The sequence below is a fragment of the Haliotis asinina genome, chromosome 1, assembly GCF_037392515.1.
Source record: "Haliotis asinina isolate JCU_RB_2024 chromosome 1, JCU_Hal_asi_v2, whole genome shotgun sequence".
Lineage (NCBI taxonomy): Eukaryota > Metazoa > Mollusca > Gastropoda > Lepetellida > Haliotidae > Haliotis > Haliotis asinina.
This window is the reverse complement of record NC_090280.1, coordinates 71,237,277-71,381,455: the sequence shown is the minus strand read 5'-3', so window position 1 is coordinate 71,381,455 and position 144,179 is coordinate 71,237,277. Positions and strand designations below refer to the sequence as shown.

The 144,179-nt window shown below is 40.4% G+C and overlaps 3 protein-coding genes across 5 annotated transcripts in view; 1 reads left to right on the top strand and 2 right to left on the bottom strand.

Annotated features, from left to right (window-relative positions):
• LOC137296615 (calcium/calmodulin-dependent protein kinase kinase 1-like) overlaps positions 1-48,518 on the bottom strand; it is a 123,596-nt gene extending 75,078 nt beyond the window's left edge. Inside the window, exons 1-2 of one of the 3 annotated variants that reach the window (XM_067828435.1) lie at positions 48,401-48,518; positions 45,655-45,763 (exon numbers count right to left, since the gene is read on the bottom strand). In XM_067828435.1, the coding sequence (XP_067684536.1) occupies positions 45,655-45,664 (10 nt within the window). In that variant the 5' untranslated portion in view covers positions 45,665-45,763; positions 48,401-48,518. Of the gene's footprint in view, positions 1-2,224; positions 2,956-45,654; positions 45,764-48,400 lie in introns of those variants that run through there. The other 2 variants (XM_067828443.1, XM_067828427.1) reach the window with 2 other exon arrangements.
• Positions 48,519-52,350: 3,832 nt separating this feature from the next.
• On the top strand, positions 52,351-141,477 carry LOC137296530 (synaptic vesicle 2-related protein-like). The gene is made up of 16 exons (XM_067828334.1): positions 52,351-52,974; positions 71,624-71,709; positions 75,008-75,106; positions 75,973-76,044; positions 88,293-88,417; positions 129,602-129,665; positions 129,903-130,028; positions 130,330-130,470; positions 130,700-130,776; positions 131,340-131,416; positions 136,220-136,327; positions 137,801-137,912; positions 139,619-139,700; positions 140,040-140,129; positions 140,500-140,613; positions 141,167-141,477. The coding sequence occupies exons 1-16, from the start codon at positions 52,815-52,817 to the stop codon at positions 141,197-141,199; spliced, it is 1,566 nt and encodes a 521-aa protein (XP_067684435.1). The 5' UTR covers positions 52,351-52,814; the 3' UTR covers positions 141,200-141,477.
• On the bottom strand, positions 89,631-91,792 carry LOC137296537 (uncharacterized protein KIAA1958-like). The gene is made up of 4 exons (XM_067828347.1): positions 91,055-91,792; positions 90,587-90,836; positions 90,127-90,365; positions 89,631-89,896 (listed from the first exon to the last, which is right to left on the bottom strand). The coding sequence occupies exons 1-4, from the start codon at positions 91,710-91,712 to the stop codon at positions 89,673-89,675; spliced, it is 1,371 nt and encodes a 456-aa protein (XP_067684448.1). The 5' UTR covers positions 91,713-91,792; the 3' UTR covers positions 89,631-89,672.
• Positions 141,478-144,179: the final 2,702 nt, after the last annotated feature.

Genomic DNA, 144,179 nt, shown 5'->3' with positions numbered 1-144,179 from the left:
ATAATGAGTACACCAATGTGTACAATATTTCCAAAGTCTATGTATAATGAGTACACCAATGTGTACAATATTTCCAAAGTCTATGAGTAATGAGTACACCAATGCATACAATATTTCCAAAGTCTATGAGTAATGAGTACACCAATGCATACAATATTTCCAAAGTCTATGTGTAATGAGTACACCAATGTGTACAATATTTCCAAAGTCTATGTATAATGAGTACACCAATGTGTACAATATTTCCAAAGTCTATGAGTAATGAGTACACCAATGCATACAATATTTCCAAAGTCTATGAGTAATGAGTACACCAATGCATACAATATTTCCAAAGTCTATGTATAATGAGTACACCAATGTGTACAATATTTCCAAAGTCTATGTGTAATGAGTACACCAATGTGTACAATATTTCCAAAGTCTATGTATAATGAGTACACCAATGTGTACAATATTTCCAAAGTCTATGTATAATGAGTACACCAATGTGTACAATATTTCCAAAGTCTATGTGTAATGAGTACACCAATGCATACAATATTTCCAAAGTCTATGTATAATGAGTACACCAATGTGTACAATATTTCCAAAGTCTATGTATAATGAGTACACCAATGCATACAATATTTCCAAAGTCTATGAGTAATGAGTACACCAATGCATACAATATTTCCAAAGTCTATGTATAATGAGTACACCAATGTGTACAATATTTCCAAAGTCTATGAGTAATGAGTACACCAATGCATACAATATTTCCAAAGTCTATGTATAATGAGTACACCAATGTGTACAATATTTCCAAAGTCTATGTGTAATGAGTACACCAATGTGTACAATATTTCCAAAGTCTATGTATAATGAGTACACCAATGTGTACAATATTTCCAAAGTCTATGTGTAATGAGTACACCAATGTGTACAATATTTCCAAAGTCTATGAGTAATGAGTACACCAATGCGTACAATATTTCCAAAGTCTATGTATAATGAGTACACCAATGTGTACAATATTTCCTAAGTCTATGAGTAATGAGTACACCAATGCATACAATATTTCCAAAGTCTATGTGTAATGAGTACACCAATGTGTACAATATTTCCAAAGTCTATGAGTAATGAGTACACCAATGCGTACAATATTTCCAAAGTCTATGTATAATGAGTACACCAATGTGTACAATATTTCCAAAGTCTATGTGTAATGAGTACACCAATGTGTACAATATTTCCTAAGTCTATGAGTAATGAGTACACCAATGTGTACAATATTTCCAAAGTCTATGAGTAATGAGTACACCAATGCATACAATATTTCCAAAGTCTATGAGTAATGAGTACACCAATGCATACAATATTTCCAAAGTCTATGAGTAATGAGTACACCAATGCATACAATATTTCCAAAGTCTATGAGTAATGAGTACACCAATGTGTACAATATTTCCAAAGTCTATGTGTAATGAGTACACCAATGTGTACAATATTTCCAAAGTCTATGAGTAATGAGTACACCAATGCATACAATATTTCCAAAGTCTATGAGTAATGAGTACACCAATGCATACAATATTTCCAAAGTCTATGAGTAATGAGTACACCAATGCATACAATATTTCCAAAGTCTATGTGTAATGAGTACACCAATGCGTACAATATTTCAAAAGTCTATGTGTAATGAGTACACCAATGTGTACAATATTGAAGGTGATTCTCTCCTCCACACATAAGGTTTTCTCCTCCACCACCTAAATGTCAGGTGTGGAATGTCTCATGTATACATTCATGTATAATGTATGGGGACACTGGTATACAGGTGAGAAATAGTGCCAGGTTTCTCTCTTCAGTATTACATTACAAGAGACAGAATGAATAACTTCAGGAATAAAATGATACTAACTGGAGCAGTACACAAAAACTACAGTCACATGACTGGGATTTCGATGACATGACTTTATGACATGAAACATTCCAATCCGCTTTACTACATACAGAAATCTGTTGTGTCATGATGTTTGAGAGTATATAGTATGGAAAAAACAACTGAGGAAAACCGCACAAATCTTCACAGATGAAAAACAACTCTGAGTGACAATTATTAGCCTTTATATAAGAGTGTTTCTTTACAGGTGACAGCATCCCCACCATACACTCAGGTCACTCAGGCAGAAGAACTTTAATGCCGTGCATACAACAGTCTTCTTGTACAGGAAGTACATACCTTCATGTATAACTTGTAGCTTGTCCTGTGACATTTCCAGGTAGTCAGTATTCACTAGCTGTCAACAAGTACATTCACTGGATGGTAACACTGGCTTGTGAGATCCACACAGGTTTATCCAGGAAAATTTGTGAGTTCCTATTTCATCAGGTACCGGATTAGTGGTAATCCATGAGGCAGTGTGAAAGTCGCGACCGACCAGCTAGTCTAGCTGGCTGACTGCTGCTCCTATCCACATGTCACAACATCAACCTTCCGATCCGCTTCATTAACTGCCATGTGAAAGGCCCGCTATTGTCAGTGAAAGACTGTTTTTCCCTTGTCAGCGGAGCCCCTAAGCAACATTATAAAGGCACTTTACTGGCATAGAAAACTTGCCCTCAGCAAATCCTGCCTGCTGCCAATCAGATAATCGATATTCAGAAAGCCCATCTCCTGCAGTTGGCTAGAAATAATGTGGACTTTGGTATACTTGAGGTAAAATACACCTGCCTAATGGCATCCATTCCACATTTTGCATCAACATAGTGGTCAGGTTACATATAAAAACTGCAAATCCCTATCCTTCTCCTACCATTGACCAGACGTAGTTTCCTATTTAGGGCCTCCATGCTGCAGGTCAGCAAGTACTGAGTCAGTCTGTCACACAGTTATCATCCAAAGGAACACAGGTTACTCACAAGTATCACTGCTGAGATGCATGTGTCAATTTGGCAGCCATGAAGCTGACACAAACTCCAGCAGTGAAAGTGATTCATTTCTGCGAGCTGAAAACCAGGTGTTCTACTAGACCCTGCATCTGATGACATGCTAGATGTTTGTCCGAGTTTCAGGCTGAGCTGCACAAGACTACTGGTGCTGAAGTAATGCACTCTAACACAACTCAACTTTGATCAGCTGTGAGCACTTCCAGAATGTCAGAAACGTGACATTGATGAACTTGTGATGCTGAAGCACTGGGGAGGCAGATGTATCAGTCCAACATTGATCTAGGGAAGCATGAGCATTACAGGAAATGAATTAGGCCAAGCCTTCAGTGTAGTCCAGTTTCCAATAATCCTTCCTGCAATTGACAAAGACTTGGGAAACCAGGCACCTGCTGTACCGTAACTTTAGAGCGAGGATATACAGACAGCAGCAGAGTATACACTTCATGAAAGACAGTGGAGATGGGAGCTTCACAATAAACATGCTACTTATTAACACATCCACACTGTTGGCCTACCACATTCATTAACCCATTGACAACTAAAACAGTTCCTCAACATAACACTTTGGCAACTGATACAATTTTGAAATATTCAAAACTTTTGACAATTGAATCAATTTCTAATTACTTAACATAACCCTTTGACAGATATCAATTTTGAGTGAGTGAGTTCAGTTTTACGCCACACTAACCTATATTGGGGCAATCTGTAAACAATCAAGTCTAGATAAGACAATCCAGTGATCAACAGCATAAGGATCCATCTGTGCAATTGAGAACTGATAACATGTGTCAGTGAAGTCATAGTCACCTTTTGTGGCAAGTACGGGTTGCTGAAGACCTATTCTAGCCCAGATCTTCATGGGTAATATCAATTTTATAATGTTCAACACATTGCTTTGACATCTGAATACATTTTGAAATATTCAATTTAATGCTTTGACATCTCAATCAGTTATGAAATATTCAACATATCACATTCACAAGCAGATCAATTTTGGTTCCAAACATGATATTGTTAGACTGATAAACTGTACGAGAGAATATACTAGGTATCTGTTCAATAATAAAAACACTGTACTTGACCAGTCTTAGTCATTTTCATCTCTCCTTCAAATAGTGCTCGAGTGGTTGATTGTAAAATGGGTCAGTCAATCAATCCACCAAGAGTTGACATGAGTTCAAATGAATACGAAAATAGAAGCACAGATATGTAACAATGAATTCCTGTGAGAAGCTTTAACCCTGCTTCATGTTACTGCATTGAGTGTTACAACTTCAGGTGTTACAGCTTCAGTGTTAATGCATCAGGTGCTACAGCATCAGGTGTTATTGCTTCAAGTGTTACTGCTTCAAGTGTTACAGCATCAGGTGTTACTGCTTCAAGTGTTACTGCTTTACGTATTACTGTTTCAAGTGTTACTTCTCCAAGTGTGACAGCTTCAAGTGTTACTGCTCCAAGTGTTACAGCATCATGTGTTACTGCTGCCAGTGTTACAGCTGCAAGTGTGACTGCTTCAAGTGTTGCAGCTTCAAGTGTTACAACTGCAAGTGTGACTGCTTCAAGTGTTGCAGCTTCAAGTGTTACAACTGCAAGTGTGACTGCTTCAAGTGTTGCAGCTTCAAGTGTTACAACTGCAAGTGTGACTGCTTCAAGTGTTGCAGCTTCAAGTGTTGCAGCTTCAAGTGTTACAACTGCAAGTGTGACTGCTTCAAGTGTGACTGCTTCAAGTGTTGCAGCTTCAAGTGTTACAACTGCAAGTGTGACTGCTTCAAGTGTTGCAGCTTCAAGTGTTGCAGCTTCAAGTGTGACTGCTTCAAGTGTTGTAGCTTCAAGTGTTACAACTGCAAGTGTGACTGCTTCAGGTGTTGTAGCTTCAAGTGTTACAACTGCAAGTGTGACTGCTTCAAGTGTTGTAGCTTCAAGTGTTACAACTGCAAGTGTGACTGCTTCAAGTGTGACTGCTTCAAGTGTTGCAGCTTCAGGTGTTGCAGCTTCAAGTGTTACAACTGCAAGTGTGACTGCTTCAAGTGTTGTAGCTTCAAGTGTTATTGCTCACATACTATAGTGTTGGGGTTTAATCTGTTCACACTGTATGGTGCTCACTGCTTCCTTGCCATCTTTCAGGAAATATAGTGACAGCACATCTTTCATAAGCAAACCTCTAAACATGTCTGACATTGATTATCATAGGACTGTAGGGAATGGATCTATATGGTTTTCAGGAAGTGATACTTGACAGTTAACATGCATGTACAGTCACTCCAGCACTTGCTGGATAATGGTGTTAGAACCTACACTCTCACAGTCAATTACAAGCTGTTCGTGTGTGTAAAATTTATGCTGTTCCCATGGTCCCTGGCAAACAAAAATTCATTAGGACCACTAAAGGATAAGTTTGCTTGGTGGCCAGTGAATTTTGTATTGATCATTAAAGGTCACATGCAACATAAAACACAACTTTGCAGATTCTGATACCTTTCGGTATGCACTTACCGAAACAATTCATCAAAAATGCCAATTCAGCCTGTAAAGTTGAAAAATACACGATGAAAAAAAAAAGCCTGCGAAATTGGAGTTCAAACGATTCACTAAATTCACTAACAGCTTCAATCATTGACCACATGCAATTTGAACTTAACAGGGGCTATACGCCATAACAAAATAAATTGATTTATGACTTGTGCACCCAAGTCCTGTCTGTGCCACATTATGTAATTAGGCAGGGGTGATACTTGTACACATGCCATGTTTTTATGTCTGTGGGTTGCAAACACACTACATTCATTTTTTCTCGGATGACCGCACCAGACAGAAACTCTTGTCGGTTACAAGTCCTCCTTTGTACTTGGACGAATGACAATGTCCAGCCACGCAGTAGTTCACCATCTCTACTGAGATCATTTTTGATTGAATCAAATGCAAATGCAGAGAACAATGTATTTACAAAGTCCAACATCTCTATATACATTCTTTATGGATAACAACTTTTTCTAGTGTACATGATTTTGCTTGACAGCTCTATATGAATCTACACTGAAATGACGCATCAAGTACAATAAAAGAAGTTGTCATCCATAAAGAATCTTACTTTCTTGTGACTCGCAATACAGATCACAGTTGTGATCACTGGATGGTCACCAGCAGGTCACACTATTTATCACACATCTATTTTAGTGACTTTCCACACAATCCTATGAATACTCAAAAAGTAGATGTTTTCTTCTCATTATTAAAGCTGCTATGACTACCTTTGCACAAGGACAGACTGGCTACGATGATACTGTTGTTCTTCTTGTGTAGAAAGAATCATCACACAACCAACAGCAACTGGTACATGATGCATCTTTCACAGTCATTCTGTTCAAATACTGTGCATACCAACCTATCCTCATCCATCATAAACCAATGCCCTCTCATGCATCTTAGGTACTGTTCTGACAACTTGATGTATATCAGCACATTTATGACATTATATTTTCAAGTTAAGGATACACTTAAATACAGTGAAATATTTACTAATTAACTGAATTCACTGAGACTTTTTCAGACGAATGTGATGATGAGAAAAAGGCAGCATGACCACACCTAAACAATTGGACACTGGAAATAGGGAGAAAAAAGATACTTCACTAAACACATGGAATGCAAAGTCAGGAATGCTAGTAAAGAATGCTCTCTACATCATAATGATGATTCCGTCACAACATGTGACATCCAGTTTTTAAGATACATGTTCAAATGCAAACTGAATCAAACTGACATGTCTTTTTTTTCAAAGTTGTGATGAAAACACAAGCATACCCCAGGACACATACAAAACGAAACTAAACCAGGGCAAGAATTCCCTAATAACAGTGCTACAATGTCAAGCTTGTCAATTTTGTGTTTTAGATATTACTTCTCATCACCTTCAGGAATTGGTGGAAATATATATATAACGTAGGTTAATGTGGCCATCCAGAAAACATTTTGCGGTTCCTATCATTTTATATTTGCTGAAGAACACATCAGTGCTCATATAAATTCTGAAAAGAACAGAATAATTATTTTTTTTCCATTCTTTTAAAATATAAATCACTCAATGCAAAATCAAAAATTGCCGCAAAAAAATATGTCTGTAACATACTGTAATTATTGGTAAACTTACCTCAGGGTTGTGATAACCATTTTCTCTGTCACTTGGTGATGTGCTACAGACTCCCTCACATAAAAAAAGAAAATGTAATAACAAAGAAAAGTAAGGCTTACCAGGAAAACAGCTTGCCCTGCTTGATTACCTCCCTTGACAGATCTACAGATCTTCTGACAGTGAACAACAACACATGTCATAGTTTCCTTAGTCTGTCGTACAGACCCTGAAGTATATATATCCAAGAAAGCTCACGCAAGTCTAGAAAATGTGGCAAGTCTAGATTTCCATAGTTTCAGCTTCGGAAAATGAAGAAAGTCTCAGGGCTCCATTTCATTATATTTCTTTTGTCACTATGAACGTTTTTTCAGTAAAATATGTTCATTTCAGAGACTAGCTGTTAGTCTATAGTTTTCTATGACTTTCAAACCAGTGAAGATATAGTGGGGATGTAAGGAAAAGATTTCCTGGGCAGGTGTACCATGTACTACCCAGAATATACTTGATTGTTCATAATTATAGGCGTAAACATTCCTGGTTTGTGATAGCCAGTGTAGGAATTCTGTATTTTTGACATCACAAGTGATTTCCTACAACTTCATTTTGCTCATGTGACACCACATCCGTTTGATATGACTTCAATTCAGATGGTTATGACATCACCTACGGGTGATATGACGTCACTTTCGGTTACTCTTACATCTATTTCGGCTGTAATGACATCATTTCTGGTTCCTCTGACATCACTTTGGGTTTAATTCGTATAAAATGAAAAATAGAAATCCTATTCTGGTCATCATTCCCTTCTATAAGTGAAATATGTTGAACAATCAATGGCGTAAATCATCCTGGCACCCGAGAGAGGGATATGTAAGTAAAGGATTCCTTCACCTGGACAGAAATGATCCATTATATCTCACCTCATAATCCCACTAATTCCACCACAGGATGTGCTCTCATTAAGCTTGTTTCCAATCCAGAATCCTCTTGTCCCCTCCCCTTCTTTATTCCATAAGGAACGGTCAGTGCCGAGAGAGCCTTTGAGCCACTACTAGAGGTCCCAGAGAATGTTAACCTTCCAAATCAGCAGCAATATCCCTGAGATAAGGTTTGATAAAGGTATTCAATAATTTCCACTAACAAGCGGCAACAATATTTTCAATGGATATTGAAATCCATGTGAAGAGGGATGACGCTAAACCCTGTATCTCATGAGGAGAATATGAAACATATACATGCTCCTGGTTACAATCCTGATAAGCAATGGATATAGTCTTGCAAAGCCACGCCAACAATAAATTCTTGGATAACTCCATAGTAATGTGATGCTTACAAGGAAAAAACAATCCACAATGCCAATGATGAAAAGAGTCCATATGATCCATGCACCAGAGCCTGGATAAAACACAGGAGGCTAGACTTGTTCATACAAGCCAAAGATGGTAACACCGGAATGTCTGGCCAATAGAATATTGACTTTCTTGGGAATATGTCTTGCTCATAGATTGGGCTTGTGGAGATCAACGAAAGCATAAAGTTACGAAGTCAGATCCATGAGAGTGGATGAGTGCATACCGCCCTGCTTGTTTATGTATGTTACCACAGTGGAGTTGTGCGTTGCGATCATGACTCACTTGTGATGCAGGTGAGGCCACCAGCATGTCCGAACACAGAGAACAGCAAGAAGTTCTAACATATTTATGTGGTGCGTCCTTTCCAAGTGCCGTGCGCTTGTAGGTCGTTCATGTGTGTACCCCAACCCACTGGCGAAGCATCCGTGATAATGGCCACATCCGGGTCAGGAATGTGAAAAGGAGTACGCTGGAGAATACTGTGTTCCCGCGTCCACCAAAATAGCTTGTGTTTGACACAGGTAGTGGGGGAAGAACATCCAAATTCGTGGTCCTGCATTGATTGATCCAACACTGTGTTAGACGTAGATGTAATCGGCCCTGGCATGTAAAATCCTGCAGCAAACTTAAAGATCCAACTAGCTGATGAGGCAGAACATATATGATCCAGAAAAAATACAGCCTGTCGTAGGGTCCAGTATGGCTCCAAGAAACTTTATCCTCAGGGACGGCACAAGTTGGATGGATGAGGAATCCCAGATGTGTAAACACATGGACAACAAAGATTATCTAGCCTCATGTAAGAAAGTTTTGATTGGTTCTTGACTCTGATGAAATACCATGTTCACCTGTCACCTACAGGGAGTACAAAAGTCTTATCATGGTACCACGCCTCGGAGACCACATGAAAGGAGAAAAGTGTGCACTGCCAAGCCTTTAGCATAACGTGCGCTGCATTGAGGTCAATCGATCAGATGGGGTCAACATGGCAGCAAGGAAATGTTTTGCTACAACAACTAGATTCAATGCGTAATGCTTTCTTTTGAGTTAGTAAAAACATTTGGTGGGATAAATGCATTACCACATCGTGTTGAGGGAAATACAGGGTTTTATCAGTCCTAAATAAGGTTGTATTCCCCTCACTTGCAACTCTGGGACTAATGAAAATGCCTGTACGTATGTGCCAGTGCACAAAATCATCCAGATACCCATGGATTGCAATGTGACGAGGATGAAGAAAATTTAGAATAGGATTCACGACCACTGTAAAGAGCCAGGAGGCGATGGATATGCCCAACGGCAGAATGTGAAACTGGAATTGGCGGCAGTTGTCATCAAACTGGGGAGATACTTCTGTGACTGCAGATGGATGGGCACATAGATATACGCATTTAAATCTAGACTGGTGAACTTTGTGTTCAGAGTATTTAATCTGCACACATTCCGGGGTGAACTTGGGAAGTCGATGTAAAAACTGTCTGTTCAATATTTTCAGGTCTATGACCATCCTCATATCCAGGGTATCTTTCTTGGGGACAAGAAAATACAGAGAATAAAAACCCAGAGTGGCATCCTGACGCGACAACACCACAATTGCTTGCTTGAGAAGTACTTGTTCAATGGCCATGAAGGGCTACTGATAGTCAAGGGCCCTAGATGTAGACACATCAACCGAGACGAAATACTGTTAACCAAGGCATATGATCAAATTGGAGATAATATCCTTTGTGAATGATGGAAAAAATCCAGAATCCAGAATCCAAATCCGTTATTTGCATACAAATGAGATATCAATGAGATAGGCGGCCACCTACCAGTGACTGCTGTATTGTCTGTTGAAATTCCATAATCAAATTCACATCCATGGACGGTTCTAAGTTGACAGGAGTTGAGAGTTGAACGTCATGAATGAATATATGCGTTTAAGAGGCAATGAGGAGGGAGGATCAAAAACCCTGGGATGATCTGGTCCTTGTAGAAGGAAGACCACACAGAGTAGTAGAACTGCTGGCATCTGGCTGAGAAGCAGCTCTGTCAAATACCAATCATTGATAACGATGTGGAGTGGGAGGGCGAGGAAGGGATGATGCTCAAGCCACACATGTAGGAGGTCGGGACAGACGATTCTCAGCCAACAAGGGCAGATGCCAACTGTTGATTTAATTTCCAAGACACCTCGGCATCCTGAAAAGTGATGGCATAATTACATTTTCAATTGAAAAGGGTTGAGGCCTCATCAGGTTGTTGAAATAATTCCACCTTAGCTGAGTCAGGGATGTTCTTAAGCCCATATAACATGAAGGCATGCAGTGAAGCCATCAAGCATCCCACAATGTTAACTTGCATGGTGGTGGCATCAGCTACAGCTTGATATATCACGTCTAAGAACAAATAGGCCAAGGCTGCCTTTTGAGTGGTCATAGTGTCTGATTTGATGCCCATGTAATCCTCAAACATAGGTGACAGAAGTTGGCATACACCCGAAGCAAACCAACTAATAAAGGATAAAATGCCAACGGATGCTCGTGCACTATGATCAATCTTCTTTAACTCCTTCTGTGATCTTGAAGGTAGATAATCAGAATGCCCTAGGATCCAACGATGAAAACTCTTTATCCAAATCCAGGAGAGTTGAGAGAAACACATGATCATGGATAGCATAGAATTGGTGGAGATGAGACAGGCAAGGTGTGCCCCGTGGCTGTCTTGGAAAACGATTTGCTACAAGTGAACAAGGCAGACTGCACAACTGTAGAAAGTGGTAACCTGAGTTTAGGTAGATCCTCAGATCCAAGTTTCGCTGGCAGTTCTGGACCATGCATGACTTCAGTTCATGAAGCAAGGCTAACTTTTTCAGAAAATTCCAAGACTTGAGTATCCATCAGTATGCCCTCATGCATAGAGACCTGGGTGTCTGTGAGTGGATAAATGCAATGAGAATCCGAGAAAATAGGTGTGATTGGCAGATTATCCACATCAGTGTGCTCTAATGCCAAAGGCAGAGAGCCATCTACTTTATCTGGCTGTCCCGGGATAATGGATTGGTTAGGTGCCATGATTGCTGTAGCAATCCATCCAACAGATGTAGACAATGGGGCCTTGTGTGGGGCAGTGGATATTTGAAGGGAGCCACCAACTTCTGATTAACTTCATAGATATTAGCTGTGGAATTCTCAGAGATATCCCGGTGGCTCTTGGCTATAAACATCTCCTGGGAAGACGCAGATTGCAAGTCAATTTTAGCAGCGTTTACAGACTGTTTTAATTCTTTGACCTTAGAAAAACTGTGTTTGAGATCTTCTAAAACTGAGCTAAAAGATGCATTTGAGGTCCTCCTTAAATGATGCCAGCATGGCCATTACAGAGTTCAGAGTTGGGCGGAGTTGTATTCCGTTCAGGGAATAGATATTTTACTCTTTTTGTGTGCAAATTCTGGACTCATTCATTAAGTTCCAATCACTTTCTGACATATCTTGACAGAGCAAACAACGAGTAGCTGACAGACAAGAAGTCTCTGTAGCACATGTTAAGCACAAAGAATGAGGATCCTTGTCAGAATGAAATCGTTGATAACTCACACATTTCTTCTGAGACATGCTTGAAAACATGCTAACTAAAAATGGTGCTAAAAATTCAAAAACAAGTCAGCAATGAAATTTACAGTCTAATAAAGCTCAATAATTACAAATATAAAGGTGACAGTATGAACCTAAATATGACTGGAGAAAGCTGAAGGTGAACACAAGTAGACGAATCCAAGGAAGTCTTAAAAACACATCTTCACCCAATGAGTACAGAGTAACAGTGTTGTTAGTCACTGTCAGAAGGTCTGTCAAGGGAGGTAATCAAGCGGGACCAGGTGTTTTCCAGGTAAGGATTACTTCCCATTGTTATTAAATTTTTCTTTTTCATCTAAGCAGAGACCATATAATAGAGCAGAGACCATATTTCATATGGTTTCTGATCTCAGAAAGTCTGTAACACATCAAGTGATGGAAGAAAAGGCTATCACAACCCAGAGGGAATGTTTATGCCTATAATTACCTTTTGTTGCTGGGATATTTTTTTTTATACTTATACTATTACTTATTTGGATGTTTTTAAAAATGGGAAAGATTGAATTATGGGTTGTTGTTGTTTTTTTTTCATATAAACCAAGTAATAAATAAAGTGTGGCCACCTAAAGGGCATTGTTATGAACCAACCAGTCATGTTCAATATCTTGCTGAGATACCTTTCTTTTGGTACCGCAGATTTTCACATACAGTGCTATATATGAACCAATATGATTGAACATAAATCTCACACTTTGTGACATGAAAACATTTAAATTCTTGCAAATCTTTGCAAGACAAGCTACAATATTTGATGTAATAAATTTATTTTTGGTATCTTTTTTGTTGGATCAGCATTGTTGGAGAGTAAACAGTGAAGCCTACAACTTTATGGGTGTCAACTGTGTGCTCCTCTTATTTTCTGTTGTTGTTGTTCTCATCACCTGGTTGTTGTCAGCTTGATGACGGTGTAAGAATTCACATGGAATAGATAGGAAAACAGTGTCTACATATTTGTAATATTTAATTGATGGACAGTTTCCGCACCAACATTTCTTTCATCTGTTTAGAAAATGGCAAGTAAAAATCAACCATGATATTCACACTAAAGACATGTATTTATTTGTCATTATCTGCGTCGATGGTAGTCTAATTTTAACTGCTATACCTACACTGGAATATCATATTGATTAAGAAATGACATGTGATTTATGTTCTGTGCCCACAAGCTGCACAACAACACTGTAACACTCTTACCACAGAATATCGCTCCCCCTTTCATTACTGTACAATCTCCTCTTGATCTTGCCAAGAGGAGAAACAGTTCACTGTCACACTTGATAGGTCAGTGATTAAGCCAAGAGTACAGTTCATAGGTTTCTTCATTAGTACATATATATACTATTACAACAACACAAATAAGATATTGTGTGCATGCAGGTCCAGTCTCCAGATCGAACTATGAGCTATATTCACTACCATGAACTACGCATCTATTAAACATACCATTCTTCAAAAGTTAAATAAGATTTCAAGATTATTTTGAAGATGCACTTGAAAGTACTTTCATACAGAAGCTTCATATTCAACAGATTTAATGTTATATTCTCATTTTATGACTGACATCAAAAGCAACAAAAATGTAATTTTCTGAATAAAATTGATATTTTATACTTATCCAGACTCGTGCTTAATTGCTTATCTCCTCTTCCCTGACGAAGGGAAATCCCTTGAGGTTTCCTTCTAACCGTCTAAAAGAAGCGGACGTAATATTCACGCTCACCTATGAGTTACCTCCCCTGCCACGCACATGGTCAGCTGACCGGCCATGATACTCACTCTCTCCTATAATCGCCCGACACGACAATATGAGAATTCAGTGTGACTAGAAGGGCTTTCATCATGAGTCAGGATAAGTATTAAATATAATTTTATTCAGAAAATTACATATTTTTCCTTTTCCTGACTCATGCTTAATCGCTTACAGAATCCGACAGAAACGGCAGTGGGTCAGACCACGCTGGATTCTGCTGGCTGTTCAAAATTACGTACAATAATTTAACCCCCAAACAGGAACTTGTAACGGTGATAATTTGGTCCTGTCCTTCTAATATTCATGGTAGATTCTGGGGGGATCACATCCAGTCGAACTTGTGTTCCAAAGATGACTTGTTGGCTGGCATGTGATGACTTCAAAAGTAACAAGCATCCTGCTAGTTTCTGATGCAACTAATGTCAAGATCGAGACTAGTTGCGACCCCTCTTCGTGTGCAAGTATCTTTATTACGAGTACAGGGTCATAATCACTCATGCTGGTCTAAGATGTGGGTATGGAATTTCTACCAACATACTCCACAGAGCGTCTGGCTTCCACAAGTCACATGATAAAACAGGTAAGTGAACTCAGCGCCTTCGGGGAACTGTTAGTTGCTGAACAATGTCAAGAGGCCCAAACCGATGAATGCCAGTGACGTCCTATGTCTCGTAGTGGTTGGCAAACACTGTTTGACTTCCAAAAGTAGCCAAAATCCTGCTGCTTCATAGGCTCTCCATATAACAGCTCTGATCCACACTGAGATAAAATTCTTCAAAGGCATTTAGAAGTTGGTGAGGTAATACAAGACACTATTACGGATGACAACTTCTTTAATTCTTTTAACACGATGTTTCAAGGCTAATTCTTGCCCCTTCGTCAGGTGAATAATGAGCATAGGTAACATTGCAGAATATATATAGGTGTACATGAAGCCAGAGAGGTAAGATGTATATACAAACACTTAAATGTAATTAGGTATGTACAATCACAGAGGATAGACGAAAAGGAGGAATGTTTTAACAGTACATGGTTGTTTACACAGCTGATAGATTGAGAGTCTATGAGTCTTTGTTGACACATCAGACAGAGGGTAGGTACACGCCTTGAAACGTAGTGTTAAAAGAATTAAAGAAGTTGTCATCCATAATAGTGTCTTGTATCACACTGAGATAGTGTTGCAGGATACTTCCATAAGTGTCTCAGGAGATATAGTGATAAAGAGGCGCTTGAAACGTTCCCTTCTAGACTTGGTACATGCAATGTATATCTTCAATGCTCTAACTGGACATAATGATAAATCTTGAGTATCATGGGGTTTAAGGAATGAAGATATTGCCGGTATGTGGAATTGTCTATCCGGTTAACTTGGCAATTGATTTTTTACAATAAAATCCCAACGTAGACCCAGATGAGCTGCCTGCTGATGACTTGCATGAAAGATCGTGCGGTTGAAGTCTAGAGCATGAATTTCTAACATTCATGCAGCTGTAGCCAAGGCAAGTAAAAACAGCATCTTCTGAGTTTGCAGTTTGAATGAGGTCCAATCAAGCGGTTCATATGCATCACTTGTGAGATGTTGGGAGTACGATGTTTAGATCCCATGCTGGAACTCTAAATCTACTTTGTTGATCTTCCAACTTGAAGGAGGATAGCACGGCAAGCATCCTCGATATCTCCAGGGTATACGTTCAGATAAGTCTCCACTATACCCTGGACGCATCTACGGCTCTGCCAGATAAATTTATTACCTCCCTTGACTGTCTTTTGATCCAGTCAGGTGTCTACGCTGGGAAGTTGAGCGAACCAATCACAACTCACTTTCGTTTTTTGAATTATCTAACCGATTATACTTGGCAACACAAACCATGCAGAGGTTCTCTGGAAGAGTTAGAAGGCGTTCTTGCATATGTTGTTTTAAAGTTTCGGACCTGTCAATTTGCTTGTATGATTTCCCTAAAATCTGGGACGCACTGTGGGCAAACCTTCGCAGTTGCGACCGCTACCTTTGTTGACACTGGCACACTTGGTTATAACGGCGGCCTAGCTGATTGGCTACTGTGAGAAGGCGGAGCCAGCAAAGGGAGGTAATGAATGTATCGGGCAGAGCCGTAGATGCGTCCAGGGTATAGTGGAGACTTATCGGAACGTATACCCTGGAGATATCGAGGATGCACGGCAAGTAGCTCGGGTACTTTAGTCAGCTTGGTCCCTGTTTCCATGGAGACAACTGAACTGAGAGCTGCCAAGTATGTAGAGCCTTTCAGACCTCTGGAATGTCGTAGGTGACATATATAATCTGCTATCTGCGGATATGTTGCCTTCATCACCATGAAGGCTTTCTTCTTGGCGAATGTCTGAAACCGCTTCCACTTGTCATCATAAAGGGTGCGAGTGGATTTCCGTGAGGCTAAGGTAACTGCTTTCGCTGCTATTGTCGAGTATCCTCTGTGTTTTAAACAGATTTTGCTATGTTCCACATGTGAAGTCAGAACGCAGATGTGTGCCTGTTTCATGTGGATATCAACAAGAGGATTCCCCCAATTTGGTAGTTGTAGTGCTGGTTGTCCAAACTCCTCTATGAGTGTTGGAAACCAATTTCTTGTTGGCCAGTAAGGCGCGACCAAAGTCAGTTGTAGCCTCCTGGTCTGTTTTATTGTCTCGATGACCTTTGGTAGCAGCACTGGAGGGGGAAACGCAAATGCGTTTAGTCCTTCCCCTGGGATGCTGAGAGCTTCTGTTGCCCAGGCTAACGGATCTGGTACCAGTGATCCAATGGATGTAAGTCTGTTTGTGGAACCTTGTTGCAAATAAGTCTCTTTGCAGCAATCCAAATGTCTGGCTGATTAGTTGAAACTCCTCTTGAAGCAGCATCCACTCTGTTTTGGATGGACAAAGAGGATGAGATAAGGCGTCTGCCATGATGTTGACCCTTGCTTGTATAAGTAGAAAGCCACCGTTGAGCTGTCTATGTGGATCATCAGTAGCTTGTCTTACAGTGTTATCGACCAGTGATAGATAGCATGAATCACCACTTTCATCTCCAACTGAATGTCGTTGTTTAGATGGGCACCCCATCCTTGGAGAGACCTGTCTACATAGAGATGGTTGTTGAATGCCGACTGTAACATAAAAGTTCCTGCGCAGACATTTGACTGGCGAGTTTCCTAGAGTGGGTGTGGTCTCAAGTTGTCCAGCATCATAAACCGGTCAAGACATGAAACCGTTACTCAGGAATCGCTGTCATAGACATAGTTGTAGACGTCTTCTTCTGGTCATATCCTGAGAAGACATGAGCAGACCGAGTAGACATTGACACTGTCATCATGGTAGCAGAAAGAGTAGAACTTGTTCTAACATCAACTTGAACTTTGACCCACCGATTCTCTGGGACAACGGTGTATTTCCATGTAGTGATGAATCAAATCCTGAGGAATTTACATTCACATTTCATCCGAACTGAGTTAGTAGCCTGATAGTGACGTCCAACAGTCGACTTAGTTGACTTCTCTCACGAAGAACTTGTATGCAGTGAAGATATGTCATTCTTCGTTTCCAGATCGTCAATACTATTCATTATGAGTGTGTTGACATTTGAAGGCAGTCTATTTATAGCTGGCAGCCTGTCCGATCAGGAGCTGTCATTCATTGCTGCAATCCTTGTGATAGGTCATGTTGAGTCTGCTGTTAGAAGACCTCTATGCTGCCTGACGAATCAAATAATGCTGTAAACTGTTAATCTAGTGTGTAATCGACATCTTTCCAGCATTGAAAGTCACTGACAACTTCCTGATACTGGAGCAATAACAACACATTCTGCACAGGGCGTTGTCTCTCAAAGACCAATCAGATTGTAGATGTAACGTCACCGGGTTTCTCTGCAGGACGTTGTCTCTCAGGGACCAATCACACTGTACATGTGATGTTACCAGTCTAGCAGACAACTGATCATCATGAAATCTTGTTCAAACAGTGATACCCTTGCTAGCATTTAGGTTTGTCAGCAACCATGCTGTTTGGCGAGCATGTGTCTAGATGAGTAAGGCGCATGAAAAAAATCTCGAAAAATCTTCGTGACGTATTCATCGTTGAGAATTCCCCAATTCTTCCAGTAGAGTTGAAAACATCCACCCACTGGAGACGGTTGCATAAGAACCACTGAGGGTGGAAAACTCCAGTCGTTTCGACCCTGATCTTCAATGTTTACCTCCTGAACTCTCGCTTCTTATCTCTCGCTCTCTGGACTCTGGAAAACTTGGACGTGTTAGTGTGACGCTGACTAGTCTGCTTGAGCACTGTAGTCAAGGTGACAAGGGACTTGAACATCATGACTTCTCTGAAGTCTTGGGCGATCATCCTTATTACCTCTTCAATCTTGTTGAGGAAGCAGATTCAGTCTCACAGTAGTTGAAATGAGGTGTTCGGATGTAAACTACTGATCCTTCTGAGTGACGAAGGTTGATAGGATCTTTCACTCTTCCTTGTTTGCAGGATTGCTGGACTTGAGATGAGAGTCTCACTGACGGCTCTAAATCCAGCCCATCCGAAGAAAGTGCGTCTCGTAGAGGTGTGATGGAGGGCTCCATATGGTGAAGAGGGAAGCGATGAGCTTTGAAAGGTGGCAAAGGTTGTTGTTGAAACTTGGTTGCTGACTTGAATGCCGTAGATAACTTCTCAGAAATCATAGATATCGGAGCTATCGGCAGAAATGTTAACGCATGCCTTCCTTCTTCCTCCTATAGGTATTGGGTTCGATGGAGTCCTTGGTGATGGTGGAGATGGTGATACTAAGTCCAGGCTATTCGTGATTCATGATGTGAGTTCTGAATCTGAGACGAGAACTTCCTTCGGAGAAGACGATAGCTAATATCTGTCATCATCCTTCCGTGAGTGCGACGTATTCGATGGATGCCAACGATCCTTCTTATGCAAGTCCAGGTCTGAAGGGGACGACAAGATGACAAGTACTGACGGCACCTTCAACAAGATGGGGAGACTGCTGAAGATCTTCTCCATTGACGAGTAGACCTGTGAGTGCACTCATCCAGATGAGCTTCCTCATTCACACAAATGTAGTGACCCATGTCAGTGCACTCGTCCATGCTGATGACGCCTTCGACGAGTTGAGGAGACTGCTGAAGATCCTCTCCATTGACGAATAGACCTGTGAGTGCACTCACCCACATGAGCTTCCTCACTCACATGAGCGCAGTCACCCACATGAGTGCACTCACCTGTGCAGGTGCACTCACTTGATGTAGGAGGATGGCGACGATCTTCCTGAACAGGTGCGTGCATATGGCTCCTATTCATCCTCTGGAGTGAAGGCAGATCTAGTTGTGTGCTCACCCGGAGCAGCAGTCAACGTAGTTGCAGATTATTCATTCTTCGTTCATCTTCAACATCACCTTTAACAGGCTCATGTTGCATGAAGGCATCTGCGTTGAACGGCTGCGTTGAGTGCAGTCACGGCTAACTCGTAGAGATGTCTGCTGTGATGACTGAGGCTGCGGACGAAAAGTCTGCTTTGTCTGACAACCTGGAGCGGTGACGATGCAGTCGTGGCCGATCTAGGAGCAGCAGTCAACGTAGTTGAAGATTGCAGTCTTAGCTCTTCTTCAACATGACCTTTCCAAGCTCATGTTGCATGAAGGGGGCTGCGTCGAACGGCCGAGTTGAGTGCAGCGATAGCTGACTTGTAGAGATGACCAAGGCTGCTGATAGAGGGACGATCCCGTCACTGAAAGACTTCATCATCGAAGAATGTTGATTCTGCGATGACTACGTTGCAGACGACTTCATCTTCCATGACGATGGTGATCTAGACTTCTTAGGCTGCAACGGCCCCGTTCCTGATGAAGTACTCTTCTGTGCCCTTGGGGACAACTCGCTGTACCCAAAGTATAACCCCGGAGACATGCCTGACTGGTATTTGGAATGAAATTCGGCAGTTAATGATAAAAATGGTTAGCCGAGGCTAAATGACCCGATTAGACATGACTAATTTTGATATTTTACAGTATCTTCATATTGTTTTTACTTTCCATGTAAGCCGCGTGCAAGGTCTAATGATCAGTGTCATCACTTTCTTACAGCTGTGCATGTCATCGTTATCTATCTTCTGATACTTTGATTTATGCTGTGCCTATTTACATGTACATCTTAATTTTATAAGACACTGTCAACAAAACAATGCTTAATTCGATATGTCCTCTCAAAGGAGCTTAGCATGGCAGAATTACTGCTAGTTCAAATCTGTGGTCTGTCATTAAAGCTTAAGTCAGAACTTTTTACCCCCATACATTTCAATACACATACCCATGTAGCTATATTGCTCTTCAGAGGTGACCCTAATCATCAGCTTCTCACAAAACTGTAGCTCACCTATTACTAAGTGCTCTTTTGACAGATTCAGATACAAATTTTGATACAAATCACACTTATAGATTGCCATCATACTTAAGTGCTTCTGTTTAACATGCAGTTATAAGCAAGTTAAATATTATGTATGCAGACATTGTTAAGCTGTCACAGCTTATTCACCAATTCACCAATTCAATTGCTGAATAAAATCAAACATAATGGCTTGATGAACATTTACATATAATCTGCTCATCATTACGAATGAGTATCCTAATTCAAGCACATGTATTATAGAATTCAAAAAGTGACACGATACTGATTCATTATAATGTATACACTTGCAGTTGAATCCCTACAAATATTTGTGAAGACGGGCATACCTGTATTTATTTTGAATGCAAATGAGGTTCAGAAGATTGATAGTGGGCTTGACTCCATAAAACAGGCTATTCAATGTTATAACACCACATTAGTTGTCACAGGAACAAAACTTTCATCAATGGCGTAACTGGACATGCGGGCTGCCAGAAGCTGTTACTTCAAGGTTGAAAGAGGTGTTCAAATATCTCATTACTGTTGGCTGATTGAATGATCATACGCATGTGTATCAATTCCGTAACTAATATATATTATTCTGCTTTTACTGACGATGGATCAATAGAGACTTAGTTCATTGATACATGTGATAATTTCACTGGATCAGATAATTACAGAGATCAAATACAAAGGTTTCTTGCACAATGCTTATGTAAACTGCATTGAAAAATCACATTTCAAATGAACATGAAACTTTCAACAGCTCACGCAAGACTCCCACTAACTTCATACCCGTGTGACAGAAGACTCCCACTAACTTCATACCCGTGTGACAGAAGACTCCCACTAACTTCATACCCGTGTGACAGAAGACTCCCACTAACTTCATACCCGTGTGACACAAGACTCACACTTGCTACACATCTATGTAACACAGAACTCAACTTGCTGCACACTTGTGTGACACAAGACTCACTCGCTGCAGGCCCATGTGACACAAGACTCCCACTCACTTTATATGAGTGTGACATGAAACTCACACTTGGCACACATCCATTTGACACAAGACACACTTGCTACACACATTTGTAACAGAGAACTCACACTCGTTGCATATCCGTGTGACAAAGCAATCACACTTGCTGCACATTAGTGTGACACAAAACTTACACTCACATACATGTGTGACACAAGACACACACACTGCACACTCATGTTTTCAATGTCTGAAGCTTAAATATCTTGTCATCACCTGTGTGACAGAGGACTCACATACACCGCATACTCATGTGACATAAGACTCACACACACAGCACACATGTGACGCAGGACTCACACACACTGCATATCCATGTTCTCAATGTCTGAAGCTTAAATATCTTGTCATCCTCACAGAACAAATCAGGCAAGTCAAGCATTGATTTTCCAAACCCCTGACAAGTTGAAGATTTTAGCTTTTCTTCTTGCTTCAAAAGATAATCTTCAAAATATTCAACCAACAGATGCACTTCAGTTCATAAAAATGTGATTTATTGTTGTTGTATGTTTCATTACTATTTCCACACTTCACTATGTCTTGTCCTATTGACCACGGTTGAGACCACTGTGAATGTAATCTTTATGACTGGTCTTACTTATCCTGCTAGTTTCAAACATTCCATTAAACATTTAGATATCTGTCTGGGTGAGAGTGCTGAACATCACTGACCATATTTACACACTGTATGTACATAGTCTAAGCTATATGAATATTAGCAAAGGTATAACAGTATCTATTCCAGAGAGGCTGTCTTCCATAAAGTACCAGTCCTTTCTTATCAGCCATCAATTTCTAAAAATGCCTATCAAACAGATTATAGAAATACTGTGGCTACAGCTATTCAGACTGAATGATGTCAGTAAAATGGGTAATAATTACAAATTGGTATACATGAATCCTATGTTGACACCATCTTGGATATTGTGGCTGTATATCTCACAGTCAAAACATTCAATGCTATCAACATGTCATGTAAATAAAACAACTGCATGAATTTTAAGAAAGACTGAAGTCTATTAGTTTTATGCAAGGACCAGTGTATTTCTTCAATAATCAATGAGTGGAGCTGACACTGAAGCAAAGTAGACATACATGTCCCTCCCAATACCTGCACAGTTTCGCTCAGTGACCGGAGTAACTACTAGCCTATGGACCTATATTGACGCCTTCCTGCTGCCTACAAAGGGAGACAACATGACAACCCATATCCTATTAACTGTGACACTATCTCACTCCCAGATGAAGCTTCTGCTATCTATCTGTACTGTAACTTGACATGCAGTAGCACAAATCAATTCTGTGCAGCACCAATTGGAACATGACCCTTCATGAAATTAGTTCTCTACAGTTAACGCAAATGTCAAGGATGCTACAACTGGTATTTCTGGTTCGTCACATGACACAGACTGAAATGAATAGTTAAACACTCATCTCTTGAAGAGGAAGTACACACGAAAAAATCACACTTATTCTTATGTGAAACAACATGGAATTGTTCTAATAGTTAATATAAATGTTTTAATATATACAGCCATTTTTCTTACATTTGAAGCCTAACCCTCAATTCAAGTGCTGAAATCTTATGCCGTTATGAGGTCTTTGTTTGCTGAGCTAAACAGGCCAGTGTTACTGTCCTTTGATTATAATTTTGGAGTCAATTGATTTAGACTGGTCTCCTGTCTAGTCCCAAAGCAAAAGATTTAAAAATTGACTTTAAGCACATAAAAAAGTATGCAAAAATATGAAAGAAGCATTAGAACTGAAAATGTAAGGAGCAAGATGGAAGTCATGGTGTGCATTTTCATTCATAACCACACCTCAATGAACATAACAAATATGTATAACAATCTTGACATCCGTTTCGCAACACTAGTGGCAAGCAACATTCTCAAAATGGCCTGTTAACCAACATCAGTTTGCAGGATATTTGGGAGGAAACTTTCATTGCTTCAAGCAATGTACATGCATAAATTCAAGTAGCCCAAAACGTCGTGCTGGTTGTTATTTTCATTTTTTTTTCATTGTGATGATGGGAAATAATCAGAAATGAGGAGTTGTCTGTGAGTTTATGGCAGTCATGGTATCACACTTACAGAAACAATAATGTATACTTTTTTCAATTATATGTATAAAATTGGAATATACCAAATATTATGTAACTGTCTCTTGCAACAATACTCTTCCCATACATTATCTTGAACTTTAGAGCAAGTGTTTGACATATAAGCTTGAAGGGATTTCTCACAGTACAAGAAAATGACACACAGGGTCAAAGCTGAGATTGGCTTTGTTTACATTTCAAACAAGTGGTCCTTTCCCAGTACAGCATCAGATATTTTAGCTTGATTTCACTGAGACACTTGATATTGGTAACAAGGACCATTTGTTGTCTTGTTTTGAAGTCTGAGATTCATGTAAGGTGGTTTTGAATTATTGCTGTGATGTAATGGGCAAAACATAACAGACATAGTGTGACATGATTTTATATACAAACTAATATGGTTGAAAGTTTTACTTTCCATGTTTGCGCAGCTTCCAAAACATTCTCAGTAATTCTCGGTTTTCCGACAGACAATTTTTCAGAATGAAAATGTGTGATTTGACCAAACAACAACAACAACAACAACAAAATAATGCAAGTGATCACAATGATACGTTATGTTCTTTCCCTCCCGTAAAATTCAACATAAAAATTAAGACGTACTATAAATTACACAAAATGCAATGAATGGTGATTTAGTAATGGTGATTTAGTAAACTGGTGAAATTTACGATGCACATAATTTTCAATGAATTTGCAATACAATGAGTGGAAGACATCATAGAAAAACTACTGTGAAACTGTGAATTTATCTTTGTGATGTATTTGGACATATTTGGACATTAAAGTGAAGGTTGAAGACATATTGTACAACAATATGAAACACATATTGTACAACAAAAAACATGACTCCCTATTGGAAATTGGTTATCAGTTTAATTCAAACATATGTATATAACATATTAACTGTCACAGAGATTTCAAAATTGCCATGTTTGATCATCAATACTTAAGTGTCTTTCAGACACTTACAACTCAAAATAAAGATAAGTGGTTCAACAATGTGATCCAAAAATCAATAATGTCTATGGTCTCCTTGAGCGTTGACAACAGAAACTGCATCAGCTGTATGTGGAGAGGATGAGACAATTGATGACGGTCACAGGAACTTGTGGTCAGACTTGGTTATATGCCTGTGAGAATTCAGCTGAAGTTGTCTGCCTTGATTGCACATGACTGAGCCTCCTTTGAATCTTGATCCACAAGTGTTCTATTGGGTTTAAGTCACGACGGTATTTATGGGTAGGACATGAAAGAGTTTGTACGCTGTGTTGACGGAGAAAGTCTCTAGTTGCACTGGCAGTATGATTACACATCTTGTCCTGTCAAAGATGTGGTTTCCATGATGACCAAAATGAGGCACAACAAAGGGTCTCTGTTCTTTATCAATGTAGCATGCAGATGTTACTCCATTTCCTCTACCAGGACAAATATTCTGGAACACCATAATGCCCAGTTGTGATTGAGAGCAATTGCACCCCACACCATTATGCTCAGACAACCCCACAAGTCTCTTTCAAGGACACAATCATCTGCAAAACGCTCCCTACATTGTTGCCACGCTTTCACTCTGCCATCAGCCTTGAAGACGCAATACTAGCTTTCGTCTGAGAGACTACAATTTGCCACTCTCAGTGACACCAATTTCAATGATGTGTGGCCTACTGGAGACGAGCAAGAAGATGTCGAACAGTGAGGATCGGACCATGGTAACGCCCACAACATCTGACGTTTCTCTGCCTCAAAAGTCTCCGCACTGTGTTGGCGATGATTGGTCTCCGGTGATTGCCAATGGATGTTCGTGCAGTTTCTGTAGCCCTAGCAAAACAATTTTACAGGTGATGGTGGGCAATCTGCCGATTTTGCCTCAACTCTGTCCCAGGCGGTCTTCCACTGTGGCTCTGACTTGTGGCTGCAGGTGGTATATTGTTTGAACATGAACAGAAAAATTATTAGCAACATTACTTGCAGTCTGGCCAGCATTCAGTCTTCCTAAAGCTTGGTCCCTCTGTTCCCTTGATAATTGTGGCATGTTGCGACTGTCAAACAGTGAATGAATGATTCAGTGCATGTTCACTAACAGTTCAGTGGCTCTTCCTATTGGGATGACACCTCAGGATGCATGTGCTTGGTCATTTTCATTAAATACACACAAAAACCTTGTCTAATCATTACTTTAGTAACTGTTTTGACAACATGTTTTTTGTATCAAATACAGAATCTGAAACCAAATTTCTTGAACACTGGCTATGAACCAGGTCTAGGTAACATAAAACAAGAGTCACAATAAGATGACATATCCCCCCAGCCCCAACATATTTGAAAGGACAAATCATCTGACAGTTACTTGATGTTTTCTTAGATTAAGTTTGCATCATTTCCATGGAAGTTATGAAAAATATGAAAGCCAGATATCTGTAAACAGCAAAAGGCACCACTTCAAGATCTGTCTCATATATTTGCCAAGATCTGTTGAAAGATATCAAATGGTTTTTGAGTTGTGCTCCAGATACGAAGCCCATCCCTCCATTTTGAGACTAAGTCCGAAACGTTTCCATGGAAACCCAGAAAATTATAAATCACAAACCTGTAAATAGCAAAAGGCACCACCTTGGGGTCTGCCACATATATGTACCAAGTTTTGCTGACAGATAATAGGAACTTTTTGAGATGTGCTCCAGAAATGAAACACACCTCTCACTTTTGAGACAAAGTTCGAAATGTTTCCATGGAAACCAAGAAAATAATAATTCACAAAATCCTGTAAATAGCAAAAGGTACCACGTAGGGGTTGCCATACATATCTACCAAGTTTTGCAGAGAAATATTGAACGGTTTTTGAGTTCTGCTCCGGAAATGAAACACACCTCTCATTTTTGACACTGTGTCTGAAAAATATCCATGGAAACCGAGAAAATAAGAAAAATCACAAAAACCTGTAAATAGCAAAAGGCACCACTTTAGGTTCTGAAAAATATTGAACGGTTTTTTAGTTCTGCTCCGGAAACGAAGCCCACACCACCATTAGACTAACACAAAAATTTTCCATGGAAAAACAGAAAAAATATAAATGTATAAAATCTGTAAATAGCAAGAGGCACAACCATAGGTTCAGTGTATTATATCTATCAAGTTTGGTCTAAAAATATTGAACAGTTTCTGAGTTATACTCCGGAGACAAAATGATTGCGGACGGATAGATGGAGGGACTGATGGACAGACAGACAGACAGACAGACAGATGAGGTGTTGACTATACCCGCCGCATTACATGCCGGGGGGAGAAAAAGTGAAAAAATAATTAAAATTTAGATGAAACACACTTTGAATATTCAAGGCACAAGAACTGCACATGTACTTGCACCAGACTAGAGATTTGACTGGTAAGCAAAGAGGTGATAACAAAGTTGTCACTAAAACTGTGAAGTTTCAGATACACATTATCATTCGACTTAATGATTGAGCATTTAAATTCTTTTTTTCTGATCCTCCATGTATTGTTTGACATGCAGAAATGTAGATTGCATAAACTAAGCTGGAAATAGAAATCTAGTTTGCACACACTTTGTACTAATCTAGTGGTGATTTGGTGACAAATTACCCAATGATATATCTGCAAAGATTTTTCATCCAATTATCAGACAAAACTACTATGCTTTCAGCAATAATATATGATTCCAATTTCAAGTTTACTAGTTGGGAGTTTGTACAATATATTTTGAAAATGACAGCCACAATTGTGTGCTATTGCCAGGAAATGTTTACCCAAAACATGTAAACATGGGCCGTCTCGCGTACACGTTACGTCTCGGACTGGTAAATGAGTCATGGTTGAGGTCTCCAAGCACATGATGCAAACATCGTAATTACAAATGACAAAAGTGACCTGAACAATATGAGGCAATAACTCTATGTTATTTATCTTCAGCTGTACATAAAACCATGTTCAATCTGTAAATATGATACAGCATATAATCTCTGACATCAATTTGAAATCCATCCATAACAGACCATGACAACCATGTCAGAATGTTAGGATGTTTGCCCCTAGTTATGTATGTATTTCTCAGCTGCAGTTATCAATAATGTCCAACTACAACTTGTGTATTTGTATTTTTTATTATTCTTGCCACTATTTCACTTCTCTGCACTATGTAAGTACACAAGCCATGACAACCAAACAACAGCTGCTCTCCTAGACAAGCAACAACCTTCACTCTTCACACATTACGTCAATGCTCCTAGTTCAACCATTACCTACACCTTCACAGGCCATTCTCCTTCCCCACTGCATATTTACTTGACAAGCCACACCTACCTCCCACCCTGCTAGACAAGTACACCATTGCTTCTTGATAAGCCACAACCACCTACCTACCCTGCTACACAAGTATATCATTGCTCCATCATAAGCCACACCTACCTCCCTACCCTGCTAGACAAGTACACCATTGCTTCTTGATAAGCCACAACCACCTCACTACCCTGCTACACAAGTACACCATTGCTTCTTGATAAGCCACAACCACCTCACTACCCTGCTACACAAGCACATCATTGCTCCATCATAAGCCACAACCACCTCCCTACCCTGCTACACAAGTACACCATTGCTTCTTGATAAGCCACAACCACCTCACTACCCTGCTACACAAGTACACCATTGCTCCATCATAAGCCGCACCTACCTCCCTACCCTGCTACACAAGTACACCATTGCTTCTTGATAAGCCACAACCACCTACCTACCCTGCTACACAAGTACACCACTGCTCCATCATAAGCCACACCTACCTCCCTACCCTGCTACACAAGTACACCATTGCTTCTTGATAAGCCACAACCACCTACCTACCCTGCTACACAAGTACACCACTGCTCCATCATAAGCCACACCTACCTCCCTACCCTGCTCACAAGTACACCATTGCTTCTTGATAAGCTACACCCACCTACATACTCTGCTACACAAGAACACCAGACCCTCCCTCCCTCCCTCCCTACCTCCCTCCCTACCTCCCTCCCTACCTACCTACCTACCTACCTACCTACCTACATGTTCAAGTACACCACTGCTCCTTGATAATCCAAACCCATCTACACACTGCTCCTCCACCTGTCAAACCCACCCCTTCTGCCAAACCCACCAACCTGCACCTATCCCTGATACAAGGAAGTACAATCCAACAATGTCAATGTCCAAAGAAAATGGGGCATAAAGCCCACAGGATCAATTGACAAAAGACATGGTCTGAAAATAAGCTTGTATCCATTAGCACAAAATAAGGGATTGCAGTTTGCATGCTGAACATTGCAATGGACTTTTCCTCATCACCAGTAATCAATCTTGATGATAATGTGTATGGTTTCTGTTATGCCAGGAAGATTTGTCAAAGGAGCTGCTTCCACCTCTCCCCCAATGACTGGTCTGTATCACAAAGCACTGCTCAATGGAGACTTGACAATGAGCTGACAACATCTGCAGTAATATGCTTTACCTGCGCTAAACTGTCTGAGCTGCAATTACATCTGGATGTCTATCACACTCCACAGTCTCTGACTGTAGTAAACACCCTGGCCTAACAGATTAGAGAGTTCCCACGATTATCACATGTCACAGGGGCTTATTGACAGGCAAGTTAATTCTGCCTAGTTCCATCAAGTTATATATACATACACTCTGCAGTTTGGTTGCTATGTACATTCCTGAAGACATAGGTGTGTTGTGGCTGAGTGACTGAATCAGTTATATGCCTGTAAATAACCATTTTTGTTAAACGACAGAGAATGAAATCAAGAGTCGCAAGCCAACAGAGCAAAGAGAGCAATCAATGAAATCACAGAAGTACTGGATAATCAGCTGTGTCAGCTCTTTCAGAAAGTATCAGTCCAAGGGATTCGCTCTCTGCTGAAGTGATATAGTAACTTACACAAACCAAGGTTAATATGTAATTTTCTGCACAGTTACATGCTTGCTAGGATGCAGATGAGTACATCTCCAGTGCCAGTTCCACAAGTCTAAGTTCAGGTCATTACTGTTGTGCATTGTGTGTGCAGATGGTCACCTGGGGATTATACAACCTTAGCTGCCGATAAGGCAGCAGGAGTTTAACTTGTCATGTTACCATTTCATCCTACCAGTGTCCATTAACAATTGTGTATATACATGTCTACTTATACATTCATCACAAGTTCTTGCTTCCTAATTTTAATGCCTGTAGTAGTAACATAAAACCTACTACTGTCATGTATACAGATCAGATGACCTGTTTCACTGTAGACAGGTCAGAGTGAGTGAGTGAGTGAGTGAGTTTAGTTTTACGTCGCACTTAGCAATATTCCAGCTATATGGCGACGGTCTGTAAATAATCGAGTCTGGACCAGACAATCCAGTGATCAACAACATGAGCATCAGTAGTATAGGGAATAGTGATTCTAAAACACTTTCAAGAAATGCCTCTACAAAGCCTTATTTACTAAATAAGGCTTTGGTTGGGCCATTAGCTCTTGCTACTATTACCCCTACTACAAAATTACTGTGCCTTGGTAGGAGGTAACACTGTGCCGTACAGTACGATCAATAATTCTTCTCTTACAAAACCCCTACCCGGCCCATCCCTCAAGTAGTACAAGTTAGGTTCGTCGGCTTTCATATCCACTTTATCTATGTTGTAAGTTTCGACTGACCATATAGGATCGGTGACTCGCTTACGGCTATCGCCCTCGTGTTCCCCTATGTTATGTTTATATCGATGAAACAGTTTAACGTGAACCGCCTACGATCTCTTTGGTGTTCATAATAAAGGCTTGCTGGGCTTTTTGTATTCCCTGTGCTATGTACTTTTTTTTCTCATCCTCGCTGATAGCAGACTTACGAGATTTGGACCGAATATCTTGTTTCATTCCGTTATATTTTGTGAGTTCAGAGAGGATTGAACGAAACTCCTCTTCTGAGATCTTACTGTCAGAGAGTGCCGTGGAAATACGCTCACTCACTGTGTTGAGCTTTGCTTCGGCCAGAACCCTGATCTCGTCGTGTTTCAATGCCTTACGATTAAGTCTGCGTGATACTAACTTAAGCGCCAACCCTACCAACCCTGTCACCCCAGCTGTTATTTCAATACCTAGCACTATAGGTGCAGCCACGATGGTGGTTAACAACCCAACGCCTGCCGCCCCTAGTCCCATGCTGGTTGCCATAAGGGTAGTGTCAGCCCCGTTCACGATATTGAAAGCTCTATTATACTTTTTACATAGTGCTTTCCGCGTGTCACGGTCTTGTTCTAGTTGACGTTTCACATCACATAACTGCCTCAAGCGGAATCCATCTATGGTTTCCAGCGTTTTCGCTACTTCCTCTACGACTGGGTACAGACCCATCCTATAATGTATATTTTGAAAGATATTTTAATTGGGTTTCAGTTAAAAATCTATCAATGAATTTGAAGTCTACAAGTTCTAGACCATCAGTTATGGTAATAGGTAAGAGGCTAATAGACTTTTCTGTTGTAATATAAACTCCCTTACGGAGGCTTATTAAGTGGTTTATAGGACCCGTGGGGGTATCCCGTTGTATAACAATACGACAATATTTGTGTGCGTGTACGGCATGCCAGCGTATTGACACCCCGGGTAAAATTTGGTGTACTATTGCGATGTTTTCCTGGTTAAAGAAGACTTCTATGATGAGTGTGAAAGAGGAGTATATTCTATCAACAATGCTATAAGTATTATTGCTAAATGTTATTTTATTTTTTAATACATCCATTAACCTATTTTTCTCGTTACTTCTTATGGATAATAATCCCTCCGGAATGAAATCCCCGGGCCAGATACCGTTATTCCTAATCTTAGAGACAAAACTATTTTCGTTTAATATGATATAAGGTGAGGCGAGTGTTAAGTTGAGCAGCCATTTTGGCTCTTTAAAATCTAATAACAACACCCGTCTGTACACGTTGTCTTCGAATTGTAGGATGTATAATTCACCTTCCTCACCAGGCTGATCGAATCCCTCCGTATCTCCCAGGTCGTTAAGCGTAGTGTTGGGATGATGACTAGTCATTATTATACTATTATGATATAATTTCCAACTGGTTTTCTGATAATAATTCAGGGGTTAACTTCATACCCATGAAGTGTATGTTGTCAGGCAGGAAGATATTGATTAGTGATATCTTGTTTTCCACGATCACGTTGACCCCCTGCAGACTGGTCTTGGAGTCGACACCCACCCGCACGTAAACGTTGCAAACTTGAAACTGGTGTCGTTTCACCCACCCGAGTTTGATCCCCTTCACGATCTCGACATCATTCCCCGATGGTTCCCCTAGGTAGACTTTGATGAACAATGTTGAGTTTGCCGGTAGATCCTCTAGTATCTTGACCACGCCTTCGAATTCAGACACCAACTGCAATTTCACGTTTTGCATGGCCGGTTTACTCGATAGCATGTGGGCTGCTATAGTGTTGACTGGGCTGACGACTATACTACGTCTCTGAGTTGGGACGTAAGCCACGAGCAGGGTTCCATTGTTCACGACTTTGTTTAGGTGGTTGTCTTTGTTATCCGTGAACACGTAAGGGGAGACGAGTTTAATATTGAGAAACCATTTGTTATCGGGTAACAACACCCACTTGTCATCTTCGGTGAAGACGAGCATATATGGTTTGTTTTTGACGACGGTAGTGCTCTCAACATCGTCTAAGTCGAACAGTTTACCACCGAACGATGGGTATATTACCCAATTATTATCACCGGTGTTGACAAGGGTGTACTTAGTGTTGACTATTGCTCTTGTGGTATCTATCATATCACTTAGGGCTCCACCGGAGGGGATTTCAACGCGTTTGTAAATGTTGTTTTTCAGTTGCAAGGCATACGATTTACCATCTACTCCGGGAGCGTCGAAACCGCGCGTGTCTCCAAGGTCGGAGATCCCGATATTGACGCATTTTTTCACTCCGGGCCCTTGTGCGCTGGTCATGTTACGTGAAGCGTTAAGCTGAGGTATCCTATATTTACAGGATTATGATTTATATCTAACACCGATATTGTCAGCTCAGGTATGTTGCCCTGGGTTAATCTCTTATACTGCCGTGGTGAAAACGACTCGGTTCTACCGTCGTTGAATTTCTCAGTTTTCACCGGCACTGCTCTCAGTATAGTGGAAGGGTGACCTCCTTGAATGTTGTACGTTGTGCTCACCTGATCGAGATGAATGTACAGCTCTCGGTACGGTACTAGGTCGGGTAACTTCGTGCCTGTGACGGTTGTTGTTGGTTTTATCTCGTCAGGAGACATACCGAGCATCCTTGCTAATGGTCGGCCGAGCCTCAAAGGGTTTCTTCCATTGTTGATTAACACCACTGTACCGTTTGAGTCGTTCATCTTGAGTTCGGCTCCCAGGGGTTTGAAGACCTCGTCGTTTAGCGAGCACACGCTGTAGTAGCCGTCAGTTATCTGGCTGCGAGCCCCACTGACGAACAGCTTATTGTTGCTGATATTGATGTTAGTCCATTGTGGTAGGTAGGTGATATCGCAGAGTGCGACTTCGAGTTGACCTGACGTGTTATCGATCGCGTGCGTCAGCTGAACGGCCTCACCGCTCGTTATTCCTGGAAGTGTTATGTACATGTTAGAGTATATATACTCATTATATAATAGTTTTAAAATGTATTCCCCTGGTGTGTTTTACCCTAAACTGGATGTAGATTTCTCCCCCATGAAGATCGTGGTTGCTCCTGGGTTGTATTTCAATACCCAGCTTTTAGATGTGTTCGATAAGTATAAGCTTTCGGTGACTAACATTGAGGCAGTCCACGCTTGGTTCAACAACCCTATGCAGTTCTGGCAGAACCAATTCAACTTTGCCGTGTGGTGCGCTACAACGGGGTGTGGTGTGACATTGACCGACACTCGGCGTGGGCCGCTGACTCAGTCTGTGTTCAAGTTCCACGTGTACTACCAGGTCAGACGTATCCTTAAAGAGATCAGCGCCCCTCCCACAGGACAAAGCGTGGGGCGCAACAAACAACCCATACGATAGACGGGCCTACGAACGTATTTGCAATGAATTCGAAATAGACCCGAAGACGGATTGGCGTTTGCCGGGGCCGAACCACGGGTTGGGTATTCCTTATGATGGGCCAAAACCAGTGAAAGAAGTCAGTGATTTACTGAAACGACATGATTTACTACGCCAGGACTTTGCTTTGTCGAGTAATGAATGGAGGGATGATCGTATGAACTTTAAAGGTGGGGTTGCTTTCATAGTCCAGAAAGTGGAGCAGTCAACCTCAGACGGGTGGAAAATGTTCATGCTGGACACGTCGAAAGGATTCACTCGTGCCGGGGTAGTCAGGTTGAACGACTCGATTCGAACGTACGTGTGGGCGCTGTTGGGTGCGCAGTCGATGACGCGTTCCAACATCATCGGTTCGGGAGCTGCTTACGACGCTCAGACACAGTTCGTTTCCAACGTTGAGGATGCTATCAATTCTCCAGTTGATCTCCCGCGGGCCATCGAACGCTACCAAAACGTGTTAGAATACGCCAGATCGAAAGTCAACTACGTGTTCGGCGTGGGGTTGTACATGGCTCCAAGTGATATGCAACTGAGAGTAAAAAAAGTGGTGGGTTATAACAATAAAATAGTCATAGCCACGGCGGACCAAAAGTTGGGTATCAACCCCGATATTAACACCCCCTATATCCCACACACCCAACCACGTGAAAAGGGTATAGTGGCGCCACCCCCGGAGCCTAAAGTTCATGTGTCCCCCACACACCCTCATGTGCATGTGGGGGTACAGCAGCATATTGATAATAAAACAGCCCTAGTGGTTGGTGGGGTAGCTTTGGGACTTATTTGGTTAAAGATTTCTTAGCCGCTACGTACACCAGACCCGCCACGGCGACGATGGCTGCCCACAGGTTTTGACTGAGCCACATGGTAGTTTTAGACAGAGCGCTCAACAACCACGAGACGATGCTACCCAGTATGCCGGGAAGGGCTTCGGCGGCTTTACCAGCCAGTTTAGCTAGGCCTTCCCCGAGTTTTTTAATCCAGTCTTTAACACCCCCACCACCGCTGGGAGTTCCCCCGCCGGCAGGCCCCACAGGGGTTCCTCCCACCAGTGACACCACCAGGGTTGATATAATGAAACCCAATGCAGTCAGAATACTGGCGATGGTGATCCCTTGCTCCCGGAACAATATCCGAATCCTGTTGGCTAAAGTTGTATCCTCATTCAGTATTCTATCGATTGTTTCCCGAATACGACTGATCTGGGATCGAAGCTGTTCACGATTCGAGGAAGCGGATTCCAATCGTGTACGTCTCTTGTCTTCTAAATCGCGTAGTCGTTCATTGATACGGCGCTTCATATCATCGTTTTCAGTTTCGTTGAGTTTGGTTTTTTCCCTAGCGATGTGCTCGTCGATTTCGTTCAGTTTCCCCATGTTGTTCACGAGTTCTCCACGCACGCGTTTCACGGCTTCGTCTAAGCCTCGCAGTTCCCTTACCGGAAAGTCAAACCCCGGTAACGGTTTGTCCCAGTAGGTGCTCAACAGTTTTTCTATGCTGTCTGAGGCTTCTGTAGCACGCTGTGGTGTCATTTCATCTCTAGTGGTGAGGTGGGATCTGGTAGCTTGCAGATCTTCCTTAACGGCCTTAGGTATTGCACCACCGTAATCATTCATGTTTAGATTTTTACGGATAAATTCAACACCATAGCGGCTGGCTAGAGTTGACAAGGCCAGTGGTTTTTTATTGCTCTTGTTAAAGAGGTCAACCCCTGGGTCAGACTTAAGGCGTAGAACACCCTTTGTATCAATAAAAAAATCCTTATGGTATCGACCCTGTGGTTCAACGTAGTTTTTATCTCTTCTTAAACTTTCGAAATAATCATTTACCGTTGTTTCCAAGAGTTCTTGGTTCAATGGTGAACTAGTAAATGAGGTCTCCTGCTCATCATCGAATGCCTGGGCACTAGCGCCCGGCATCTCATCCATAGGTATATCTTCATCCATTAGTATTAAAAATATATTTCTTTTATATAACAATGTACGGTAGAAAATTAGATCCTTTCAGAAAATTGAGAGAGCCATTAGGTGCCAGAGCCGTGCGCCAGTCGGTGACTATCACCAACAATCCCAGCAAGATAGACCAGAATCAAACTCTGCTGGTTAGATTTCCAAACCTTGGTGAGAATGACCTCATTGTACCAGGCACTGTTCGACTGGCGTTCAATATCACGTTGACCTCCGACAACGACAAACGCGAGCTAGTGCGGAACGTGGGTCGAGCTATCATCAAGAAAACGACCGTCAAGATCAGCGGTAACGAGGTGCTGAGCATCGACGACAGCGACGTGTTTCACTGCTACAAGGATCTCTGGAAAAGCGAGGGAGAACGAGTCAATGATGTGTACCAGGGTATCAGCAAATCAACCCGGGCGCGCATAGGATACGTCTTCACGACAGACCAGCAAGACAAGCTATCGGACGGTGAAAAGGCCATCGCTCTAGCATATGGGAATCGATTCTGCGTGCCGCTCGACTTCGAGTTGCTCACGGGACACGCGCCATTTTACCAGGCCGCGCTGGGTGATAGGCTCGAATACGAGCTCACGTTTAACGACTATAGCAAAGTAGTGCGTACACCGAACGGTGATGAGGCCAGTTATGCCATAGACAACATCTCTCTGGAGTTCGACATGGTCACTAGCCCGGAGCTGGCCAGGCAGGTTCGAAACCAGTATTCTGGGAAGATGGCTATCCTGTACGATCGCGTACTGAGGCATAGATCAGTCATGCGAGATAAGAGCGACACTGTGTGGAATATCAACCTGAACGTGCCGGCGCGATCGATGAAAGGTATCCTGGTCGTCCCCGTGGAGGATTATGAGCCATTCCGGAGGGACAGCGAGAAGTTTTTCAACCCCGAGATTGAAAAGGTGGAAGTTACCATCGAGGGCGTGCCCAACCAGCTGTTCAGTCATGGTATGAGGCCACACCAGCAGTGGGATGAGATAAAAAAGCTACCAGTGGGGGATTATATAACAAAGGACCTGGACCTCGGCTCCGTGCAGATCGGTGAATACCTGACCACCAAGTACGCCCTATGGTTGGACATGCGATCCACGGATGATGATAAACTGCACGGCAGCGGGCGTCGTATAGATAACGGCAGCGAAGGGATAACCATCCAGATTACTAAGAAGGCTCAAACCGCTGGTAAGTTGAAATTATATCTGTACGTTATTATAGACGCGCAACTTAATATAGACAATGGGAGATTCGTGCAAGCCATCTACTGATGGGGGGTATCCCCTGGGGTTACCCACTGACCCACACTGCGCTATAGTGTGCGGGCAGACTGGCTGTGGGAAGACCGTTTTCGTGTTGGATATGTTGGAGAGTTACTACAAGGATGTGTTCGATAACATCGTTATCATGTGCCCTACTCTGAGCATGAATAAAACGTACGCGCGACCTTGGGTGATGACGGACCCGGACGTACACAAAATCGACCCTGGAACACGCCTGCAGGACTGGTTGAAAGCTCTTCACGAGAAATTTAAAGGGGAACCGACGCTGTTCATACTGGACGACTGCAGCGCTAATCGCGAGATAACAAAAAAGAGAGACATGCTATCGTACCTGGCCTTCTCCGGCCGGCATGCAAATCACAGCGTCTGGGTGCTAACGCAGAAGTTCAACTCGGTGTTGAAAGACCTCAGGGAGCAGACGCGATGGGTGGCCTTATTTCACTGCAAGGACAGGGATTCGTTCGAGGAGTGTTTGAGAGAGAACGATGTGATGAGTAAATTAGAACGGGAACGGGTGAAGAAACAGCTCGCTGAAACTAAACACGCTAAGCTCGTTCTAAAAACCGACCAACCAGTAGCATATATAGTATGCTAAAGCTAAGCAAAGCTAAGCTAAAGCTAAGCAAAGCTAAGCAAAGCTAAGCAAATGCTAAGCATAGCTATGATATTTGAAGTATTTGTCGTGTGCAACTTAACATTCATTTCTCTGTGTTTTGTTTGTATCGGGTATTATATAGTTAAAACTAAATCTTACTTGTTATATTATAAGATGGAGTGTGAGGAATTGCTCGAACAGTTGGGGGGTACACCCACTGGGGATTCCCCCAAGCGAGAGAAACTGGTGGCGTTGGCTGTTGGCGGCAAAGCCAAACATTACTTTGGAGACTACACTCCGGATAAAATTCACAAAATGTCAGCCGAAGAAATCGATAAGCTATACGCTAGATACGAGTCTCGGCTCGGAGCAGAAATGACAAAGACAATAGGATCGGCTATGACCCAGATATACACCGGTATTGTATCACACTTCCTTCCCATTCCACCAGAGCGCCGACTTTACCTGTGGGAAGACCTCGAGAAAGACCCTTTTATCGAACACGCCGTGAGCTCTATCAGCTGCGGGCTGTACCACAAATATGGTATGTTGTTGGCTCCAGTGACGGCGGCGATTATCACGGCAAAACATTGTCAATTTGAGAGAAAGAATAATAATAATAGTATAGATGGATGCTGCACAGGAAACCCCAGTGGAGGAGACCCCAGTGGTGGTACCCCCCACACCCCCAACAGTGAGTCCCGAGGTGACGGTGGAGACCACTTCAACAGTAACCAGGCAGAAGAATCCTAAGAGAGTAGCTGCCGGTAAAAAACGGTGGTGTAACCAACATAAAGTGACCAACCCAACCAGACTGTTGTTGGCTGTAGGTGTAACTGCTGCCTTGGCTATATTGTGGTTATACGTGGGGGTACCCTCCCACAGTGAGCCACCACCCAACAGTGAGCCCCCCACCCCCACTATTGACCCGCATATCATGTTATAATTTAAAATATTTTTATATATACATAATGTCTGAGGGGAAAACGTTCGTCAACGACGCATACCACGCCACAGTGGTCGCCAGTCTAGCCGTAGGGTACGCTCGGTTGACTAAAATGGTGCTTAAACAACCAACTATCAAGCTAGATTTCAACCTGCAGGATATGGGTATGCTCATAATGAACCTTGGTATGGCGATGGCCACAAAAGACATCCTAGTAAAACAAGGAATAATACCTGATAATATAATGAAATAAATATAGGGATGGCCACGATAGCTATGATGGTCGGTGGGGCGTTAGTGAATGCCCTGGCATTTTCCGGGAGTAATTACCTCTTCTCGAAACTACGAGATGATCACGCGGCTGAAATACAGGAAGAAAGGAAGCGGCACGATCTCGCTACTGAGAAATTACAAAGGGCACAGGCCGAGTACGCTAAAAAACGCCTCCAGAGGATCGATTTTATTAACGAACAACTACAGCGTGAAAACCATGCCGTTCAAACATTCAACGATGTCGATGAAGCAATGAAAGAATACTATCTAATAACTGGTAAACAATTGGAACCGCTCAATAAACCCACACTCGCTCAGTACTACACACCATCCAAGGGACAAATGAATCGTGAACTGGGCTTCATAGTTTTAGGTATAGCAGCTACTGCGTTGGTTGCGAAGCAATTAAACTAAAACACCTATATAAGTAAACATGAGACCCGCTCCATACCGATGCGAATACATACTTATGGGGAAGACCGAGGCCTGTGGTAGGAAATGCAGGAATCAGGGGTTCTGTTGTTTCCATATGGGAAGTCCTAACTACACGTGTTCTGTGTGTGGTATCGGGGTTAAAGGACACTACTGTCTATGTAAAGCTCACGGAGCGAACGTAGTCAGACATCAACTCATCTACGAGAATAAAAAAGGCTACATAAAAGAACGTAGGCGACTGCTCAAGATAGCCACTTAAGAGTTACCTCCCCTTACTGTGAACCAATTAGACATTAGTTCTCTTAGGTGTAAACACGATGTCTACTGTAAGCGAGCTCAAGAGGGTCGCAAAACAGAGAGGTGTTATCGGGTATTCTAGAATGCGGAAGTCAGCATTGTTGAGATTACTAGGTTTAGAAGCCCCTCCTACGGTAAAACAATTAAAAGCTCAAGCAAAACAGCTTGGGCACACGGGTTATTCAAACCTGGGGAGAGCCGGGTTAACCGCATTGTTATCACATGCCCCCATAGCACGTCCCACTGTAAAACAATTGAAAGCCGAGGCACACGATTTGGGTTTAGGCGGGTATTCCCGTATGAGAAAACCACAGCTTTTAGAATTATTACGGCAGAATAGAGCTATTGACCTACAGTTCGTGAGCACTGAGCGCGCTGTAGGTAACTATTTGAGAGGTTGGCGCATGCACGTTGATAGAAACATAGACATTACAGATATCAAGCCTCTGATAGCTGATAAGGTCAACCAGGAACTAAATAATCTAGGAAGTATCAAGTTTCAGATCACAGTGAAAATGTCGCTCGATAAGCAGGTTGGGAGTACCACTGAGTATGTTCAGCCTTACTTCCGAGGTCAACAAGAGGTCGTCACACATGCAGAGACCATTGACGCATCAATCGATAATAGTTTTCAGCAGATACGAGAATACCTAGAACGCTACACACACTTGGGGTCCGGGTGGGCTGTAGATAAAATCGATAACGTCTATCTAGACATAGCTAACTACGTGCCGTTCAGAGGCGGGTCATACCTAGCCTTGCCCCCCTACTATAAGAACAAACAAGCCATAGTAAACGTTAAGAATAGAGGAAACGATTGCCTGAGGTTAGCTATCAGGTCAGCTTTATTTCCAGCTGACACTAATCCGAACAGGGCTTCTAATTATCCACAGGACGATGGGCTCAACTGGGATGGTATAGATGAACCCACCCCCATATCTCAGATCACTAAAGTAGAAAAACAGAATAATCTGGCTATAAATGTCTTTGGGCACGAAGGTAACACAACAATAGTACACAGGGTCAGCCCGGTGAAGGATCGCCAAGTTATCAATATATTCATGATCCAGAAAGGTGACAAGTATCACTACACATGGATAAAACACTTTAGCAGGCTGTTGTGTGACCAATCGGCATACAGAGGGAAAAAACACTTCTGTGAGCGATGCCTACACGGCTTCACACGAGCTGATTTATTAGAATCCCACCGGGAGGATTGCCAAGGTGTGGGGCAGACGGCTATACGAGTCGACATGCCTAAGGAAGGTGACAATATCCTAAAATTCAATAACCACAAGAACCAAATGTCTGTACCTTATATTATATACGCCGACTTCGAAGCCTTAGTTGTGGGTGGGGATTCCCCCAGTGGGGGTAGCTTCACCCACAAAACCCAGGAACATAAGGCCTGCGGTTTTGGATACATTGTCGTCCGTTGTGACGGGGAAACTAAAGCTCCGGTAGTGTATAGAGGCCCTGACGCGGCTGAAAGGTTTCTAAAGTGTTTGCAGGAGGAAGAAAAAATTATTAGGAATGCATTGTATAGAATCGCTCCCATGCGTATGACCCGAGCCGACAGGCTAGCTCACGCTAGTAGCACTAACTGTCACGTGTGCGACTCACCACTTAACGGTGATTCGGTGAGAGATCACTGCCACATAACTGGTAAGTATAGAGGCGCCGCTCACAACGCGTGCAACCTCAAGCTTAAAATCAACCCTAAGACAATAAACATCCCCGTTGTCTTTCACAACTTGAGAGGGTACGACTCACACTTGATCATGCAGGCCATCGCGAAAATCGATGGTAATATAACGTGTATCCCCAACAACATGGAGAGATACATCTCCTTCAGCTTAAACGGACTTAGGTTCATTGACTCGTTTCAGTTCCTCCTGTCGTCACTCGACAGTCTGGTCAAGGCCAACAATACCTTCCCTATCACCGATCGATACACAGACGCCGAGACTAGACCCCTGCTTATGAGGAAGGGTGTGTACCCCTATGAGTACATGGATAGTTGGGCCAAGTTCACCGAGACCAGACTACCCCCTATTGACTGCTTTTATAGCAAGCTGAATGAGGCGTCCGTCTCACGAGATGATTACTCGCACGCGACTAACGTATGGAATAAACTGGGTTGTAAGAACCTGGGTGATTATCACGACCTGTACTTGAGGACAGATGTACTGCTGTTAGCCGACGTGTTTGAAACGTTTCGGCAGACATGTTTAAAGCAGTATAAACTCGACCCCGCATGGTATTACACCAGCCCAGGTCTGTCGTGGGACGCCTTGCTTAAAAAGACCGGAGTTAATTTGGAATTGCTCACAGATTACGACATGCACCTATTCATTGAGAAAGGCTTGCGAGGTGGGATTTCCATGGCATCCAAACGATACGCGAAAGCAAATAATCAATACGTGAAAGGTTACGATCCTAACAAGCCAACCAATCACATTCTCTACCTCGACGCAAACAACCTGTACGGCTGGGCCATGAGTCAGTATCTACCTACAGGGGGATTCGAATGGGTACCCCACGTTGATGTTATGGGGGTTGCACCAGATTCGAACAAAGGGTATATCCTCGAAGTTGACTTAGAGTATCCCAAGGAATTACACACATCGCACAACAGCTACCCCCTGGCCCCCGAACGTATGAGGGTTAACCCAGACTGGATGTCTGAGTACCAACATAACTTGTCAGGTGGGCGTGTGACAGACGTTGAAAAACTCGTGCCTAACTTAATGAATAAGACCAAGTACATCGTTCACTATCGCAACCTACAGCTATACCTGTCGTTGGGTATGAGACTGACCAAAATACACAGGGTGCTCATGTTCGACCAGAGCCCATGGATGGAGCCCTACATCAGAATGAACACAGACCTACGAAAAAAAGCCACCAGTGATTTTGAGAAAAATCTCTACAAGCTCATGAATAACTCGGTGTTTGGTAAGACTATGGAGAACCTGAGGAAACGCGTGACCGTGAAGCTGGTTAGATCTAGTGAGGAAGACAAGCTCAGGAAATTGATAGCCAGTCCGGCATTCAACCGTAGTAAGATATTCACAGACAACCTGGTTGCCCTACACATGAAGAAAAGCCACATAAAATTTAACCGGCCTGTTTACGTGGGGATGAGCATCCTCGATTTATCCAAACACCTGATGTACGACTTTTACTACAACGAGCTCAAGAAACAGTACGGCGACAGGTGTGAAGTGCTGTACACTGACACGGATTCCCTGCTGATGGAGATTCGAACCGAGGACGTGTACGAGGACATGAAAAAACACCTTGATTTATACGACACCAGCGATTACCCTAAGACCCATACCCTACACAGCACGGTAAATAAAAAGGTCCTAGGTAAGATGAAGGACGAGTGTGCTGGCACGCCCATAGCCGAGTACATAGGTTTGAGACCTAAGATGTACTCCATACTGAAAGCCGACAATAGTGAGATCCGGAAGGCTAAGGGGGTTAAGAAGTATGTGGTGAAACAACACATCAAACACGCCAGATTCAAGGAAGCCCTGTTCAAGACCCGTACCTTTAGACATAAAATGAACACACTTAGAAGTGATGGACATAAGATATACGGACTGACTATAAACAAGACGTCCCTATCGCCTATGGACACGAAACGTTGGATAGCTATTGATGGTATAAACACATACGCGTATGGACATGAAAAAATTTGAGGCTATTTACTACAGCCCGCGTGGGTACTGGAAAGGAGCTAGCGCAGTAGATAAGCTAGCTAAAATAGCGCGAGTACCCCCGGAGGAAGCCAAAGCGTGGCTTGAAAAACAAGCCCTGTGGCAGATCTATTTGCCGGCACCACGCTACGTGCCTAGAAGGAGGTTCGGTATTAACATACCTAATAGCGTTCACCAGGCAGACCTACTGTTCCTACCCCACGACAAGAGGTACAAGTATGCCTTAACCGTAGTTGATATAGCCAGTCGTTACAAGGAAGCCGAACCCTTGACCACGAAAGATTCGGCCCAGGTAGCCAGAGGATTCGAACGCATATACAAACGCAGCCCGCTGACGTGGCCAACAGAGCTGCAAGTTGACCCCGGACGGGAGTTCATGGGTGCCGTGTCACAACTGCTAGCCAAACACGATACAAAGGTCAGACGTGGCACGGCCGGAGCCCATCGCAGCCAAGCCATAGTTGAGAGATTTAATAGGACTTTGGCTGAGCGCTTGTTCGGCTATCAGTATGCTAGGGAGATGGCCACCCCTGGAAAACGATCGACTGAATGGGTCACGAGGTTACCCAAGGTGGTGTCGGCAATCAACCATGAAGTCACCCGTCTCACCGGTAAGAAACCGGCAGACGCTATCAAACTAAAATCAATAGTTGCAGAGTCGGCCGCTCCATTACGTGGGAAGGAGAAACAGATACCAGATAGGGCCCTAGTGAGGTATCTATACCAACCGGGGGAACACGAGGGCGATAGCCGTAAGCGAGCCGCCGATCCTATATGGTCAGTCAAAACTTACAACATAGATAAAGTGGATATAAAAGCCGACGAACCTAACTTGTACTACTTGAGGGGTGGGCCGGGTAGGGGGTTTGTAAGAGAAGAATTATTGATCGTACCGTACGGCACATTATTACCTCCTACCAAGGCACAGTAATTACCGCCAACTTTTTTATAGTAGGGGTAATAGTAGCAAGATCTAAGGTCCCAACCAAAGCCTTATTTAGTAAATAAGGCTTTGTAGAGACATTTCTTGAAAGTGTTTTAGAATCACTATTCCCTATACTACTGCATCGATCTGCGCAATGGGGAACAGATGACATGTGTCAACCAAGTCAGCTAGTCTGACCACCCGATCCCGTTAGTCGCCTCTTACGACAAGCATAGTCACCTTTTATGGCAAGCATGGGTTGCTGAAGGCCTATTCTACCCCGAGACATTCACGGGTCGACAGGTCAGATGACCTGCTTCACTGTAGATAGATCAGACGACCTGCTTCACTGTAGATACATCAGACGACCTGCTTCAATGATGACAAATCAGATGACCACCATCAGTGATTACAGATCATGCAACCACTATTAATGGTGACAGATCAGACAACCTGCTTCACTGTAGACAGGTCAAAGAACCTGCTTCACTGTAGACAGGTCAAAGAACTTGCTTCACTGTAGACAGATCAGAAACCCTGCATCATTGTAGATAAATCAGATCACCACCAGCAGTGATGACAAATCAGACGACCACTATCAGCGATGATAGATCAGACAACCACGACCAGTAAACACTGATCATACGGTCACCATCAGTGATCACAGATCAGACAACCTGCTTCACTGTAGATAGATCAGATGGCACCATCAGTGATGACAGATCATATGACACCATCAGGGATGACAGATAATATGATGACCACTGATAACAGATCAAACTATCACCATCAGTGATGACAGATCATACAATCACCATCAGTGATGACAGATCAGATGTTCACTATCAGTGATGACAGATGAGATGACCATCATCTGTGATTACAGATCATACAATCTCTATCAGTGATGACAGATTATATGATCACCATCAGTGATATCAGTGATGACAGATCAGACGACTACTATCAGTGATGAAAGATCAGACAACCACCATCAATGATGACAGATCAGACAACCTGCTTCTGTGGCACTGAAATTGAAGTATCACCGAAGGAAATATGCCATGTGTTTTAAACAAGTTCTGAGTTCACTTCTTTGAAAGGTATCTTCATGTTACAACCACTGTCAAGCTCAGACCTCATGACAGATGTATTGATGGCTCAGCAATGGTGCAGAGTGACATAACTATGATTGAGTCAAGAGAGGGTCATTGCACGGTACTGTCAAGTAAACATACTGCATCTGTTGTCCTGTGTGCAGGTATGTGGGTTTAAATCTCAGGATGATATCACCCATGTTAAATGTCTATTGTCAATGATCCATGTCAATGAAACATGTCTAGGACATGATAGGGAGACATGTGGATCGACCTCATAGGCCAACTATACTATCTGAACTTGGCCAGGCTCTGCAAGGGGAGTGGGACAGACTCCCTCTGATCGCCATTTGAAACACATACACAGCAGGCCTCATCCAAGTGAAGCAACGTTTGGCTGTATTAATCATGGTAGTATATCCAAAAAATCATCCAAAAACATCAACTTGGAAATGTTTTATTTTAGACTTACTGTCCTTCAAGACTGAAAGCTGTCATGTCACCTGCTGTCATTCTCCACAACAAGTAGTATGTGTTTCTAATTTGTATATTATTACCAAATATTTCTACCAACAAATCTCTGTTTTCAGAAACTTTATGCTATATATTTCCAAGCCCATCCAATTTCTGTAAATCACAGAGTGGAAGGACTGGAGTAAAAGCAGTCTAGCAGTGCATGTGACCCTGATCCCCACTTTACCTATTCCCATCACAGGTGAGTGAGCTGGCTGCAGTATCAGGAGCTTGTCACAATGCAGTCATGGCTGGTAGCATGGTGCACAGAGTTGTCTCCCCGCTAGCTGGTAAAACTGCAACAGCAAAGAGACATGAATGTTCACATGGTTTCTATACTGTTCAGGCTATTGGAAGTGATACTGTGTTTCGCATTATTTGTTGCTGCCCTGGCAAAGACATAACAGATTATTTATGGCTACAATATGGACACATTTCTTGCCACCCTATTGAGAATTCCATGCATATTTTGTAACCTATAAGAAATAACATATTTGATGAGCTTGTTCATAAATTTTCATTGACTGAGGTCATTTAAGTCAAGTTCATGTAAAAGATTTATGATGTTACATCAGGGAGTACCTTAGATGGATGTTGCCTTTCACTCACATATTCACTGATTTGAAGTCTCCCTTTCTTAATTCAATTCACTCTTCATGATCTCAAGAATGGAATTTTCACAATTTTTTTACAGGGCAGTTTTTACTTGAATTCATCTGTTATTCATCAAAGAACAACATTGTGAAAAATATCAGTCAGTCAGGATAACAGTAAGTACTTTCATAGATTATATCTAACAGTGATGTAGTCACTGGCAAGTAGTTGAGTCTGGACCAGACAATCCAGTGATCAACATCATAAGCATCAATCTGCACCACTGGGAACTGATGACATGTTTCAACAGAGAGAGCAAGTCCGACAACCCGATTCTGTTAGTGAGTTACGCCGCTTTTAGCAATATTCCAGCGATATCACGGCAGGGGACACCAGAAAATGGGCCTCACACATTGTACCCATGTGGGGAATCGAACCCAGGTCTTCGGCGTTTCAAAACACATACATAGATGCAACTAGATCAAAAATTATAAAATTTAAACATTCCACTGCACCTCTCCTTTAGACCAGGAATCTGTTCTCCAAATTTTGGTTCTAAGTTCAAATCCACACTATAAATAGTTGTAATTCTTGAACAAAATAAAATATCAAAACAAAAATTTGCACTACACCTCTCTTAAGACAGTGGTCCCAAGTTTGAGAACAATCCTTTCAAAAGTGTTCAAGATATTGAAAAAAAAGTTCTAATTCAGTTTTCGAATTTCTTTTTGAAAATGTAAACTATCAGGATCTAAATGTGCACTGTTATTCAAAGTTTGGAAAACATACTGTTCACACACACTATGACACTGTTGCACATTGAAGGACCGGTGATGTATTTTATGGTCTCATGAAAATTAACCATTAACAGTTAATATGGAACCACATGTACCTGTGATGTGTGATTTGTTTGTTATTTATGGTTTAGACATTCAAATGCAAAGGCATGTCACTTTCATCTTCGGCATTTAGCCAAAGTAACTTTCTGTTGTAACTAGGAAACCACTGGTGTCTTGCAGGCAAATAGATCAGACTGTTAGAGACACACATGATCATCATGGTCATATTGTTCATATTAATTCCTATTCTATTTTATCCTTCTGGATCAACAGCTGTTCTTGTGTTCGGTCATGACAGTGACAACACTTCTTCAAACCATCACACATGAAAAGCAGCATTGTTTCAAACCATCACACAGCAAATCAAATCATCAAATGGGAAATACCACTGACATGTAATCATCACACAACAAATACAGCTGTATCAAATCATCACAATATAAATACAGCTGTATCAAATCATCACACAATAAATACAGCTGTATCAAATCATCACAATATAAATACAGCTGTATCAAATCATCACACAATAAATACAGCTGTATCAAATCATCACACAATAAATACAGCTGTATCAAATCATCACACAATAAATACAGTTGTATCAAATCATCACACAATAAATACAGCTGTATCAAATCATCACACAAGGATGGCTGTATCAAATTATTCAGATTTTAAACAAATACATACTGTGTTTGAAAATCTGAGTTATATAACGTGATTATATACCTCTGAATGACTTTGATTAACCAATCACAACACAGTATTTAATAATACTTAATTAGCTATTCCCCAATGTGTCCAGTCACTGTCACCAGTGATGTTTAATACAACACATCAGAAGGGAATCATGGCAGTAGAAATAGATGTTTTCTCATAACTAACTGTAACAGATATCATCTTTTCAGAATTTCTCATGCCATTCATGAAACAGTACATATTTATGCTATACCTCAATTAAATAATGATTGTTTAGAGCTATTATACTTTCTTTATAACAATGCCCTTCTAAAACATCCATGTTGATAAATAATAAAGAAAGCTATGTCTATCTGCTCTCAAATTTTTGTGAAAATTATTATATTCCTGGCTCAACCTGCTCTCTACTTGGAAAAAAATGGATGCTTGTGATATTGAAACACGAAGAACGGTAAAGCATACCGGTCCTGTTTGCTGGCTGTTCATTCCATGACCGTGAAGCATAATATGGAGTTACTGTTACTATTTCTGTCTGCCATATTTCGCTGTTTTCAGGAAATAATTAGGTGCTGATTCAATTGACGCCGTTTTGCTTTTATTTGCTTGACTCAGAATTGTGATGTCCACTTGTGTGGTTATTAATTAAAGCTTAGCTGAACGTTTAGAGTGTCATTGCCTTTATGGTCTCTCTCGGAAAATAGTTGAACGTCCAAAATGGAGACGGCATGATATTATATTCTTCACAGAAATGACCACTAAGTATATTAATGCTAACTCTAGTGACTAAGCGTGCATTACCAATATTCACTCCCCCGGGTCATATTATCAACCACCCATGGCTGTTATGTGTAAATGTCACTATCACGCACATTCATTGTGACAGCAACCATTCGATAAACAAAATCACTCGCGTACTACACTACTTTCCTGCAAAGTTAATGAGCAAGCGGCTGCCAACTGAGTTGTGTCCCCTGTGTACAGGTGCGTTTTGGTGCGTTGTTTTTAAGAATAATTTTATTGCCAGTTTCGGAAAAAGAACGCCGTGGACAATATGTCCCCCACACGTCTTGTTCCTTCCCATTCTACATTGTCTCTCTGAAAATGATAAAAACGGCATTGTTGAACTGTTTTCAGGTGAATGTGAATGTAATTTCTCAAAATGTCAGAGGTTGCTTTAGTTCTTTTTCATTGCAAAGGAATCCGCCAACTAATGACGGATTGATTAGTTTACAAGCTTTTGCGATTTATTGGTTTCATATGTCTTTGACCGTGTTTGTTTTGAAAGATTCAGGCGAAGTCTTAAAGATATGATATATATTATCTGACGGGCTAACCAAACAAGGTCTCGAGTTGATTGTATCATGTTTACTATTCAGTTCAAATGGCTTCCCAACAAGGACTGTATTAGCGTTTAGCACAGAAAGAATATGTCTCAACAGGTTTAACTTATAATTTGATTCATTTAAAAAAAGCGAAAACAAAACAGACAAAAAACAACAACAAAGCCGAATTGCATAACGCACCCGACTACACGTGGAGATTTTACCCACCTCTCAGTTTATTTTTGCACAAAATTTTAGCATATTTCTTTTTCACAAACTGTCACGAGTGAATGTTAAACAGGCGTAATCGAATTTAATCAAATTTAATTCTTTCTGTTAGCAGTTACATGCAATCTGCTCTACTATGACTTCAGTAAATACTGGATTGTGATTGGTTAAGCGTTCGGTTTTAAATCAAATTCAGAGCTATTATAATTTAGTTTTCTACCACTGATTTTCCAACGTTGTATGTTTATCGTCTAATTAGTTCATGAAAATTAGAGAAACGCATGTAAAAGGACTAAGGGGACACGCGTACAGTGTACAGACAACAGACTTTTTAAAGTTGATGAATTTCATCGTAGCAGGGATACTCTATAACAGGCTCCCTGATCGTAGTGAAAGAACTGAAAACTAAATTCAGTTTTATAACATGGTTAGCTAGAGCAAACATTATGGCCACATTTAGATAAGACAGCAATAGTTTTTGTATGAACACCAACACTAAGAATATTAATATATTTGTAAAATTTTGTAAGCTATCTTTCCGTGGCTACCCATCCATGGCAACCATATCACCGAGCAGTGAAGGATAATTGCCTCATAGTTGTGCATCAAACATTCGAAGAGATTCCAATTTGAACATCAAAGCTTGGTTGAATGAAGTTTTACTAGCTTCACCAACGAGAGTACATACATATTTTGATCAAGACAGTCTATGTGAAATAGAACTATATACCTCTTATAGAACGAAGCTGATAATCGTACATAACCATAGCATACAGTCATCTTCAATATACAGCACCTATGAAAAATAAGCATCTCCTTTTGAAGAAAATTACCTTTTGTTCCCACTTTAAGTCAACAAAATTCGTCGCTGTAAAGTAATAAAACTAACGCTATATGCCATTTCTGCAGAATAATTGAAAAGCTAGGATATCAGTAACACCCATTTGAACATGAATGCAACAGGCTGTTGTCTCGTCTGCCCTATTTGCATGTGCATAAATAAGTCAGATGTAAATTTATGGTTGTAGATGCTACAGCTTTTGACAAATTGAGGGATTAAGTTCATTTAATCACAAACAAAATATGTGTGCCACTGACAATCTACATCTGTCTGGCAATTATGAAGTAGCCATAGTTGATGGTTTGTGAGTATAAGCTTTCATTGTTTGTATAGTTCATGTTTAATCGGTGGAAGGAGGCCTTGTGTAAGCACCACACAAAGCACGACTCAAATACACCTGTCTATATCCTCTGCACTCTGGCTCCATGGGGTCTGCACCGACGGACCAGCATTTTGCTACCGGAGTCAGCGTTAACATTTTATTTTTCATGCACATATATATGTTGATTTCCACAACAGCGGGTCGCATAGCAAGCTACGGGGTCATGTACTCGTCTAAATACCTATATGAGAAATGCCCGTGAACCATGGATATATATATATATATTCATTGCATAATTGCATGATTCTGTGCTTGTATATGTTGTTGTATGTGTGATAGTTGAGTTAAGCAATAGAAGAGATCAGGGTGTCTGCTACCAAGGCATGTTGTGGTGGAAATGAGTCGACTGTCTATCTCTGTGTGTGCTATGTCTATGTCGCCATGAATGCTGCATGGTCGTGTCTGTATCTGGGACAATCATGTCATCTGTTCTGTGGCCAAGCACAGTATATTTCCATTGTGCGGAAACAAGGAACCAAGTCTCTTTACACATCCACCAGATATACAAGCAACTATGATTCGTTCTTCTTGTCCTCATCTACCATATGCATGTATAATCATGTGAAGATGAGTGAGCTGTGAATGTTAATTCGGCAACAGGAACCATAACAACTGATAGTATGTAGGATACCATTAATCTCTAACCAGGTCAGACCAACACAATGTATGGAAACTTACAAACTTTCCAAGCTAGTTGTAGTGTAAATTGTGATATTCTAGTTGTTTTATTGCCCTTCGTTGACATATTTTTTAAAAATATGCAGATATTCCATTTAAATGTTAAATGTTCTCGTCACTATATGGCTGATATATTGCCTGACTCACACACTCGCTCTTTCGTATGCTGGAAACTGTAGGCATTAGAAGCACGTTTGCGTTACAACCAGGTACAATAACGAACGTAGGGAGAGATGACATCACATAGAGAAGTATTTAGAATTCAGTTTTCACTACATGCTTCATACCATTTAGACACATATACACACAGGCACGTACGTTAGGAGAACAATGTTCTGTAGATGGTGGAAACTATTGGCGACTATCTGCCGCAGCTGGTGACTATACGCAGCAAATGTTCAATGACGCAGTGATCGAAATGACTATTTTCAAAATGTTCCTTCTTTTTTGTTTTTGCTTTTGAATGTCTTTTCAAATTAGTTTCCCGCGTGTACTCGTGATACTACCAGAACAGGATGTAGCAGGTTGAAGGATAAATACACTAAGTCATTACAGAAATTATTAGAGGCCTACGAAATTCCAAGAAAGCAGATGATGTAATGTTCTTCTGTTTGATGGGAAGGTTGGTTCAACATACACTGAGATGAGGACCGTGAGAAGTCAAATATCCCTTCTGCAGTACAACAACGTTTTCTTTCGCTACACCTGCATACATGCCCAGAAGCTGATACATAACTAATATCGACTAGTTTTTAACACCAGAAGGGAGCAGATTGCGCTCAAGGTTCCCAACAAACATATCCCTATCATTTTCTCTCACTTTTTCCTGAAACGAACAACAGATTTGAAGAAGAGCGCTAATTTATTCTGTTCTGGTCAAAAGCTTCATGTCGTCAAACATAGGGTCCTGGCTATCTACTCTGGAAACGTTGGTAGCCCTACGAACTTCTTAACCCTATTTGTAACACATTGGCTACGATCCAAGTTAAGAATTCTTTGGGCTACGAGCGTTTGGAGAAAAAGGGCCCTGCTGTTTGAGAGTAGCAAAAGATGTATCGCGAAAAAATTAATCAGATACAAACATGTTTTGAATATGTATAACATCAGTGTATTGAATACTAGTATAATTGAACATTAAAAGCAACAACAACAAAAACACTCGAGTGCATCAATTCGGTTGAGGAGTATTGTGTTTTGTAGCTATGATTAGTGGTATTCAATGATTCAGAGCTGGCGTGAAGGCAGAGTTGCATCCCTTTTCATGTTTGACAGGTGGCAAACAATGTATTCGCTGATCATAGATTGTAAACAACCAAAATCTCATTCTCACCTGATCAGTCGTTTGGACATTTCTAAAATTAGACCTTTCGCTATTAAAAGATATGTTTCCAATTCAACGACTTACAAGCAATAGCGAAAAAAGCTCAATCTGAAGAGTTTGTCTTTGCCAGCTGCTCTCGCTGTGACAGTACAGCCGTCGGCTCAGAACGGCAGAAATTTTGCAACTCGGGAGTATCATTTGGTTTGCAGACGTTTTCAGATCTATCACTAAACAACTCGCATCTACAATCTACATGAAACATGTAAAGGTTGTGCACTGCAAGTGACGACCCTGCCAACAATAGTTCCTGTGACAAATTGAATAGCAGCATATTTCGATACATCGATGCACAGCACTAGTAGGTGTGAATGAATGTGCACATCTGTCGCCTATTTGAACACATTTCTATTGCCGAAGGACAAAGTGCCTGAAGTGTCATAATGTTTTCAAGGTTTGTGAAGTTCAATCGAGATGATGGATATGAAGACCTTGACGGCAACATAGATATGGATATCACAGACATGTCCAACATGGCGAACTTGGGAGGAAATATACAGGAAGGCAGAGATGCGGGAAACAGACCAAAAGAACCACCCGAAGGTTAGTGACAACTATTTTCACACAGTTTGTAACTTTTAGACACGGGTTAGTCATTTGTTGGGGATTATTGATGAATTGTGTCGTCTACTGGTATCATTTTAATGGGACAACTGGGAATTACGGTTAACAATAACAATAAACATGAAGAGAACACATTATCAGATTTCAAACTATATGTTATAAATAGGTCGGTCAAGAGAGACTTTATAATTGGTGATAAATATTTGCTTCAGTTTAAAGTTATCATTGCATAGAAGATAGAGTTGAGTATCATGTGGAATGGCAACAGCTGACATTTCACTGGAGACATGGCTGATGGTACACTAAGCTATTAGGCAATGATTAACATATATAGTTTAATAAACACTTCAAAAACGTTGATGTTGGACAGTTGTTTTATTTGGAGGAGTTATTTTGCAATAACAATATACTGCACTGATATAGTTATTATTGGTAGTGTTAATATTGACAGTGTTGGTGTAATGATATTTGCTCTCAGCAGATCAAATGCTATTCTGTGGTAGTCATGTATCTAAGGTTCACTGTAGGTTAGATGAATCATTTCCTTCCTTCACAAATTCTCAAAACATTCAGTGTGAGCTGAACAGTGCATTGTCCATTCTGAAAAATTGATTATTATTTACTCAACATTGGATAATAACCTGCACAGTTATTCAGCTCTTCTCACAATATTCTGCAAGAGAGGTTTTTGTCACTGCGGCCATTCTGTGTCAGACTTATCAAATGACCAAATCATGTAATTTTATTAACTAATGAGATATCTCAATTTGAAAATATTTTGTGCATGATTCTCACAGTATCTTTAAACATGAGAATTAGAAATATTCTAAATACATTGAATAAAACCATGCTCTGGTCATGTTTGCCATCTTCAGTGTCATGCTGTATGCTGTTTGTGATGAACAGCCAATTGTATTATTAACAATTGACAACCTTTTGTGAGAAGTCCTCATTTAATAATAACGCTGGTTTATCAGTACAGTACATTTACTTAACTTGCTCTTCATCAGATCACCTTTGAATTCCCTAATGTTACAGATACAATGGAAGCCTTTTCTACTGCAGGTAAATGTGTTGAAAGAATATTCAATCAGTGTAAGGAAGAGAGTATTTTTGGGATGTCAACTTTTTTTATTTTGAGGAACACAACATTTTGGAGCCAGGAACAACAAATGAGACTGGTGATGAAGCCAATAAACATGGGGATAAGTGGTAATAACAAGCTTATTGGGAGCTTTTATAGAGTCTATTGTTTGATTAATTCTTTTTAGGCTGATGGTATGCAGTGTCCTTGGTCTCTGTTGATCAAAGTAGTTTTCTTTTTGTGAATTCTTGATTTTTGGCTGATAGTATTCAGATTGTTAAAGTTGATTTGATGGGTAGGGAATTTCTGTTGGTGATCTTAAAGGGCTGATTTGCTGTCTGCTTTGGCTGTTGATGTTTTGTGTTCTTTTTTGCGGTTGGAGGGTAGGTTATGGCCATTGGCTTAGAAGATGGTCCTGAGGGTTAGAGAGCCAGTGATGATGGTGTCAGTGCCTGTTTGGAGCTTAATAGTCTGCTAAATTTATGGAATGTCTTGCCAATGTAGGGAAGGGTGGTTCTGATGGGGGCTTGGTCAGTTGGTGGGATACTGGTTGAGGCTTGTGAAGACATGTTGTGGTGTAGCTTATGTTCTAGATCACAGCTGCTGGAGCAAATGCTCTTGGTATGCTTGGTCAGGGTTGAGATGACACCAGACTTTGTTATGAATGTACCATACATCATTTGCAGTTACACTGGGAACTTTCATACACCTGTATACCATGTACACTAATCGATTCCTGCTGTTATAGGATCTGAGTGATTCAGAGACAAGATTTGATTTTTATGAACAAATAATCATGCTCATATGATCATGTTTCATATCAGATGTCAGTTTCATTCCCAGACAGAGGAATGATGTGACTGACTGGTAACATTATCTGTTGAGCTGTGACAGCTTGTAGATAATTGATTAAGTCATGTAAGAATTGAGCATGGTTGAAAATGATAGGAAAATATTACTTTTGACAAAAGGAAAAAGATTATAGTTGCAGTGAAGTGTGCATCATCTGGTCATGTATAATGATGACATCACTGGGAATTGGTAGATAGTTGTACTCACAGTCTAAGGACAGTAAGTTATTGTACACAAAGGAACAAGTAGTTTTAATTTGTAAAATTGTTGCACCTAAAATACACAGAAAAGTTTCAGGGCTACAAAACCTAGTTAGTTATCTTGGTCAGTTTATTAGAAGCGTGTTTGTTATAAACACTGTTTACTGTATGGCAAATGAATATCAGAATGCAGACAATCTTACCTGACTTACTCTGTAGGCAGACAGGGCATCTGTGCATTCTGGTCTCATCAACAATCCCTCCCTCTGCAACTGACCTGGTTCAGCCTGTAATCCTTGCTTCACAATATTAAAAGACACAATGTACATTTAAGCTACAATAATTGATTTTCGACTTAGCCTGTCACAAAAGCTATTCCCCATAGGCCAAAAATCAAGTGGGGATACTTTAGAGAGATAAGAGCGAAGTTTAAGTAGTGATAAGACTAGGTTGCCTGCAGAAAGTGATTCAGACAGAAATGCTTTGTTTTGATTGTCAGTCACTACATATACTGGTTAGATGCACTGTTCCTTCTTGGAAGACTCTTGATTTGTATGTGTGTACTCCAAATACTTTCAACAGAAATCTAAATTAAGGTTGCACAACATCTGTACACACATGAAAGTTGATTATTCATGTTGATTGAAAATAGTTGTTTTTTGAAAATTGTGTAAGTAATCAAGTACAGGTCATCTTTGGGTCCTATAAGATAAATGAGGCTGGTTTCATCCAAGGGTCTGTTTCCTAGCTTATGGATGAGAGGGTGACAAGGGCACAGACGGGTAAAAAATCCCATTGCCTGATGCCTGGGACAAGTCAGTTTTCATTTTAGGCAATCAAATAATGGTATCTTACTTGTCTGTGGGCTGCTAGATAATTTCTACTTGCTGTTTCAAACAGCAAATAAACGTGGATTTCATTTCATGTCTGCCCAAAATGTAGCTATTAAGTTTAACAATGTTATAAAGTAGAGTTATCTTAGTTTGCTATTTATCACTTCTTAGTAAATATTCTACTAAACATTAACAGGGGTTTTTGCAGGTTGCAGGATTCCTGTGTTTTGGATGCAGAAATCTGATGAAGGACCCACAAACTAAAATCCAGTGCGTCCTTATGGATGCAATATTGGAACATTATTTTGCAAGAGATTTCTCAAATAACATATATGGTTGTCTGTTACCCAAATTCAGTGACTTTCCACTCGCTAATGTGATGCAACAACTGGAAATACGTCAGTTTCAAGGCTTTGTATGAATAACATGTGAGGCGATTCATTTGATGACAGGTGCCGTTCAGGAGCTCTAAACATCACAATATCATTGTACCCTTGCCACTAATATATTTGCTGTCGTAAGAAGTGATTTTTTTTTTGATAATTATTAGTTTAGAACAACACTTATTGCTCGCAGTCTGCTACAAGGATCGTGATTGGTCCAAACTGTGCACCTGACCTAAGGCAGGCAATCATATTACAACAATTGCTATTGTGCTCATAAATGAAAAGGTTCAGATAAAAGTTTGGTGTAAAATTTTGCTGTTCTGAACATGTTAGGCAAAACATAACCAATTATGCATATATTATGGAACTTCGTCGACATATGGTGCTTGGTTATGACCTGTGACAAAAATGTTTCATTCATATATTTTAGCATTAAAATTTGCGTCTGAGAGTAAAGTTCAGGGCAACATAATTACTTTGCTCCTTGACTAGTTTGATGTGGACCCATTGCCTAAGCATGTGTTTTTTTAATAACATTGCGAAAAATAGTGTTTGATTTTAACCCTGTCTATAGTATAGTCATTTGATATTTGATAAAAGAATCATAGGTTAGTTAGGCTCTGAAACTTACGTATCATTTTGATCTGACTCATGACGTCTTGGCCGTTTTCTGGCCTACAGTGTTGAATGGGTTAAAAGTATTGTCACTTTGTAAGTTTCTCTAGTCTTATAGTTATTATCTTGTAGTTCAATCTGAATAGCATACATATGATACAGTACTGTAAGGGGAGGTTGTGTCATCTGATATTGCTATATAATATTGATTAATATATTCTGTTTCCAATCATTATTCTTATAACATTGAAAGTGACAATATTATAGGAAGATCATTATCAAATGGGAAGCATCCATGATCACTGATTTCATGCATATCTGAGTTTGATGGACTCCCAATTTTGGAAATGGGACTCCCCCCAAAATATGCCATGAGTCCCCATGCCTCCCAGTTTTGAGGAGCTATGTGAAACCCTGCTAACATCAAGTACCATGTTGATTTATTCTTTCATAATTACATCATCATGATTATGTCCTAAAAATCAGGGCAAGTGAAAAATTGGTCAGGACAAGTTACTTTCTTAAAGGGGCACTGATGCGGAGCAATTTCCGTGGACTGGTGTAAACTTTTGTTATTGTTTTTCTCCGGTGAGTACCCGGATGATATCCCAGAATTCGTGACTGGTTCGTGACCTCTGCTGCGCAGTCCGTATGTGCAACTGATAGTTTAATTATAGACAGATCAACTGAGGGGAAGTCATTTTTACTTCATTACAAATGCATTATGAAAACAAATGAAACACTTTGAAGATTAATCATCTGCCAGTGGTAGAAATGGTAAAAAACTATTAGGACGGGAAAATACCGAAGCCAATGCACGTCTCTATATTTTGTCTCACAACCCTAATTAGTTTATTGTCATATTTGTATGATTTTGAAAATTAATAAAAAAAACACACGGTCTGCTTATACTCATAGTAAATTTCTTACATAACAGCAACATTTATACATTGTATAGATAGCCAATGTGGATCCTATTTCACACACATACGCAGTCTAGTGTGTGTTTTCTGTCATATCGATTCTGCTGAATGCTACAACAAATAAATTAAAACAAAATGCAAATAATGAATGTACAACAGACTAATTTCATAGCAACAATGTCAGGCTACTACCTTGTTCAGGAATGTATCCATCAATATCCACGTACAAGAAATCGTATTCCATTCATTTGCAGCTGGTAAATAATCCTGCTCTGTGTCGCGTGTCTTACACAACTGTCTAATTTGCGAAAAAGTAACACATCGTTTCACGTCTTTCGTTGGTGAAAACCTGATAAACCTCTCATTGGTCACCCAAGATAGCACACCTGGCAACTAATTGTATGATGTCCGCTATTCAAAGTAATTTAGTTAACGAATAATGAGCAATCAATCAATCAACGCAAGGGTGGTTAATTCTTTGAAGGGAGGATGTTGTTTTTACAATCGCACTTTACGACAGGGTGTAGTCATCTACACACACTACCTTTTGACAAAAGTAATTAATCAATCAGTGTGTTATCGGCTAATCCTTTGATCGATGTTTGTTTTTGTAACTCAGCTGATAAACCCTCTTGCATCACTTACATGCACATATTACATAACATACAATACATTTGCCATTACAGACCTTCATTTATAATGTTGAGTATTTACTCCAGACAGGAGAAATGCCAAATGGGAACCTTTGTTGAGTAACCTGAGTGGTGTTACTACTAATTATACCTGTTATAAATTCATTAATTGACCATCCAGAGAATGATGACAAATAACACGAGTAGGTTTACACCATCAAACGCGAGTTGCAGCAAGGAAGATGTAATCTTTGTGTCGCATGCAGCCTGAAAACACTTATGGGCCGAAACTGTTTTGAGGATACCAACGGAATTTCGTTACATAAGTAATACATTCAGGCATTTGCTGTGTAGTTGGGTAAATAGGTGAAATAAGGGGGGGGGGGGGGGGGAGGGTTTACGTAAGAAAATTTTCAGATTTCTCTACCAAAGGCAAAGTCGTCGTTTATTGTTTACGAATTCAAATAAACCAACTGTGTGTTTTTATTATTTAATTATTTTATAAATAATAAACCATTGTAGCTACCATAGCTACCAAAAGTTACGTATGATATTTGCTATCACAGCTGAACCAACACTCAAAATTACCTAAATATGAAGTTTTGCAATCTTCCGGAGTGAAACAAATGGCTTGCTACCTGCTGTAGACATCATATTTTCATGTAACATGATTGAATATCGAGGTTAAAAACAGAGAAATGGGATCAAATTGAGTAACTATACCATCCAAGCATCATATTTTCATGTAACATGATTAAATATCGAGGTTAAAAACACAGAAATAGGATCAAATTGAGTAACTATACCATCCAAGCATCCGAAAAAAACTACACTGCTGGGATATTTTGTTACGATCAGACAAGGAATACCATGGATGTTTTTAAATAATGGCATATGGTGGGCATCCAGCCTCCTGACTCTTTTGGGTGAAGAAATTCTGCTAATATGGACAGGAGCCCAGTTCCTTTGTCCGTCACGGTCGAAGGAGCGGGCGCTGACCAATTTGCAGTTTGGTTCCGTAATTAGACCGTTGGCGAGAAACATTATTCGCTCCGCATCAGTGCCCCTTTAAACTGTTAAAGCCATTTGCCCTACGGTAAGTGGCTTTAAAAAACAGAAAACTGAAACCCAGGGCATGCACCAACATTCTGTGCAATATCACCAGGACAACTGAGCTTTCGATGTCATATCCCTGGGACAAGGGAGCTCTCTGTATCATATCCCTGGAATAAGAGAACTTTCTGTATCATATCCCTGGGATAAGGGAGCTCTCTGTATCATATCCCTTGGATAAGGGAATCTTCTGTATAATATCCTTGCGATAAGGGAGCTTTCTGTATCATTTCCCTAGGACAAGGGAACTCTCTGTATCATATCCCTGGGATAAGGGAGCTTTCTGTATCATATCCCTGGGATAAGGGAGCGTTCTGTATGATATATCTGTATCATTTCCCTAGGAAAGAAAACTCTCTGTATCATATCCTTGGGACAAGGGAATGTTTTGTATCATATCCTTGGGCAAGAAACCTTTTTGTATGTTATCAGTCTAACTTATGTATAATTGGTCATCTAAGAACAGGTCTTTTCAAGTTGCTATCATATGGTTAAACTGTGTAATTAGATGTGTCTTGTAAATCCTTGTTATGCAAATTGTAAATCCCAGTGATGTGAATTGTCAAGTGATCTGCATCCAGAATCAGGTAGACCTCTACACTGATAATTTTTCAAGGTGTGATATTATTAATGATTGATGCAACTTTGTCTTGCGATCTCCTTTTTTTTTTGTAGACAATGTAAAACCAAAGGGAGAGGGATGGTTTTATACTGTCTACCAAAACAATATAATGTGCTTTGACATCACATGGCCTTAACCCAACCGATTATCATGAAAAACTTTTGCAATCCATTCACTGCAGCAGGAACATAGTTAAAATAGCAGGCAAGATGTCCGACAATCAGTCAGACAGCAAGCCCTTTTAAAATTCAAACTCGGTTGCAGACATCACTGCATAGGGGATATCTACCCAACAGATGGGATATGGAGTTTGTTTGGCCCTCATGATTTTCCCTCCTCTGCGGGTTTACATTTGCTACCAAAACGTAGGAAAAGTGTTTTATCCGACTTATGAACCATCATAGGATGATGTCAGTGTGGTGTTACAAGTATGCGTATTGGATGCAGGGACTGGGAAAGAGAACTTTGACAAAGGGCCATTTTCAGGATTATTGATGGGATGCCAAAGAAAGGTTGTGGAAACAGTTGTGGTTTAAAACCCAGCGACTCTAACCTGGAGGCATCATAGGTCAGTGATTATGACCATTCAATGCATGAAAAAGTAACTAGGCTGTTCGTCTGTTACATTTCACCAGATTGCCTGAAGAATGTTATCAAAAAGACCAAATTTAATACAGCTCTAGGGCCTAATGGCATACGAAACCAGTACTGGAAACTTGTTTCCCGGTGTTCAAACACCTCTACTTCACTGATTTAATTCTCTTGTGGACACAGGTGATGTTCCTCCATTGTTCTGCAAAGGTTGCACAATACTGCTTCCCAAAAAAGGAGACTTAACTGATCCCCAGGACTTCTGCCCTATCACATGTTTAAATACACAGAACAAAATATTTACAGGGTTTAGACAAACCCCCATATTACTGCTCTTCCATTGATATGATTTACAGAGAGCAGAATGGGGTGAGAAAGGGATGTTAGAGGTGCAAGGATGAACTTTTTGTAAAGAAAATGACTTTGGAAGAGGCTAGTGACTAGAGACTTAGCGACTACTTGATTTTCTCAAGTCATTAATGAGTTGATGGTCGACTCAACTTGAGATGTACCCGCAAGGGAAGGTGCAGACTTTGGAATCTATTCCAATCAGAAGGTTAATATTTGAGGGATACTCCTTCATTTTTGCATTTCTGTCTGTTTTTAAATCCTTTGAGTTTTCTGCTTAATAGGGAGGAGAGTTATATTCCGGACCTCCTCAACACAGATCAATGACATCAAGCTCATTGCCAAAGGCAATACCGGTTTGAAAGAACAGGTTCTCCTTGTCAAGTACTTTTCTAATGATAATGGCATGACATTTGGACTCGACAAATGTAATACTCTTCATTTGAAACATGGCAAGGTAACTTATGAAGGATTGCTCAAGTTAGAAAGGGGAGGAGATATTGTGGAAGATCAAACCAATGCCTAATTGAATGCAAGTTTGAGACAAACCAGATTCAAGATAAACTTCCAGCCGAATATAAATCTCATTAAAAGAAAATCTGGAATTCAGCGCTTAATGCTTGAAACCAAGTCAAGGCCTCCAATACTTTTGCTGTGCAGTCCTGAAATTTGAAGTGGATTTTGTTGATGGTGACGTACTGCTGGATGGTACAGCGATGGGAGTAAACCAGGTGATGTTGTTCACCTAGCCTGCTCAGAGTCTGTCCATTGTGGAAAAGCTGTCTTAGAAGCCATTGCATCATGTGTACATGCAGTGTGTAGAACAGAACAGCAATCCAACCAACTCCTTTGCCTGGATGAAGTCGGCTGGTCTCAGATGTGAAACTGAGGGCTTCATTTTTGCTGCTCGAGACCAGTCACTTCCCATTCTCAATTGCCAGAATGTGATTCTTAATCAAAACGTTAACATGAAATGTCAATAGTGCTACGAATTTGCAGAAACTGTCCAACACGTCAGTGAATGCCCTACCTTGGCACAGACAGCCTATCTTTAAAGACATGATGGCATGGCTCGCTGCTTTTACTATCATCTCCACCATGCCTGTGGCTTTGACTCTGAGGTCCATCCATGTCCCTTGAACAAGTCCAGGGCATCATGGAAAATGATGCTTTCAAACTTCTCTGGAATAGGCGAATATAGATCCTGAGAAGAATTCCAGCCAACAAGCCTGATCTTGTCCTTTTCGAAAAAGCCAATGAATTTTTTTATATCATTGAATTTTCTGTCCCTTTTGACAGCAAAGTGATTGGCAAGATTCAGGAAAAACCTGATAGATACGTGTTCCTTGCCTTTGAAATGTCTCACTTGCATCCCAAGTACACTGTCGTCAGGCTCCCCACTGTTCTCAGTCTTGGTGCCTGTAGAAACCAAGTGTATACATACTGCAATTCCACAAGACATTAACTTTGTTATCATGTTTTACAGAGTACATACTATTATGATAAGGGTCTCGGGTCCAAATGAGCGTTCCTGTGAAATCCCTTATCTACCTCGCGTGCTGGCCTGCTTGGGGGAATTAACTCAGCAAAGAGTCCGAAGTCACAAGAAACTAATTACAACTTTATTAACAAGAGATAGAATAACAAGGGTGGCCACAGAGAGTCGGTACAACCCTCTGGGCTGAGGGCAAGAGCTGACCTGTGTTGGAAGTCTAAACTCTTCTGTTGGATAAATGGAGTTGGAGACTATTTAACTAAACTTGAAACAATAAAAAGGTTGTGGCTCGTTGAAGGATACAAAATGGGTGTGCCCTATAATAGCCAATGAAAATACTGAATATACAGAGTGGGGTGTTACCCAATGGAATAACCAGGCAGAGGGGAGTGCTCTTCATCCTATTAATCCTATCTTAAGTGGCATTAATTCTGCTGGCACATTTACTCTATGCTTGGGCTAGTTCTGTCCAGGCCTGTTTTGATGTGTCAATTATAATACCTTGGATTACAATAGATGTGCTTCAATGGGCCATGGCTTAATGACCCTAATTAAAAATGTTTTCACACTGTTGTACTAATGATAGGTTTTCTTGAAAGAAGCTCATTAAACTGTCTAGATTCAGCTTTAGTCTTAATGAACAGTTTGTCTAAGCATGGCATTTTGAATATCTCAGGCTAAGATTTATGGACAAACATCTTTAAACAATGCACTTGTAATCTTAAACCCTTGTGGAGTTGTAGATCTATGAAATTAGTTCTTGCTTTAAGTTGGTGTCTTCCTCTAAGCTACTACTGATCATGATGAAATTATTATGCTATGTGTATATTTTCTTAATATCTGAATCCTAATATATAATGCTTGTAATGGTAATAAATGAATTTTTGTATAAAGTATTATTCCATGATATTACACTGACCATATTAGGAATATGACAAAAATCTTTGTTCACTTCATGTGTGTCTGCAGCACGTGTGATTCATGCAATGATTGACTCCACTGAAGGAGAGGATATGTGGATATCGTGAAAAACAAGAATGTATTTACTTAACAACTGATAAGATATAGTTTTAATAGTGAAAAGAACAAATGTTCAAATATTTATTGAATGAATGAAGGACTTTATGACAAACCACCAAACGTTTATTTGCAAAAACATAATAAAGACAGCTATTTGAATGAATTATTTTGTAGCAGTACTCTCCTTCATGTGTAGAAATGTCCCAGTTTAAGATGCATACAGTAAAGTCTCGTTAATCTTACATCATCCGTTGCACAGCAAATAGTTGGATTAATGAGGAAGTGAGACTAAATATAGAAATGAGACTAAGTTATGTTTATTTGATTTGTTACCAACAAGAGTGTCGAATACAGATGATTGTTGGATGAACGGAGGTCGGATTAACAAAACTTGACTGTACTTTGATAGAATAAGAATACATATCAGGTGTGATAAAGATGTTTATATCAATGATGGTGCTGCAACAACATCAGCTTGTCAGCTGATACTGTACACTATCAAATTTTCAAGATTAGACTCATGGTGACAAAAAACATTATTGACCAAAGCCTGTTCGTCTCCCCTCGCCACCATCTTTGACAATATTTATGCCATTTTGAGATGCTATGGTTTCCGCTTTTTTAATGCTATGACTGCCGTTTTGTATGCACGGCGACCGTTCTCGGGCAGTGTTGTAGCTGATACGTGAGTTTTGTTTTTTTTTCAAACAATTCATTTTCTGTTTTTTCGGTTCTAGAGGATATTGTTGCAATTTTGGAAGTTTATTTTCCTACTTTGGTGATTTTTGTTCTGTTGTAGTGTACATGAGTTTTGATGATCCGTTCACTGTTTGTATGGTAGGTCTGTGTAAGGTAAAATTCTATGAAAAACACACATATGTACTGGGCAAAAAGAGTTAGGTATATTTGTAAATTATAAAATTATGAATAATGCTGTATTTATTCATTGACACACTGGTAAAATAATAGTCATAAAAATACCAATGTTCCTAACTTATTTTGTCCAGTATATATTGTGCAGTATTATACATGTGTCAAATGTACAACTTTCTGTTGTCTCAGAATCTTGAAATATATTCTCTTTTTCATTATTATCATGCTCACAATGTGTTGCCTTGCACATGGTACTGAAACTGTAAAATTGTACTTGTAATTATAACAAATGCATAGTAATAATGACTGACAAACTGTACCTGGTGTTTTACAGACAGTATTATAGTATTTTCTAAATCTATGTAAAGGTATAGAAATTATGGATGAATTAAACACATCATTATTTACATTTAAGTAATTATGTGTTCAAAATATTTTCTGATTGTGATCTGTGTTCAAGCATATTTTACTTTTAGGAAATAAACTGAAATGTATTGTAAAGTCATGGCCATGTTCATGAGACCCAGTCAGTCCATGGAATCCTTGCTAACAGATTGCCATGACTAAATGTGCAGCAAGCAGGTTTTTTGCACTGATTTGGTAAGAATACCACAGTGCATCATTTTACTGTGACAGGATGATAATGCAAACATCAGGTGTGTGATTATGTGTTCAAATTCATTCCCTTCAATCTGTTCATGAATATTTATTGTGATATGATTTGATGAAGTAAATTGTAAACAGCAGCTTGTTGTTGCCTGATCGTTTGCTTCACATCTGTTCCAACATCTAACATGCACCAGCAGGCACAGCAGCACAAAAACATTGTAACATCTACCCATGAGGCACAGCAACACAGAAACATTGTTACATGTACCCAGGAAGTACAGCAACACAGAAACATTGTTACATCTACCCAGGAAGTACAGCAACACAGAAACATTGTTACATGTACACAGGAAGTACATCAACACAGAAACATTGTTACATGTACACAGGAAGTACATCAACAGAGAAACATTGTTACATGTACCCAGGAAGTACAGCAACACAGAAACATTGTTACATCTACCCAGGAAGTACAGCAACACAGAAACATTGTTACATGTACACAGGAAGTACATCAACAGAGAAACATTGTTACATGTACCCAGGAAACACAGCAAAACTGAAACATTGTTACATCTACCCAGGAAGTACAGCAACACAGAAACATTGTTACATGTACACAGGAAGTACATCAACAGAGAAACATTGTTACATGTACCCAGGAAGTACAGCAACACAGAAACATTGTTACATGTACCCAGGAAGTACAGCAACACAGAAACATTGTTACATCTACCCAGGAAGTACAGCAACACAGAAACATTGTTACATGTACACAGGAAGTACATCAACAGAGAAACATTGTTACATGTACCCAGGAAGTACAGCAACACAGAAACATTGTTACATCTACCCAGGAAGTACAGCAACACAGAAACATTGTTACATGTACACAGGAAGTACATCAACAGAGAAACATTGTTACATCTACCCAGGAAACACAGCAAAACTGAAACATTGTAACATCTACCCAGCAAGTAGAGCATTATATGTGGCCAAACAATGGCAGTTTCAGGACCCAAACCTAATGCCCCCCAACACCTTTACACAAACCATACAAGTCCTCCTTTTGAAAAGTTCCTCAATCACTCTGAGGTGTTGGTGATGTTGACTTTCATTATGCACAGTAATAATGGGAGCACTTTGATGAGTAATGTGTGATCAGAATGAATTGGGGGAATTGGGAGTGATGAACACAGCAAGAAGTTGCCTTTCTTTTTAGTGTGTCCCAGTGTGTTCTTTGCAAACATCAGAGCAGGTTTCAGCAGACACAAAATCAGTCATGCATAGAGCATTCCAGCTCAACAATCCAAGTTCAGGATTGATTTGATATCCTCTGCATGTAGCCAGTCTGCTACACAGTGACCCCTTGTTGTACCACTGCTCACTAATCTGAACAGACACCAATGATTCTTACAGTGTAGAAAAGCTGGGAATCGCTGATGTGGTATCTCAGATGAGAGCAGATTCTCTTGTTACCCTGGATAAGCATGTATGTGTCTGAAGGCATTCCAACAAATGCCAGCATAAGGAAACATGACGATTTGGGTCTGTAATGATACAGTGTGGACTTGCCGAATGCCATGATGCCCCTGTATATTGTCTTTGGATTGGTTTGTTTAATACCACCCTAAACATTATTGAAAAGAAAACAAGTCTCATTTTTCCAAAATTTTAATGCATTATAGTTTCTTCACTTTATCATAGTACAAAGACACCCGGCATCAACATGTTTCTCTTTTAAACTGTAGGTGTATAGGATTGTGTGTGCCTGTCAACCCTGAGGAATACATACATAAGTAAAGCAATGAGTCAGATGTTATTTTGGTATTTTGTTTGCATTCATTGAGGTTTATTTTTTCACATGCTACCATTAAACATGCAGTTCTGGGTCAGTCTCTTGAGTGGCATAATAAGAGACTCAAGTAGGAAACCTGTGCTGCCTGTGACACTGGGATTATTTCTCTTTGCATCGTAAACAACATAAAAACCAATGTTGAGTCACACTGATTATAAGTATGCACGTTTCAGAACAAAAAACATTCCATATTACAGAAAACAATACACTGTATATCAACAACATTTTTTCAATTTACATTTCAGTTAAAAGATAACAGATTGTACTTTCTGTTTTAGAATGAGTTACTAGTATTAATTGTTTCAAAATTAATAGAGTGAAAACCGTTAAATCAAGATAGCAAAACATCAGACTGTACTTCTCTTGACAAAATATGAGTTTTAGAAACTATTTTGTTCAATCACCATGATCACTGTATCAAAATTCCATAATATAATGGGATGTGTATCACCGGTAGATTATAAGGAGAAACGTGCAGAGCTGCTTGCTATTTCTGGCAATGCAATGTCTAGTTTAAAAATAAATGCAACTGATGATGATGTTATATTGCAAATTTTACATCTTCACTCACAGATTGTTTTCTTTTGTCTGTTCACATGACACAACACTGTACTACTATATTTTGAACACAAAAAAGTTTGATTAAATATGTAAGCTTACATAAGCAAACCCTTTTATACAGAATGCCTTTTTTGGTCCTTAAAATTTGGCTTGGTCTTTGGTCTTTAGCTTGTTCATGCATATATGGAATGTAGATTTTGGCAAAATTTAGTCATTGGAAGTATGGTCACGATGTGGAGGTTTATTAAGTAGTCAGAGATCCACACCTTACTTGTCCGGCATCATACTTGTGTATGTAGATCAACATAGTGTTTTGACCTTGCCCAAGAAAGATTTCTCATATTGTGAAAAGCTGTCAAAATTTAAAGTCTTGGACTAAACATAAATTTAAATCATCAGATGACATCGATGTCAGGTCCTCCAAAAATTAAAATGTCCATTATCAGGTACACTTTGCAGAAATCATACTGTGCCATTGGTTCCCGTAGCACGGAATGCCACAGTTAATACTACGGGTTCATCATACCAACAAGGCATGACGCTTTCAAGGCAAGTGATGTCTCCTTCATGTAACATCTTTAGCTGATTCCTTGCCTTGCAACCATTAAGCATGGCTGAAGCTGAGCTTGTGTGAGTTGGAAAGTTGTCCTTTATCTACATTATCAGCTACTAAAATGCGTGTTGTGTACAATGTTTGTATGACACAGGGGAAATGTAACAGTTATGTGTTCTAAGGCTTTAATGATAGCCTTGTCTTCTCACACCAGTCTTTGCCCATCCATCTTCATGTTTACCATTAATCTCAACCAGCAGGCATGCAACTAGATGAAAAAAGAGTGAAATAAATAGAAAGAAAGTTATTTTCACATTACTGTGTAACCTATTTTATGACTTTCAGATATTTAGATCACTTGGTAATAGTATTTAACGTAAGTCTGTTTGCTATAGAACAGTTCAAGGCAGTACTAAAAGTACTAAAATATGTCACATTTGATTCCCTCCCCCAAAATGGAGGGCCCTGGTCCCTTGTGTTGGGAGCGAATGTTTGCCTGTACATACCATTGTCTCCCCTTAGTAAGGCCAGACATGCATTTACCAATTTGCTATGTTAAGGATGGGTTCTGATCTTTATATTCACCTGCTTCATGACCAGAAGGTCTGTGGTTTGACCCCTGTCACACTGAAATGTGTTAACTGCTGACACCTGTTGTTGTCATGTCTAAACTCCTCAGAAGGGGACAGACAAAATGGATCAAATCAGCAGGACTCCAGACCTCTTTTGTACAGAACTTGACTTGACATTTTATTGAGAGTTCTGTTTGCCATTTGTTTCATCCAGCAGACTTAGGTGTGTGCCACAAACCTATGTTACATGAGATTTTGCATGCCTTAGAACAGTAAGAAGAACAACCAAAACTTCTAAGGTTCTGTTGGATCTGTGAATGTTGTCCAGTCTTCAGAAACCTCCAAACAAACTGATATCATCAATTAAACTGGCTTGGATGACCTGGTTTGTTCTTGAAGCTCTGCTAGGTATGATGATGCATTTTGTAGCAGATATGGTTTGCAGATGTACATGTGTGGTCATGTATATGAAGGTTTTTCACAGACAGGTCTGCCCCTTCCTTCTTTCTTTGTAATAAAATTAACTGAAACTTCATTTTTGTGTTGTGAAGAGATACTCCAACAGGGAAACATATAGGGCAAGCAGGCAAGGAATACTGTACCACTGTGTACAGGAAATAAGGACAACAGTACCCACCTGACCTTTGTGATACATATATCACCTTTGTCCTGCTGTCACTGGGCATGTATGTTTAATGCATCTAATTACACATGATGCAGTACTTCAGATACAATGGAATGGTTCCATATTAAGTAGGCGAAAACCTGTCACAGTCTTTAACATATATACATGGATATTAATTCCGGTTTTGTCATGTTTATGTTCATTCAATATCCAATTTAACATATATCATAATATTTTTGGCATATTTGTGCTTCTATCCAGTAATATGTGAAAATGCACTTTTTGTTCTATACATTGTTTAAAAGAAATTTCAGAGAGGTTTGTAGCTACCTGTTCTATCCTGCATTAAAAAATTTAATGAATGTTTCTTGATCGATTCGTAGTGATTCATGAAATTTCAGCAGCAAGTTTGTTTTATAAGAGTCAGAATAAGTGTGGCCTGCTGTTGCACAAATGCTCACAGTTGTGCTGAAACGAACTGGAATTTATGGTTTGTGTTCATCGTGGACCTCCAGTTCATTCGGGTTCTGTACAGCAGGTGACATCCAAAGATATTCCAATGTGCTCCGACAGACATTAAGTGGTTACACACTTAGGTTGCTGCATGACAGGACTGACAATAACTTAATGTTGCCATATCTAATAAAGCACCTGTTGGCTGATAAATGTGTAATGGTAGCACAGGTGACATCTGAGAAACTGTGAACACAACTCTATGGCATACATCACAACATCGCAAATATTTGCTTTCACTGTGGTGTTCACAGGGACTTGCAACAAAGTGTCATACTCACACTTGATGCCATGTCATATTGCATGCATACTGAGTATGGGAATAAAATGGCTCTGGAAATATTTCAGGGCCACTTGAATTCATTGAATTCATTCTTATGTTACCTTCTGACATGATGACCTTGGCATACCTGACAGGAGTAGGGAGGTGTTCAAGGAATGAAATCAAGTGCATATGGTATGACTTCATTGTGCATATTCAACAAAACTTTGATGTACCGTTGATCCTGGGAACACAAAATAGATACTCAAACCTTATAAATACATTCAGATTCTGCATCAGCGTTACTCTCAAAACCACAAATTTAATTATCAAAATGTGTTGACAGTGCAGATTGGTAGGGGTGTACCTGAATGTGTTAAGGAAGTCTGTCTTCCACATGCACCGGGCTGTTGTGGTTTGACATTTGAATCAAAGATAGTGCTGGTGTGTTTCACCTCCCTTGTTTTTCACTACTTTTGACAATGTTTCATTTCATTCAAACTCAACAAATATTGAATCAGAGACATCACTGAAAGTTGTAATATGTTCTTTAAAGTGCCCATTAAACACACAAAAAGTAGGATTTACCTAGCATGTAAATGACATCATCACTTTTAAGCTTCTTTATGACTACCAAATTTGGGAGTTTCATATACTATTTTTTGTAGTATATAAAATTACATGAATCTCAAACCTGTCCATGTCCTTGGGCATTGTTTAGGGTAGAATATCAGTTAGTCTGTTCAGTCTCGGCTCCATCAATAATATGACATCATTTAAAGAAAACTTGTTCCTAGTGATTTACTCACATGGGCTAAAAGTAGAAACGACCAGTGTAACCATTCTGCATTTCATCTCTTTGATATTTAGGTTTCCACTGGGATTGTTTCAGTTAATGTTCAGCAATGTACCTTCAACTGCTGCTTTTGGTATAAAAATATCACATTTTTTGAGGCACAGTAAATACAGTTTTTGCAAGGTTTTCAAGGATCTCATTTAGCTTGTTCAAACACTTTTTGGTCAGAGATGCAGCATTCTAGGGTTTAATGACTCTTTAAACAGTATCAGACATGTAGCGGATATTTCTATTGCCAAAAAGTGTCTTCTGCAGTTTCTCATTTGAGTTATGACCGTGTCCTCTGAAGATAAACAGTGACTTGCCTTTGCACATGTTTGTGACGGATGCGATTTGTGAGGCAACATACACACACTGTTTTCTGTGTGTACCTGCTTTCTCAAAACATGTTTGGCATGTAGTCTGAATTGTGCAATGAAAATCACATTTAGTGGAGATTTCTTATTATCATGGATAGTGGTTTGTAAATTTTATTCAGAAATATTGTGCTTAAGGATTGTTGCAAGTGAAGTTTGCACTCAAAACTGCCACATTTCCTATCTCTGCTATTGTGCATTTGTTTAGTTCCTCAGGACCTATTTTGAAACTGGATATTGTAAACTGTCAGTAAGAAGTATTATTATTCATTTCAGAAACCTTCACCATACAACAAGCCATCGACAACATTGGCTTTGGCAAGTTCCAAGTTAAGCTCTCTATTCTCACTGGATTTGCGTGGGTAAGTTACGTGTTCTATAGTGGTGGTATGTTTCAGTACTGGAGGAATGTAAGGAAACATATCAGCTGTTCTGGTATTCATTACAAATGCATCTCTGGCGAACAGGCCATCATGCCGGTGAAAACTTAAAGGTCACATGCAATGTAAAACACAATTTTGCAGATTCTGATACCTTTCGGTATGCACTTACTGAAACAAATCATCAAAAATGCCAATTCAGCCTATAAAGTTGAAAAAAAAACACAATGAAAAAATCCCATGAAATCAGAGTTCAGACGATTCACTAGGTTTCAACAGCTATGCTGCATTGTGCTCTTAAAGCATGTGAATAGGTTCGCAGAGCTTGAAACAGTATGCCTGCCCAGAGTATGAGGTCGTGAGCAGTATTCTCATCTTGGTTGTGTACACAAACAAGTAAATAATCTACTCATTACATAAAAATGACATGTTGATGGTGATAAGCTGTCTGTGTTTACTTACACTTATCTGCCTGTCTGTCTGCTAGTGGCAATATGCAATGCACAACTTCAATCACTAACCACATGCAGTTAACACGTATTGGTGTTATAAACCATAAACAAAGAGTCAGCTAAGCATATCAGCAAATGAACCAGTGGCCAATGGAAAAGGTTCATTACACTTGAGTGCACACCCACTGGGCCTGACTGGGTTTGATATCACGGCTGCTTCATTTCAAGGGAGGTAAACCTAAGTACAAAATATTGCACTTTTGATTTCTGATTATACACTCATAATTTTGTTTATTCATTTTATCTGAATCGGCAGTGCATTTTATATATCATGAATAGGTGATAACTGTGTTTAAGTTATGTTTGCTTTTTTGGTTGCATGTGACCTTCAAGGAATTTCTAAAAGATAAATCCATTGGGGTTGGGATGTTAGATAGATTAGCTTGAGGATCAAGGCATCAGTGCTGGAGTAACTAAAAAAATCTGTTTGAGCATCAGACCATTAAGGATTGGGAAATGTAAAGAATCTACTCGATGATGATTCCATCGAGACTGGAGTGCATGAGAGATCTGCTTGAGGATCAAGTCATCAAGATTGGGGTGTATGAGGGATCTGCTTGAGGATCAAGTCATCGATTGGGGTGTATGAGGGATCTGCTTGAGGATCAAGTCATCAAGATTGGGGTATATGAGATCTGCTTGATGGTGATTCCATCAAGGCTGGAGTGTATGAGAGATCTGCTTGATGATCAAGTCATCAAGTTTGGGGTTTGTGAGAGATCTGCTTGAAGATCAGGCCATCAAGTTTAGGGTGTATGAGAGAACTGCTTGAGGATCAAGTCATCAAGATTGGCGTGTATGAGATCTGCTTGATGGTGATTCCAACAAGACTGGAGTGTATGAGAGATTTGCTTGAGGTTAAGGTCATCAAGTTTGGGGTGTATGATAGATCTGCTTGAAAATCAGGCCATCAAGAGTATGAGAGATCTACTTGAAAATGAGGCCTTCAAGCGTGTGGTGTATAAAAGATCAGCTTGAGGATGAGGTCATCAAGCCTGGGGGGTGTGAGAGATCTGCTTCAGGATTGGGCTCTTGAGGTTGGGGTCACTGAAGAATATGCTTAAGGATCAGGCCATCATGACAGGGGAAACTAAATATACTCATGGAAAATTTTAAGGGAACGCATGAAATAGCTGTGACTTTTAATCTTTGAATCAGTAAGAGAAAAGTTCATACAGATGAAATGGCTCATGTCAAGTGATGAAAATCAATATTGGGTTTGTCCCCCATGTCTCTGGAGAACTGCTTGGCATCGTTGTGGCATGCTGCGAATGAGTGTACAGATGGTACCAATCGGAATTCTACGCCATTCTTCCTGGAGAGCCATGAAAAGTTCATCCAAATTGTTGGGTTGAACAGGTCTGTCCCAAACATTGTGGCCAAGAACATACCAAAGATGTTCAATGGGGTTCAGGTCAGGACTTTTAGCCGACCATTGCAACACCCGGACACCTGCAGCCCTCAGTCTGTCCCGACAAACATGAGCGATGTGAGGGCGGGCATTGTCAAGCTAGAACTCGAACATTCGACCTGTACACGCAAAGGGGATCACAATCGGGTTCAAGATCTCGTCACGATGTCGTAGACCAGTTATCCTGCCATCAACACGCACAAGATCTGTTTTGTGGTTAAAGGTAAACCCGCCGCACAGCATAACAGAGCCCCCTCCATAACGATCATGCTGTTTGATGGTGCAGGCACTATGACGTTTGCCTACGCATCTCCAAACTTGAATTCGACCATCATTGTGGTCCAATGTGTACCTGCTCTCATCACTAAACATGGTGTTTCTCCATTGACGTACGGTTCTTCCTCCATGGTTCCGTGGCCACTGCAGTCTCAAGCGCTTGTGTTGCTCAGTCATGTTGATTCCAACCAATGGATGGCATTTTTTTTTAGACCAGCCGATTTAAGACAATTACACACTGTATGTGAACAAATTCTGACGTTTGTTCTTCGTCTGAATTCCGTGTTGATTTTGGAGGAGGATTTGAGCAATAAGGTGTAGGGTCCGGTCATCCCGTGAGGTGGTTTTCTTTTTCCGTCCCTGACCACGCCTCATTTTGACGTCACCAGTCGCTCCATAGAGATTCCAAAGTCTGGATATCATGCGAACAGACTTGTGAAAAGTTGTTGCAACCTGTCGTAATGAGCTTCCACCATTAACCATGCCAACTGCCTCCCATTTCTGTGCCAAAGTTAAGTACTGTCTCACCATGTTAACAATGTTTTTAACCGTTGTGTTTGACAGTGCACATACATGTAACGTGTAAATCTAAGTGCATTTAACTTCAGGAGCATAAAGTGCACGTGCATGGAAAGCATTATGGTGAGTTTGAGTGAACTGCTTTTCACGAAAACGATAACACACGGTGCTGAAGTTAGTAAACAGAAATTTTGAATTGCCCTAAGAAACATGCGTTAAAATTAAATTTTTCCATGAGTATAGTTTGATTATCATTCAGTCTCGGCTTGGGGTAACTGAAGGAATTCTTAAAGATGCAGGCAAAGACATCTTGTGTAATTGAAGAATTTGTTAGAGTTGACAGTATTCATGGTTGCACTACAATAATCTTCTGGCGTTACATGCAGGCATGATTTGGGTAACTGAAGGATCTAAAGAGTGTGGCCATCATGTGGAGTAATGTTTCACCAGACATTATCTTCGAATTCTGATTAAGCTGATTGTGTTAATCTTAGGTTCCACTCCAGAGGTACTGTGTTTTTGATGGTATTGATTGTTGATTTTTGATGTCTTTGGCATTCAGATGGCAGATGCCATGGAGATGATGATCCTTGCAATTCTGTCTCCTGCCTTGCACTGTGAGTGGCAGCTAGAGGGTTGGCAAGAAGCTCTCATCACAACAGTAAGTATCAGTAGGACTAGCGATACATCAAACTACTGATGGATTGCAATTGTCAAGTGTCCGATATCAATTAATCAGTGGTAGAAAATAAAAACGTATTATCACTATTATTTGTGACTATCCCTAGTTTAGTAATTAATTTCTATTGATAAATTGTGGCTTCATGTTTCATCTCTTAACTTGATCAGTGTTTCATGTTTCTTGTTCTGTTTTAAGCATATTTATTCACTGTGTGATAAGAATTGATGACAAGTTCTTTGAACTTGAAAAAACCTTCTCCAAACACAGACAGAAAGATTGAAAGATAACAGGGAGAAATATTATATAATACACAAGGTGTAGAATAGTCTAGACTATTAAGCTGAAACTGCTTCAGCTTGTTTTTATTTCATATGAGCTATACATTCATTTCCTGAAATGACTTCAAATGAGAAAATTCAATTTCTAGGAGAAAAAAACTATTCCATTAGTTGTTTGCAACACACTATTGCAATTGCAATAGTACATTTCAACAGACTACCGTTTTTGCAATAGTTGCTTCCGTTTCAGTAGTCATCCCATGTAATAGCATTCTAGACTTTTGGCAATATTCACTTAAAGTGCATTTTTTTAGCGAAATGGGGTGTCTGTATTGTTAACTTGATATTTGAAACCTAATGGGAAAATGAAATACTTGTTTCCCAAATCTTGTTGTGATGTTACATATATGTCTGGTTTAAAACTCTTTGTTACAATATAGTTAATGGGATTTCATACCATGGAATGGTTTTAATGGCTACATTAATTTGTTGTTTGTAGCAGAGCTGTTGATGATATTGTGTCGTGTGCATGTATGCCATTTGACTCAGAGTGTGATGTGTTTGCAGGTTGTGTTTGCCGGGATGATGGCTAGTTCCAGCATCTGGGGCAGCATATGTGACAAGTACGGCAGGAAGACAGTGAGTACACAAGCCAACAAAATGTCCTTCATGAAATTAATGCAAAGAATGTGAAATTATCATGAATACAAATCTCTAACACTTGATTGCTTTCATTCCTGACAAGTGTTTCTGAATCTAAAGGTATTGCTTGAACACTGTCTATACTGTCAGAGTTTTTGAGTTTTTGAGTCAAGACAGGGTAGGAGGAGAAAATGGCCAAGAAGTTTATAATACACCATGATTCCAGTCAAAGTTCTTACTGAAATTGACAATCTTTGACAATCAGTCTTACTCATGGGAGCTAGTTGTCCTCCCTAGCTCATCTGAACAGCTTTGAAACTGTTTGGCGATGACATACCATCTCCATTGAATACAGCTGGGGAGGTGCCTAAGCCACAGCCATTAGCATCATTAGCTAACATCTCCTCAGCAGAAGTTGGCCCACAACTCTGTCACTATTGATCATCCTGAGGTCAGTACTGTTGCACACACTGGAGGTCAAAGATCACACGTACCACACACAGAAGACCCAATGATTGTCTCCTTGGATATTCAGGGAGGGATAACAAGATCAACTCTAACAGGACACACGCAACAGGCAGGTCAACCAGCACTGACAGCACAGACCACAGGAGCTACCTAGACCACTTATATATATACTGAACATCATTGAAAACGCACCACCTGTAAATTTTGAAATAAGGCAATAGAATCTTTTGGAAATGGAAAATTAATGGTGGGAATTTTGATAATAACACACTAGATCGTAAATAACGCTCTACAGTAAAAAACGGATCGTTTGAACACATCATCGAACACATCACATGAAAACACTTGTGGGATTACATCGGCCAACGCCTCGCAAGTCGTCCGCAGATCAACAACCTTGGGGAACTCGACAATGCCTTGCAGCAAGAGTGGAATGCAGTGCCTCAGGACTTTATTCAGAGACTTATCTGTTCAATGAGGAGACGTTGCACAGCTTGTGTTGCTGCTAACAGGGGTCATACACGCTACTGACTTTCCATTTTGACCCCATCTTTATTTCATTGTCAGCTGCATTTAATCTTCACTGTTTTGCTTGATTGTTTTTTGCTTCTTTTCTTTATCAAACATTGGTCTACACAAATATGTAAAATTTACATAGATTGCTCACTTCTGCTCTTAGAAATCCACAATTTTAGGGGTGGTGCGTTTTCAATGATGTTCAGTATATATAAAAATCACAGTGGGCATCAGGTACAGCTAACAGTCAGGAGGTAGAAACATGGGCTGCATGATAAATCCATGATACATTTACCACTAGCTTAGTATAGGTGGTGCAGTGTCGTGGCGACACATATTCGAAGAGCTGTGTAATTTACTCTTGAGTTTTGTAGTTGAATTGATTTTATATTCCTAAAAATTTAGTGCACATATTGATCACAATGAAGAAAGCGATGACCGCTGGGTCACCGGTAACGGTAACAGGAATCATCTTAGTCAGCTCTACTGCACAGCCGCAACAAGTCAGTTGGATGTTATTCAAAATGAGGGACATTCGTTCCTCAGCATCTTCCTCTACAGTATGGACACAATCAGCACATGCATTTCATGACTTTCTCATCGGATTACAGTACACCACTTGATTTACCAATGGAATGTTCCAGGAATGATGCTGAAAAGTGAAAAGGAGGTGAAAAGGGTCACTTGTGACAATGTGTATAATTCGACCTTCTCTAGTAACCTACGATAGTTGCAGCAACAACTACTGGAATTTGAAACAGGTGTCAAATATGTGTATGAATACCGTGAGTCATGTTTACTATGTTTCCCTGAAACATGGCTGAATGACACAATCCCCAAAGATGCAGTGTGGATCCAGGGCTTCAACGATCCTATCAGATTGGACAGGGACAGTAGCATTACTGGTAAGATAGTAGGAGGCAGAGTGTGTGTATATATCAGTGAAAGATGGTGCAGTAATTATATTGTAAGAGACACTGTGTGCATGGAAGATATAGACCTTTTATCTGTATTGATGAGACCCACATATTTGCCTAGAGAATTTGCCGAGAGAGTCACTATTCATATCAACTGTATATATCCATCTGTAGGCAAACTCAAACAAAGCAGCAGACATACTCTCTGCTCACATCAGTAAGCTTGATGCCCTTTTGCCTTATGCACCAAAACTGATTCTTAGGGATTTTACCCTTTGTGTGTTAAAGGTCACATGCAACCAAAAAAGCAAACATAATTGTCACTTATTCATGATATATAAAATGCAATTCTGATTAAGAAAAAACAAATAAACAAAATTATGAGTTTATAATTGGAAATCAAAAGTACAGTATTTTGTACTTGGGTTTACCTCCCTCAAAACGAAGCAGCCATGATACTGAACCCGATCAGAGGTGTGCACTAAATTGTAACAAAGTCTTTTCATTTGCCACTGGTCATTTGCCGAAACGCTTAAAGGACCACTAAACTCAATTTTTTGGTACTCTTTTTATCACTGCATATGAAAGACTTCTGGTTAGTCATAAACGAAACACCACAGACACCATTATGTAACACTGTTGCCAGAGAACCGGACGTGAGGTAATAGAAGGAACGATTTCCAAATAATTGTATAGAAAATGTGTAGCAAGCTTGTCATTTTGCTGATTTCTCGATGTCACCAAAGACGTGTGTTGCCGCCAGTTGCTCCTTGGGGTCGGATGCTGGTGTCACTATGCACAGATTTCCACCGGAACCCATAGTTTGTGCTTAAATTGGTTGTTTGTGTGTGCGAAGCGTGTGGAAATCTGTGGTATATACTAAATCGGATGGTTTGCCCCCTACCACGCTTCCAGGATAGAAAATGGGAGTTCAGGTTTCATCGAGTTTATAAAATAAAGACTGCTTACCACACATGGCTGACCAAAAGGATTTTGCATGAATATAGCGCTTTCTTCCTCGGACGCGAGGTTGTGGTCGAAATGCCAACATTATCGTAAATAATATTATATTGGCCCCAGCCTCGATTCACTCGAAGAGTGAAATTGTTATGTTATAAGCAGTGTCATGTAAAATCCTAATGTCCATCAATAAAATACATATTTTACTACCAGTGAAAAGTAATTTTGATTTTGTAAGTCGGTGAAAAGAAACTTAAATAGCATTTATCTTCAGACAGGGCGCCGCCATTTTTGAAAATGGCATGGGCTAAAAGTCGGTTAGAATTATTGATATTATGGTTTGTTTTCATCAAGTTAGAAAATCCAAACTACTTTTTGCCAGTAGTTAAATGTGTATTTGAATCATTGCCAAAAGGATTTTGCATGACACAACTTGTAACATAACGACTTCTTCCAAGGAAGCAAGGAGGGGGTCGAAGTGACAATAATATTGCTAATTATCTTTCCCTCCACCTCGCTTCCAAGAGTGAAATTGTTATGTTATAAGTAATGTCATGCAAAATCCTATTGTCCATCAATAAAATACATATTTTACTACCAGTAGAAAGTAATTTTGATTTTGTAAGTCTATGAAAACAAACTTAAATAGCATTCATTTTAAGATAGGGCGCCACCATTTTTTAAAATCGTGAAGTCACGCTCTAAAGTCCATTTGAATTAATGAGATTATGGTTTGTTTTTATCAAGTTAGACAATCGAAATTACTTTCTATTAGTAGTTAAATATGTATTTGAATCATGGCCAAAAGGAGTTTGCATGACATAACTTGTAACGTAACATAAGCGAGGTCGGGGTCGAATTGAAAATACTGCGGGATAAATTTCTACACTTGCTAAACTTACTTGGTTTGTAAACTTTCACTCACCAGTATGTGGACACTTGTCAATATACGTCTTTATATTTGGTCTCATGATCCTAATTACTGTATAATCATACGTGTATGGATTTTGAAACTTAACAGAAAGAAGCGACCTGCGAATGTGTAACAGGAATGTAATATCTAGACAATTTACAGTTTGCCTAGATGAATCATCAGATTCGCACTCACGCCCTAGTGTATGTCTGTATCATTACAACTTAACGATGAAAACAATGATTCTGTTGAAAGTTACGACAACTTAATAAAAACAAAATGGAAATATTAAAATTAAAACAAATTAAAGATATAGGAGCAATGTCAGGCTCTCACCTTGTGCGAGGAATGTATCCATCAATAACCACTAAAACGAGTGATATATAATCATCTGCAGATTTCCCAAGTGTTGTGTCTTTCATCAATCGAATATACGAAATGTATCATTTCAGGTTTTTCACATTGCTGTATAGTCTCATTGGTCACCCAAGATAGCACACCTGGCAACTAATTGCATAATGTGCGTCACTCTTTTAAAAAAGTAATTAGTTAGCCAATAGTCAATTAATGTATTGGCGGTTAATCCTTTGAAAGAAGGGTTTTGTTTTTACATAGACACAGACAGGACAGAGTGTATTCAGTATAGATTAGTAAATGTACATACATAAACACTACGTTTTGACAAATCCCCCATTTAAATCCCCATAAAACTAATTAATCCATCAGCGTGTTATCAGTTAATCCTTTGATCGATCCAGACACAAGGAATGCCAACTGGGGGCCTTTGTCGGGTAATCTAAGTGGCGTTACCACTAATTATACCTGTTATAAATTCATTAACTGAGCATCAAGTGAATGATGACAAATAACGTTTAGGTTTATACCACCTAACACAGATTACAACCTAGCGACACCAAGTAATTTTGACAGAATCATCTATGAAAACAAGGGTTGTAACTCGAAAACTAGGCAAAGCAGGAGATAAAACTAAGTCATAGTAGATTGTGAGAACATATAGCTTTCATTTTTCACAACAGCTTTCACGATTTCAGCTTTGTACAAACCTGTGAACGAAATAATTTACCCCCTGAAATGTAGATGAATTCTGCACAGACCCTCATTGCTATACCCACTATTACGTCACAGAGATGTGCTGCTCTGATTGGTTGAAATTTTGTTTGCGGCTGAGAATTGTGCACTGTTGACAAAAAGGTCAATTTAAGATAATCAAAGATCGAAATGAGAAGTTTTAATGGCGGGGTTTTATTTATAACGATGTCAGCGAGTGATTTTGCATTTGTACCCTATTAGAGTATATGTGACCTTTAACCAGTTCTTTGTTTATGGCCTTTGAGCCAATGATTGAAGTTGTGCACTGCGTATTGTCATTAGCAGACAAGGCAGGCAGTCATATAGGTGTCAGTAAACCAGACACAGAGTTTTCTCTGTGACAGAGTCGGCTTATCACAATCAACATGTTATAGACGAGTTGATTATTTACTTGTTTGTGTACACAGCCTACTGCTCATGACCTCATACTGTGGACAGGCATACTGTTTCAAGCTCCACAAACCTATTCACCGTGCATGAGTTAAGAGCACAGCGCAGCATAGCTGTGGAAAACATTTTTTCCCCCAGTGATTTTTAGACCAAACTTGATAGATATAATAATCTCAATCTATAGTTGTGCCTTTTGCTATTTACACAGTTTTGGCATTTTTATTTTTTTTTGTTTTTCCATGGAACATTTTGGTGTTAGTCTAATGGTGGGGTGGGCTTTGTTTCTGGTGCAGAACTAAAAAACCGTTCAATATTTTTCTGCAGAACTTGGCAGGTATATCAATTAGAACCTAAAGTGGTGCCTTTTGCTATTTACAGGTTTTTGTGATTTAATATTTTCTCGGTTTCCATTGAAACGTTTCAGACATTGTCTCAAAAGTGAGAGGTGTGTTTTGTTTCCTGAGGAGAACTCAAAAACCATTCTGTATTTTTCTGCTAAAAACTTGGTAGATATATCAGTCAGAACCTGAAATGGTGCCTTTTGCTATTTACAGGTTTTTGTGATTTATTATTGTCTCTGTTTCCATGGAAACGTTTCGGACTTAGGCTCAAAATGGAGGGATGTGCTCCGTTTCCGGAGCAGAACTCAAAAACCGTTCAATATTTTACTGCAACACTTGTTATATACATCAGTCAGAACCTAAAATGGTGCCTTTTGGTACTTACAGGTTTTTGTGATTCGTTTCCGGAGCACATCTCAAAAAGTTCCTAATATCTGTCAGCAAAACTTGGTAGATATATGTTGCATGCCCCAACGTGGTGGGTTTAGCTATTTACAGATTTTTGTGATTTATCATTTTCCCAGTTTCCATGGAAACGATTCTGACTTAGTCTCAAAATGGAGGGATAGGCTTCATTTCCAGAGCACAACTTGAAAACCATTTGATATCTTTCAACAGATCTTGGCAGATATATGAGACAGATCTTGAAGTGGTGCCTTTTGCTATTTACAGATATATGGCATTTATGTTTTTCATGACTTCCATGGAAACTATTCAAACTTAATCTAAGAAAACATCAAGTAACTGTCAGATGATTTGTCCTTTCAAATATGTAGGGGCCGGGGGAATATGTCATCTTCTGATGACTCTTGTTGATTTGTTTCAATCAATGCATACCAAAAGGTATCAGAATCTGCAAAGTTGTGTTTTATGTTGCATTGTGACCTTTATACAAAGTGCTGCCTTATCATCACAAACATGTCACTTGTGAAACACGAAAGATTAAACCCTAGATCTGTGCTACGGTAACATAAAAGAAACCTATAAATCATATGTAAAGCCTCCACTTGGTCAGATCACTTGATCATAGGGTTCTCAAGTATCAACAAATACTGAAATTACAAAAAACATCTGTAAAATCTCTTAAAATTTGGACAAAAAAATCTATTAATCAACTGAAAGGTTGTTTTGTCTGTACATAGTGGGATAAATCATCAACTGATCTGGGCGAGCTGAACAATGGTCTATCATATCACATCAAGTTCTGTATCGATGATATTGTACCATCAAAAACCATAAAACCTTCCCTAACAACAAATCTTGGATAAGCATTGATTGAAAGGACTTCTGAATAAGAAGAAGTGTGCTAGAATTGAATTGAAAGAACTTCTCAATAACAAAAATTATGCTTTCTGTGCATGAGACAGAACTTGAGTGAAAGAAATACGAGATATCAAATGTTTGACTAAAAAATGTAAACTTGATTACAAAAAAATAATACAAAAGGAATCTCAAAGTAATAGCTTGAGAGCAGCACGGAATGGAATTAAAACCATGACTGGCAATGACTTACATGTACATGTCTCTGTCAGTTCTACTCAAGATTTGATGTACATAACTTCACCATCATTCAAAGCCTACCAGAATTATTAAATTCCAATTTAACACCACAATTATTCTATGAAGATGTATTTATGCATTTATTTATATTTTTACAAATTTAACAGATAATATGTACAATGACTGAATAAAGTAAAAAAACATTTAATATTTTTAGACCAAAATTGGTAGAATTACAACTATTGTTGTGCCTTTTGTGATTTTTGGCATTTTTATTTTTTTTGTTTTTCCATGGAAACGATTCAGACTTAGTCTCAGAATGGAGTAATCGGCTTTGTTTCCAGAGCACAACTCGAAAAACATGTGATATCTTTCAACAGATCTTGAAAGATATATGAGACAGATCTTCAAGTGGTGAATTTTGCTGTTTACAGATATATGGCATATATATTTTTCATGATTTCCACTAAACCATTCACACTTAGTCTAAAAAAATACATCAAGTAACTGTCAGATGCTTTTTTCCTTTCAAATATGTTGGGGCCAGGGGGCTACGTCATCCTTTGATGACTCTTGTTCATGATTATAATAATCTGATTATTGTGAAGGCAAGCATTATGTAAATATCTCAGTAAAATGTAAACCATTTAATGTTTACAACACCTAAGTGCCATTTATTAGGCTTGAAATTTATTGTCAATATGAATATTTTGATATCATATCCTTTCATTAAAATTTGTCAAAAACAAAACATTTTGATGTATACCCTAAATTCAGGATAATTAAAATACAGTCATTGTAGAAATTTGCAATATTTTAATGTACCATTTATCCATACAGTAATTTTATATTTCTTGCCTCACAAACCATTTCAGAAGTTAAAAAAGTAGATAACAGTTATGCAAATATTATTTGAACATTGGCTACATTTAGGTGATAATTGACATAATTCATCTGTTATTGTTATTTTACAACTACTTGACCATTGTTTCTCACTTCTCTCTGTACCTGCTAAATATTTGTGTTGTCAAAAATCTCAATCCCATCATCTACGATGTGAAGAAACTTCACACACCACATTGATCAGCTCCTTCCATAATAAATTACATGAATTACAATGAAAATACACTGCAGTTTTAAATTTGTGATTTTCACACATCTAGTGCAAAATTTATGATTTCAAAACGTCAACAAAATGACAAAACATGACCTGAAAACAGTCATCTTATTCCACCGCCTCGCTTCAAACTGCCATTTTTTATTCATCCTTGCAATATAAGCAGTTACGGCAATCCCAGGTTTATCATGGACATGACACTTGATATATCATCATAAAAGGGAAAAGATGTACTGTCTATGCACCAGCGTGCACGTCACCGTTGAAGGTGAAGGCTATACTGGTTTACTGTCGCTAAGTGTAATAGTAATACGTACAGCTCACATTGCGCATATGATCACATGGTGAGTTGGACTGTCCGGATCAGCTATAGTCCATTTAGCTCAAAAGTGTACCGGTAAACAGCCATGTAACTCGAAAAGTAATAAACATTAAATGTTCAATGTAACCCTAATCAGAATCAAAACATCATAACAACTCTGTCAGGTTTTTGCAGAATATTTGTCTCATTAATAAAAAAAAACTTGTTTAACAGACTATCATTAAAATATTGACACAGTTCACTGTTTATTACGAGGGAGAAATGCAGAGAAGGGCACAGCCAAATGTTCAAGAAAGTTATTTATTCATTAACCTGTGCTGTGTTGTCACCATGTTTTCTCGCTGTAGCTGATTAGTGAAGGGAAGTTAAGTTTAAAAAGATCGCCCATTAACTGACCTCAGTGTGTTCAGGTCAATTCAATGCTTTCACACATTAATTTTGTGAGTACTGGTACTCCTCAAGGCTGTGTCCTGTCCTCCGTCCTTTTCACACTTTATGCCAGTGACCATATATCTCATTTATCCACCTGTGTGATTTTCACATTTGCTGATGATGCCTCCTTGGTTGGGTGTAATCATCAATCAGAGTTAGAGAACAAGAAAATATTGATGTATTTACTTCATATGCAAAGAGAATTTCCTCTCCCTGAACATAAACAAAACAAAGGAAATGATGATTGAGTTCCAAGGCAGAAAAGCCAAATGGAACCTGCTTGTATTGAGGGGCATGAAGTAGAAACAGTAAAAGAGAATAAATATCTGGGTACTATCATTGACAATAAACTTTAATGGAAATTAAATTCACATTTTGTGCATGGAAAAGCACAACAGTGGCTTTTCTTTCAGCGTAAATTGCAATAATTCATTGTAGACACTAATATCTTAATATTATTCTACCAAACTTTCATTAATAGCTTTCATGCCTGGAATGGCATTCTTCCTCTTATATAGAAAAACAAACTTAACAACTTGTAAACATATACAGCAAAATTCGAGGCATCAGTTGATATCAGCATAGTGTTCTGTTAATCGGATTCTAAAACATCTTTTAGTCTCACCAACATATTGTTTCTTGCAACATTTGTAAGTAAGGAGGCAAATAGATTGCAAGACTGGCAAGTGTAGCTTCTTTTATTGAAGACCTTTTTCGTGAAAGAGCTTGTGACATTGTCACTATCTGTTAGTGTTTTGCAGATTTTTCAATTCACTCTGTGGCTCTTGTCATCAACAGAGTTGACAATTTGTTTGCTAATTTGTGGTAATTGACTAGGACAGGTCAGAATAGCTCTAACTAGGTGATCCTTTGGGGTTTTATTTTTGTGACAAGCGGCAATATGTGGTGTGAGGAAAGTGTCCCGACAAATGTCTGAGCCACTTAGTAAGTGCCAACATTTTTTGACAATAGCATTGAGTTCCATGTTCATGGGATTGTAGTTGCTAAAAAATAGTGGTTGTTCACTATCAATGAGAGCAAACTTATAACTGAACCTTGGGCCATTGTCTGAGCCCAAAATCGTGAGGATGTACCCAACCGTATCCGCTCCAGGAGCCCAGATATGCCACCCCTAAACTGCAATTGGACTTGATCCTCCAAGAGTACCAGCAAGTACAACCTGGAGCAACACAAGAGGACATTCTTCAGGACTTCAGTGCTAATAACAACAACTGAATTGGCAGTCTGAAAGTGTGACCACCATGTAATGAGTCACAGCGCCTAGTGCCAAAGCTTTATTCATACAAAACCTTTGTATTCTATCCTTTATCCAATAACCATAAATTATACAGTATCTGCATCTTTAGTAATGTTATTTTTCCCTAGTCATCACTCGGATAACTCAGGACCCCGAGTCTCCATCTTCTAACACCTTCACATCATTTCATGTAGTGAATGTTAATCAGGACCTAAAAGGACTACATGATGTGGAGTCCTGGTGTCACCCAGTCTATCCTTTTTCACTTGCCTCCTTCATTAAAAAAGTGTGGGTGTGGGATTGTGGTCAGTTGACCTAATTTGAATGCTAAGTTTTGTACTGATTTTAACATTTATCATGGATAATAAAATAATTGAAGGATTTTACTCAGTTAGAGATGCAACTTCATTGTTACAACTGAGTGGACAGGATATGAACTGGAGGTGATGTCATCATGAAGTGGCCATTCACCAGAAAGGATATCATAGTCCACCACGATTATAAATTCAGCAGATGAAAGAATTCCCAAGAGTCCTCTCAACAACCAAACACTCACTGGCTTTTCTGGTAGCATTAACACTTTGTATGTTTTAGGAGTCTTCTTTCTTGTATTGGGACTGCTATGTTCGCCACGCCTTCAGAGGCATTCAAGTCTTTAAGGGATGTGTTTGCAAGAATTTTGAACATTATCAACAATTCTCAGGATAGCAATGACAGTTATCCTCAGAATACCACCTTGAGGTGAAACCCACCCATCCCCCATCCACCCCCCAGAAATCCCAGTGTACCTTCCTTAAAGGTACCCAAGGAAACATTGATGTGATACCCACCCATCATTGAAATCCACCCACCCATCAGCAGAAATCCCAGAGTACCTTCCTTAAAGGTACCCCAGCGAACCTTGATGTGAAAGTCACCCTCCTATCAGTAGAAATCCCAGAGTTCCTTCCTTAAAGGTATCCCAGGAAACCTTGAGATGAAACCCATTCACCTATCAGCAGAAATCCTAGAGTACCTTCCTTAGAGGTACCCCATGAAACCTTGAGATGAAACCCACTCACCCATCAGCAGAAATCCCAGAGTACCTTCCTTAAAGGTACCCCAGAAAACCTTGATGTGAAACCCACCCATCCTTCAGCAGAAGTCTCAGACTACCTTACTTAAATATACTCCAGGAAACCTTGAGGTGAACATTGTTGTGTTTGACAAATGTCTGAAACTTGTATAATGATATTCTCATCACTGAAATGGTTGTTCCAATCTAAAGTGCAAATCTCCATAGATCTGCAGTAGGTTTATCATTTATCTTCATTCATAGCTGATATGTTTAGCATAATCTATCAGGTTTAAGTCCGGTGATCTGTAAGGGCAGATGGGATTTATCTCAATGACTGTGTACTTGCCCACATTTCAGGGATAACTTTCATTATCTCTCTTCCAAGCTGTCATAGGAATTAATGAAAGGAGAAATCAGTCAGTTGGAAATGTGTGAATTACAGAATGATACACCACTTCAAAATATTTGATGAAAAAATATAATAACCATTGAGGCCGTGTTGGAACATCGTTGTTTCATTTATTTATCCTTTCTTTGTCACATGTACTTGTGGCTAAAAGGTTTGCGTGAAAAGTGCTCCTCATTCTGCAGGGTAGTAGTTACAAAACACATGCTTGACCTTTGACCAGCAAAACTGAGTAAATCTGTTTGGCTTTGACATTGCCCACGGTTTGTGAGAAATGGTACAGTATTTTGGACAATGATCAACTGAAAAATGAGCTGGGTAAATCAACAAACTCTCCTTGAAAGAAAGTCTGATGGAAATCCTGATTCTCTATTTGCCTCTTTTCCATATTTATAAACAATTTTCATCCATTTCCTTAGCAATATGATTTGTGTGTGTACCCTTATTGCCATAAATCATGAATTTTGATGTTACTGACACCATGTGAAGTGATGTGTACAGACATGATGTTTAATATGTCACCTGTCTCGTCCGCCAGGAGCTGATCCTATGTTCGCTGTTCACCTGCTATTTTGGTGTCCTGAGTGCCTTTGCCCCGTCCTACATCTGGCTGCTCATACTGCGTGGTCTGGTTGGTTTTGGCATAGGAGGAGCACCCCAGTCGTAAGTAGAGCCCTAACAGACAGTGTTGACAAACTCTTATGAAATACCACCATGTCATGTGTGTCTAGTGAGAGGTTCTGACCCAGATGCATCATACCAAAATACTTTGAAACATGCAAAAAGTTGGGGTTTTTTTTTCAAAGATGGTATTAGTTGGTATATTGCCTTGTACTCAGTATTTGGGGCAGTCATCCAGGACAGATTGACTTAGAGTCTGTGGACTGTATGTCACTGGAGTATTAACATGTTAACCTGCAGTGTGGTCTGTCAGTGGAGTTGGAATGTAACTGTCACTAGTCAGGACTAGCACACTTGAATGTTAATTATAATTTTGGGAAGGTTGGGAGGGCTTGACATCATGAGTCAGGACAAGTATAAAATATCAATTTTGGTGGCATAGTCTCTCAGGTAGTTGTTGGCAAACACCATGTCCGACTTCCAGAAGTAGCCCTCCATTATTGTTGAGATCAAGCAGTTTCCAAGTAAGGTGAGTGAAGACGCCAGAGCTCCAACTTTGTGTGGGTTGGATGCTTGTGGAGGTCCTGCTGCTTTGTAGACCCTCATCATAATGGCTCTCATTATACTGCAATTGTCATTCAGTAGACCAAATCCGTATAGAACAGTGAGTGCTAAGAGAGCACTAAGCAACATTGTCCTGGTAACATGGTTGGGTCACAACACATTTTTTGCATGTTAGTGCAAAGTTAGGTCTTCTCTTACTTGTATGAACTAAAGACATCTTTTTACCTTGCCTAACCAAAGACACACAACACAATTTGCAGTAGTGTCACTCTTCATTAATGTGTTTTTACTGTGCTTGGATGTGGTGTTTTGCTGTGCTTGAAGCACCCAGGACTAGACCTTACACAAGATGTATAGAACAACTTGCAGTAGTATCACTGGCTTACTGTGTTGTTTTGGGATTTATAAACCTATCTCCGATTTTCTCTACAGTACGGTAGGTTCCTTCCTGCTCTGGTAGACCCCATTCTTACACCCAGGTTTTGAACTACAGGTTTTGAAATATCGTATCAGGTTTTGAAATGCGACCATTTCAAAACCCGGGTTTTGAAGTACACATTTCAAAACCTGAAATCGGGTTAAAATTGGACCATTTCAAAACCTGGGTGTAGAAATGACCATTATTCATACCGATAGAGAGTTTGAAACAGAGGCACTTCAAAAACGATCAGACAAGGATAAAAGACGAAAACACAAGCAACATAGCTTTTATTCTGTAAACTGCACGATCGTTTTAGTTGAAATTAATAGTTAGAGAAATGTTCCTCCTGTTCTCTTCCGCGTTTACAGAGGTTTCCAGGTGCTTAGCTGTCGGTCCAGTATGTTCGGGAGACTTGTTGCCGGTAGCTGTTTGTTTGATATCCTTTTTCACCTTTTTCGCACGTACAATGTCTGACGCAGCTGCCTTCTGGGCATCTGCCGTCCTCTTGTATACTCTTACTACATCACTTCTATGACCTGCAAATAACATAGGTTAATTATAATTCCATAACTTTAAAACATGACTATATACTATATATCCACAATACGTATATATAATGAAAATGGGAAAATTTTAACAAAATGTATAGTCCTGTGGGAAAGTATTTTCCTTTCAAAATTGTTTGTTTATGGTTGATATTAAACAAGTAGATAAATAGTTGAAGTTTTATTCTTGTCAATGTATATTCAAAGAAACAGAAAATTACCTGTCTGTTCGCAAATGATCTGTTCATCTACGTTGGCCTCGTAGAGCCGGGTGGCAGCCGTTGCTCGGAGGGAATGGTTCGTTTTACGTCCGAGTATTCCAGCTTGACCGCAAATCCTACCAACAGTGTTTTGAAGTTTGTTGTGACCAACAGGGGTTTCCATAAACCAATCGTCTCCCTTAGGGACTTTCCGGGGTGTGAAATAGAACGCATCTTTATTCTTGAGGGACTGTGCCGCACTGGGGGAAAAAAAGAACAGAAAAACAGCATAAGTATACGCTCGCTGAAATTGATGTTTTTCGCAGCAGTGTCTTACTATATATAAACACAAATTTCAGCGATATCAAAACGAAATAGAAACTCCCAGAAAGAGAGCCACCCACCGTATATGCAATGTGTCATTTATCACTAATTTTTGCTGATAACATGGGTTAGGTTCAAATAGACAAAAATAACTCACCAGTAAGACATGTATTTCTGGACAATTCTGACATAGCAGTGGGATGGGGTTTCCAGGTTTTCATAGGCACGGACCTTCTTTGCAGTTAGTTTTCTATGGTTTAATCCGCCTTTGTTGGTTTTCGATACATCCTCTGTGTATTCCATATATCTCCGGCCGTGACAGTCTGTGTGCGGTCCGGTGATTTGTGGATTGTTACCCATCCTCAAACTCCGATGTTCTGTGCCTCCTCTAAGAGCAAAATGTAAGCCTAAGGATAAAAATAAAAAGTTATGAAATAAATTTATTTCATCTCAAACATGCATATCCTTAAATTTAAGGTTAAAACGGCACGTTCTATGAAGACTATGAAAAATCATGAAAAAACAAGCAAATGAATATGGCATGATAACAGTCATTGGTTACGAAATATCGCCTTCCTTTAGAGATGTATTTTTCTGACCAAGGGAAATTATTGTTTTAACTTACCCGTTAAATACAGCACAGTATCCAATAATTTTTGGGGGGTGTCATCTCCCAGCACGCCTTTCTCCCACAACTGTTGTTCTTCCGCCAACGTTATTACTTCTGTATGTTTTACTGTCGAAGGTCCCATCCCTTCTGCTGATCTCTCCCTCATAGAAGCATCCAATGCTCTACGGCTGTCTTCAAACTCATCATCATTGAAGATATCGAGCGACGACCCATGCAGTTTTAAAGAAGACGCTAACGAGGCGAACAAACCGTAAAGTGTTGTTGACGGATAGAAGGCGCCATCTTTCTTTCGTGCCTCGAACACGAAGTACTTGAGCGCCATGTTAAGTTTCTCAGCGTCCATATTTAGCAAATTCTCTCGCAAACAGACACTCCATAACCCAAGATTTTCAGAAACGGGCCGCTGACGTCTCTCTTCTTGCCACCTCTGAAAAACCTCCATTGCCCAGGTGTTTTTGTATTGTGTACTTTTTGGAATGCGGAGTTTCAGCTTTTCGTTTAGATCATAGGAAGTTAGTGGGTCCCCAAAACGCAATTTGAAATCATCCAGCATATCCAAGTTGCTACCCTCGTCAGGTGAAACCTTGTCAATCTGCTTCTCTATAAATGTATTTTGGGTTAGGAAGATGTCGTCGTCCTCTTTGTCACACATCCTGAGCGAACGCTTTCTACCAGCACGAATGTGTCTGATCTAACATGTGGTCTTAAAACGTGCTCACTCCACGTGCAAACTCTTAATATTATCGGGTAGCACGTGCATTGCGCGTGCAAGACAATGTAATAGATGCCAGTGGCATCTGAGTTGACACCGGCTGTTCCATCATTTGCGGGCTGTTCCATCAATGTTGTTCTGCTCAGTATATATACACAAAACATTTGCACAATTTGAAAATAATACACATTTGTGCTCTACATACATAAGGTGTAATAAGTCGTAGAAGTCTCCTCGGATTTTGTAGCAATTGGAAAACAGGGAAAACCAACTCCTCCATCTTATCACTATGTTGTGTTTTCAGACAACTTTTATCTTTTAGTCTGATGACTATTTAATATATGTTTACGGTTCATAAGTCGGATAAAACACTCCCCCTCGGTCTTGGTCGAGATTGTAAAACCTGAGAGCAGCAGGGACGGAGCTTGTAAAACCTCAGGCGAAGCCGAGGTTTTACAAGCTCCGTCCCTGCTGCTCTCAGGTTTTACAATCTCGACCAAGACCTCGGAGTCGTGTTTTATCCTTTACGTATAAAATAACTTGGAGTAGCATCAACAAATTGAGCTGTGTCACATGACTTTGACACATAAACTGTGTTGTGAGATTTTCTCACAGCAACATTTTCTCACTCCAATGCATTATACATGGTATTTTGTCCATACCACACAAACCAATGAGATGTGATTCACATTTGGACATGAAAGTGAGGTCATTAATACTCTGCACAAGAGTTATATCTGTCCACAGGTGGAAGTATTGATTATGTGCAATCAATTACCAGTCATTGAATGCTGCCATATAAGCCTTGTTCTCACAAACTGTCATTTACTCCATGCTTATATGGGGATTAGTTGTATGCCTCAGGGCTGACTTTATAGTTCATTATATTCCCTGGTGAAGGAATGTGTTCATTACAATGTGGGCATAATGATTCCTGTGGAGATCACTGGAATATAAGTTTTTGTACCTGCATAGTTCCTGGATGTTTTTTGTGTCACACATACAGTCCCCAGATAAAACACTAGGAGGTAAACTAGAAAACGTATCATTGAAACTGCATGTTTTGAATATGCAGGAAGGTAGAAACACCAAAATCCCTGAAAAAACTCTTTAATGACAGGGGTAGTGAGATGAGAAGATATTGTTGTCCTTTAAAGATCAACACACCTAAACTTATTGCACAAACAATCTAAAACTACAAAGCTAAGACATATAGAACTGGTAGCAATAATAATGAGCCTAAGGGGTTCTAATATATTATCAACATGTTCATGGTAATTTCATGAGTAGATAATGGTTTCACATGATGTTCAATGTTTGTCTACTGGACAAGCTGACCATCACAAAACACAAATTAATATTAACACATATTAACACAGGACTCTTCTAGAACTGCTGTGTATACAGATAACATCCACTTTGCTTGAGCAAGCCCTGAGAACTCCTTAGTGTAAAAAATACAGGACTATGGTTACTTGAACACGTTTCTAGAACGTGGTACTACAGTTATGCCTCATGGTTCACCTGACTGTGAACTAAAATGACTCTTCGAACAAGAAAGACTTGATGCCAAGAGTGACTCAGACTAAATCTATGGCTATGTTTTAACATCTTTCCATGGTTACAATAAATCAACTTTACAGGTTTCAGCAGTATTAACTGACACCTTCATTGATGTCACTATAGAAATGTCTTCTGACACATTTATTGTGTGGAAAATACGGACTGTCCTTTTTGTTTGAGTTGGCTGTTATATAAACTGCTTATAGATTGGTTAGGGCTGTTACTAGGAACCAATACAATAGCGTATTTTCTGAAGTATGAGTTTTGTGTATCAGAAAGGGATCGTTTTAAGTTCAGTTTGTAGTTGTGTACTACTACTAGTCATTGAGACATATATAAATAAACCCTTCTGTGTCGACTGTACAAAGATCTGTACCGTTCCACCTGTCAGTTTGGGACACACAACAGGGTCCTCAGAATGATTACTGACTGATTGGTGTTGAAGACATTTGGCAGGGGCATTGTTATTGGGGCAGGCTGATAGTATGATGGAGACATGATTTGTTTCTTTCAGACCTTCATTGTAGACACACCCAATGTGAATGCCCTTGTATGTATTTGGTACATTTGCTGTCGGAACAGAATGATGAAACGTTGATAGTTGACAACATGGAGGCCAGTTGCTCCTTTCATGAAGCAGCGTTTACTAAGGTTTGCCTTAACTCCCATTCTTTAACACTGCATTAACATTACCTTAGTGACTTATGATCACCTTAGTGCTTTGTGAAAGGAAGCCCTAGTATCCAGTCCACTTGGCCATGAAGATATTGCACTGCCTGCGATATATAGTTATATAGTTTGAAGGGGCTGCAAAGCATGAATGATTCTAGTGTAAAGCAAGTCCAGAAGACTTCTATGAAGGGTTGCTTGCTAAAATATAATACCGATCGAGTCAAAATGAGATCATCTGTACTTGACACCTGTCCCACCCTTAACCGTAAACGATGTGAAATTACTGCTGCACAAAAAAGAGAAATTTGTAGATAAAAAGAGAAAAATCCTAAAGCCAGTTTTGATCTGATTAGTAAACATTTTGGTCAAGAATTCGGACACTCAATTGGCAAGAGCACAGTTTCGGACATTTGGCAGAATAAGGAGAAATAGCTAAGCTTTGTGGAAGATTCGCCTTCTTTAACTAGAGCAAGAAATGCTAAACTTAAAAAATTAGAGGAGGCCCTTTATGGTTGGACAAATGAAATGACCAGTAAGAACTCCTCGGTCAGTGAAGATATCCAGTTAGAAAAGGCTAAGGAATTTGGAAATAAAATGGCTATTCAAGCAGGTGGCTTTACCGCTTCAAATCACCGTTACTCAATATCGAAACAAGTTTACCAGGGGGAAGCAGCTAGTGCTGATAAAACTGCTGTAATTCGTGGGCGAGAGGAGCTGAAAGTATTAATGTGACAGGGTTGTTCTACAAACTCGGACCAAACCACACCCTGACAAGCCAGAAAATGCCCGGCATAAAGAAATCTAAAGAAAGGATCACCATCGCCTTGTGTGCAAATGCAACCGGCACAGTCAAAATCAAGCTATTTGTCATCGCAAAATCGAGATGTCCCAGATGTTTCGGAAGAGACTTTAATTCAGAAATGTATGTGGGTTTAACAAGAAAGTGTGGAAGATATCAGACATGTTTTGCGATTGCCTGCAGTCATTTGACAGACAGATGCGATCACAAGGTCGACATGTGATCTTACTTTGTGACAGTCATAAGTGTGCCAATGTCAAAATGACCAACGTGAAAGTTCACTTCCTTCCTCCCAGCACCACATCGCACATTCAGCCAATGGATGCTGGCATCATAAAAACTTTCAAGGCCCACTACAAGAAATATCTCGTGAAACATTTCATCCAATGTGCTGAAGACGACCTGCCACAAATGTTCAATCTCCGAGAAGTACTTCACTTCGTCAAAACTGCCTGGTCAGAAGTAAAGGGCTCCACCATTCAGAACTGTTACTGTCAAGTTGACATTATCCCCACTCCATCTGACGCTGTCATTGATGAAGATGACATGGCTTTGTCAGAACTTCATCAGTTTCTCCAACGTTTCCCCAATGAAAACGGAGACATTGAAAATACAGATGACTTCACTGACATCGACAACGATGTAGAAACCAGCCCTTCGCTGGCATCGGATGAAATTGTATCTATGGTCACAAGTGCCGACAACAACCCAGAAGATTCTGCCAATGAACTCGAACCAACACCTCCTCCTACTGTCAGCCAAATGAGAGCTTATATGGACTCAATGATAAATTATTTCGAGTGTGTTGGAGATGACAAAGACTTGGAGACAATGGTCAGCACTCTCCAAACAGACTGTTATTGGAGATTTCTTTCAATACAAGTGAGTGTCTGAGTTTTGATTGGTATGTGTTATACTATGAATAATCTATCCAGACATTGCATTGATTGATTGTTATGTTAATATTCAAGTTGCTACAAACTGTAATAAAGTAATTTGATACATGTATATGTTCGTATGTTTTTGTCTCAGTATGTCAAAGGGAAATAACTCTACTGAAGTGTTGTTTGTTTCAGTAGTCCATACGTTTCACTATCCAAACATTTTTAATGAAAAACAGAAGTGTCCGGATTAATGCAGACTGACTGTAATCCTCTACTTGCAAGATGAATATTTGACCTAACTTGACCACAGGCTATATTGAGCAGTGACATAGTTCCCATTTACCTGTATTTCATGCATTTTGTCAAAATCCATCTGCTCTCACGTGAGACCAAATTAGTTGTTTACTTAAACAAGTTGTGCACATTTTTGTATGATAGATTCAGCTTATGTTATTCCTTTGTTTGAAAGATATCAGATTTAGCTTGTAGCAGTGTGTGAAATAGTTTCTAAAATTTGCAAGCCAGTCGCACTAGCTATGCCTGAAAGTTACAAGCCCACAAAATAGTCCACTAGCCTGAAATTTGAATGTAGAAATTAGGCAAACTAATACAATAATATATGAGAATAAGATATTGTAAGCATGACATAATCTTGAATGATGCAGAAGTTGTGTTATAACTTAACAAGTCATTGAGAGTGGTATGTTTACAAAATGATTCCATGAAAATGTACTAACCAGTCAGACCAGTGACTTGAGATTTTCTGGCTCAAGTGGATATTTACTAGCTATGTGCTAGCGGCCCAGTGGCTATTTAGCACACTGGCTGGTATGTAGATATGTTCAGTACAGCATCATGCATGTTTCCTCAAAAAGGTCTGGAATTTGAGTGTGTCTTGAAGAGGCCTTAAATCAGCATTTCCATTAAAAAAGCCTTGAATTACACCCTAATTACACAGTGTGTTTTTCCAGTTATATGCAAATTCCAAAAGTGCTTATAATTTAAATTTTGTAGCTAATTGTGCACACCAAGTTTGTATGATGCCTTTGATTACAAGTGTACAAGTACTAAGCTTGTTAAGAACAAGTCTGTAAAAATAATAATGGATCCTCATTGTGTTTCAGTAGGGTCTCCATGATTTTCATTGAGAAAATGATTGAATTAATGAGAACATACTTGATATTTAATGTTTTGAAAGAAAGTTTAGGCAATCAAAGTAACAAGGAAATATTTGAAATTTTGGGAAAATAAATGAAATAACAAGAAAATAATTGAAACAACCAGAAAATAATTTCATCAATGAGAAATTTCCCTACAAAATATTATTGATGTTTCAAAATTGTCATGTTTTGTAACTGTACAGTAGTGGAAGTCAGTGTGGGGCTGGGAGAGTGTTCCGAAGCCTCCAATACTGGAACTGTGGCGCTAGTGTGTGTACAGTAGTGAGAGTCAGTGTGGGGCTGGGAGAGTGTTCCAAATCTTCCGCTGCTGGAACTGTGGCATTGGTGTGTCCAGGTATTGATGACCAGCCCACATTACAGCTTACAATACACAATTAGGCCTATTGAAGGTGTGGTGCTCAGTTATATAGTAATGCATTATCGATAGTACATAGCACACAGCTGTTGCAGTTAACCCTCTTCAGATGGCTTCACATTTCATTACATTTAAGAGCTGCAGACATGAAACCCATGACAATTGCTGCATGTACAAATGTCTTATCTTTTACACTGCCCCCCATGCTTACATTACACTGTGGTTAACATATGTATAGTTCAAATTTTTTTCATAAACTTGATTTACATGGTTGAAATATTGATTACTGTAGGTAAACAATCAGTTGAAACATACATATGGATTTCTTTCCTGCTGTAGTTTCAAAACAATACTGGCCAAGTGTTTTACATTGCCAACTGTTAGGATTCACTGTCCCTACCATGTGACACAAATCAGTTATAAACCAAAGTCAGCAGTTCAATCAAGTTGGCTGCAGAGTGACAAATACAGTTGAAGCTGTTAAAACCGGCATATGTCCAATCCAGAAGTTGTCGACACTGGCATAAAATCTCAGTTCAGTCTGCGGCTTGTACATTTATCTTCAGCTCTACATTTCTACACCAAATTAATTGTTCAGTCCCAATGAGTGCTGGTTTAGACTGCTTCCAATGTATAACTGATTATAACGATCAAATGTTATGTATTATTTTTGTCTACATTCTATGGTCCTAAAATCACTTTCACTCCTGATCAGCACACCACAAGGCACTATTAATTAAATAAGAACTGTTCTGGACAATACCTTCATGCTTTTCACCATTGTGCCCAAAGAATGCAGCCAAGGGACATAATCTGTCCCTAAATAATGACCTTTATTTACACATCATAGAAATACTGTACTATTTGTTTATCAGGCAAAATATTATTAATTGTTTCCAGTCAACATATGCAAATGAGGGAAATATTTGTTTTTCATCATGATTATTTAACCATTCGATGTATTTACAGGACTCATACATAAATTTTGTACCTTACCTTACCGTAGGTCTATGCATGTTACATGAAGTGCCACTTGAAAGAGATCAGACAGTCGTTGATTTGCCATTCTTATAGAATGGCTTCTTGTTTATCAACACATATTCAGGAATGCAATTGATGTCATCTCTCCTTTTGTGCAAGCACAGGCCATCCAAAAATTACTATTACTGAAATCGTGCTACAAGAGAAACGTTTTTGTTGCTTTGGTGCATACTGTTACCTTCTTCAATTAAACTTTACGTTTTTTGTTTGGAAGGTATTGTTTGTTTGCTTTTTGTGTCTTGTTTTCTTCTAGGTGTGGGTGAGAGGTTTTTCGCCTACCTCACTGACTCGTGTTTAATCACTTCTGTGTTTGGTGTTTCCTATGTTGCTAGCACTGTATATTCTTCTTGCTTTTGTGTGTTGGCAGATTTTGCCAAGTTGTCACTCAACCATTAAAGCCCAGGAGTCTCGCAAGGGGGACTACAAGATTCATAGCCTGGACTGTGTCGTTAGGGTACTGTCCAAGCTGTGCCTTTCAGGTTCTCCTCAGTCCTCCTACAGGGTTCAGGATTCCAGGATGCAAGCTATTGGTGCCGAACTCAAGCACATGTTGAAGCCTCACTCAGCTTTGGATCGGTGTTGGATCTTACTGAGGATAATGCCTGTAGGACAGAGCACCACCTCCTTCTTCCAGTGGCAGAGGAAGGTGCTGCATGACCTGCTTGCTCGGGACAGTGTTAGCTATGATCATGGTGGTTTGGGTTCCTGAAACCTTGCACTTGGCAGGAAGAAGAAGCTACTGAGGGCCCTTTTGACTTGATGTTTCCTTTTTGATGATTGGATCCCATCCTGTGCTCACTAAGAGAAGTGTCCCTTTTCACTTTTGAGGTTCACAGCTTGGCTTTTCATGGCAGGAAATCAGCAAGAGGCAGAGGGAAACGTCATTATGTTCCCAGAATGGACTCGGTTCACAACGCCACTTGCAGAGGGTGTAGCTGCAGCATGGAGGTCCAATTCTGACCCTCAGCTTCATTCCCAGGAAGCACAACTACTCTGGACACTGAAGTTTTGGATCAACGTGACTGAGACCTCCCACCTCCTGCTGTGCCAGTCTGTCCGAGTAGGGAGACTGTTGATATTTTGGCCCAGCTGGACAATCCCTTTGTTAAAAACATCCTTAAGACCAGCTGCAAGTGGCCAGTTGCTGTGTCACCGCTTGACCATGACACCCTGGTCACACGTGTATTCCCAAGATCAGCATACGTTAGCAGACACTACTGGACAAGTAAGCCATAGAGACAGTGTTGGACCCCCAACAGTCCCATGGCTTCTACTCACCCATCTGCCTGGTCCTCAAGAAGAACATAAAACACAACATGGCTGCCTTCAACGGTCTCTACCTCTTGGAGCTTCCCCACTTCCAGATGGTGTCCCTAGAGCAGCCAAGCTTGCGCCAATGGTGTGGCTGGTCAACCTCAACCTACAGGATGCCTACTTGCATGTTCCCATTAACAAAAATCACAGGAGGTCCTTGAGGTTCGCCTTTGATGGAACCAAATGCCAGTGGAGGGTGTCTCCTTTTGGCATTTCCACAGCCCCATTGCTTTTCACTTAAATCACCTTACTGATTTGCCATTTCCTGCATCTCAGGGGCAATGAATGCGATGCATGCATAGATGACTACCTCATGAACTACATCCACCCTCAGTTGCTACACAGAAAAGCGGACTTTGCTATTCACTCCTATAGCAACTACGCTGGATAATCAACTTCATAGGAGTCCTGTTGTTGACTCACAGTGACCTTGTCAGTGTTCTCCGGAATCATAGATAAAAAATTCTCAACTTTGCTAGCTGACGGCTGTCCAAGCTGCTCACTCTTAGGTCTCCTCACCTCAGCTCAGAACTTGACACTCAGAGGATGCCTGATGCTCTGGCCACTACAGCGTTTTCTGGTGCTGTATAAGCAGGCCTACAGCTGAGGTTCCAGCACTTCTTCATCTTCACTTACCTCTGCTGTTGGAGTGTGGAATCAAATGTCTGAGTAGGAGTCTTCTTGACAGAGTTTGTACAGAATCAGGAACTTTTCATAGATACGTCCCTTTAGGTTAGGGGAGCACACCTCAACAACCAGACCACCACAGGGCTGTGGTCTGATGCCAAGTCAGTTCCTCTTGTGTGGAGCACCAATCTCTTCATTGCTTCAACTTACTTATCAGCTCTCAACTCTGTGTTTGCTGTCAAGTGCAACAGGAAGGACCCCAAGGTGCCAAAACTCATCGCCATGCTAAAAGTTTTCCATCTTGAGGATCAGAAGGCCAAGTTTTGTCCTCCTGCTTAGAAGGTAAACATCATTTTATATCATCTGTGAGGTCTGCTAGAGTGATGTCACTAGAGTTCACTTTGAGTAATTTCCACAGGGATTTTGTGGCCAAGAACCAACTCCCAGGTCGACCAGACGGGTTGTTTACTGTTCCATCACAGTCATCCATCTTGGGGCCCCACAGTGCTGAGAAATAGCTGCTGTATCCAGTAAGAGCAGTTAAGGCATACATCCCTAAGTCGTCATCTAGGCGACAGTCTTGTAAGAGGCTGTTCAATCTGTTCTCCTTTGCGGTTTAGGGTGAGGTCAATAGGAACACTATCGCTATCAAGAATGTGCAGGGACTTGTTCAGAAAATCACCCAACTTACCACTTAGCAGTTATCCACTACTCCACTCACCTATTTTGTGTAAAGGTTAACTTATGCATGGAGCATCATCATGTTTTCCTTTGGGTTTCTCTGGGTCACTATCTGTCTTTACCACTTCCAGGTGCTACCTGCTCCACGTCTGACTCAGATAGATTCCTTAGTTTCCCTTGGCATTTGGTTTTCTTCATTGGTCAGTCCTCTGGAACCTGACACTACTGTCCTACTGTTGAATCCATATGCATAGACCTATGGTAAGGTAAGATAAAAATTTATTAAAATCTAAATATTTTAGATATTTAAATACTTACCTTACCATAGGGAAGTTATCACTTCCCAATACTGGATGCCACTTTCGTCTCTGGGCTCCCCGGACTTGGTGAGCAAAGTGAGTTTTGGATGGCACATGCTTGCGCCGGAGGGGAGATCACATCACTTTGTTCCTGTACATTTGTGGATATGTGAGACATCCAGTTTTAGAAGAATGGTGAATCGATGACTGTCTGATCTATTTCAAGCATAGCCTTATAGTAAGGTAAGAATTTAAGTATGTAAAATATTTAGATTTTAATAAATTCATGATTTATTATCTCTTAAAATACCTTCTGCTGAGGTTATGGAATCCTTGTTCCCATTTGTCAGTTATTGATTGCATGACGTCACATCTTTACAACACAGCAATATTTCTCCTCAATAGTTGGTACATGTAGGAGTGAGCTGGTAACATGGAGGCTTTGGAAATGTTCATGAAACATTTTTGTTTTAATGTTCCCATGGATTGCAGAGGTTATTCATAACCTTGTCCTTGTGTAGAAAATGGCTTGGCAGTTTATGATGTATTATGCTGTGAAATATTACCATCAGCCCTACAGACACAATTATTTCATAATTTGAACAGGTAGGATGTGACTCGGGAAATGTATAGTGTTATGATAGTAGGTGATGTTGCCAGGGTTCCTCTTTATGACAGACATGTAATGTATGTTTGTTTCCATTATGGGGCTGATTTCATGTCTCAGTTCGCCACAGAATCCTTGTGTTTTATCACATGTATGTACCATCTAGCTCCTCAAGGGTTCAGTGGGACTGGGTAGAAGAACCTTTCCCATAAATGCTTTTCCTTGTGAGTGGCTTTACTGGCAGCTTTTGTAAAGAATGTGCTGATTTAGTGACTGGTGGTGCCGTAGTAGGGATGCTGACTGAAGTGGGTGATGGGACAGGTCATGGGATATTCTTGCAGTCCCTTATGATGGAGCAAAAACCACTAAAGTTGATTTCAACTCACCTGAAGATATGGCTACTGATCTGGACCCAACCATGCTTTCAAATTCTTTTGGCAGGGGTGAATCAGCTATACATGTAAACTGTGTATTGTCAACTGGAGAAATACTAAAGAGAAACTAGAGAAAATTAAGAATTATAGACAACATCTTTAAGAACAAGTAAGAGTAGCTATAATGAAGCAAAATTTGACATTTCTATAAATTTGGACTGTTGATTCAAGAGTAAAAACACAACATCAATAGCAGTGATGATGTTTTTTAACTCTTTGCTATTTGAGCATGATTAACTGTAAACTTAAAAAAAAGTAACTGGTTATAAATGAACTATGGTCAGACTGTTGAAGAACGAATAAAGTTTTGTTTTTTGTACTCTTTTAACCATTACATATGAAAGCCTTGTGGTTAGTCTTAAGTGGAATACCAAATTCATTCTTAAAAAACTTGAATCTCTCCCTAGCCCACCAATGAAACCACAGACAGGTTATGAGGCTGTGTTGCTAGAGTGCTGCAACTAGCAGGTTTCCCCCAGACCCCACAGTTCATGCTAAATGGGTTGGTTATATTTGTGAGTAAAAAGCAATCATCCTGGAAGCCTTTTGTATATAATAAATGATTGGCTCAACCCCTACCTCACTTCCAAGGTAGGAAATGCCTTTCAGATTTGTTTTCATGCAGTTAAAAAATCAAAACTACTTACATAGTCGTGGTAAATGATTGATGACGAAAAGGATTTTGCATGAGACAACTTGTAACATAACCTTGGAAACAAGGTTGTGGCCAAAGCGACAGTAATATTTTGAGTAGAATTATACTGACACACATCTTACTCCCAAGAGTGAAATTGTTTTGTTATGAATTATGTCATGCAAAATCCTATTGTCAATCAACCAAATACATATTTCACTTAAACAGTAGAAAAAATTTAGGATTTTGTAACTCGGTGAAAACAAACCTAAATAGCATTTATCCTCAGACAGATGGATGTTCGCATCATTTTTAGAATCGTGATGTTAGTCTGAGAATCAAGTAGATGGTCAGAAAATTAAAACTACTTCTTCCCATTGTAGTTGACCCATCAAAGTCCGGGGTAGTATAAGCCTTCAGCATGCCATTCTTGGCATAAAAGGCAACTATGCTTCTCGTAAGAGGCAACTACATGTGGTCAGACTCGCTGACAGCTTGAAACATGTCAACAGTTCCCAGTTGCATAGAGCAATGCTCATGATGTCGATCACTGGATTGTCAGGTCCAGACTTGATTATTTACCAGACCTCTGCTAAATAGCTGGAATATTGCTGAGTGTGGTGTAAAACTAGCCTCACTCACTCACTCACTCCCATTGTAGTTACATATGTATTTGAATCATGATCAAAAAGATTTTTAATGACACAGCTTGTAACATAATGATTTATATCACAGTTATGGCAACAAACCAATTGTAACTCAGAAGCTGAGCAAATCAGGTGACCAGATTAAGTGATAGTTACTCCTTTGAGTGTCATGATTAGAAGATAGTGGATCAGATTAGGACAAACTTTTTGGATGAACAACTTCTTTATTCAGGTGGAGCAATGTTTCGATACAGATTTTGATCGGCGATATAGTAGACACCTCTCAAAATGGAGGGATGTTCTTCATTTCTGGAGCAGAACTCAAAAACTGTTCAATGTTTTTCTGAAACACTGGGTAGATATATCAATCAGAACCTAAAGTGGTGCCTTTTGCTACTTACAGGTTTTTGTGATTATTATTTTCTCGGTTTCCATGGAAACGTTTTGGACTTAGTCTCAAAAGTGAGAGGTATGTTTTGTTTCTGAACCAGAACTCAGAAACTTCTTAATATCTGTCAGTGTAACTTGGTGGATATGTGTGGCAGATCCCAAAGTGGTGCCTTTTGTTATTTGCAGGGTTTTGTAATTTATTATTTTCCTGGTTTCCATGGAAATGTTACGGACTTTGTCTGAAAATGGAGGAATGTTCTTCGTTTCCAGAGCATAACTCAAAAACTGTTCAATATTTTTCTACAAAACTTGTTACATACCTCAGTCAGAAGCTAACATGTTGCCTTTTGGTACTTGACATAGCTTCAAATTGGAGAGTTGGGCTTTGTTTCTGGATCAGAACTCAAAAACCTTTCAATATTTTTCTACAAAACTTGGTAGCTATATCAATTAGAACCGTAAGTGGTGCCTTTTGCTACTTACAGGTTTTTGTGATTTTCTAGTTTCTCGGTTTCCATGGAAACAATTCAGACTTTTTCTCCAAAGTGAGAGGTGTGTTTCGTTTCCGGACCAGAACTCAAAAACTTCTTAATATCTGTCAGTGTAACTTGGTGGATATGTGTGGCAGATCCCAAAGTGGTGCCTTTTGGTATGTATAGGTGTTTGTGATTTATTATTTTCTTGGTTTCTATGGAAAAATGGAGGGATGTTCTTTGTTTCCAGAGCACAACTCGAAAACCATTTCATATCTTTCAAAAGATCTTGGCAGATATACAAGACAGATCTTGAAATGGTGACTTTTTCAGAGTACAGATATATGGCATTTATGTTTTTCATGAATTCCATGGAAACAATTCAGACATGGTCTTAAAACACAGTAAGTAACTGTCAGATGATTTGCCATTTCAAATATGTGGGGTCTGGGAGGATATGTCATCTTCTGATGACTCTTGTTTTATCATCAGGCAACGAGATACAAGAATCTGTTCATCCATAAAGTTTGTCCATATCTGAATTGTTGACTGTGAAACCATCAGACTTTCATTTTTTGCAACAGTTGTCAAGTTTCAGGTTTTGACAAAACTGTAAACAGGATAATTTACCCCCGAAAATGTAAATGTACATGAAATCTTCAGTGGCCCACATAGGCATACTTCACATTACGTCATGGAGATTCGCCCTTCTGATTGGTTGAAATTTTCTTTATGGGAGAGAATTGTGCACTGTTGTCAAAAAGGTTGATTTACAGTAATTAAATGTCAAAGCTAGTATTTTTAATAATGGGGTTCTATTTATAATGATGCTAATAAATGATTTATGTATTTGTACTCCCTGGAGTATATGTGATCTTTAAAACAATTCATGTGTTTGAGCAAATTTGAGATTCGTTGTTACTTGTCATCATCAAAACTTATTAACCCCCTGGATGCCGAGTTTTTTTTCAGGTGCACATTTTCATAAGGTATGAAAAGTGAATGTTGTGCGAGATTTGCGCTCGCGTGGTCCTGGATCTGCGTACGGCTATAAAATTGCACAGACATGTAGAATATTTTGTTTCCTATCTGTTGGTTTAAATATAACTGCGGCTACCTCAGAGGTTTGAGAAATAGACACTGCTAAAAGTTGTCCAAAACTTTTGTGTGTGTTCAAAAACAGTAAATTTCTCAGTTTTTTATCGTGCACCAATAAAAGCACTCTGCTATGATTTTTTTTATTTTGGCATCTTTACGGAAAGTGTGAGCGAAGAAAATACAGCTTGATATCTGAACGACATAAGTGTATATGAAATGGATGTATGTGCTAATGCATAACGTCATACTCACAAAATCAAAAATGACCTGCAATAAATGTCAAAAATCGATTTTCTACTATGATGTCAAACGTCGACAGAGAGGTCATGCACGTATAAAGATAAGGGGGCATAACTCAGCTACGGTTTACATTAGGTCAATGTAACTCCAATCACATTGAGAGAATTTGCTGTGGATACCGACAGTATATTTTCGTTATGTTTTGTTCACAGTGAACCAAACTATTCCCATATAAATTTCTGCAACGTGAGAGGATACCTTTTGGTAGTTTCACAGTTTGTAAGAAAAGATGCCAGTGTACTACATCAAAAAGCAGGTAATAGCGATTTGGCTGTCCCTAACCCGTACATATTTTAGTTCTTAGATTCCCATATTCTCCTGTTCGTGTAGGTGAAATTTTATCAATTTTCCATCATTATTAATGGAGTAATAGCCACATTTTCAAATGTAATGAAATAACTGAAAATAATGCGACATTTTAGTTGACGTCTCGGCATGTTTTGTGCATTTTGTGACGTCGGAAAAAGACTACTCTGGTTGCTGATTAGTATATATCTGACCTAATTTCCACTCAGTGTGTAAAAGATCTCGGATTTACTACATATCTTATTTTGAGCAACACGCGCACCTGCCTAGCATCAATTTAGCGTAAATGAAAATTTCACAACACCCGAATATTCATTGAGTATTCATTTAGGAAGTAGACTTTTCTTCTCGTGATTATGAAATCAATTCCCTTCATAAGTATGCAATGAAAGGTACAAAGAGATCGCTTTTTCAGTACAGAAGTATTAGAATATGGACGTAAGACTTGTCCAAATTAAGACATGGCCTGATTTATATATTTTTAACAATTTTCGAATAAATATTGTTTGAGTTAGGTATTCTGCCATCAGATATATTTTAATCGAATTTGATTTGACTTTATTATCGAAAAAAAATGATAATGAATCATGAAACGTTTTTGACAAACTCGCACCTTGTCAATCAATATTCATGATTTTTTTCTCTATAAAAACGACACAAACCAATACAATGATCAAGACAATTCCTTTAAATATGTGTGCCTCTACACTTCATAAGATGTACAAATCATTTTCATTAATATTATCGGTTTTACTTATGAGTTGGAATTAAATCGCTGTTTATTTGACCTGTTCATATGAAACTGCAATATTTGTCCCAACGTATTGAATATTGCAAATCACGGGAACTAAAGCACATATTGCAGTAATGGCTACATGTGATCTTCCAACAATTGTGCAGAGGCTTAAAATGTGGTATGGTACACTTACTGAGTCAATTTCCCATGTAAATATTATTCAAACAATCAAAAGCTGTCAAAGAATAAAACGCATACCTTATATCCACATATGATATGGTGTTCAACAATGATATTTGTAGATACTGAAATCAGTTTCATGAAAAAATATCTGAACGATGCACAAAATATATATCACAATACTGAAAGTGCAATCAGAATGGTACCGCCATCGTGTTTACACTTGTTCAACCGACCTTCATCTCAAAGAAATTGCCTAATATGTGCAACAATGTTGACGTGTGATATCACTACCGATGACCGATTTCTTTCAAAATGGCGGCTTCGCTGACAAGGGTACACAGGATTTTGGGAGGACTTTTTCCTTGATTCAGGGATCATTTGTACATAAATGTGAGATGTAAGTAATCAGAATTATTCTGACTATCTGTGTATTGTTATGTGTTTTTATCGTTTACATTGTAAATGACAGAAGAAGCCAGAAATGCCGATAAGTACCGTTGTCGTTCTGCGTGATTTTGCGTCAGTCATGGCGTCACACTGCACTAAAACTTTGACAGTTCCTTATGAATTACAAAATGCTTTCATTGTATCTATTTTCAATTTGCTATTTTTTGCCACGATACTCTTCCCCTGAATATACTAAGCGTACTGAGCCATTGTAAGCAATGATTAGGCTGCTGGGTGTTGGAAAATTTCCGAAAATGCTACGCAGTGTAAAATTGGAATTTTTCTTTGTTTACATTTCAGTCTAGCTCTGTCTTTCGAGCACAGCGTTTGTTTTCATACACAGTATATTTCGTTTCATTTTGTCTAGACCATTGGTATTGGTGACAAAGACCATTTGTAATTTGATTCTAAGATGCTTGGGGAATTCAATGATGCATTTGTCGCAGCTAACTATGAAGTATACATCATGTAATAGGCGTCTCAATACCGGCCTTCTCGAAACGTGATTTTGTAAACACTATCCAATATGGCGGAAAGCGCACTTCGGCATTCGTGTAAGTGAATTTTCGAAAACATCCCAACCGATTCTGGGCACATCGGTGACATTTCAGAATTATCATTACTGGTTACATGAAAACTTGAGATCAGTGATCATTAATATGCTATTTTTGAAGTTCATTACTCCCAGTAATTATCTGATTTTCACATTTCAAAACATACTTCAAATAACGCTGTGAATCTCGATTATGTACAGTTTGAAAAATGGCGACATTTACGATGAAGCCTATTTTGAAAGGCGATTTTAAGCACTTTAGCTTGGTCTAAGATAATAGTGGATGATATCAAGAAACTGGGAATTGTCCGCAGAATTCAAAACTGTGAAGTATTTATATATGCGTGGTATATTTAGAATTTTATTGGACTTCCAAGTGAGGTATGTAGAGGAAGGACATATATGTCCCTGTGGCATCCAGGGGGTTAAGCCAATTATGTGTGCTCAAAGTCTCAAATGAAGCCCTACAAAATTGTACACAGTGCCATTCAGAAGCTGATTTATATGTAATACATGACATAATTGGGATTAAACTTTTTCAGTAAAGTATAGATTCCAGTACCTTTGTTAGGTTGAGTACTGTCCGGTGATTAGCTGCCTTGCTCTGTGTGTAGGTTTGAATCCCAGGTCAGATTCCAATAGCAATAGTACTAGAATCTGTACTTGCCTGAGAAAAGTGTAATCCCACATAGAACATGTGTCACATAGAGTTTGTTACTGTTATTTTTAACTATATGAATAATAAATGGTCATAACAGATTGGAAATTATAAATTGTAATTTAAGAATTAACAATGCTGCAAATAAGGCATCTAGAACCATCATTCACTGAATATGTTATTTTAAATGTCTTGCCATCGGACATAATTTATCCCCGCCTCTAAGACTGGTTATTTTCACAGGATGACTGACTCAAGTAGCTCCCTGACAGTATGGTCCCTGACAGTGAATCCATCGTTTGCCTGAAGCTGTTTCAAAATTCCTATGTTATGTAAAGTTGCACATTAGACCACATGTCTACAAGACAAACCATCATGAAAACCTGAAATACTATTTGTTACACTGTGTTTTGATGGGATTTACAGGACTGCATCTTGGGAAATACAGAATTTACAAGGGTTTTATAGTCCTGAGCACCATTTCAAATCTCCATATGATGAATTTATTACCCATGAGATCTTTTAATTTACCTTATTTACCTCATTGAAAAACCAACATTCAGCTTTTGGCAGAATGAGGCGCAAAATGTTTCGCCATGATATTTCCTGAACGGTCATAAAGGGAGATAACTCAGGATGGCTTAGTCTATGACAGAAATGATCGAGTTGATTTTTTTGCTAAATGACAAGTGAAATACAGAAACATTCTATTTTGGGGTATATTTATTGACACACTCAAATACGAAATTATGGCAACAATTTTATTGCTCTGTTTATATTCATAATTGAATACGTCAGCTCTAAAATTTCACAGCAATCAGCTTTTTGGCAGCCACATTTCATTTTAGGTCAAGGTCATTTGTATGAGAAGTGTAGTATGTCACATGACAGACATGACAAATCTGGTAAATCCGCCTACATGGTTTCATATGCTTTGACTATTGATCAATCAGAGTTCAACAGATTTGTCTTGATATTAATGAACATTCATCTTCATTAGTCTTTTAACATTTTCGCTTTTTTTTACCTGATTCAACCCTAAATATGCTAAGGCTTATTATACAAAGTTAGTATTTCAGCTATACAAGGAAACCTTTTGCCAATGCTGACATTGTAAAGTTATTGATAAAGAAATCAACTTGGGTCATACAACAATTGTAGTGTTTGCTAAAGCCTTTTTTTTATATTTGCTAATATGTGCAGTAGTATAGGGAATGATAGTCCGAAAACACTTTTCAAAAACCCCTCTAAAAAGCCTCATTTACTAAATGAGGCTTTGGTGGGACCATTAGCTCTTGCTACTATTGCCCCTACTACAAAGCCACGCCATCACGTTTACCGTGACTTGGCAGGCGGTAACACTGTGCCGTACGGTACGATCAATAATTCTTCTCTTACAAATCCCCTACCCGGCCCACCCCTCAAGTAGTATAAGTTAGGTTCGTCGGCTTTCATATTCACTTTATCTATGTTGTAAGTTTTGACTGACCATATAGGATCGGTGGCTCGCTTACGGTTATGTTATGTTTATATCAATGAAACAGTTTAACGTGAACCGCCTACGATCTCTTTGGTGTTCATAATAAAGGCTTGCTGGGCTTTTTGTATCCCCTGTTCTATGTACTTTTTTTTCTCGTCCTCGCTGATAGCAGACTTACGAGACTTGGATCGAATATCTTGTTTCATTCCGTTATATTTTTTGAGTTCAGAGAGGATTGAACGAAACTCCTCTTCTGAGATCTTACTATCAGAGAGTGCCGTGGAAATTCGCTCACTCACTGTGTTGAGTTTTGCTTCGGCCAGAACCCTGATCTCGTCGTGTTTCAATGCCTTACGATTAAGCCTGCGTGATACTAACTTAAGCGCCAACCCTACCAACCCTGCCACCCCAGCCGTTATTTCAATACCTAGCACTATAGGTGCAGCCACGATGGTGGTTAACAACCCAACGCCTGCCGCCCCTAGTCCCATGCTGGTTGCCATAAGGGTAGTGTCAGCCCCATCCACGATATTGAAAGCTCTATTATATTTTTTACATAGTGCTTTCCGCGTGTCACGGTCTTGTTCTAGTTGACGTTTTACATCACATAACTGCCTCAAACGGAACCCATCTACGGTTTCTAACGTCTTAGCTACTTCCTCTACGACTGGGTACAGACCCATCCTATAATATATATTTTGAAAGATATTTTAATTGGGGTTCAGTTAAAAATCTATCAATGTATTTGAAGCCTATAAGTTCTAGACTACTAGTCAGGGCAATAGGTGAGAGGCTAATAAAATATCCTATTCTAATAAAAACCCCACTGGGGCTTATTAAGTGGTTTATAGGACCCGTGGTATCCTGTTGTATAACAATACGACAATATTGGTTTCTTGTGTAACCCCAGCGTATTGACACCCCGGGTAAAATTTGGTGTACTATTGGGGGGTCTCTATCGAATATATCCGTAAAGAAGAATTCTATGATGAGTGTGAAAGGGGGGGTTATTATTTCAGGATTACTAAATGTTAATTTATTTTCGAAGTAAGTTGATAACCCATTTTTGTCGTAACCATCAGATTGTCTGGGTGCTAATCCCCTCTCCGGAATGAAATCCCCGGCCCAGATACCGTTGTTCCTAATCTTAGTGATCCAATTATTTTCGTCTATTGTGATATAAGGTGAGGTGGGTGTTAAGTTGATCAGCCATTTAGGTTTTTTAAAATCTGGTAACGGCACCGGTCTGTACATGTTGTCTTTGAAGTGTAGGATGTAGAATTCATCTTCCTCACCAGGCTGATCGAATCCCTCTGTATCTCCCAGGTCGTTAAGTGTAGTGTTGGGATGATGATTAGTCATTATTATACTATTATGATATAATTTCCAACTGGTTTTCTGATAATAATTCAGGGGTTAACTTAATACCCATGAAGTGTATGTTGTCAGGCAGGAAGATATTGATTAGTGATATCTTGTTTTCTACGATCACATTGACCCCCTGCAGACTGGTCTTGGAGTCGACACCCACCCGCACGTAAACGTTGCAAACTTGATACTGGTGTCGTTTCACCCACCCGAGTTTGATCCCCTTCACGATCTCGACATCATTCACCGATGGTTCCCCTAGGTAGACTTTGATGAACAATGTTGAGTTTGCCGGTAGACTCTCTAGTATCTTGACCACGCCTTCGAATTCAGACACCAACTGCAATTTCACGTTTTGTATGGCTGGTTTACTCGATAGCATGTGGGCTGCTATAGTGTTGACTGGGCTGACGACTATGCTACGTCTCTGAGTTGGGATGTAAGCCACGAGCAGGGTTCCATTGTTCACGACTTTGTTTAGGTGGTTGTCTTTGTTATCCGTGAACACGTAAGGGGAGACGAGTCTAATATTGAGAAACCATTTGTTATCGGGTAACAACACCCACTTGTCATCTTCGGTGAAGACGAGCATATATGGTTTGTTTTTGACGACGGTAGTGCTCTCAACATCGTCTAAGTCGAACAGTTTACCTCCGAATGATGGGTATATTCTCCAGTTGTCATCACCGGTGTTGACGAGGGCGTACTTAGTGTTGGCTGTTGCTCCTGTGGTATCTATCATATCACTTAGGGCTCCACCGGAGGGGATTTCAACGCGTTTGTAAATGTTGTTTTTTAGTTGCAAGGCGTATGATTTACCATCTACTCCGGGAGCGTCGAAACCGCGTGTGTCTCCGAGGTCGGAGATCCCGATATTGACGCATTTTTTCACTCCGGGCCCTTGTGCGCTGGTCATGTTACGTGAAGCGTTAAGCTGAGGTATCCTATATTTACAGGATTATGATTTATATCTAACACCGATATTGTCAGCTCAGGTATGTTGCCCTGGGTTAATCTCTTATACTGCCGTGGTGAAAATGACTCGGTTCTACCGTCGTTGAATTTCTCAGTTTTCACCGGTACTGCTCTCAGTATAGTGGAAGGGTGGCCTCCTTGAATGTTATACGTTGTGCTCACCTGACCGAGATGAATGTATAGCTCTCGGTACGGTACTAGTTCGGGTAACTTCGTGCCTGTGACGGTTGTTGTTGGTTTTATCTCGTCAGGAGACATACCGAGTATCCTCGCTAATGGTCGGCCGAGCCTCAAGGAGGTTCTTCCGTTGTTTATTAACACCACTGTACCGTTTGAGTCGTTCATCTTGAGTTCGGCTCCCAGGGGTTTGAAGACCTCGTCGTTTAGCGAGCACACGCTGTAGTAGCCGTCAGTTATTTGACTGCGAGTTCCACTGACGAACAGCTTATTGTTGCTGATATTAATGTTAGTCCATTGCGGTAGGTAGGTGATATCGCAGAGTGCGACTTCGAGTTGACCTGACGTGTTATCGATCGCGTGCGTCAGCTGAACGGCCTCACCGCTCGTTATTCCTGGAAGTGTTATGTACATATTATAATATATGAATTATAAATTATAATATGGATTTAGCACACTTGAAAATCGTGGTAAATGCAGATGGTACGGGGTTTAAAACAACCTTTATTGATATCTTTGAAAAGTATGTCGTGTCCGTTAATAACGCGCAGGCGGTGGTAAACTGGAATCAAAACCCAATGCAGTTTTGGCAGAACCAACTCAACTTTGCTGTGTGGTGTGCGACGACAGGGTCGGGTGTGACACCAGACTATGGTATAGACGAACTGAGTAAGGCGGTTGTTTTGTTTCATATTTATTATCAAACGAGACGAATATTGAAGGAAATAAGTGCTCCTCTTCCCCAAGATAAAGCGTGGAGTATGACGAATAACCCCTATGATAGACGCGCTTATGAACGTATTTGTGGGGAGTTTGAGATTCCAACGAATAAAGACTTTCGCCTTCCTGGTGTGAACCATGGTCTCGGTATAGTTCTCGTGTACTTCTACAGGTCCGGAACATATTATGCCGGTTCTAAAGATGGTTCATACAACCCAAACCGTCATACATTTACAGGCCCCACAACGAATGAAAAGATCCATGTCAGCTGTATAAAGCAAACCAGTCCTGATGCAGCCACAGCCTGGACTAAAATGATCTCAAAAACATCGAAAGGATTCACTCGTGCTGGTACAATACGCTTGAACGACTCGATTCGAACGTACGTGTGGGCGCTGTTGGGTGCGCAGTCGATGACGCGTTCTAACATCCTCGGTAAGGGAACTGCTTACGACGCTCAGACACAATTCGTTTCCAACGTTGAGGATGCTATCAATTCTCCAGTTGATCTCCCGAGGGCCATCGACCGTTACCAAAACGTGTTAGAATACGCCAGATCGAAAGTCAATTACGTGTTCGGCGTGGGGTTGTACATGGCTCCGAGTGATATGCAACTGAGAATAAAAAAAGTGGTGGGTTATAACAACAAAATAGTTATAGCCACGGCGGACCAAAAGTTGGGTATCAACCCCGATATTAACACCCCACATATCCCACACATCCAACCACGTGAAAAAGGTATAGTGGTGCCACCACCGGAGCCTAAAGTTCATGTGGAGGTACCCCCGGGGGGTGTGGGGGTTTCCACCACCTATCAGCAGCATATTGATAATAAAACAGCCTTAGTGGTTGGTGGGGTAACTTTGGGACTTATTTGGTTAAAGATTTCTTAGCCGCTACGTACACCAGACCCGCCACGGCGACTATGGCTGCCCACAGGTTTTGACTGAGCCACATGGCAGTTTTAGACAGAGCGCTCAACAACCACGAGACGATGCTACCCAGGATGCCGGGAAGGGCTTCGGCGGCTTTACCAGCCAGTTTAGCTAGGCCTTCCCCGAGTTTTTTAATCCAGTCTTTAACACCCCCACCGCCACTTGGAGTTCCCCCACCGGCACTTGGGGGTGTGGGGGCACCCCCCACCAGTGACACCACCAAGGTTGATATGATGAAACCCAATGCAGTCAGAATGCTGGCGATGGTGATCCCTTGCTCCCGGAACAATATCCGAATCCTGTTGGCTAAAGTTGTATCTTCATTCAGTATTCTATCGATTGTTTCCCGAATGCGACTGATCTGGGATCGAAGATGTTCACGATTCGAGGAAGCGGCTTCCAATCGTGTACGTCTCTCGTCTTCTAAATCGCGTATTCGTTCATTGATGCGACGCTTCATATCATCGTCGTCAGTTTCGGTGAGTTTGGTTTTTTCCCTAGCGATGTGCTCGTCGATTTCGTTCAGTTTCCCCATGTTGTTCACGAGTTCTCCACGCACGCGTTTCACGGCTTCGTCTAAGCCGTACAATTCCCTTACCGGAAAGTCAAACCCCGGTAACGGTTTGTCCCAGTAGGTGCTCAACAGTTTTTCTATGCTGTACGAGGCTTCTGTAGCACGCTCTGGCGTCATTTCATCTATAGTGGTGAGGTGGGATCTGGTAGCTTGCAGATCTTCTTTAACGGTCTTAGGTATTGCACCACCGTAATCAGGCATGTTTAGATGTTCAATGATAAATTCAACACCACCATTGCGGCTGGCTAGAGTTGACAAGGCCAGTGGTTTTTTATTGATCTTGTTAAAGAGGTCAACCTTTGGGGCAGACTTAAGACGTAGAACACCCTTTTTATCAATAAAAAAATTCTTATGGTATATACCCTGTGGTTCAACGTAGTTTTTATCACTTTTTAATCCTTCGTAATAATCATTTACCGTTGTTTCTAAAAGTTGTTGGCTCAATGGTGAACTAGTAAATGAGGTCTCCTGCACATCGGATGCCTGGGCACTAGCGCCCGGCATCTCATCCATATCTATATCTTCATCCATTAGTATTAAAAATATATTTTATTTATATAACAATGTACGGTAGAAAATTAGATCCTTTCAGAAAATTGAGAGAGCCATTAGGTGCCAGAGCCGTGCGACAGTCGGTGACCATCACCAACAATCCCAGCAAGATAGACCAGAATCAAACTCTGCTGGTTAGATTTCCAAACCTTGGTGAGAATGACCTCATTGTACCAGGCACTGTTCGACTGGCGTTCAATATCACGTTGACCTCCGACAACGACAAACGCGAGCTAGTGCGGAACGTGGGTCGAGCTATCATCAAGAAAACGACCGTCAAGATAAGCGGTAACGAGGTACTGAGCATCGACGACAGCGACGTGTTTCACTGCTACAAGGATCTCTGGAAAAGCGAGAGAGAACGAGTCAATGATGTGTACCAGGGTATCAGTAAATCAACCCGGGCGCGCATAGGATACGTCTTCACGACAGACCAGCAAGACAAGCTATCGGACGGTGAAAAGGCCATCGCTCTAGCATACGGGAATCGATTCTGCGTGCCGCTCGACTTCGAGTTGCTCACGGGACACGCGCCGTTTTACCAGGCCGCGCTGGGTGATAGGCTCGAATACGAGCTCACGTTTAACGACTATAGCAAAGTAGTGCGTACACCGAACGGTGATGAGGCCAGTTATGCCATAGACAACATCTCTCTAGAGTTCGACATGGTCACTAGCCCGGAGCTGGCCAGGCAGGTTCGAAGCCAGTACTCTGGGAAGATGGCTATCCTGTACGATCGCGTATTGAGGCATAGATCAGTCGTGCGAGATAAGAGCGACACTGTGTGGAATATCAACCTGAACGTGCCGGCGAGATCGATGAAAGGTATCCTGGTCGTCCCCGTGGAGGATTACGATCCATTCCGGAGGGACAGCGAGAAGTTTTTCAACCCCGAGATTGAAAAGGTGGAAGTGACCATCGAGGGCGTGCCAAACCAGCTGTTCAGTCATGGTATGAGACCACACCAGCAGTGGGATGAGATAAAAAAGCTACCAGTGGGGGATTACATAACAAAGGACCTGGACCTCGGCTCCGTGCAGATCGGTGAATACCTGACCACCAAGTACGCCCTATGGTTGGACATGCGATCCACGGATGATGATAAACTGCACGGTAGCGGGCGCCGTATAGATAACGGTAGCGAAGGGATAACTATCCAGATTAATAAGAAGGCTCAAACCGCTGGTAAGTTGAAATTATATCTGTACGTTATTATGGACGCGCAACTTAATATAGACAATGGGAGATTTGTGCAAGCCATCTACTAGTGGGGGAGACCCCCACACCCCCCGAGGGTACCCCCCACTACCCACTGACCCACACTGCGCTATCATATGCGGGCAGACTGGCTGTGGGAAGACCGTTTTCGCGTTGGATATGTTGGAGGGTTACTATAAGGATGTGTTCGATAACATCGTTATCATGTGCCCTACTCTGAGCATGAATAAAACGTACGCGCGACCTTGGGTGATGACGGACCCGGACGTACACAAAATCGACCCTGGAACACGCCTGCAGGACTGGTTGAAAGCTCTTCACGAGAAATTTAAAGGGGAACCGACGCTGTTTATACTGGACGACTGCAGCGCTAATCGCGAGATAACAAAAAAGAGAGACATGCTATCGTACCTGGCCTTCTCCGGCCGGCATGCAAATCACAGCGTCTGGGTGCTAACGCAGAAGTTCAACTCGGTGTTGAAAGACCTCAGGGAGCAGACGCGATGGGTGGCCTTATTTCACTGCAAGGACAGGGATTCGTTTGAGGAGTGTTTGAGAGAGAACGATGTGATGAGTAAATTAGAACGGGAACGGGTAAAGAAACAGCTCGCTGAAACTAAACACGCTAAGCTCGTGCTAAAGACCGACCAACCCGTGGCTTATATAGTATGCTAAGCAAAGCTAAGCAAAGCTAAGCAAAGCTAAGCTAAAGCTAAGCTAAAGCTAAGCAAAGCTAAGTATATAGCTAAGCATATAGCTATGATATTTGAAGTATTTGTCGTGTGCAACTTAACCTTCATTTCTCTGTGTTTTGTTTGTATCGGGTATTATATAGTTAAAACTAAATCTTACTTGTTATATTATAAGATGGAGTGTGAGGAATTGCTCGAACAATTGTCTGTGGAGGGTTCCCCAACTGGGGATTCCCCCAAGCGAGAGAAACTGGTGGCGTTGGCTGTTGGCGGCAAAGCCAAACATTACTTTGGAGACTACACTCCAGATAAAATTAACAAAATGTCAGCCGAAGAAATCGATAAGCTGTACGCTAGATACGAGGCCCGGCTCGGAGCAGAAATGACAAAGACAATAGGATCGGCTATGACCCAGATATACACCGGTATTGTATCACAATTCCTTCCCATTCCACCAGAGCGCCGACTTTACCTGTGGGAGGACCTAGATAAAGACCCTTTTATCGAACACGCCGTGAGCTCTATCAGCTGCGGGCTGTACCACAAATATGGTATGTTGTTGGCTCCAGTGACGGCGGCGATTATCACGGCAAAACATTGCCAATTTGAGAGAAAGAATAATAATAATAGTATAGATGGATGCTGCACAGGAAACCCCAGTGGAGGTACCCCCAACAGTGATGGAGGAGACCCCACCCCCAACAGTGACCCCTTCAGTGGAGGTACCTCCAACAGTAACCAGACAGAAGAATCCTAAGAGAGTAGCTGCCGGTAAAAAACGGTGGTGTAACCAACATAAAGTGACCAACCCAACCCGACTGTTGTTGGCTGTAGGCGTAACTGCTGCCGTGGTTATAACATGGTTATACACCTCCCACAGTGAGCCACAACCCAACAGTGAGGTAACCCCCAACAGTGGGGGTATGGGGGTATCCCCCATGGTAGACCCGCATATCATGTTATAATTTAAAATATTTTATATCATATACATAATGTCTGAGGGGAAAACGTTCGTCAACGACGCATACCACGCCACAGTGGTCGCTAGTCTAGCCGTAGGGTACGCTCGGTTGACTAAAATGGTGCTTAAACAACCAACTATCAAGCTAGATTTCAACCTGCAGGATATGGGTATGCTCATAATGAACCTTGGTATGGCGATGGCCACAAAAGACATCCTAGTAAAACAAGGAATAATACCTGATAATATAATGAAATAAATATAGGGATGGCCACGATAGCTATGATGGTTGGTGGGGCGTTAGTGAATGCCCTGGCATTTTCCGGGAGTAATTTCCTCTTCTCGAAACTACGAGATGATCACGCGGCTGAAATACAGGAAGAAAGGAAGCGACACGATCTCGCTACTGAGAAATTACAAAGAGCACAGGCCGAGTACGCTAAAAAACGCCTCCAGAGGCTCGATTTCATTAACGAACAACTCCAGCGTGAAAACCATGCCGTTCAAACATTCAACGATGTCGATGAAGCAATGAAAGAATACTACCTACTAACTGGTAAACGATTGGAAGCGCTCAATGAACCCACACTCGCTCAGTACTACACACCATCCAAGGGACAAATGAATCGTGAACTGGGCTTCATAGTGTTGGGTATAGCAGCTACTGCGTTGGTTGCTAAGCAATTAAACTAAAATACCTATATAAGTAAACATGAGACCCGCTCCATACCGATGCGAATATATACTTATGGGGAAGACCGAGGCCTGTGGTAGGAAATGCAGGAATCAGGGGTTCTGTTGTTTCCATATGGGAAGTCCTAACTACACGTGTTCTGTGTGTGGTATCGGGGTTAAAGGGCACTACTGTTTATGTAAAGCTCACGGAGCGAACGTAGTCAGACATCAACTCATATATGAGAATAAAAAAGGCTACATAAAAGAACGTAGGCGACTGCTCAAGATAGACTCCAATTAGAGATTATACACACCTATGTATAGCTATGTCTGTGGAAAACATATTCAAATATGAACTGGCCTTATGGGGCAGCTTCAGATTTAAGATAATAGTGGACGTGGTATGGATTAAAGAGGGTGTTAAGTATACTCACCCCTTCGAATGGGAGCGGGATATCGCGTCTCAATACCATATAGAACGTTTTTCGAGTATAAGTGAATACAAGGAATACTATAACCAAGGTGAGTACTGGATTGAAACAGCCACACTATATATTTTACCAGGTACGTGGGACGATTTGACAGAATGTCTAGAATTGTACCCGGCCACCAGAAAATATTTTTTAAGAGTTACTGCCGACCAATTAGACATTGATTCTCTTAGGTGTAAACACTATGGCTACTGTGCGCGAGCTCAAGCGGGCCGCAAAGCAGAGAGGTGTTATCGGGTATTCTAGAATGCGGAAGCCAGCATTGTTGAGATTACTAGGTTTAGAAGTCCCTCCTACAGTAAAACAGTTAAAAGCTCAAGCGAAACAGCTTGGATACACGGGTTATTCAAAACTGGGGAAAGCCGGGTTAACCACATTGTTATCACATGCCCCAGTAGCACGTCCAACTGTAAAACAACTGAAAGCCGAGGCACACGATTTGGGTTTAGGCGGGTATTCTCGTATGAGAAAACCACAGCTTGTAGAATTATTACGACAGAATAGAGCTATTGACCTACAGTTCGTGCGCACTGAGCACGCCGTAGGCAATTATTTGAGAGGTTGGCGCATGCACATTGATAGAAACATAGACATTACAGATATTAAGCCTCTGATAGCTGATAAGGTCAACCAGGAACTAAATAATCTAGGAAGTATCAAGTTTCAGATCACAGTGAAAATGTCGCTCGATAAGCAGGTTGGGAGTACCACTGAGTATGTTCAACCTTACTTCCGAGGTAAACAAGAGGTCGTCACACATGCAGAGACCATTGACACATCAATCGATAATAGTTTTCAGCAGATACGAGAATACCTAGAACGCTACACACACATGGGGTCCGGGTGGGTTGTAGATAAAATCGATAATGTCTATCTAGATATAGCTAAATACGTGCCGTTCAGAGGTGGGTCATACCTAGCCTTGCCTCCCTACTATAAGAACAAACAAGCTATAGTAAACGTTAAGAATAGAGGAAACGATTGCTTGAGGTTATCTATCAGGTCAGCCTTATTTCCAGCTGCCACTAATCCGAACAGGCCTTCTAATTATCCACAGGACGATGGGCTCAACTGGGATGGTATAGATGAACCCACCCCAATATCCCAGATCACTAAAGTAGAAAAACAGAATAATCTGGCTATAAATGTCTTTGGACACGAAGGTAATACAACAATAATACACAGGGTCAGCCCGGTGAAGGATTGTCAAGTTATTAATTTATTCATGATTCAAAAAGGTGAAACGTATCACTACACGTGGATAAAACATCTCAGCCGGTTGTTGCACGACCAGTCGAAACACGTTGGGGAAAAACACTTTTGTGTACGATGCCTACACTGTTTCAGTCGGGCCGATTTATTAGAATCCCACCTGGAGGATTGCCAAGGTGTTGGGCAGACGGCCATACGAGTCGACATGCCTAAGGAAGGTGAAAATATCCTAAAATTCGACAATCACAAGAATCAAATGTCTGTGCCTTATATTATATACGCCGACTTCGAAGCCTTAATTGTAGGGGAATCATCCACTAGTGGGAGTTTCACACACAAAACACAAGAGCATAAAGCCTGTTCGTTTGGATACATTGTCGTCCGTTGTGACGGGGAAACGAAAGCTCCGGTAGTGTATAGGGGTCCTGACGCGGCTGAAAGGTTTCTAAAGTGCTTGCAGGAGGAAGAAAAAATTATTAGGAATGCATTGTATAAAATCACTCCAATGCGTATGACCAGAGCCGACATGCTAGCTCACGCCAGTAGCACTAACTGTCACGTGTGCGACTCACCACTTAACGGTGATTCGGTGAGAGATCACTGCCACATAACTGGTAAGTATAGAGGCGCCGCTCACAACGCGTGCAACCTCAAACTTAAAATCAACCCTAAGACAATAAACATCCCCGTTGTCTTTCACAACTTGAGAGGATACGACTCTCACTTGATCATGCAGGCCATCGCGAAAATCGATGGTAATATATCGTGCATCCCAAACAACATGGAGAGATACATCTCCTTCAGCTTAAACGGACTTAGGTTCATTGACTCGTTTCAATTCCTCCTGTCGTCACTCGACAGTCTGGTCAAGGCCAACAATACCTTCCCTATCACAGATCGATACACAGACGCCGAGACTAGACACCTGCTCATGAGGAAGGGCGTATACCCATATGAGTACATGGATAGTTGGGCTAAGTTCACAGAGACCAGACTACCTCCTATCGACTGCTTTTATAGCAAGCTGAATGAGGCGTCCGTCTCACGAGACGATTACTCGCACGCGATTAACGTATGGAATAAACTGGGTTGTAAGAACCTTGGCGATTATCACGATCTGTACTTGAGGACAGATGTACTGCTGTTAGCCGACGTGTTCGAGACGTTTCGGCAAACATGTTTCAAGCAGTATAAACTCGACCCCGCATGGTATTACACCAGCCCAGGTCTGTCGTGGGACGCCTTGCTTAAAAAGACAGGAGTTAATTTAGAATTGCTTACAGATTACGACATGCACTTATTCATTGAGAAAGGCTTGCGAGGTGGGATTTCCATGGCATCCAAACGATACGCTAAAGCAAATAATCAATACGTGAAAGGTTACGATCCTAACAAACCAACCAATCACATTCTCTACCTCGACGCAAATAACCTGTACGGCTGGGCCATGAGCCAGTATCTACCTACAGGAGGATTCGAATGGGTACCAAACGTTGATGTTATGAGCATTGCATCAGATTCGAACAAAGGGTATATCCTCGAAGTTGACTTAGAGTATCCCAAGGAATTACACACATCGCACAACAGCTATCCCCTTGCGCCCGAACGTATGAAGGTTAACACAGACTGGATGTCTGAGTACCAATATAACTTGTCAGGTGGTCGTGTGGCGGACGTTGAGAAACTCGTGCCTAACTTAATGAATAAGACCAAGTACATAGTTCACTATCGCAACCTACAGCTGTACCTGTCATTGGGTATGAGGCTGACCAAAATACACAGGGTGCTCATGTTCGACCAGAGCCCATGGATGGAGCCCTACATCAGAATGAACACAGACCTACGAAAAAAAGCCACCAGTGATTTTGAGAAAAATCTCTACAAGCTCATGAACAACTCGGTGTTTGGTAAGACTATGGAAAACCTGAGGAAACGCGTAACCGTGAAACTGGTTAGATCTAGTGAGGAAGACAAGCTCAGGAAATTGATAGCCAGTCCGGCATTCAACCGTAATAAAATATTCACAGACGACCTAGTTGCCATACACATGAAGAAAAGCCACATAAAATTCAACCGACCTGTTTACGTTGGGATGAGTATCCTCGATTTATCCAAACACCTGATGTACGACTTTTACTACAACGAGCTCAAGAAACAGTACGGCGACAGGTGCGAAGTGCTGTACACTGACACAGATTCCCTGCTGATGGAGATTCGAACCGAGGACGTGTACGAGGACATGAAAAAACACATCGATTTATACGACACCAGCGACTATCCTAAGACCCATACTATACACAGCACGGTAAATAAAAAGGTCCTAGGTAAGATGAAGGACGAGTGTGCTGGCACGCCAATAGCTGAGTACATAGGTTTGAGGCCTAAGATGTACTCCATATTGAAAGCCGACAATAGTGAGATCCGAAAAGCTAAAGGGGTTAAGAAGTATGTGGTGAAACAACACATCAAACACGCCAGATTCAAGGAGGCCCTGTTCAAGACCCGTACCTTTAGGCATAAGATGAACACGCTTAGAAGTGATGGACATAAGATATACGGACTGACTATAAACAAGACGTCCCTATCGCCTATGGACACGAAACGTTGGATAGCTATTGATGGTATAAACACATACGCGTATGGACATGAAAAAATTTGAGGCTATTTATTACAGCCCGCGTGGATATTGGAAAGGAGCTAGCGCAGTAGATAAGCTAGCTAAAATGGCGCGAGTATCACCGGAGAAAGCCAAAGCGTGGCTTGAAAAACAAGCCCTGTGGCAGATCTATTTGCCGGCGCCACGCTACGTACCTAGAAGGAGTTTCGGAATTAACATACCTAATAGCATTCACCAGGCAGACCTACTGTTCCTACCTCATGATAAGAGGTACAAGTATGCCTTAACCGTAGTGGACGTAGCCAGTCGTTACAAGGAAGCCGAACCCTTGACCACGAAAGATTCGACCAAAGTAGCCAAAGGATTAGAACGCATATACAAACGCAGCCCGCTGACTTGGCCAACAGAGCTGCAAGTTGATCCCGGACGGGAGTTCATGGGTGCCGTTTCACAACTGCTAGCCAAACACGATACAAAGGTCAGACGTGGCACGGCCGGAGCCCATCGCAGCCAAGCTATAGTTGAGAGATTTAATAGGACTTTGGCTGAGCGCTTGTTCGGTCATCAATATGCTAGGGAAATGACAACCACTGGAAAACGATCGACCGAATGGGTAGCGAGGTTACCCGAGGTGGTGTCGGCAATCAACCATGAAGTAACCCGGCTCACTGGTAAGAAACCGGCAGACGCTATCAAACTAAAATCAGTGTTAGCAGAGTCGTCTGCTCCATTGCGTGGGAAGGAGAAACAGATACCAGATAGGGCCCTAGTGAGGTATCTATACCAGCCGGGGGAACACGAGGGTGATAGCCGTAAGCGAGCCACCGATCCTATATGGTCAGTCAAAACTTACAACATAGATAAAGTGGATATGAAAGCCGACGAACCTAACTTGTACTACTTGAGGGATGGGCCGGGTAGGGGGTTTGTAAGAGAAGAATTATTGATCGTGCCGTACGGCACAGTGTTACCGCCTGCCAAGTCACGGTAAACGTGATGGCGTAGCTTTGTAGTAGGGGCAATAATAGCAAGAGCTAATGGTCCCACCAAAGCCTCATTTAATAAATGAGGCTTTTTAGAGGGGTTTTTGAAAAGTGTTTTCGGACTATCATTCCCTATACTACTTGTGCTAATATGTGATATGTGACACAAATGATTAGAGTGAAAGATGCTCTTACACCATGTATGCAGTTGAATACATCAAGGGATTACACTCATGAATTAAATACATGTCTGTATGATTGATGTGTATTTGTAAATCTGAAAGAGTTCTCTACGATGTCCAGTATCTTATTACACTACATTGACCTACAATGAAGTTTTTTCTCTGTATTATCACCATATTTTCTGATATACACAGTAAATCTGTTTACTGACATGCTTTAATTTGGACCGTCATTTTAGCAGAGGTGAAACCAGCATAATTTGTATTTTATTGTCTGTATTGTATAATCTGCGGATGATATTTTTGTTCTACAGGCATCTGGCATGACACAAGAAAACTTAAATGCTTACCATTTTCAAAATTATGACAGAACTTACACTCCCTGAACATGCATGCATCATGGCATGTTTTATGACAGGTTGTCACACAGCTGTTGAGAAACTTGGAGTCACCATCCGAAGAAAAGTAAAATTTGATATATTTGAGTGTAAGAGAAACCTGAGTCTTGTAATTTGTTTAGATATTAGACAGATATCTAATCTTTTAGCCAGAAAAGTTTGCTGAAAAACCACCCAATAACAATTGGCTGAACATCTTTCAACAATCTACAGGTTGTTCAGATTGACCTGATCAAGTGAAAAGTAATGCGTTGCGTGACCGTGTCACAACTGTTTGGGTCTATTATTGTGGAGGGGTGCACCTTTGTCAGGTACACTCAGGTACCCTAATGAACTTTGGATAAACATTGAAGTAATACATTGTGGTTAACATAAACAAACAAATCAAAATTATCCGTGAATGTTAATAACGTTGTAATGCCGCTACACAGATTCATACATTTTGCACATTGGTTTTTAGTTTCATACCTCAATGCAACGAAAGAAACACACAGTCTATCCTTAAATGATTTTTAGCCCAAATACAGTATGTTTATTTATAGGTGGCATCAGTGTCTTGTGCTAATTTCAGATCAGAATGTAAAATGACTCAAGAAAGCACTGAATATCCTTATTGTGAATATATATATTCAAATTATCACATTAATTCTCCAATGTGACTATTGGACATGTTACTTACGTCATGTGATCTTTGGCCTGTTGGAAATATGATGAATCAGGTTGAGAGTCTGCAGAGGGAATCTGCCACTCTTTTGATCCACCCACCAGCTGTTACCTTGCTGACATAAAAATGACTGGGCAACTAAAAGGTGGAAATCATTAGTTCCAACAAACTGAAGGAATACAATATTGGGTGGGAAACTGTGTTCAACTCAATGTGGGTTATGCAAGTTCATCAATGATTAAATCAGCAATGAAAACAATGGTAGAATGATGCAATATGTATCTTTCGAACAGGTGATCTTCACTGTACATTTCCATAGGGCTGAAACAGTTCCTGAAATTCCTCTGAATAAATAATCTATTTTTCTTAAAATGAAGCTGGTGAACTTCTCAAATCACTTTGGCCATCTTTACAAATATAGTCCTAAGTCTACCCAGGTGCAGTCTTAGGCCTCAATACATTGACTGCTGACTCGTAGTGTCACTGTGTGGCCCAGTTTGCCTCTATGAGTTATTTTGTTGCTACATCAGTGGTATTTTAAAAGAAGTTGCATGTTGCAAACCCAGCACAAGAAGCAGTTGTCTGCTGGTGGAAACAAAGATTGCCATGAGACGTTTGTTTCTTGTGCCTGTTTGTCCACATGTGAAACTTGTTTTAAAATACCTCTGATGAAGCCATAGTAGCAAATCCAACCAGAACTGATACTACAGGTATACTCATGAGAGGCAGTCGAAATGTTTAGATCAAATTTGGTTAAAACAAAATATGGATTTACGACACATGGTCCTTGGGTCTGATGGCTTGTTTCTATTTGACAGATGAAGGCGTGATTAAGGTGCTGTATTTCTTTGCTTTATTGTTAGGGTTACAGATGGCTACTTTTTATTTATGGTTGTTATATCTGATTTGCTTATAATTTGTGGCTCATGGCCTGCCAGGTAACTGATGCACTAGTCAGTGTTGGTAAGCCTGTAGGATATGGCAATGTAGAGGCCAGCATTAGTTGTCAGTTGTACATCAAGGAAGCAACTTTGTGTTAAGTTTTTATTTCCAGAAGTTGAACTTGATTCGGTATTGCAAATTGAAGAAGTGGTGCAGGTGGGTGTCTTTGTCAAGGGCTTTGTCTGCAAAGGTATCTGTATTACCATCCTTCTTGAACCCCCATCAGCTGTTGGAGAGTACTGGATGATAGGACACCTACTTCAACCATGAAGATTTATGTGAGAACTTGAGACAGTGATTAAAAGTGACAGTGGGGCTACTGAGGTCCTGTGAAAGGGGTTTCTTAAATTTTGTAAACTATAGGATCACTTGTACAAGAGTTTCCATTTTTTGCTGATGTGCTGATGTTAGAAATGTAAGAGGCATTGTGAGCTGTGTTTTAGAACTCTCCATAGTGGTTTCCTGCTTTATGGGGTTCAGTTTGTGTAATACAATAGCATTATCACTCTTTCTGTGGAGCTCTTGGAAAAGCAAGATGGTTTACAATTTGGTTTGCTTGGGCTTTAGTCATGATTGTATCTGGACTTCTTATCCCCATGGCGCATGTAGCGCGAAGTGAGGAATATAGTATTAGGCTCCATCCATCTGTCCATACGTACAGATTGGAATATCTTTTGGAAGACTCTTTTCATATTTGGTATCTAGGTTTATCACAGTAAAAAAAAAGTCTCTGTCAGGTTTGGTGACCTTGACTTTCATCTTAAGGTCACAAGGGGACTTTTTACCTTGTCAGCGAGATATCTCAAGAACCGTTCACTGGATTTTCTTCATATTCAACACCAAGCTTTATGAAGGGAAGGGGCAGGGCCCAGTTGATTTTGTTGACCTTCAGTTAATTTTCAAGGTGACGAAGACTGTGTATTTTAGTAGTTTCATACACTGATCAAGGTCTAAGTGACTCTTTTTGTGTTTGAACAACTACAGTACAAGAAATCAAGAGAGTTTGAGAGTAATGTTTTTGTTGACATTTTACTTCATCTTAAACTAAGACCTTCACTTTCAGTTTGATTTGATAATATGCTTTTGTTGACATTCAGCGTCATGTTATATTATGATCTTCACTTTCATTACTTTTTAGCCCCCACAACAAGGTTGTGGGTGATACAGAAACGAGTTCTGTCCATCCATCTGTCCACCGTGCTTTGGCCGAAGCATATCTCCTAAACTATCTGCGATAGGTTAACCGAACTTGGTACACATGTCAAGCATGTTCCCTAGATGTACCTCTAAGGGATTAGCCCTAGACATGAATTTAATTTTTAGGAAACATGACTTAGGCTGTGGCTTAAAGGATGTTATCTTATCCAGAGCAGATCTCCTAAACCATACATGCTAGTGTCATCAAATTTGGTACATATATCAAGCATGATCCACATTTGTACCTTTTGGAGATTAGATCCTGATATGAATTTTAATTTTTACGGTTTCCATGGAAACATGACTTTAAGGCTCTTAGTATGACTGATGGTGAGGATGTCATCTTGTCTGGTGCAGATCTTCCAAACAATACATGCTAGCTTCATCAAACTTGGTGCATATGTCAAGCATGATCCCTAGATGTGCCTTTTGGGGATTAGATCCAGATAAGAATTATATTTTCTGCAGTTTCCTTAGAAACATGACTTAGGCTGTGACTTTGAGGATGTCATTTTGTCTGTAGCTGATCTCCCAAATTTTAGCTTTATTACACTTGTGACATGTTTGCCATGTTCAACATGATCTCTAGATGTGCCTTTTGGGGATTACACCAGTGTGTACATTTTTTTTATTTGTTTCCATGACAACAAGTGTGATTTTTATTGATATTGGTGGCAGTGTTCTTTTCCAGAGCAGAACTTTAAAACCCTTTCACTATTTCTTCACCAAACTTGGCACATAGATAGGTCTGTGTTATTCTGATGCCTTTTGGTAGGTTTGTATTTCTGAATGAAACAATTTTGTGTTTCCATGGTTCATCAAGTTCAATCTTGACTTTGATGATGGTGTTCTTTTCCAGGGCAGAACTGTAAAACATTACATTACTCTCCTTCCACGCTGCCACATGCACAACAAAGCATTGACATACTGTAATCATAATGAGTAGACATATTTATGAAGAGTATTTTTGGGTTGTGAGAGATATTGATGACTTTGTCTTCTTAAGTTTGACTTCACAATTTGTAACTTGGGATTATGTCACTTAAGTGAGATTAATGCTTGTCACTTAGGTGTATTCAGCGGCGTCTGTACACACGTACATCCTGATTCTTGTTAACTGATTCTTGTCTTATGAACTATTGTAGCCAATATCAGTAAATTTGTTGACAGCCTACATTTGGGTATTATGCAGAAACCAGTCAGTTTTGGTGACTTTGACCTTATTTTCAAGGTCTCCTTTTCAGATTCTTGTTAACGCAATATCTATTGAACTATTGTACCCAACATCTTCAAAATAGTGACAGCCTATATTGGGGGATTATGCAGACACCGATCATTTTTGGTGACCTTGACTTTATTTTCAAGGTCACCATGGCAGTTTAGTCACTTTTCAGACATCCCATGTGATCCCATGTACTACACACTTTGTGACTTGGATTGGAGTTGATCCCCAGCTAGTTTCAATGACTCTTATACCTTTGGTTAACACCAAGTCAGCATTGTCAATAAACAAAGAATACTCACTGCCAGAATACCTGGTCATGCATGATACGGCAAAACGTCACCACCCTTGGATTGCCGTCAATATTTAACCATGCCCACATAAGGGTTTATTCAAATTTGTTGCAAGAATTGCATCTGAAGGCCGTTGACATGGAGATTTATGGACTTCCATTAAACATTGAGTACAGGACATAATTCCCTGGATATTTCTATGATGCTATTGTGCTTCCTAATGGCCCATATATTGCCAGCAATTAAAAACAGACAATATCACACTTAAACAAACATGTAAGACCCCCAGAACATGCAACCCCTTCTTCCTTACATCTGTATATTCAGGATGTTCAGACTTATGTACCACCCCGGTTTCTTTCATACATCGCTCATATCTCCCCAGTCAAATGTGTTACATGATGTGTTGATGATTTCAGAGTCACCTTATATGCAGAATTCCTGCCCACTAAATCTCGAGCCACCTGTGTGATCCTTGTGGAGGTGAGGAAGCCTACTTTTCTGGTATACTGGTTTGCAGTATAGGTAGCCGTGTTATTACTAATCGGTAATATAAGAATATCTTTTGGATGGGATCATTTTAGTTAGTTGCTGCTTTCAATGTGTTAATTGACATTCACTCCAGGAAAGTGTAAGAGAATCTAAACTTGAAAGAAGTTCATCATATGCATCATTGCTACAGTGTAAATGGAAGTACCAGTTCCCTGTTCTCTGTCACAGATCTTCTGGGCTCTAGGGGCCTGCTTTGAGGTTGTGCTTGCCTTGATTGTGATGCCAACACTGGGATGGAAATGGCTGTTGGGTCTGTCAGCCATCCCTCTCCTCATCTTCTCCATCTGCTGTGCAGTAAGTAGCCAGTATCCTGAGGATCAGTCTCACCATGTGTGTGTGAGAAGTAGCCAGTATGTTGAGGATCAGTCTCACCATGTGTGTGTCAGAAGTAGCCAGTATGTTGAGGATCAGTTTCCTGTACCATCTGCTAATATATTGGTCAGTATTGATATCTTTTGGTTGTGCAGAGACCCTCACATCTCACATTGTGTCAATATCACAAATGAGTCTTGATCATATCTACGTATTAAAGTGATGACTTGACACAATTTTACTACAGTAATACTCTAATGCTTTAACTTTTGTTTGTGATCAGTGGCTCCCAGAGAGTGCCCGTTATGACGTTACCCGGGGTCAGTCTGAGAAAGCATTTGCTACAATACAACGCATTGCCAAGGACAATGGCAAACCCATGCCACTTGGCCGACTGCTGGAGCCACAAGCACATTCATCAAAGGTAAATGTTGCAAAGCAGATTATTATAAAATTGAAAATAAAATGATGTTTATGAAGATCCTTAGCACTAGAAAACACTTCATAATAGGTTGATCAGTCATGTCATTTACAGTAATGAAAATGGTAATAAGTCTCTTGTGGCCATTGTACACATTCTCAGATTGAGGTAAGTGTGTAATGATTTCAATCACAGCCAGCAGAACAGTAAGTGTCCTTATAATCTGTTGCAGCCTGTCAGACGAGGCCGGATAGCAGACTTGTTTACACCAGAATACAGAATTACCACGAGTCTGTTGTGGGTTATTTGGTATGTACAGCTGTCTGTACTCATTGCAGTTACTTTACCACATACACAACATACTGCCAGTTGTCCACACGCAGTGACTTATTACAATAATAATTAAGGGAACATTTGTTGAGGATTGTCCACACAGGAGTGTAGGAAAGTTGTAAATGTAAACCACAGTAGATTAACTTAGTGTTAAAACATATTAAATATGATCTATTTTCTTCAACACTTACTATGGTCATTGCTAAGATGTTTGAAAACCATGGATGTATGTGGTATCCACTGTCATTGTTTTGCAATTAGAGCTTTTTACTGTATTTTCCATCTGCTGTATATGCACCCTCAAACAGCTTCACTACACATCTGCTGTACATGTACCCTCCAATAGCTCCACTGCACATCTGCTGTACATGTACTCTCCTACAGCTCCACTACACATCTGCTGTACATATACTCTCCAACAGCTCCACTACACATCTACTGTACATATACCCTCCAACAGCTCCACTACACATCTGCTGTACATGTACCCTCCAACAGCTCCACTACACATCTGCTGTATATCTGCCCCATGTTCACAGGTTGGTCTGTGCCTTCTCCTACTATGGCATTGTGCTGCTGACCACAGCTTTGTTTGAAAGTCCAGATGGATGTCATGGTAAGTTCATGATACGTTCATTGATAAGACAAATTGATCATTATGAAGTAGGTCAGTTGGTATTTTGGTATCCAGCCAGTGGGTCTGTCTCATGTTGGAGGCTGTAGTTCCTGTCCAGACCTACACCTAGCAAAGGTGTGAAACATTCCAGAGATTGACAGGAACCGAGTACTGGGTGGAATCTGGTAGGGATCCAGATTAGCGGAAAGTTTCATTTGGCAGTATTCAAAACGTGTAAGATATTCTGCCACTGGCTGGGATGAGGCCTCAGTGCTACATGTCTCATGGCACATGCCTGGCTTGCCTACCCTGCCTGTCTCACCCAGGTATTGTTGTTGGAAGAACAAATAGTCATCAGACCCTTGAGAATCCATTTAGAGCCCTTTTACTACCAGCTGTCCCATCAGTGGGCAAGACAGATCAATTTGGTCTTGTCTGCATGACCCATGCAAAGCTGATTCATCTTTGTAAAATTGAATGCTAATCCACATTTACTTATACAAAGGATTAGTCATGATCTTTAAGAGGTCCTGTTCAAGGATACTCACTTCATGCTAATGCTCCAGATGTCTGGAAGATTGAAAAACTGTGCTAGACCAGGCCCCAATTTCTGGAAATAGACTAAAGTCTGTGTTTTGACTTAAGTTTGAGGTTTTACTCAAATTTGAGAAAATGCATTTCCCAAAATGAACTGAAATCGATGATAAACTCAAATTGGGTCAACCTGACTGCTTTGACAATGGCAAGAGTCAGGGACAACAGTCAGTTCTGTGAAGCTTTGGGGTATGCTGATCAGGAGAGGCATTTATCACTACCCAGCTAGATCAGAAAGCTGTTCCCCACAAAGGGAGAAGACAAGGGCTTCATGTGATGGGGATCAACCAGTTTGATCCCAAACAGACTTTCGGCTGTGGGAGCCATGCCAATTTACACCTATCTGAGGGGTACACAAAGTATGCATAGTTTCATTTTGTGGAAGTTGTGGTGGCTGAGCGGGCTAGGTGGCTGACCTTGTGTGCTGGCGATTAGGTGCCTGACACTGAGGGTGTGTTTGAATCCCTTATGGGATTCAACCAAAAAAGTACTAGAATTTGTACTTTACTAAGAAAGTGAAATCCCAAATATGGCATATGAGGCTATATTTGCCAGCCAGGCAAAGCATGCACAGTCTAATGTCCCTGGGAGTAAAGCTCTCAGTCAATTAAAGCCTGCTACCTTGTCCCAGACAGGGAATGTGCTTCACCTGGCCGATGGGCCTGACTCACCTTCCATGTGCTTTCCCTCCTAGCCAGACACTGGCCAGCAAGCCATGGCTACCACAGGAGATTACGGTAACAAGGATCAAGGGCCAGCCTGCCACAGCCTTGTGGTATATCCATGGGAGCCACAGAGTACACTTGACACAGACAAGCCTTCAATTATACCTCTCGTAGCGGACTTATCAGACTCGGAGGGCGCATCTATTTATCCTGTTTTTCAGATGGACTTTATAATAAGAGACAGATTATTAACAGTCCAGTCTATGGCAGAGGATTTTGTACCAGAATGGTCATTAAAGGAGAAAGTGAAACTTATTCATGGACTTTATTAAAGCACGGTCCCTCTGGCAGAGGAACTGGTACAGGAATTGCCGGTGGAGTTGGGATCCTCTGGTTGTTTACCACCAGAGGAAACACCAACATCTACCTAAGGTGTTTCAAAGGCCAGGGTATGCCATCCACAACAGACTTATCCTGGCTACGGCACTACAGATGGATAAGGATTTGTCACAGCTTCAGGATGTTAGAATGAACAACCCTTCATGTAACTGTTAACTCAGGGACTCCAGGAACATTGATGCTGCTGTCTGCTCATCCACAGACATTTTATCTTTTACTAGCTGGTTTGCAGCGGGAGTGAGAGCACTATTACCACTGCTATTCCAGGACTATGAAGACATTAAGAGGGTCACTTTAGTATCCATGCCAGCGGAGGAAATGGCCATGGCACATTCCTTTTTGGAGGATAGTGGAGGACATTGTCAATAGTGGAGAAAGGATTTATTCTACCATGGGACAATCTACCTCCTGTAACTTACCAGCCAGTAGGAAATTGTTTTTTATCTACAAGGGGATCGGCAACTGGAAGCAATGATTGCCATTCAACTGCTATTAGAGACCCGTGAAGGTCCCAGGGTAGAATAGGCCTTCAGCTACCCATGCTTGTCATAAAAGGCGGAAGTCTTGCGGATTCTGTTCCCCGGACAAGATGAGAATGATTATAGACTTAAAAGTTTTAAACAAGAACTTTTTAAGGAAACCTCCCAATTTCAAGATGGAATCTTTGAGAAACCTGAAAACCTTGATTCAACAGGATTCGAGGTTTATCGGCATAGACCTAAAGGATGCTTACCTCCACGTCCCAATCCATGCTCGCTCACAGATTTTCTTCATTTTGTGGTGAATGACCGGAGGTTCCCGTTTTAAGTGTTATCATTCAGGATATTGTTGACTCCCTGGCTCTTCACAGTGATCATAAATCCCATACTAGCTTTTCTTCATCGATGTTGGGTTGCAATTCATGTGTATCTAGATGATTTCATTGCGAGAAATATGAGAACTCAAATGATGATCAAACAGACCAAGTTAACTCTGCATATGTTTACACATCTGGGTCTTATAATACATTCTGTGAGGTCAGAATTGGAACCCACATCAAGGATCAAATATCTAGGGGCCATTCTGGATGCCAAGTCGGGATGAATTTATACTCCTCAGGAGTTCAAATTCAGGAAAGAATCAATCATCTTGTAGCAGAGAAGGCAGTGTCGATACATTCCTGGATGTCACTGACAGGTTCGCTCACTTCCATTCAGGACTTTACAGTAAGAGACAGAATACATCTATGAGAAACACAGATATGGCAGTATAAATTTTGGCATCTGGACCTGGAAGATATGATTATTCCCTCCAGGGTAGTGTGTCAGGAACTGTTATGGTGGACAGTTGACAGCAACACCCTTTTGGGATTCCAGTTTCGTCATCCCCCTTTGGAGGTCACAATTTATTCGGACACTTCAGGGACGGGCTATGGCGTTCATATGGCGTTCACTCTCATCAGGTTTAGGGTCTTTGGTCTATGGAAGAGAGCAAGCTACACATCAATTGTCTCGAAATGTTAGCTCTACAGAAGGCTCTTTCCCATTGGTCATGGAACCAGGAAAGTATCATGCTAGTGATGGAAAACAGTTTGGTAGTAGCCTACATAAACAAACAAGGTTGGACGAGATCTTATCAGCTTTTCAGATCACCCAAGAGTTATTCAAAATAGCGGGCATGATGTAATATGTTATCACATCCGGGGCAAAATAAACATTCTGGCAAACTTGCCATCCAGGCAAGACAGGATTGTGTAGACTGAATGGACCCTCAACATAGAAGCATTCAAGCTCATTTCGGAATCTTGAGAGACTCCGTCTGTAGATCTGTTTGCTCTTCAAGGAACATAAGAGTTCCAAACTGATGGTTGCCCAGCAGCATGGGCAGTGGATGCTCTATCTCATTGAAGAGAATCTCATTGCTTATTCATTTCCTCCATTGAAACTAATCCCAGATGTCCTAGCAAAAATTGCACAACACAATTGCAGGATTTATTTAACAGACATAGTCTCTTCTATTGAGGGCCTTAAGTCTGTGGGTCCTGTAGTAGTGGCACAGCATCTTTCCTCTGCCTAGTGCCTCCCTCATACAAATGGTGTGGCAGGATTGGGGGGGAGGGGGGTAGCGGTTGGTAAAGACTGCATCAGTGCCTAACGCCCGTTTTATTCATATGTCAACAACATGGAAGGAAGATAAAGATACAGTTTACCATGTAAGGCTTCAGTTGCTTAGTTTCCTTGCTGATACTGTGTATAAATTAAAAGCAACCATAAGTGATGTCATTTGCGGAGATGATGCCATAATCTGAGATTTTATCTAATAACTAGATGACAGCATTACCAGGATTTACTTCAGAGAATCGATAAATGAAGTTATTAACCAGAAGTGAGGTCACATGACCGGAGGTAACATCATCAACCGGAAGTGGCCTCATGATACTAGGAAACTCTATCTCTTCTAGGGTCGTCCATATGTGGGATTCAGACAACCATAATCCAGAGGGAATGTTTATGCTGTAATTAGGAACAATTGCAATTATTGTTAGTAATTGTTGGTAAACTTTCCTCTGGATAATGGGACTTGTGTCCCGCCCTTACCTCCCTGCCCTTCCTCTAGAGAATGGATATTTTGAGAGAAACAATTGTGACATTGCTCAAACAAACAATGCATGACATAGTGTCAAGGGAGGTAACTCTGTAGACTAGGATTATATTACTAGGGATAGCTATGACTCAGTGTTAAAATTTTCATTTTATTTTCTGTATGTGTATGTGGAAACCACAGATTACGGCAACCATAATCCAGAGGTAAGTTTACTAACGATTACTAGCAATAATTGTAATTGTTTCTTTTTGGGATCATGTTAGTCAGTGTAAAATATCATTTTTGAGTGCTCCCATTTGGACCAGCTATGACTCATTTCTCGGTCCATGTGGTGAAGTCTTATTACATTGTATCAGTTTAATATGCAGCAGGTACATTATGAGGGTCACACAGTGAAAGTCTGCATCTATTGGTTTATTATTATTATGATAACACAGAGATAGGTAGCAGGATACAATTAAATAATGAAATCAAGTTATCACATACATTTTTATCCCAAGATTTAAAACCCAGCGTATGATTCGTTGCTAGTGACTCTACTGCAGTTGTTTATGTATCATAGGAACCGATGTGCTGTACAACCCTAACCCAGCATGTTTCCTGGAGTGCCGGACCCTCACAACAGCTGATTATAGAGATTTGGTGTGGACAACATTCGCTGAGTTTCCAGGTAACTCTAGATCTTTTACCTTATTAGGTCAACTAGCAGCCAAACGTATACACCCAGCAGTTGTCCATCCTACCATCCCAGTTGTGGGATATCAATATTACTGATGATAAATGTTATTGATGGGTATTAAAGGACTAAGCAAAATCTGTGTTTTTGATAGTCACTGATAAAATACAGGGCAATGTCAGTGTTTGAAGCCAGCCAGTGAATATTAACAGAAAATGTCAGTTAGTTTTGTGATCATATTTTTTAAGTAAATGTAGCTAAGTTATAGATTAACACTTGCAACATGGATGTACGGTTTTCACAAGAATGGTAAGGGAACAGAGGTGTAGTATTTGTAGCAAGTGGGCATGATGTATGACCACCTATTATTGTCAGCAAGGTTTTCTTTCCTGGAAATGCTCCTCTTTTAGCTGCTGTGCAGAATCATCATCATTTGTTGCTGACAACTGCAACCCATCTTCAGGATTTTTCAGTGATGAAATACACATAGATGTTGTTTTGATTTTGCCGTAATCACGTCATAAAAGTACAGATTTTTCATTCCCCGCCTGTGCCAGCCATCCCACAATGCATCTTCAGAATGGAACCACTAACCCAACTTATCTGAAGGAGTCACTTAACTTCCTGTGAGAGCTGTCTCTACCACATGTAATGTCCTTCCAGCGACGTTTTGCTGATAATTTTTGTACTTTTTCCATACCATGTGGTCTTGAATCTGTTTTCAGCATGTATGCAATATGTTTTAGTTGTTACACAGAGTTATTTTTGTATTAAGGTGAAGTTTGAATGGTGCGCAAGGCCTCTTCATTTCAAAATGTAGCTTCATTCTTTACATTCACTGTATTTTAAGTGCAGGGATATAGTATCCACTATTGAAGATGTGATTTGTGTTTCCTCATCAGATTAGCAGTTTATGATATCAGTTGAACTTGTCAACTCTCACTGACATTCATGATCTAATATTTGTGAATTACATAACCTAGCTCATTAAGCCGGAAGGATAAGAAAACGGGTCAGTTGTCATCTGACCACTTTGTTGGACAGACAAGTGGTTCGCATTGCAGTTGACAAGGTCTTAGTGTTCACAGAGACTGAACCAGACTGTCATCATACTCTGCAGACTCTCCCAGAGCCATATCACATGGAAAGTCCCATTGTGGCCAATGGACAGGTAGCCTATGGACTATCTCACACATGGATCTTTGCTGTAGAGTCTACTGCTACTGTTACACCTGCTGATGGTGTGGACCAGTACAGCTATTGTCTCTGACGTGGACTATTCACCAGGAGCAGGTCATCTTGTACCAGCAAACCTCTGCATGCTTATAGTTCAGTCAGGGATAGATTGCCTAATATCTCAAGTATTAATGGCAGCCTTTATGGGATACTAGATGGCTTTGATGTGAAACAAATAGCACTCTTAGAATGATACCTATGTATTATTGTTTGATGGTGGTTTATTTTCAGGACTATTTGTGACAGTATTTTTCATAGAGAAGATAGGCAGGAAATACACCATGGCAGTGGAGTTCAGCATCTTCACCATATTTGTGTTCCTAGTCAACATCTGCACAACAAGGTTGGTGACACTGGCTGTACTTCAAGGGGCTCCGCAAGTAATGTTGGTGACACTGGGTATACTCCAGATTAGGGCTGTGCATTGTAACTGGTTTACCAGGATTTACCAATACTTCAGATATGAAATCGATACATATTGAGATACGCTGATCGAAAACCAGTATTTCGACATGATTTCGGAAAACTTCGTAACACTCATAACATCTTCGGATATTTCTGTTTTTGACACTGGAATTCAAATTAAGTATGGTTTGGTTTGAAGTTTTGTTTTGGGTTTTTGTTCATGTGTTTTGCAATGTATTGGATCTGAATGTTTTAAATATTTACTCATTAATAACCAGTGATCTCTGATATGTCCTGACCAGGTCAAGTTGCTATCTTAAATCTCAGGGCTTTATTTGAGAGAGGAGAAACTAGTTCAAGCTACTTGTAGTAACCACTGTGGTAACTGATTTTTTTCTCTGTGCGTTTCATTTGTGCCAAATGTTATTTTTTTTAGTCAGGATTAAAAGTTTTTATTCTGTTTATCAAGAAGAGTGATTTTGATATGGTTTTGTTTTATATATCAAGCTTGAACTGAATATAAGTAGTTTTTTGTTAAATACATTTTTACAATATATTGCATATCAAGACATATGCTTTCACATTGCAACATATCACAGTTTGAAACTATTCTATTATACCTACCCCTACTCTACTCAAGTGTTATAGCAGGGCACCAGAATTAATGTAGGTGACAGTGGGTATAATCTAGTTGAGTGTTATAATGGGGCACCAGAAGTAGTGTAGATGACACTGGGTATAATCTGGTTGAGTGTTATATTGGGGCACCACACGTAATATAGGTGACACAAGGTATAATCTGGTTGAGAGTTATGATCGGGCACCACAAGTAATGTAGGTGACACTGGATATGGTCTAGATGAGTGTTATATTGGGGCTTCACAAGTAATGTTAGTGACACTGGGTATACTGTAGCTGACTACTCTAGAGGGACACCACAAGTAATGTTAGTGACACAGGGTATACTGTAGCTGACTACTCTAGAGGGACACCACAAGTAATGTTAGTGACACAGGGTATACTGTAGCTGACTACTCTAGAGGGGCACCACAAGTAATGTTGGTGACACTGGGTATACTATCTGACTGCTCTAGAGGGGCACCACAAGTAATGTTGGTGACACTGGGTATACTATCTGACTGCTCTAGAGGGGCACCACAAGTAATGTTGGTGACACTGGGTATACTGTAGCTGACTACTCTAGAGGGGCACCACAAGTAATGTTAGTGACACAGGGTATACTGTAGCTGACTACTCTAGAGGGGCACCACAAGTAATGTTAGTGACACAGGGTATACTGTAGCTGACTACTCTAGAGGGGCACCACAAGTAATGTTAGTGAAACTGGGTATACTGTAGCTGACTGCTCTAGAGGGGCACCACACGCAATGTTAGTGACACTGGGTATACTATCTGACTGCTCTAGAGGGACACCACAAGTAATGTTAGTGACACTGGGTATACTGTAGCTGACTGCTCTAGAGGGGCACCACAAGTAATGTTAGTGAAACTGGGTATACTATCTGACTGCTCTAGAGGGGCACCACAAGTAATGTTAGTGACACTGGGTATACTGTAGCTGACTGTAATCCAGCTGAGAGTAATCTGTCTTTGTGGTGCAACTGTGTCTCTCATCTTCTACAGGGCAGTGCTGACAGTCTTCCTGTTTGTATCCCGAGCCTTCATTGCTGGAGCCTTCCAGGCAGCTTATGTCTACACCCCAGAGGTGAGAAGGAACAGTCTGTATGTCTGCACATTGTGGAGCTGCTTCAGGCATATTCCTACACTTGTTTATCCAGTGGTTTACCCACCATTGTTTCATGAATGCATCAAAGCGATCTTGGAATGCTCCCCAGCTAAATACCATGAGTTTGCAAGGGCCACGATTCCACATTAACCACGTAGAATTTGGAGCAGTATCCTGGCAGTCACGCCATGGAGACAGGCATTCAACCCATCTCAGACATATTTTTTCTGTTATTGAACTAAACAAAACATAATTGTAGTTTCAGAAAGTAAAAATACTTCCATATTTTCAGAAAGTGGAAACACAAATTTGTTCCAGGTGTACCCAACATCTACAAGAGCTGTGGGCATTGGTTCCTGTAGTGGTATGGCCAGAGTAGGTGCAATAGTAACACCATTCGTAGCTCAGGTAAGCAGCACACACTGACACACTGACTCCATTTTACAGACTGTATTTATTGTTCGCAAAATATAGATATTTTTACCAATAATGCTAATGCTTATCAGAGGACTGACATTCAATACAGCTTGACTAATATTCATGGTCATGAATCATTCACATATATTAACAAATCTGATAGATATCAGCTGAATTTGATTGTTACAGTGATTCAGCACTTTTAAAAATGCAGACTGAATCTAAGAATTCAGGTTAATTACTGTACTGCTTTTTGCCAGCACTGACAGTTTCATAGTGACTGAAGACTTACAGATCATTCTATTCTGTCAAAATATGAAAGTGATTTAAGTAATCATGAGACATGTATTCTCTTTTCCAGGTTCTACTTAAGCATTCTGCCTATGCCACTATCTCAATATATGGAGGAATGTGTCTGCTGGCTACTCTTGCCTCCATTTTGTTGCCTATAGAGACAAAGGGTAGAGAGATGACGGTAAGTCTTAGGATGAGTGTTACAGTATGTCTGCCTGCCAGCACTGTTAAGTGTGTGGAGACCAAGGGTAGAGAGATGGCGGTAAGTCTTAGGATGAGTGTTACAGTATGTCTGCCTGCCAGCACTGTTCAGTCTGTGGAGACCAAGGGTGGAAAGATGACGGTAAGTCTAAACTGGAGTGTTACAGTTTGTCTGCCTGCCAGCACTGTTCAGTCTGTGGAGACCAAGGGATACATAAGAGAGATGAGGGTAAGGGTAGAGAGATGACAAGTAGAAAAATCATGTTCAGTCTGGAATGAGTGTTTTCTACTGTTGGTGCTTTGTCTTACCATGTGGGTGAGTGGTGACCAGTACAATGTGAAGTACATGTGTTGTAATCTGTAATTCAAATCTTATTTCACCTCCTAAATTCCTTACCCAGAAGGCAGTACCACTTTTTGATAATGTCAGATTATACAGTGACCCAGGAGAGACATGTGCGCTGTTGTGTTTGTGTTGAAAACAAGCAGACATTTCAGCAACATTTCTTACCTGAGTATATACTTTGTTTCAGGATGTAAGTGCTGAAGTAAGTGAGCCTAAATGAAGAAACATATCAGTGGAACTCAGCATGGACGCTCTTGTCATCATGAAAGCCCTTGCAAAGCAGGAGAACTATTGTTTTATTCAGAAATAGGATGAAGACCGATGGATATTGTTGTGTTAACTTGGCAATATCATCTGTTTAAAGTTTAGAACAAATATATTTTCACTACATTATATTTTGTCTCAGTTAGGAAACACTGTGAATAAAATATTTGATAGAAGTAGTAACTTACAAAAGTATAATGAGATTTGTATGAAGTGTATAAAACCAGTCCTTTTGGAATCAGTGTTTTTTAAGTCCAGTCTTTTACATCGACATTAGGTCAGAAGTGACACTCTAAGTATGAACACAGTTTTCTTCTTGTTTATATGAGAACAAATTTATGGCCACACGGAAGTATTGGATAAATTACAGAATGTATTCATTCACTTTCATATGGCCTGAGAATGTTACAATAGTGCAGTTGCCTACAGAATACCACTTTTCAACTCAGTGCCCTGGGCAATGCACTTCAAAGCATGGCCTCTCCACTGGAAAGACATGCTCTGCACCCACCTTGTTGCACCCCACACACCTGTGGACTCAATGCAGCTGGAGCAAAATCAGTTTTTCTGTTTCCATATCAAGTAATACCATTTTTAGCCCACAGGTTCCTTGTACCTGTCTTACACCTTAAGGCCTAACTTAATTGACGACTTGTTCCAGTAGTGTTTGCACCATGTTAGTGCATGAAAATATTGAGTCTGCATGCTTGCAGAACTGTTCAAGCATACTTTTACAGAGAATTTCAATCAACAGTGAAAAGATTACTGAAGAGGCAACTGGTATTCTATCACAGGGAATATTGAAGGTGTGTCAATTTCACTCATATACAATGTCTCACACTTGATACATGCATGACAAAGTGCGTGGAGATACAATGTTACATAAACAATGTAATACAGTCGAACCCCATTTATCCAGACGTTTTGGTTTCACTCAAAAATCGTCTTGATAGCAAGACGTCCGGTTAACTGGATCAAACAAGCAAAACATGAAAATTAAGTGAAAGCAAAAACATTTTCATGTACGTGTATAAATAAATCAACAGTCAATAGTAGTAACAGTGAATCATCATTACATATATGTGTACTGATAATACATGGAAGGCGAAACGCATGAAACGTGTGGAGCTTCAGATGGTAAGTTAGATAAAATCTATGACAAAAAGTCTCCATTTTGCCAAATGCATATTCTTTTTCTTTAATTTTAAACGCCCTAAAACATATGACATCGCGTCACACTTATGCTGTCTGCAGAAATTAAACTTCCGGACAGGATCACATGACTTAGATCATGTGGCAGGCTATTTTTAACTTGCATTGCAACAGATAGTAGGGGTCGATTTTTAAGTGTTATATACAGTACAATTACAGTGTAGTTTACCATAATCCTACTTAACATGTGTTTATGTTACTGACGAGATGTTCTCACATGCACCAAATCCTAATGAACAACCCGAGTGACCCACGTCACTAGTGTTTTGATGGCTAATTAATCAATTTACATCAAATGCCTTCCAATCACCTTGTCGTGCGATAAACGATAGTAACGTGACATATACACATGAACGTTGCACATATCTCCCCATCCAGATAACTGGATCATTTTTCAATGGAAATCTATAGGAATGGTTTGAAAATTCACCATCCGGCTCCGGAAGCACGGGGTCCGGTTAAGCGAGTACAATTAATGAACGTACGTTTCGTTTCACATAAAAATCGTCCGGAAGGCGGGGTTTCCGGATATGTAGGGTCCGAGTAAACGGGGTTCGACTGTACATAAGCAGGACAAGGATAACATTGTTTCTAACATGAATCAGCATTCTTGGCACATAACTGACAAGTTGACAACTAATATACAATGCCACAAAATATGAAACAAAGGAGCATACCTGTGTGTGTACACCATCCCACTATTCCTTGATACAACAGACATCATTTAACATTGTTACACTGACACAGTTGTTTCTCCACCTGCCATCACTTAGCTGTCTGGATGTACCCAGACGACTACACCTAGCTAACCATGTGGGGGTGACAGAATGTGATCACCTGTTTCTCCAGTTGCCATCACTTCACTGCCTTGGTGTACTCAGCTGACTATTCCTTGCTAACCATGTGGGGGTGACAGAATGTGATCACCTGTTTCTCCAGTTGCCATCGCTTCACTGCCTGGGTGTACCCAGATGACTACTCCTTGCTAACCATGTGGGGTGACAGAGTGTGATGGCCTGTTTCTCCACCTGCCATCACTTAGCTGCCTGGTGTATCCAGATGACTACACCTTGCTAACCATGTGGGGGTGACAGAATGTGATCACCTGTTTCTCCAGTTGCCATCACTTCACTGCCTGGGTGTACTCAGCTGACTACCCCTTGCTAACCATGTGGGGGTGACAGAATGTGATCACCTGTTTCTCCACCTGCCATCACTTAGCTGCCTGGTGTATCCAGATGACTACACCTTGCTAACCATGTGGGGGTGACAGAATGTGATCACCTGTTTCTCCACCTGCCATCACTTAGCTGCCTGGCTGTACCCAGATGACTACACCTTGCTAACCATGTGGGGGTGACAGAATGTGATCACCTGTTTCTCCACCTGCCATCACTTAGCTGCCTGGTGTATCCAGATGACTACACCTTGCTAACCATGTGGGGGTGACAGAATGTGATCACCTGTTTCTCCACCTGCCATCACTTAGCTGCCTGGCTGTACCCAGATGACTACACCTTGCTAACCATGTGGGGGTGACAGAATGTGATCACCTGTTTCTCCAGCTGCCATCACTTAGCTGCCTGGCTGTACCCAGATTACTGCACCTTGCTAACCATGTGGGGGTGACAGAATGTGATCACCTGTTTCTCCAGTTGCCATCACTTCACTGCCTGGGTGTACCCAGATGACTACCCCTTGCTAACCATGTGGGGGTGACAGAA

Excerpts from the sequence above, each read along its gene's own strand:
- LOC137296530 (XM_067828334.1), top strand. The coding sequence starts at position 52,815 with ATGTTTTCAAGGTTTGTGAAGTTCAATCGAGATGATGGATATGAAGAC. Across the intron at positions 76,045-88,292 it reads ACAAGTACGGCAGGAAGACA|GAGCTGATCCTATGTTCGCT; the intron begins GTGAGTACACAA and ends CTCGTCCGCCAG. Across the intron at positions 130,029-130,329 it reads TCTTCTCCATCTGCTGTGCA|TGGCTCCCAGAGAGTGCCCG; the intron begins GTAAGTAGCCAG and ends GTTTGTGATCAG.
- LOC137296537 (XM_067828347.1), bottom strand. The coding sequence starts at position 91,712 with ATGTGTGACAAAGAGGACGACGACATCTTCCTAACCCAAAATACATTT. Across the intron at positions 90,837-91,054 it reads TACTGTGCTGTATTTAACGG|GCTTACATTTTGCTCTTAGA; the intron begins GTAAGTTAAAAC and ends TTTTATCCTTAG. Across the intron at positions 90,366-90,586 it reads CAGAAATACATGTCTTACTG|TGCGGCACAGTCCCTCAAGA; the intron begins GTGAGTTATTTT and ends TTTTTCCCCCAG.